This window comes from Dasypus novemcinctus, chromosome 4, assembly GCF_030445035.2.
Source record: "Dasypus novemcinctus isolate mDasNov1 chromosome 4, mDasNov1.1.hap2, whole genome shotgun sequence".
Taxonomy (NCBI): Eukaryota; Metazoa; Chordata; class Mammalia; order Cingulata; family Dasypodidae; genus Dasypus; species Dasypus novemcinctus.
Genome location: NC_080676.1, coordinates 45,991,397 through 46,135,575, shown reverse-complemented (window position 1 = coordinate 46,135,575; position 144,179 = coordinate 45,991,397). Strand labels below are relative to the sequence as shown.

Below are 144,179 nucleotides of genomic sequence, written 5' to 3'. Positions count from 1 at the left end.
ACAAATTTAGGGGCTTAGAAAAACACAAATATATTAGCTTACAATTCTGGAGGTCAGAAGTCTAAAATCAATTTAAAAGAACTAAAATCAAGGTTTAGACAAGGCCAGCTCCTTGTGGGGGTTCTTGAGAATTTGTTGCTTTTTCCAGCTTCTAGAGGCTGCCTGCCTTGGCTCCTGGGCCCACATCACAGCTCCTTTTTCTCTTTCCAATTCTGTCATCACATCTCCTCTGACTCTGACCCTCTTGCCTCCCTTTTATAAGGATGGTTGTGATTATGTTGCGTGTACCTGGATAATAAAAATAATCTACCTATCTTAAGACCCTTACCTTAATCACATATGAAAAGTCCTATTTGTCATGTAAGGTAACATATTCATAAGTTCTATGTACCAGGACGTCTTCAGGGGGCCAGTATTCAGCCTACCACACCATCTTTTTCTTTTCATTCCCCTTCACTGGGAGCTGGTTTGGAAGCTGTAATCAAGAAATGTGGTAATAACATTATTTTCCATTCTACCCTCAAATCCAGCTACACTTTCAGATCTTCATCTCTTTCTATCCCAAATGTTCTTTCTCTCCCTCTGAACTTCCCTTAACTTCTGGTGTTGTTCCTAAAGGGCTCATCCTAGTTACAATTTCCTTCTCACTCAACTACTTCCTCTTGAGCTTGACTGAGACCCCAGACAGCCAAGTCATCTTGGTTGAACATCCCACAGGTGCCTTCACGTATCCAAAATGGGACTCATTATCTTCCCCTACAACCTACTTCTTCTGTATTTCTTACTTCATCAACTGGCTCCTGATGACTACTCCATTCACTCCTCCCACCAGCAGTGTCCACAGACTCCCTGTAACCCCAGATATCTCTATGCAAAACTCTCCTGTCTCACAAGATTTCCTTCCCACAAACTCTGCTGTGGTATAAGAAAAACCATGTCACAAAGCTACCATATATGCCAGTTGGGCACTGAACAACATTAGGAGGCACCAGTAATATTGCAGATATTGTATATTTGTATATTTATTACCTCAAATTACCAACAGATAGAAATAAAATGTCTTGAGAAAGGAGTTTCTTTTTCTAATCCACACAGTGGTGTGATACTGACAAGCAGTGGCCCTGATCTGTCCTGAGAAGAAGAAAAAGAAACTCTCTGAGGGGGTCAGGGAGGAGAAAGCTTAATCGTTAAGGGAGCTCTTTGACTATTTCTTCAAGCTACTGTTGTAGAATTTGAGAGAAGTTTAATTATTTGAGTATAGAGAGGCCAGGACTCAGGAATGATTTTGAGAAGGAAAAATGGTTTATTGACGGCCGGCCGGACTCGGGAGCTTTCAGTTTGAATCTCGAGCCTCGAACAAGATTTTTAAACGTCTTTTATACAGAGAGGAAAGGCTAAATGGTTCTTTTGTTTCAGTTCTTAATAGACTTCAATTAGCATATATCTTTTCCACATCTTAGGTAAGCTTTTAGCATGGACTCTAGATATTCTAGATAAGCTTTTAGCATATTTACTTTTTGCATTTTCCTTAAATACTTAAAGTTTATAGCCCTTGCATTGTTAAACATTTCCTGGGACTGGAGCCTGTTGCCATTTTCTTTAAGGGCAGGACTGCAGCCTCTTACCGTTCCACACTCACAAGTTAAACAGCTTAGTTATTTCTGAAGAGACAAAGAGCCTTCCACCCATAGCCCACATTATTCCCCCCTTTTTGCCAAAGTTTAACTTGTTAAGCTTTGGCATAATTATTGTTGGAGCTATGAGGTGGATGGCTGTTTGTTGTTTTGATTGATTATTTATTAGTCTTTAGTACAGCATCTAGGACTGTTTTTAGAAGGTTAGAACTTTTCATTTTGGACAGCGGAATCTTGGGCAGGGGCTTTCTGCAGTTATTCTGCTGCCACTGGCACTCATGTGGATTTCCAGTCAGGTTTTAGATCTATCTATTAATTTTATTTTACCTTTGAAGAGTTTACACCTTTAATTTAAAAGGGGTGCTGAAGGGAGACGATTTCTTTTCTGTAACTGCTTCCTGCTGGCCATGGGCTGTAGTCATTGCTTAATAAGGTGTAAAACTCTTAATTTATTCTAACTGGAGGAAGATGGATCTGGCATTCTGTACGAAATTGGATGAAGTTTTCATATGGTTAATAAGATGTTCATTCTGAAAGAAACAAACTTAATTAAAAATTTGGAATACCCATTTTTAAAAGAGGACACATTGGATTACAGAGGTAGACAAGGTTAGATGCCTATAAAGATGACACTCCTTAAAAGCTGGTGGGAACAGCATATATATATATTTTTAAGTTATTTATCTTTAGAGATAAATTGCAACAGACACTTAGCTTTGTCTGAAGACACATTTTAAGCTGTTTAATGATTGACATTCATTTCCTTTGTTAGATGTTCCTCGTGAACTGGCACTCCTTGGGCAACTGGCTCCACTCAGGATTAGAACACTACTTTGGAAATACTCTTAGTTTTCACTTGTGGGAGTGATTAGAACTACAGAATAAAGATTTTTACACCTTGGTTTTCATTGTACAATTTCTAGCAATTTTGACTTGTTCAATAGGTGACTCACCATCAGCAAGCAAGCCTTACTTTTGCTACACAGCAGAGTACAGCAGAATGTAGAAGTTGACTGAGACTGGCTGAGACTGCCACCTTATTTTATAGACATGTTATTAACTGTTTAGAAAATGATTTTACTAGGAATTTAACATGTCTAATATACTTCTGCACTTGATCCAAAATAGAAAAGATAACATTACAATTATTAGGCGTATATTTAGTACAGGATAAAAGTACAGCACTTAATATTAACTAATGTATTACTTAATGCATAAGGATTCAGAGTTGCAATTATTAGTTTTGAGTTTCAGGTTTGTAATACTTTACATGTTATTTCTCCATGAGAGCAGGCCATAATGCTAATTGTGTTTAAGTTTTACTTACAGTATCCTGGTATCATGGCTCCACTTAGCATGTTCTTCAACGCAGTGAGCAAGTTGCAGCATTCTTTATCTTAGAGAGATTTTCCAGTATTCTACTAGCCTGGTGCATAGCGCTCTCTGGCACCATGGAACAGTGCCAGTCTGGAAGCGATATCCATTGTACACTTGGCTGTACCGAGTCATTATTGGCTGCAGGAGCTTGAAACTGCAATATAGTTTCCATCAACTTCAGGAGCAGAACCAGAGACTGATATAGCACATATTTTTAATTGAGGGGTCAGTGACCAGCCTAGCCAATAACTCACATGGAGAGGCCACCTGTAATGTATACAAGGCCTGGTTCGAATGCACAAGAGTTTGATAATGTTAACGTTTATTCCTTGTTTATATATATATTTTAAACAATTTAATGCAACACATTATATATTAAATGACTGTTTACTTACACAATTTTATTATGAAGAAAACAGTAGGTACTTTACTTTAGTAATAGAGGAAAAATATTATTTTTCATTGTTAAAATGAAAACAGAAGACTTCCAGTATAATCAAGATAACTTTTTATTACTATTTACTTAAATATGTACTTTGTGGTGGCCTTCAAACAGGTTTTGTTATCATTAAGTTATTTCTGCTACTAATACTAATCTAAGTTTTAGTTAACAATGACTTTTCTAGAACTAGAACTATTTAAACATTTTCAGTTGGAGGATGTTTTACAAACTCTTTATAATTGACTATAACCACATTGACTAGCCACTTTATGTTTAAATAAACTTACTAAATTACAATTACTAATGAAAGAAATTTACTTTTTATTTAAGAGAGCATATTTACAATTTTTTTCCTTTAGCCTAATTTCACTAATGTGAACTTACAATTTTTATTACTTTAAAGATTTCGTACATAATGTTAATTTAGTTTATAAGTTAACTATGGGAGATTACACTCAAGTTAAATAAAATTGAAACCATAATAGTTTATGCAAGGAATGTTCTCTTTTTTCCTTACAGGAAGCTAAAAACTTTTTTTTTTTAAGTTATGAAAATTATTAATTTAAAAGCATACTGACTACCAGGTTTTAAAACACATTACACAATTACTTAATTTTTTTAAAATCATAACCTAGGAAAGATTTCTCCATAGTTTTTATGGGCTTTCCTTTACTTACTGAAATTTGTTAATAGAGCCACTAATTACTTTTATTTTGTTGGAAAGAAATTTTCTGGAAGAAAATAAGGCTCACCAGATTGTGGAGAAGAAAATAATTTATTCTTAATCTTGCAAGAAGGGGTGCAGAGCCAGATATGGCTGGTGCCACGAACAAAGAAAAATGACACAATTTATACCCCTAAGCCTAGCATGCAAGCTCTTCTTGTTTTTCCATAGATTGGATACTTCAGAAGTTACAGCTTATTTGAGATTTAATTTTCCCAGGCAAAAGTTTGATTTAACTGTTTCCTCTATTACACTCCAACTATTTTAGTTTTTACCTGCTCCCCTCTTTTGCCAAATAAGGAATAGAATTTAGTGCTGAAATGGCACCGACTTAGTTAGCTCTTTCTTGGGCATTCTTCTATTGCCCATAGGACTGGCCTAAACTGGTCTCCTCTACTGCTGTCTAACTCGGGAGTGGGAGACTGAGGCAGCAGGACGCCAGGTTACATTAACATTTTTCTTATGTGAAAATTAACCTAATCTTTGTGGGGGTTTTTTTGCATTTTATGGCTGACAAAGGTTTAAACTGGGAAATTACCAGGCAAACTGATTCTTAATTCCCTAGCCTAGTAGATAGGTTTAATCTGCTACACCTAGTCTTGCCTTTAAAGCTCTTGCAAAGGAGGCTCTTTCCCAATTGTTTCTATAATCAGATTTCTATGACTTTTTCATCCTGCTTAGTTTAATTTGGGCTTTAAGAATATTTATAAATATAACTGCATATTTAATTTTTAACAATTTGAATAGACCTCTTTTAAGAATTTTTATTTGTTAATTTGATATTATCCTGATGTATGAAGACATACATTGAGCATTTTTTTAAAAATGGGCAGACACAAAGAGTTAGACACAAACATAACTCATTGATATTACTTATAATTTGCATTATTTTATATACTGTTTAGCTTAATTAATTAGGAGTCCAGAAATACATATTACTTATATAACTGCATATTTAACTTCAACAATTTGAGCAAATAGGCAGACATGAATAGTTTGACACAACAACATGACTTTATTTACTTTAAATTTTTCAAAGACTTTTGAAACTCTTCTTAATTTGCACTATGACCATGCAGTTTACCACAAGAATTTTCTTTCTTACTTAATGGATTGTAATAACCAAAATGTTCTCAATGCCTTAGCACAATTTTGTCTTAGAACTTTATATTTTACTTTGAATTTAGCAGAATTTTGGATAAGCAATAAGATTAATTTTATATATATTTACTGAGGCTATTTGAAGCCTCAGGGAGACAGACTGCTTTCTCTCATGAATTGCCACTCTTAGGAACACTGACCGTCAAGGCAGGAGACTTCTCCCCCTCCACCCCCCTTTTTGGTTTTGGAGATAATAAAATTCCAGTGGTCATTTAACCTTATTCCATTAGGCAGCCATTTATTTAGGTTACACTTGAATTCATGAGAGAAAGGGTTACTAATACCAGGAGAGGAGACAGTGATGTTCCAGCTCTTTTCAATTATGAAATAATCATAGGCAAAGGCAAAGGGTGAGGTTAGGCTTGAAGTAACTATAAACAAAGGAAAGGTTAGTTTAGAATTTACGCTTAAATAATAGTTTCAGGCTAAATTCACCCAGCTATAATTTTAGTTATTGTCTTTCTACTGTTTTATAATATAAATGCATTTATAAATGATTTTAACTCTTAGTTACAGTTTTTATTAATTTTTTTAAAAACCTATTAATTTTATAACACCTTTAAATACCTTTTATTCGACTTATAACATATTAAATGAACTTAACTTTAATTTTTCTTTTAAAGTAAAAGAATAAATCTTTTGCAGTTAGTTTGAAATAAAAAGCTACTTTTTAGGATTTGATTTCTAGAACATAAATGTTCTTTTAAAAGAAGTAAGACTTTTCTTCAAACACTGACGAAATGATGAGGTTAAAGCACAAGAAGCTATTTTGTAAAGATTTTCTTTGTATATTGATCTTACTCAATTTTAATTATAAAAATTTTCCTTCCACAAACCTTTTACACTTTCAGTATTCATTCAGGTTCTGTCCCACACTCTACTCTTTCTAATAATCAATTATTTTACCTTAGGACAAAATCATTTTCTGTTTTTTTAACAATAAAAACACACTCCATATATCTTACATACTAAGTTACTAGGCAAACTTCTTACAACATATAATTGCCATTAATACTAAACAAGCTTGTTAAAATAATGAACTTTTTTTCACTTTAAATACTTAGTAGCATGTAATACCAGAAACAGTTTTTTTGGAAGCAAGTTGGCAGGGGAGATTGGCTGCTGAATAAGTTTGTTATAAAATTGCTTTTTATTATTATTATTATTAATTCAGTTTTGTTAAATAATGGCTTTTTGCAATTAGCCATTTAAATACCTTAATTTAAACAATGCTTTGTAAAACTTTTATAATTATTTATACTCTTAAGACAAATTTTACCTTCACTGAACACATTCTCTTACTTAAAGTTACTACAATACCTTCTAAGAACCTGAGCAGAATGCAAACGTATTTTGGCTTTGACACCCTAAGGAGGGAACTTTACTGCATTTATTTTGATTCTGCTTTTCACTTCCTTCATTTCCCCCCCTTCCAGGCAGTCGGGTGCACAACAAACAGGAATGCGGCTTATGAATAGAAGGGTGGACTCACTGGAAAGGGGCAAGCCGCTTCCCGCTTTCCAGCTTTCAGCCAAAATGGGCAGACAGAATCTACTCAAATTTGGCAACTCTCCCAGGAACCCAGCCACCTTGACTGGGACATTTCCAACAAACTTGGGTGCTTGGCGCGGACACAGATGGCCTTCAAGCCCCGGCAAAGGGCCAGACCAGAGACAAGACAGCAGAGCATGCACAAACATCTAGACTCCGCAAACATCCAGACTCCTCAGCTTTTGCCCCAGAATCATTTCACTCCCTTGCCAGTGGCAAGGGAGGGCTCCAGCTCAGCTGTAATTCTACTTTACATAAGGACATAACTACAACACTAGCAATGAGCTGACACAGACAGAAGCACAAAGGTCACTAATTTGACCCACAAGCTTATATATTTATTTTCACTATGGCTGCCCCCACAGCCATCACAAACCTCAGAACACTTAACATTTGGTATAAAGCGAATTCATTCACAATTTAGCACCATAACAAAAGATTTCAGCTAGACTTTTCCACTGTTTAAACTTTACACCCAGACCAAGCTCCACCAGAAAAGCCGATCCATTTTCTTGTAACCAAGTTTTGTTTCCTTTAATCTAGACCAATTTCCAGGACATTAGGACTTGAACCTATAAATAGCCCTTCCTATTAAAATTGAGACTCCACTCCTTTAGTGGATATAAGACCAGTACCAGATTCTAACATGCAGTTAGACAAACTCAAAACACCAGGGCTTTTCCCCGGTTTTTCTCTTTTTCCCAAGCCTAGAGAGAACGGCTTCCCCCCAGCCTTCTGGGGCTACTAGGGTTCTCTTGGGAGGTGATTAGCCTCCCCTTCCTAGCAATTAAAGCTAGGGCCTTCCAGACTGTGCTCACCCAGGGAGTCTTACCTTCTTCCATGTTTGGAGTTCTTTTTCATTCCCAGAATCCTTCTTTTTAGACCTTCCATTGCCCTCAATTTTTGTCGGGAAGATTCTGGTGGAGCCTACATCTTTTTTGGATTAAATTTAATCTAGGGGCGCCCAGATTTGGGGTTCACCTGAGTCCTCCCAGCTTCCTCGGGGATTTGGAAGGGGCAGCAAAATGCTACTATCTCTGGCCTTCGTTTGTTGTCCCATCTGGGTCGCCAAAAAATGTTGTAGAATTTGAGAGAAGTTCAATTATTTGAGTATAGAGAGGCCAGGACTCAGGAATGATTTTGAGAAGGAAAAATGGTTTATTGACGGCCGGCCGGACTCGGGAGCTTTCAGTTTGAATCTCGAGCCTCGAACAAGATTTTCAAACGTCTTTTATACAGCGAGGAAAGGCCAAATGGTCCCTTTGTTTCAGTTCTTAATAGGCTTCAATTAGCATATATCTCTTCCACATCTTAAGTAAGCTTTTAGCATGGACTCCAGATATTCTAGATAAGCTTTTAGCATATTTACTTTTTGCATTTTCCCTAAATACTTAAAGTTTATAGCCCTTGCATTGTTAAACATTTCCTGGGACTGGAGCCTGTTGCCATTTTCTTTAAGAGCAGGACTGCAGCCTCTTACCGTTCCACACTCACAAGTTAAACAGCTTAGTTATTTCTGAAGAGACAAAGAGCCTTCTACCCTTAGCCCACATTACTACTATGCTTAAGGATGTTTAAAAGAACAATTATCCCTTGAAAATATCAAGTAGATTAGGAAGTTGAACCACACCCTTATTCTGAAGTTTAGGGGTAGTCTTCATTTTCACAACATTTTACAACAATCTGTGGTAGTCTTGGGAGATTTGGAGCACTGTGTACACCAGAATACAGATAGGTGATTGCGGGATGAAGAACAATGATAAGGTAGAGTCTTGCCTATATTTTTTCATCCTCTTTGCCCTCCAGGGATGCCTTAGTTGGGCTCCAGTCCTGCAGAGTGTTCAGTTCAGAAGGCTCTGTCATCCCAAGTAGGGATGACAAGTTGAACTTTTTGGTTGCCCATGAATCTCTCTAGCCTCTATTACCCCACCATATGTATTTTCTGTAAGACCTATTAAAAGAATTGGTATCTTGTTTGCACATAGAGTCTAGAACTATTTACTAAGGATACACCCAGTATGAAAATTGGAAGGAAGTCTCACTCCTGCTCATCTATGCTGGATCATTACAGCTCCCAGTTTGTGAAATGTTTTAAAATCTGAAACAGATCAAAGTGACCTCAAAATCTAGAGTTTTTTTTTTATGGAGCTTAGAACATCTGTGGAAAATGTGGAAAAATATTCTGCCTAGATTACTTTATTGTGTGTTAGGGGAAAGGTTTTGGAAAAAATGACGTTTACTGCCATATACCCAAGAGAAGTTTGAAACCACATTGAGAACCTCAGGAAAATATTTCAAAGGAAGGCTCCTCAGCTACCTATTTTAAAAAAAAAAAACCTCTGAGATACAGAACATTATATATCATGCCATAACCTACAAAATGGAGTAGGGGAGAGTGTAAGCTCAGTGTAAACTATAAGCCATGCTGTGTGGCAGTGCTCCAAAATGTGTTCTTATCAATTGAAATGAATGTACCACAAAAATGAAAGAAGTTGTTAATGTGGAGAAAAGTGGGAGTTGTGGGGAGTGGGGCATATGGGAATCCCTTATATATGTATAAATATATGTATATATATTTGTAAAAAGAAAAAAAGAACACGAAAATCTCTGGAGAATGGCCCCTAAGACTGTAACCTTCTCCCCACCTGCCAGGGGCATAAATATTATACTTAATTAGACTTCTTTTCTCCTCTGCCTCTGAAATCACCTAGATCCTCCCTGTACTGAAGACTCAGGAGGCTTCTGTTTTAGTTTCCTGGCTGATAGAGTAAATACCATACAATGGGTTGATTTAACAACAGGAATTTACTGGCTCATGATTTCAGAGGTTAGAAGACTTGCTTCCTCCCAGGTTGGTGTCCTCTGACTAATCAACAATCTTTGGGGTTCCTTGGCTTTTCTCTCACATGGCAGTGTCCTCTCCTCTTCTGGATTCTGTTGCCTTCTGGTTTCTGTTTTTTAACCCTAGCTTTCTCTTTCTGTGTCCAATTTCCTTAGCTTATAAGGACTTCAGTCATATTGGATTAAGGCCCACCTCATTTAGTTTGAACACAAACTTAACTAATACATCTTTAAAGGCCCTATTTAAAAAAAAAAAAGGAAAGAAAAGAAAAGAAGAGAAAATCTGTTATGGGTGTGGTATGTCCTGAGGCACATTCCCCTCTGTCTATGGACCTGTGAAACCTAGAGAACAACTTATTGGCTGCCAATATACAAGGGAAGGACGGGCATTGGATAAACATTTCCATTGCCATGGAGAGAAATTGGAAGAAAACAGCAGTCATGGTCCCAAACTTTTCCAAAACCAAGCAGGGCATACTCCATGAGATTTCAAGATCTGAGAATCATCTATGGAATGATGTTTTGTCTTCCAGTCTTGATGAAGTGGCAGCTCTACCCCTTCCAAATGTTTGTTCAGTGGCCATGCTCTGCTGGAACACTGGGATGAAGACTCCACCCTCTCCAAGCATTGGGATAGTGGTCATGCTCTAAACAAATGCCAGGGCAGAGGCACCAGGGCACTGGGGTGGCAGTACTCTTCCTAAACAATGTGGCAGAAGGCCCTCCCTCTCCAAGCACCGGACAAACTCACCCTTTCCATGCACATTGGTGAACCCGCACTATTGACTTGAGAAGACGTCTTCAATCCAGACCGCAGCTTGCATGGTTATGCCCTTGTAGTGATTTTTTTTTTTTCATTTTCTCCCTATTCTGTCCTTTTAAAACCAAGTTGGCAGTGGTTCATTCATGCAGCTCTCACAAAAAAAAAGCTTGTTGGTTTTGCATGTAGTACACAGGGGTCTAACCCATCAGCCAGGAGGACTTTCAACTGACCCTTCCTGGATAACTGCCCCTCCAATCCTGACTTTTGCTGAAATGACTGACTAGATCCATGTTCAGTTAAACCCTCACATGGAGCACTATTATCTGGGGACTTGATTTTCCAAAGGTCAGAATTTTTCAAACCATCAATTTCTGGTTTCTTTGTGCCCAGGTGTTCAGTTCTCAACGTATCTCTTTTTGCTCACATTTTACTATAATCTGCAAGGAGAAACCAGGCTGAACTTCCCACATTTAGCTTGGACACGCCCTTAGCTAAATATCCAAGTTCATCACTCTCAAGTTCTGCCTTCCATCCAACATTGGAACTCAATATCACCAAGTTCTCTGCCATTTTAAAACAAGGATTGCCTTTCCTCCTATTTCCAATAACATATTCATTTCCTTCTAAGGCATTGTCAGGAGTACCTTTAGCATCTATATTACTACCAACGGTCTCTTTAAAGCAATCTAGATCTTTTCTATCAAACACCTCACAATTCTTCCAGCCTCTATCCATTAACCAATTCAAAGCCATTTCCACATTTTTGGTATTTGAGATAGCAACATCCCACTCTCCATTTATCCAAATCTATTTTAGTATCTTAGACTGCTCAAGCAAATACTATAAAATGGTTTAGTTTAAACAATGGGAATTTATTCACTCAGTTTTGAGGCTTGGAAGGTGTCCACATCAATGAATAATCAAGGCAATGCTTTCTCCCTGAGGAGTGTGGCATTCTGGGGCTGGCTGCTGGCCATCATTGGTTCCTCTCTCACATGGCACACGGCAGCATCTCCTGGTCTCTTCCTTCTCTTCTGGGTTCCACTTCAGCTTCTTGTTTCCTGTGGCTGTCTCTCTTATGTCTGAATTGATTCTATTTGTAAGGGACTACAGGAGTAGGACTCACACCCGTCCTGACAGAGATGGGACACACCTTAAGTGAAGAAGCCTTATCAAAAGGTCCTACAATAGTTCCACATCCACAGGAGTGGATTAAATTTCAGAATAAATTTTTCTGTGGGATACATACAGCTTTGAATCACCTCAGGCTCCATGTGGGGGGGTAGCTAAACATGAATCTTCAGTGCAAGTCAGGATTGGAAATGCAGTTATGCAGGAAATATCTGGAATATTCTATTGCCTGATGGTTGGCCATCTATGAACTGCAAGCAAAGCTGACAAGTTTTTTTTGTGTGAGATTTTTATGAGTGGAAACACTGCCAGCCTAGACTGAAATGGACAGAGAAGAGATGAACAGAATAAAGAATGACTTCAAGGATAGAACCATGTAAACTAAGGTCTGGATAGAACAGATATCCTCAGGCCAGGAGAGCAGATCCATTCATGTGTGGAGAAAGGGTGGATACACTCCTGCACTTGGAGGGGGCAGGCCATCTTCCCCGGTATTTGGATGGAACAGTGCTTCCACCCAAGTGTTTGGGGACAGTGTTGCCACCCCAATGCTCAGAGATGGTGGGTTCTATGCCCCAGCACTCAAGAAGAGCCTGGTTGCCACCCCAAGACTTGGAAAGGGCAGAGTCTGTGCTCCAGGGCTTGTGGAGATTTTGGCCACCATTACAGTATGCAGAGAGTGTGAGGCCTGTGCCCCAGGGTTTGCAGAGAGCCTGGCCACCATCCTGATGCTCGGAGAGGGTAGTGCCTTCAACCCAGTGTTTGGGGAGAGTATGGCCACTGCACAAGCACTTGGAAGGGATGGGGTTGCACTTAATCAGGCCCAGAGGACAATATACATCATAGATGACGGTAAGACCTTCACCTTTAATGGAGTATGCCTTGCAGGGTTTCTGAATTGTTTGGGACCCCTGACCCCTGTTTCCCTTCCAATTTCTTCCTTTTGAAATGGGAATGTTTATCTTAAGCCTATCTCTCCTTTGTATATTGGAAGCATATAACCTGTACTGTAGGTTTTTTCACAGGTCCATAGTCAGAGGGTAATTGTGCCTTAGGACTGACCATGCCCACAGTCAATTTTGATGAGACTTTGTACTTAGCATTATTACCAAAATGACTTAAAACTTTTGGGATATTTGTGATAGAATGAGTATATTTTGCATACACAAAGACCATATCTTTTTGGGGTTCAAGGGTGGAATACGGTGGTTTAGAGCTGTATGTACACCAGAAAAACATGTTCTTAAATTTAATCCATTACTGTGGGTGTGGACCCATTGTAAGTAGGACCTTTTGATGAGGCTACTTTAGTTAAGGTGTGATGCAGTTCAAACAGGATGGGTCTTAATCCTATTACTTGAGTTTTTTATAAATAGAATAAAATTCAGGCAGAAAAAGAGAAAAAAATCTTGAGAAGAAAGAAGTTGAATTTCAGTGAAACCTAGAAGAAAACTGAGAGGTCAGGGGAGGCTGCCATCTGCATTGCCATGTGACAGAGGATCACCATCAGGCAGCTCCAGAATGCAATTTTTGGGGAGAAATGCATTGTCTTGATGTCTTGATTTGACTTTCTCTTAGTCTCAAAACATTTCCATTGTTTAAGGCAACCCATTGCATATTATTTGCTTGAGCAGCCAAGGAAACTAAAACAACTGGTGGTGTTAACTTTGGCTGACTTGTTAAGATAGTATGGAAAAGGTTCATTTTCTCTGTTTCTTTTTAATGCTTCAATTTGCTTTTTTGGGTCACAAAAGAGTCAACTAACTCACATTTGCTCAGAGCTAAAAGTAAAACAATAAGAAAGTATTCCAGAAGAAATTATGTGTGGAACACTATGTATGACTCTGTGAGGCACTTCAGTAAGCACAAGGGATTACTGTCATTCTTAATTTTTTAGCAATGATTCTACTTTTAAAATTTTCCAGGAAAAATTACTTCATATTATAGTAATAATGACTTTCCACATGGAGTCTGTTATATCTGGTCAAAAGGTAAGTCTCTCTGTTTTTTCATCTGGATTTTGTCAAGTAGAATAACCATATGAAAGTAGCATCAATCCAAAGCCAAATACCTTATAACTCTTTTTTTTTTTCAGATTCATTTTATTTACACACTCCCCTCCTCCCCCAATGTTTGTGGTCACTGTCTGTTCTCTGTTTTTATTTACTGTATGCTCCCTGTGTCTGCTCATCTTCTCTTTAGGAAGCAGAGGGAACTGAATCCAGGATCTCCAAAGTGGAAGAGAGACGCTCCATCACCTGAGCCACCTCAGCTCCTGGGTTTGTTGTGTCTCTCACTGTCTTTCCCCTTTGTGTCTCTTTCATATGTCATCTCATTGAGTCAGCTCACCATGTCTGCCTGCTGTGCCAGCTCACCTTCTCCAGGAGGCACCAGGAAATGAACCTGGGACCTCCCATGTGATAGGCGGAAGCCCAATCGCTTGAGTTGCTATGGGCCATGGGTGGGGGCCGTGCATCTCTTCATAAATAACCTGGGCTGTGTGTTTCAAACAATGAAAAACTGCAGCCCTGCCCTTCATAACCATGCCAACCACTCCAGTCCCGGAAAGCCAATTAAGTGATATAGGCTCTATAGACTTTGAATATTCAGGAAGGATGCAAACTAAATATGTTAATTCAAGCCTACCTGGAAAGTGAGAAGTATGTGTTAACTCAAGCTTATCTAGTACTTAAACAAAGCACCATTTGACTCTTCACTCCTACATTCTCTGTATAAAAAGAACCTGAAAATCTTCTTTGGGGGTTGGGTTTTTGAACAGAAAAGTTCCCGAGCCCAGCCCGTCGTAAATCAATTTTTTCCTTCCCAAAATTATTACTGAGTCCTGGCCTTCCATAAGCAATCACTGAATCTCTCTGCTTCCACAACAAAGCCACATCTGCTTTTCCTCTGTCTCTCTTTTGTTGCATCATTATCTTGCTGCGTGACTCACTTGCGTGGGTACTGGCTGGCGACGCAGGCACTTGGCTTACCACGTGGGTGTTTGGCTCACCATGCTGGCACTGTTCACTGCACCGGCACACTTTCTATCCTTCTTTTTCACCAGGAGACCCCAGGGATTGAACCCAGATCCTCCCATATTGTAGGTGAAAGCCATATCACTGGAGCCACATCTAATTCCCCCCACTATAACTCTTGATGAAGGATAACATCTGCTTTTCGGAAAGTCTAATTACCTCGGCTCCTTCAACCACACCTTGTATAAATACTTATAGTCACTGAGTTTTCATTTCTTCTCTATAAAATAGAGACAGAGACACACAGAGAGAAAACCATGCAATTTTCAGAACAGTTAGGAAGAAGAGAAAATACAATGTACTTAGCAAAATGTTTAGCAAAATTAATGTGAGAAAGAAGGTGAATTACTGTGGAATTGGCCCCCATCACTATACCCTGTGGATCTGCTTGATGCAGGCAGGATAAACATTTGCTATATTCCTCATATTAGAAATAAGAACTGCCTCCAATATCACATAAATAAAGCTAGAACTGGGCTGGTACCTGACTCTGGGTTTTTCCACCTCATTGTCATAACCTTGTGTTTTCTGCTTGAAGAACTCTTTTCATGTTTAAATGCATATACCATTTTGTTTACATTTCTCATAGATTCCACTCAGATCAAAAAGTGACCCTACAAAAGGTAATAATTACCTCTATTTAATATCAATTAAGTTATTTTATTATCCTATCTCTAGGACTTAATTTTTTTTTCCAGCAGCATAAAGGTGACCTGAGTATTACTACAAAACAAAGTCATATATCAGTGTTGTAGGCATCAGCAATAAACATTCTCTAATCTAAATTCAGGGAAATTCTCACAAATCAGGCAGGCAGAATATAAAGTAACATTTCCTTCTTCCAGAGCAATTTCCACTTGACCAGTGACCACAAAAACAGGTTTGATTCATTCACCTGAAAATATATCACCTTGAAAAGCCCCATGCAGAGACCAATGAGTTCATTCCTGTGGCATTCAGTTTTCTAAGTACAACTACACTTTTTCCAAGTTGTTCCTCAGCTCTAGATCTTTAACCTTTGAATACCCTTGATGAAATGTGAAGCAAAATTTATTCGTTTTCTTTGTGTGGTCATTTATTCTGGTTAGATGTTATATAATCCAGAAATCGAAGAGAATTAGAATGTTGCTAAATAATTACAGGCTTAAATTGCCCAATAATTTGAAAAAGGCAGAATTAAGAGGAAACCACGCTAACAGGAGGCCCTCAAGGCAAATTATATCCTGGAATGTTCCTGGTTTCAAGGAATCCAGAAGCAGGAAAATGAATCTACTCAAGTAGAACCACCCTCTGCTCTCACTTCCCCAATATCCATCTTTCTCTTTCTGTTTCCTGATTCATAATTTTCATGGAAACAGTTTCATTTGAGCTTCAAAAATGAAAGCTGAGTGCTAACTAATATTAAAACAACTTTTGAAAGGAAACGTCCTTGTCTTTTTTCTTGTATTCAAATGTGGATGATACAGTGGTTATTTTTCTTTTCTTTATCAAAACAGAACAATCATTGTTAGGATTCTGGATTCCCTCACACTCACTTGGTGTTCATCGCCAGGGCCAGGTTATGGCCAAATTGTAAAATGGGTAGAGTTTCTTCACAAGTCCTTGTTTTCATGCTCTCAAAAATATTTTTCCATTTGCTTTTTGATGACTTTCTGTTTTCAGATTGTATAGCTATTTTCTGTCAATAGTAATAGCACTCTGACAAATCCACTCATTCACTTCAGGTATTGGGGACTTTATACGTAAGTCCCCCAGGGGAACTGTCAATTTAAGAGGCTATACTAAAATAGCCATAGATTTATAGATATAGGGAGGTAAATATACTACATATGCCCTGGAAAAAAGCTCTGGAAGGATATCTAGGCATTAACAGAAGTTGGTTCTGGACTTTAGGATATGTAGGGTGTTACAGATTGAAGTGTGTCCTCAAAAAAGATGTTTTCAAGTCTTAACCCTCTATTTCCGTGAATGAGATCATATTAGGAAATAGGGCCTTTGAGGATGATTTTAGTTAAGATGAGGCCAAACTGAACTGGCGTAGGTTCTAATCCAATATGACTAATGTCCTTATACACAAAGGAAAATTCGTTACAGTTAGTACCAGACAAAGAGGAGACAGTTTTTGATGGGGGAGGGATTGAGGTATGCCAGACTGCCCCCAAGCCACCACCAGACGCCTACAGACATTACAGGAAGGGCGGTCCTGCTGACACCTGGATTTCCCATGCCTCGCCTTCAGAACTATCAGGCAATAAATTGCTGGTGTTTACAGTCAGCCAGTTTGTGGTACTTTGTTACAGTAGCTCCAGCAAATTAAGACATATTTTTCTTCTTCCTCCATTATACTTTTCTGCGTATTATCCATATTCTCAACAGTAAGAATGTACTACATTTTACATTAGGAAAATATTTTACTAATTAAAGTCAGAGGATATAGGGAAGAGAGAAATGTTATAGCTAGCCATGAGGGAAACAACTTATTTTAAAACTTTTTGGGAACGATTTCTTCAATTATTCATTCAATCAATCAGTCAACAAGTGTGTGTTGATTGGTTAGGCTCTGAGGATAAAAGGTGAGCAAAGCAGTTATCTCTCTTTCCTTATTTACATTGGTTGCTGTAGGAGAACTGCAGTATGCTATGGTAAGATAGGACTAATTTGGGGAAAAATAAATAATAAATGAGTAAATGAATGAGTAAATAATTATCAGTATGTTCTTAAAAATTGTAGGACAAAAATCTTCCATGGGTAATTTTACTAACAATTAAAAATAATAATTTTTACGCTTATTTTATACCAGGCATTTGTATTATCATATTCAATCCTTCCAGCAACCCTGTGAGTTAGGCAATTTGGTTATACCCACTGAGTAGATGAGGAAGCTGAAGCTTTTCATTCACATAACGGAATACCAGTGCGCCTGGACTTCAAAACATGTGCTCTCAGCTACTGTACTTTATTTCCTGCACAAGTGGCTACAGCTCATGGATTTTTAAAAATAAATTTTGTCAAGCTTACTCTTATTTTTAAATAAGCTGTCTCATTGTTCTTTGTCATTCTTTGTGTCTCAGGTTTTGGTTTGCAAATTATCATCATCTTGTTTGCACCCTTGTTCACTGGCCTCTTTAAAGTGATGGTGGTTACTACCGCTTCTCAACATCAGCTTTTTTGTCCTCGCAGGGAGGTGAGTTAGAGAGAGCGTAAATCCCGAACAGTGTTTGTGATTACTTGGCAGGAGCTACAATAAACTAGTCAAAGTATTTTAAGAGTCCTACACTAAAACCAATTCCAAAAAAGCAACCCCCCAAATGAAGCCTTATTGTTTAGTCTTTAGAATCCACAGAAAGTATCTGAGCTTCCTTGAATGAGATCCAGTGGAGGGGCAAGCAGCTAATGTTAATCTAAAAGTCACAGTCTTTTCTTCGATTGATGTCTGAAGAATCAAAATTTAGTCCTTCAGGGACAGGGCAAACATTATTAAGTGAGTCTTACATACTCCATCATTTCTCTTTACTGACTGGTATATGTGTAGTACTTTTTGCATTTTTATGATTGCAAAAATAACTCAAAATTGCCAACTATTTGGAAAATACAGAAAAGGACAAAGGAGAATATAATCTTTTGCACCACCTCAGTTCCCTGCTGCATCTCTTATTGTCTCTTCTCTGTGTCTCCTTTTGTTGCATCATCTTGCTGCACCAGCACTTCACTCAGGCCAGCTCACTGCACAGGTGAGGCTCTGGGAATCAAACCCTGCACTCCCATATGACAGACGGGAGCCCAATTGCTTGAGCCACATACACTTCCCTCTGATTATTTTCTAAGGATAAATGTCTAGTAGTGGAATTTTTGAGTCAAGGAGGATAGACATTTTTATGGCCTTTGATACATGTTGTCAATGTTTCTTCCAGATATTGCTGATTTTATAATCTCTTTGGTTTCTTTTAACTCAATTATTCTGTTCAGCTAACTCTCATATTAATACCATGTTACTCATATTAATACCATTAATGTTACTTTAAAAAAAATTTATTTATCCCCTCCTTCCCCTCATTGTTTGTGCTTGTTGTCTGCTCTCTGTGTCTTTGCTGTGTGATCTCTGTGTTTGCTCATCTTCTCTTTAGGAGGCACGAGAACTGAACCGAGGACCTTCCATGTGGGAGAGAGGCACTCAATCACTTGAGCCACCGTAGCTCCCTAATTTGTTGTATCTCATTGTCTTTCCTCTTTTTCTCTTTGTTGTATCATCTTGCTGTGCCAGCTTACCGTGCCTGCAGTCGCACCAGCTTGCCTTCTTCAGGAGGCACTGGGAACTGAACCCAGGACCTCCATGTGGTAGGCAGGAACCCAATCATTTGAGCCACATCCACTTCCCTAATGTTACTGTTGATCATCTTCCTTCCAGGTTATACTGCATCAAATAACATTTTTGCCAGCACAGAGTCTTTATAAAAATCTCAATTAATGTAGATATGAAGATAAGGCTTGTGTAAACCAGGCACATAGCAGTTTAGTTCATGAGAGCCTACTTAAAGAATTGGAAGGACTGTCTGACATTTCCCCTCAAGTCACTTCCTCTAGACTGCATTGTTGTGTATGAATACAAATATAGTATCCAATGCTGAATTTATGGCAAACAAGTAAAACTCAGCTGGAAGATGCAGAAGCCACTATATTGGTCTGTTTCTAGGTTGTTGTAGATGGAGCAAAGGAAAGCTGGGAGATGGAGGATGGCATGTGGACACATGTGCACATGTGTATGTGTGTAAGAGTGTATTTTAGAGAATCCTGAAGTTCATTCTTCTACAGGTAATAATTGATTGTGTGTAAATGAAAAATGTTAGCATTTACCTCTCTAAAGTACCAAGTTGTAAAAAATAAAAATGTGAAGCAAGTGCAATGGACCAAAAGCTGAGGGGACAGAACTTGTGTCTGAAGGCTTTCTTGCTTTAAAACCTTATTGTACTTTGGAAAGTGTAGTAAGAGACTTTGGGGACGTGGTTGTCTCTTGACTTGAAAAATGTTATTCAAAATGTTTTTGGTATTTGGACCTCCAGACAATTTAGAATCAACATCTTTGCAAAAAAAGGAAACCAAAAGCAATTTCTCTTTCACATATTGTCTCTATCAATGAGTACTTCAGTTGGCACTTTCTGAGTTTTCTGAAATCCTTTGCTGCACAAATCATTTAACTTATCAGCCCCAAAGGTCTAATTTTGACAGTGGACTTTATCTAGTAATTGCTAGTTTTATAGCTTTCAATTGCTTTTGGGAAATTGCTTTTTGGAGACAAGAAAAGGCTGTTATGATCTTTAGACTGAGATTAAAGTACCTAACTTTGAAAAAGAATCCTGCAATAGGAGTTTTACAACCTGGTAGAAAATATATCTATATAACATGGCTTTATAGAAGATAGAAAACATGCATATGGAGTTATTGAATCAGATAAAGAAATTACAGTCAGTTTAGTCTTTCTCCTTTCCTGAAACAGACTAATTCACACTAGATACCTGATAAAGAAATATATTTTTTAAATTGTCTGTACCTCTCCCCTACCAAGCTATGCTTTTGCAAATTTGAAATAACAAATGAGTGACTACTTTTACTACCAAAACAGAACAGAGTTTTTAACTTAAATGTTTGTTAAAACAACTCAAATAATAATCAGGTCATTAAAGATTTTTAAAAATTATAATATCTCAGAAAAGTGGCACTCTTATGCAAGTGCTGGTGAGAGTGTGAATGAGCATAACCTTTCTGAAAACCACTCTATATTAGGCTTTAATAAACGTGAATTTTTTTTATCTTTTAATCTAGTAGTTCTGCTAAAGTAAGGGAGTAATTAGGTATGTGGGAAAAGATTTGCGTACAAAGAAACATTCATAAGCTTTTAGAATTTGGAAGCAAACCATTTGGTTTTAAGATAATGGATAAAAAAGTTATATCATTTGATAGAATATGATACAGTCATTAAAATGCTACCTTCAAGAGATTTTTTATAAAATGGAAAATGAAAATAAGTGGGAGAAGCAGGATATAAAATACATATATTGTATATACATATGTTGTATGGACATAACTCTTTGCTGACATTACTAATTCCTAATCACAGTTTCATTAATATAGACTTAAATGAACAGAAAAATTCTTGAAGGAAATAGGTAGTATGTATTATTATTGGTGATTATTACTTTCTCTTTTACTTTTTCCTGTCCTAATTCCCTTAATTTTTTTTTAAAGATTTATTTATTTATTTACCCCCCCCCCCCCCCGCCGGTTGTCTGTTCTCTGTGTCTATTTGCTGCGTCTTGTTTCTTTGTCCACTTCTGTTGTCGTCAGCAGCACGGAAAGTGTGTGCGGCGCCATTCCTGGGCAGGCTGCACTTTCTTTCGCGCTGGGCGGCTCTCCTTACGGGGTGCACTCCTTGCACGTGGGGCTCCCCTATGCGGGGGACACCCCTGCGTGGCGCGGCACTCCTTGTGCACATCAGCACTGCACATGAGCCAGCTCCACACGGGTCAAGGAGGCCCAGGGTTTGAACCGCGGACCTTCCAGGTGGTAGACAGACGCCCTAACCACTGGGCCAAGCCCGTTTCCCCCAATTCCCTTAAAATGAATATATATTACCTTTCATAAAATGTAATTTAGTGGGGAGTGGATGTGGCTCAAGCTGTTGAGTGCCTTCTTCCCACATGGATGGTCCCAGGTTCAGTTCCCATTGCCTCCTAGAAAAAAAGCAAAAACAAACAACAAGCAAAACAAATTAAAAAATCCCAACTCAGGGTAGCTGATGTGGCTCAGTGGTTGAGTGCCAGCTTCCCACATATGGGGTCCTGAGTTCAATCTCAGGAAGGAAGGAAGGGAGGGAGGGAGGGAGGGAGGAAGGAAGGAAGGAGTTGTTTGGAGGTAAATTCTTTTGGCATCAAAAGAAAATATTATTCCGGAAAAGAAGAAAATGAATATTTTGATTGGACTGCAGAATATGGAGTATAGATACAATTATTTCCCCTTTTCAAACTGTTTCAAGGTATGAGGATGAAGATTGTATGAATTGACAGAAAATGAGAATTGATAATTCACATTTGGTAGACTTGGGTCCATGGAGTTTAAAGCAAAGATAATATGGTTAAATGTGGTGCCAGTTTTGGTAACTTAAATAATCGTGGGTTTCACACAGCCACCTTGCACATAGGTTAAGTTCCTCCCCTTTAGTAAGACCCTTCTCTGACTAGCCTAATTACCAGGCCCTTCCCTGAATGCCTGCCACATGGATTCATTTAACACTTCACTTATCCCATCTTGATCTAGTATTTATCTTTACAGGGGTCATATTTTATATCTTTCTGTGTCTGTTACCTAGCCCAATCTGCCATGGCAGTTGCTTGGTTAATGTTACCAGAATGTATATTAGTCCAGGTTTTTGGTTGCATAAACAGGAACTGACTCTGGGTAACTTAGGTAGAGAAGTAAATTATTAGAAGAGTCTTGGGTTGCTCACAGAATCAGTGGGAAGACTAGAGAATCAGCTATGCCAGCCTATAGCTGAGATCAGAAGAAGGTAGACCCACAGAGCTTTAAGATGGAAGAGGAAGGCTGAACCCTTGCAGACGTTGCCGACCATCTTGCTTCAACACGTGGCAGCTGACTCTAGTTAGAAATTACCTCTAATGGTACCTTTAATTGGGCTCTTTAGGGCCTTGTAAATATAAGCTTTTACTCTTAATAAATACCCTTTATAAAAGCCAACAGATTTCTGGTACTTTGCATTGGCACCCCTGTGGCTGACTAATACTGATACACAAGGCTGCCAACTCAGATCTTATTATTGCTGTGCTGTAGGACTCTTCCACCCCTGGACACTGGAATCTTGACTCTATGGCTGCAGCTGCAGTAACTCATAGCTGACTGCTCCAATCCTGAAAGTCAAGAACTGGTAGAGGAATCTGTTTAGGCACTCTAGCTGTTAGGGGCAGGGGAAATATACTACCCATCTTCCTTTGCTTCTGTAGGAGGAGTTGAATTCTGACCTTTCACCACTGCTGGGAGTCTTCTCAAACAAGAAGGATGTTTGGATGGGGGCAGCCAAATCTCAAATATCCATTATAAATGGTGATGATGAAACACAGATCTTAGATTTTACCTTTATAAAATGATATTTTCTGATTTATTTAACACAGCTAAAAATGAAACCATGAGGATGTTGTGGGTAGATCATCAAAGTATTAGGAAGACAAAGAGTGGAAATCCTCCTGATAAACAGAGCTCCTGCAATAGCAGCTGGTCATGAACTTTGTGTGAAGAGAGAAGTGGCCTGAGTTAAGGATATGCACAAGCTGATTGGAAATATCAAACGGCTTACTTAGTTGTCAGGAGTCTGAAAAGAGAAAGATTTATAAAATTAAGGTTAAAGAGATACAGGAATGAAGTGTGTGGATTGACCTGTAGGAGGATAAGAATTTTGTATCATGTGTTAATGCCCATTAGAAAGCATCCATCACAGAAGAGGCACTAAACAAGTAGATGGGAAGACTTGGCCAGTAAATGTTAGCAAGTAACTGTCTTGGCCACTCCAAAGCTTGTGTGATGGGCTCCTGAATGGAATAGCCATGGTGACATAGAGGGAGGCTATGCATGGGCTCTACAATATGGTCTCCTTTTTATCAGGGCTGATATAGCTGTTGCCACTGCTGAACATCCATCCTGTCAGCACAGAGATGAATGCTTAGCCCCTGACATGGCACCATTCCTCAAAGACACACACCAGCCATCTGATAAAAACTTGATCACATTGGATCCCTTCCACACTAGAAAGGGCAATGTTTCTTCCTAAGTAGGTAAGAGTTTGCCTTTCTTGCCTGAAGTACCTCAACCAAAGGCTTATCCACTTATATAGGATCCCATATAACCACCTCAGACCAAGGAACTTCCTTTACAGCAGGTGATAAGTAGGTAGAAAAATGACAGTGGGATCCACTGACTGTACCACATACCATGCTATCCAGAAGCTGCTCACTACTAACAGAGTAGTAGAATGGTCTCTTGAAGATACAATTGAAGTAGCAGCTCAGAGGTAACACCCCATAGTGATGGGCACCAAACTTCAAGATGCACCAAGCACCTTAAACCAATGGCTAATACATAGTGCTAAACTCAGTAGGTAGGATACATGATTCTGAGAAATAAGAGGTAGAAATAGAAGGGTCCCAATTACCATCACTCTCATGACCCACTTGGGAAATTGATACTTCCTGGTCCCATAACTCTGGGTGTGAATGCCATTATATCAGGGTACATAATGAGAGTAACACTAAATTTAAAACTATAACTTCCTCCTGGCCATTTTGGTTTCCTTGAGCCAATAGACAAGCAGGCAAAAAGGGGTTAGTATTCTGGACACTGATCATCATGAGCAGGAAGATCATGAGTAGGAATATATTTGACTCTCTGGTGATCCGTTAAACATATATCAATATAGTTTGGAAGAATTGAGTGTCAAAAAATGTATGATGCATTAAGATGAAATAGTAAAATGGCAGAAGAAAGTCCTGCATTATTAGTAGTTACTTTAAATGTAAATGGGTTAAACTTTCTAGTCAAAAGGCAGGGATGGCAGATTGGATTTTAAAAGATTTTCTGTTTATAAGAGACTCATGTTAAATTCAAAATCATAAGTAGGTTGATGGTGAAAGGGTGGAAAAAATATATACCATGCAAGTAGGAACCAAAAGATAACTTGGGCAGTTATTTATTATCAAATAAATTTGGACCTTTCAAGTGTTTGTATCAACCCAAAATTTCCTTTTATAGAATTATGCTCATTGCTACAGGTTACTAAAAATGTAAGGAAAACTGTTTTCTTATGTAGATAGTTGTAAATTGCTGTTTTGTGATATTAAAATATATAGATAGAAAAGTCTCTTGTAAGCATTCAACCTATTTACTCTAAGAAAATTATGTTTTAGATTTTTTTAAAAAAACCTTTACTATCCTTAAGTGAGGAAAAATGAAAGATAGTTTATACTGGTGACTACTGAATTCATGAAAACTAGGTTAGTGTTTGTCACCATTTGAAATACAAGCCCAGGGTTGCTCTAATGTTTAAATTACACATTTTACTAACTATTTGATATAGTTTTCTCCTTTCTATTAAACTTCTCTTTACAGATTTAAGAGGCAGCTCTGGTATTGGAAAACTTGTGATTGGCATCTCTATAAATCCTATGTAAATCTATTCCTTCTTCAGTACTTTATTGTAACCAGAGAACAGATTTTATTGGATACTTAAGGCTTATGCACACAGACATAGCTTAACATGCTATGCCATAGTAACATTCTTTTCCTTTCATGTGAGAGGTACTAAATAAATTTCCTTTCACTTGAGAACTAAACAAATTTCTTTCAGCTTATTCTCCCTTTATGTTTTCAAATTTGACATATTTTTCCTCTGGTTACAGTACACATTCACCTATCCCTTCTTTCCAGTAAGAATGTTCAAATAGTTTTTAATAATTAAAAAAATAGACTTTAAGTCAAAAATTCTTAGAAGGGACAAAGATGGTCATTACATACTGATAAAGGGGTCAATTCAACAAGATGATGTAACAATTATTAATATATATTCACCTAATAGCTGAGCCCGAAATATCAGAAGCAAATCCTAAAGGGAGAAATAGATGATTCTACATTAGTTGTAGAAGATTTCAATACACCACTTACAATAATTTTGTCATTGATCTAGACAGAAGATCAATAAAGAAATAGAAGACTTGAGCAATGCTCTAAATCAGCCCTAAGAGTATTTAAGGAATACTTCCCCAACAGAAACAGAATAAAATTCTTCTCTAGGGTTATGGATAGACCATGTGCTAGGTCACAAAACAAGTCTCAATAAATTCAAAAATATTGAAATCATACAATGTATATTCTCCAACTAAAATGAGATGGAGCTAGAAATCAAATACAGAGGGAAGAATGGAAAATTCACCAAAAAAAAAAGTGGAAATTAAAGTACTCTTAAACAACCAGTGAGTCAAAGAAGAAATCACAAAGGAAATTAGTAAATATCATGAAGTGAATGAAAATGAAAACCCAATATATAAAACTTATGGAATGCAACAAAGGTAGTGCTCAGAGGGAAATGTATAGCTCCAAATGTTTACATTAAAGAGGAAGAAAGATTTCAAGTCAGATGCCTAACCCCAAACATAAAGATCTAGAAAAAGAAGAATAAACTAAACCCAAATTGAGTAGAAGGAAGGAAATAAAGATTAGAGTGAAGACAAATGAAGTAGAGAATAAAAAACAGAGAGAGAATCAACAAAAGTAAAAGTTGATTCTTTGGAAAGATCAATAATATCAATAAACCATTAGCTAGACTGGTAAAGGAAAAAAAGAGGACAAAACAACTTAAATCAGAAATAGGGCTTCATTACTACTGACCCCACAGAAATAAAAAGTACTATAAGAGGAAACTATGAACAACTGTACACCAACAAATTAGATAACCTTGATGAAATTGGCAAATTCATAGAAACACACAAAATACCAACATTGACTGTGAGAGTTTGAAGCTTTTTATGGCTCCCAAAAAAGATCATTTTCTTAGAATTAATTCATTCCTGTGCATGTAAACCTATTGTGGGTGGGAACTCTTGATTGGAGCACATCTTTTGGGGGGCTTTTATTGGATTACATGACACAGGGTGGGTCATGATCCTCTTACAGGAGTCCTTTATAAACAGAGGACTAAAGCAGCAGACATACAGAGAGAAAACTGCAGAAATGGAGTAAAGGTGCCCAAGAGCTCAGAGAAGAACCTGGGAGAAAGGAAGCCACAGAAGGAGCAGCTAGGAGCTCAAGCAATGAGACCCAGAAGAGGAACAAATGCCTTCATGTGGTTTGCCACATGCAAGAGTCCAGGATTGCCAGCACTCAACCGTTGGTGAGACAGCAGCCCTGATGATGCCTTGGTTTGGGTATTTTCACAGCCTCATAATTATAAGCCTTTAACCTAATAAATTCTCACTGTAAAATCCAACCCATTTCTCTTATGTTGCTCCCAGCAGCTTTTAGCAAACTAAAACACTGAATCAAGAAGAAACAGAAGAGCTCAACAAATCAGAAACTTGTAATAAGATTGAATCAATAGTAAAAAAAAAAAACAAACACAAAAAACCTCACAACAAAGAAAAACCCAGAATCAGAAGACTTCACAAGTGAATTTCACCACCATCCCAGGAAGAACTAATACCAATCCTGCTCAAATGCTTCCAAAAAGTTGAAGAAGAGGGAATACTCCCTTGCTCATTCTATGTATCTCCCTACTATCAAATCAAATAAAGATATCACAAGGGAAGTAGAAGTGGCTTGAGCAATTGAGCTCCCATCTACCACATGGGAGATCCAGGTTCAGTTCCTGGTGCCTCCTGGAGAAGACAAGCAAGATAGCGAACTGACATGACAGGCAGACTTGGCAAGGTGATACAACAGGATGATGCAACAAGGAGACACAAAGAAGAAAGACAATGAGAGACACAGCAAAGCAGGTTGCTGGGGTGACTCAAGTAACTGAGTGCCTCTCTCCCACATAGGAGAACCCCAGTTCGGCTCCCAGTGCCTCCTAAAGAGGATATTAACAGACACAGAAAGCACAGAGCAAGTGGACACACAGAGCAGACAGCGAGTGCCAACAATGGGGGGGGGAGGGCTAAAAAAATAAAATAAATCTTAAAATAAAAGATACCATAAGAAAAGAAAACTACAGATGATTATCAGATATGAATATAGATGCAAAAATCCTCAAAAAAAAAATACTAGCAAACTGAATACAGCAGTACAACAAAGGAATTATATACCATGATCAACTGGGATTTATCCCAGGTATGCTATAGTGTTTCAACATAAGACATAATTACGTAAGACATAACTAATGTAATACACCTAATAGAACAAAGGGGAAAAAAACACATAAACATATCAATTGGAGTAGAAATGCATTTGACAATATCCAGCACCCCTTCTTGATAAAAATATTTAGAAAACTAGAAGGAAACTTCCCCAACATGATAAATGGCATATGAAAAATTCACAGTTAACATCATTCTTAACAGTGAAAGACTGAAAGTTTTTCCTGTAAGATTGGGAACACGACAAGGAAGCCCCCTGTCACCACTGTTTTTCAACACTGTACTGGAAGCTCTAGTTAGAGCAATTGGGCAGGAGAAAGAAATAAAAGGCATCCAAACTGGATGGAAAGAAGAAGTGAAACTTTCCCTATTTGCAGGTGATGTAATTAGAACATCCTGAAAAATCAACAATAAAGCTACTGAAACTAATAAACTAATTCAGCAAAATAAAGGAATACCAAATCAACTCACAAAAATCAGTAGTATTTCTATACTAGCAATGAACAATATGAAGAAGATCAAGAAAAAAATTTCCATTTACAATAACTGATACAATTAAATATCTTGGAATAAATCTAACCAGGGATTTAAAGGACTCATACACAGAAAACTACATGACACTGCTAAAATAAATCAAAGAAAAGCTAAATAAATGGCAGGACATTCCACGTTCATGGATTTACAGAACAAATAAAGTTAAGATGTCATTTCTACCCAAAGTAATTTACAGTTTCAACACAAATCTCAATAAAAATTCCAGCTGTCTTTCCATAAATGGAAAAGTCAATCATCAAATTGGTATGGATTGTTAAGGGACTCCAAATAGCCAGTGTTATCTTGAAAAAGAGGAACAAAGTTGAAAGACTCATACTTCCCCATCTTAAAATTTATAAGAAAGCCACAATAATCAAAACAGCATGGTACTGGCACAAGGACTGATGTATAAGTTAATGGAATAGAACTGAGAGGTCAGAAATCAACCCTCATGCTTATAGTTAGCTGATATATTTTTTTAAGAATAATTTTATTTTTTATTTCTCTCCCCTTCCCCCCACCGTCTGTTGTCTGCTCTCTTATGGCCATTCGTTGTGTGTTCTTCTGTGTCTGCTTGCATTCTTGGCACCACCGGGAATCTGTGTCTCTTTTTGTTGCATCATCTTGCTGCATCAGTTCTCTGTGTGTGCGGTGCTACTCCTGGGCAGGCTGCGCATTATTCATGCAGGGCGGCTCTCCTTGCAGGGTGCTCTCCTTGCGGGTGGGACACCCCCACACAGGGACTCCCCTGTGTGTCACGACACTCCTTGTGTGCGGCCGTTCTACATGTGGGCCAGCTCACCACACAGGTCAGGAGGCCCTGGGTATTGAACCCTGGACCCTCCCATATGGTAGGCAGATGCTCTATCAGGTGAGCCAAATCTGCTTCCCAGATTTCCTTTGACAAAGATAAAAAGTGCACTCAATTGGGAAAAAATAGTCTGTTCAACAAATAGTGCTAGGAAAAATGGATGTCCATACACCAAAGAATGAGGGTAGGCCCTTACTTCACACCATATTTAAAAAATTAACTCAAAATTGATCAAAGACTTAAATATAAGAACTAAAACCATAAAACTCCTAGAAGAACACATAGGGAAGCATCTTTGGGGCCTTGTATTGGGCAATGGTTTCTTAGACTTCATACCCAAAGTACAAGCAACAACAAAAAATAGTTAAATGGGACCTCAGCAAAATTAAAATATTTTTCACATCAAAGGACTTTATCATGAAAGTAAAATAACAACCTACTCAACTGGAGAAAATATTTGTTAACCACATTTCCTATAAGGGTTTAATATATAGAATATATAAAGAACTTCTACAAATCAACAAGAAAAGACAAACAACCCAATTTAAAAATGAGCAAAAGAATAGACATTTCTAAAGAAGATATACATGCAAAGATGCTCAACATCATTAGTTGTTAAGTAAATGCCAATCAAAACTAGAATGAGATACCATTTCACACCCATTAGAATGGCTACTATTAAAAGTTTTGGAGAAGATGTGGAGAAACAGGAAAACTCATTCATTGTTGGTAGGAATGTGAAATGGTGCAACTGCTTGGAAGATTGTTTGGCAGTTCATCAGAGAGTTAAATATAGAATTATCATATGACCTAGCAATCCCAATTCTAGGTATATACCTCAAAGAATTGAAAGCCGGGATGTAACCAGATACTTGCCCTCTGATGTTCATAGTGGCATTTTTTCACAATTGTCCAAAGATGGAAGCAAAGCAAGTGTCCATCAACCAATGAATGGAAAAACAAAATGTGGTATACGTATATACACAGGGAATATTATTCAGTCTTAAACAGAATCAAATTATGATATATGTAACAGCATGGACATTTCTTGAAGTCATCATGTTGAGTGAAATAAACCAGTCACAAAAGGACAAATATTGCATGATCTCAATGTTATGAAATAATTAGAATAAGCAAATTTATAGAATCAGAAACTACAAAGTAGGTTACCAGGGACTAGGGTCAGGGTAGGGAATGGAGAGTTAATGCTTAAATTGTAAGGAGTTTCTATTTAGGTTAGTGGAAATGTTTTGGTAATGGATGATGGTGATGGTAGCACAACACTGGGAATGTACTGAATTACACATTGAATGTGATCAAAAGTGGGAAATTTTGGTTATATGCATATTACTTGAATAAAAATTTTGAACAAAGACAGCATAGGATAGTACAACACACACCATGAACCCTATTGTAAATGATGAACTCTAGTTAATAGTTTAATCACAAAAATACTCTTTCATCAGTTGTAACAAATGTATCATGCTAGTGCAAGGTTTAATAATAGGGTGGTATATGGGACTTTTGTATTTTATGCATGATTTCTTGTAAACCTACAAATTCTATAATTTTTTTAAAAGTGCTTGAACTGAGAATTTTAGAAGTCAGAAAACATTTCTTCACCTTAGTCAGTCTACTTTTCCTGGGGAATTCAATGTCACCTTCATGAGTTTCTGTTTTGTGCCCTGATGTTTTCATTTCCTAGGTTGCTCAGGCAAATGCCATGCAATGAGATGGCTTAAACAGTGGAAATTTATTAGCTCACATTTTTTTTTTTCAATTAATTTTTTTTTTAATTTCTCCCTCCCCTGAGATGGCTCCATTATCTGTCTGCTTGTTGTTTGCTCACTGACTGTTCATCTTCTTTAGGAGGCACTGGGAACCAAATCTGGGACCTCCCATGTGGGAAGCCCAATGACTTGAGCCATTTCTGCTCCCTGCTATTGCAGCATCTTGCTGGTTGTGGCATCTGCTCGTCTTCTTTAGGAGGCACTGGCAACCAAACTCAGGACCTCCCATATGGGAGGTGGGTACCCAACTGCTTGAGCCACATTCTTTCCCCCAGCTCACAGTTTTGAGGTTAGAAAGAAAGTCCAAATCAAGGCATCATCAAGGTGATGCTTTCTTATGAAGACTGGCATTCTAGTGTTGGCTGCTGGCAATTCTTGCTCCTGGGCTCTCTGACACATAGCAGTGCACACAGCAGTCTCTCCTGGTCTCTCGTTTCCCATCTCTTCTGGGTTCCATTGATGTTCAGCTTCTGCTCCTCCCTCTGTAGCTTTCTTACTGTGTGTCTTAGTTTCATTCTGCTTATAAGGAACTCCAGAAATAAGATTAAGAGCCATTCTTAGCTCTTAACTAAAGTAAATTCATCAAAAGTCCTATTTATGATGAGCTCATACCCAGAGGCATGGATTAATTTTAAGAAGATGTTTTTTTGAGGTACATACAGCTCCAAACCACCACAACGGCCCTACAGAATTTTTTTTTAAGGATTTATTTATTTATTTATTTCTCTCCCTTTCCACCACCCCCCCAACCCTGGTTGTCTGTTCTCTGTGTCTATTTTGCTGCGTGTTCTTCTGTCCGCTTCTGTTGTTGTCAGCGGCACGGAAATCTGTTTCTTTTTGGTCCGTCGTCTTGTGTCAGCTCTCCATGTGTGCGGCGCCATTCCTGGGCAGGCTGCACTTTATTTTGCGCTGGGCAGCTCTCCTTACAGGGTGCATTCCTTGCGTGCCCAGGGCTCCCCTACACGGGGGACACCCCTGTGTTGCACAGCACTCCTTGTGTGCATCAGCACTGTACATGGGCCAGCTCCACACGGGTCAAGGAGGCCTGGGGTTTGAACCGCGGACTTCCCATGTGGTAGACAGATGCCCTAACCACTGGGCCAAGTCCGCTTCCCACCTACAGAATTTTGATTTGCCAATCCCTATGGCCTCATGAGCCAAATCCTATAATAAATGTGTTAATATTTACATATATATACAACCTGTGTAAGTTCTGTTTCTCTGGAATATCCTATTACAAGCATTAAAATCCTCCACAAGGCTTTTAGTCATTCACTACTGAGTACAATGTTAGCTGTGGTTTTTCATATATGCACTTTATCATATTGAGGAAATTTCCTTCTATACTATTCTTCTATCTTTAGAGTGTTTTTTATCAAAAAAGGATGTATTTTGTCAAATTCCTTTTCTGCATCTATTGAGACATTCATAAGATTTTTCTTCTTTAATTTACTAATGTGGTATCTTATACATATTGATTTTCAATTTTTTTTAAAGGAGGTACTAGGGATTGAATCCAGGGCCTTGAACCTGGGAAGCTCAACCACTGATCTACACTTACTCCCCATGATTGATTTTCTTATGTTAAAACACCCTTGTATATCTGCTATAAAGCACACTTGATTGTGATGCATGATTTTTTACTGTATTTTTGGATTCAGTTAGCAAGTATTTTGTTGAAGATTTTTGCATTTTTATTCAGTAGAGAAATTGGGCTGTAATTTTCTTTTGTGTGTGTGTATAATATCTGTATTTGGCTTTGGTCTTAGGGTAATGTTAGCTTCATAGAATGAGTCTGGTAGTGTTCCTTTCTGTTCGATTCTTTGGAAGAGTTTGAGCAAGATTTGTATTAGAACTTCTTTAAATGTTTGGTAGAATTCACCTGTGAAGCCATCTGGTCCTGGGCTTTGCATTTTGGGGAGGTTTTTGAGGACTATTTCAATTTCTTTACTTGTGTTTGGTTTGTTGTAGTCTTCTCTTTCTTCTAGGGCCAGTGTAGTTTGTTCATGTATTTCCAGGAATTTGTCCATTTCATCAAAGTTGTCTAGTTTTTTGGCATACAGTTGTTCACAGTATCTTCTTATGATCTCTCTTATTTCTGGAGGGTCAGTAAATAATGTCCATCTTCTCATTTCTGATTTTATTTATTTTATCTTCTCTCTTTTTTTCTTTGTTAATCTAGCTAAGGGCTTAAAAATTTTGTTGATCTTCATGAAGAACCAACTTTTAGTTCTGTTGATTTTCTCTCTTTTTGTTATTGTTCTCCATTTCATTTATTTCTGCTCTAATTTTTATTTTTCTTTTCTTCTGCTTGCTTTGGGATTGGTTTGTTCTTTTTCTAGTTCCTCCAGGTGCACAGTTAGGACTTTGATTTTTAGCTCTTTCTTCTTTTTAAGATAAACATTGAGAGCTATAAGTTTTCCTGTCAGCACTACCTTTGCTCCTTCACATACATTTTGGTATGTTGTGTTCTTATTTTCATTTGTCTTAAGGTATTTACTGATTTCTCTTGCAATTTCTTCTTTGACCTACTACTTATTCAAGAGTATATTGTTTAATTTCCATATATTTGTGAATTTTCTCTTTTTCTGCCTGTTAATTTCCAACTTTATTCTATTATAAACAGAGGTATTACTTTGTATAATTTCAATGTTTTAAAATTTATTGAGAGCTGACTTATGTTCCAGCATATGGGCTATCCTGGAGAAATACCCATGAGCACTTGAGAAGAATGTATATTCTGCTGTTTTAGGGTATAATACTCTATAAATATTTATTAGGTCTAGTTCATTTATCATATTATTCAAGCTCTCAGTTTCCTTGTTTATCATCTGTCTAGGCATGCTACCTAATGCTGAGAGTGGTTTGTTGAATTGTCCAATTATTATTGCAGAGAAGTCTATTTCTCCCTTCAGTTTTGTCAGAGCATGTCTCATGTATTTTGGGATATCTTTGTTAGGTGCATAAATATTTATTATTGTTATTTCTTCTTGGTGAATTGTCCCTTTTATTAATTTATAGTAAACATCTTCCTCTCTTATAACAATTTTTGCAGTATCGGTATTGCTATTCCAGTTCTTTTTTATTACTATTTGCATGGTATACCTTTTTCCAACCTTTCACTTTTAGCTTGATTGTGTCCTTACATCTGAGATGAGTCTCTTGTAGACAACAAATAGTTTATTTATTTATTTTTATCCATTCTATCAGTCTATGTCTTTTAATTGTGGAGTCCAATCCACTAATGTTGTGTTACTATTGCAAAGGCATTATTTACTTCATCCATTTTATCCCATGGATTTCTGTTGTCATGTTTTACTTTTGTCTGACTTTTAACCCTTTCAGCTTCTCTTACCTATGTTCTTCATTTCTACACTCTTCACCAGGGCTCTTGCCCTTGTCTTTTCCTTTCAGTCTGTAACACACCCTTAATAACGCTTGTAGAGCTGGTCTCTTGGTAACATACTCTCTCAGTTTTAGTGTGTCTGTGAAGACTTTAATCTCATCCTTATTTCTGAAGGATAGTTTTGCCAGATAAAGAATTCCTGGCTGGCACTTTTTCCTCTATTAGTACCTTAAGTATATCATATCACTGCTTTCTCACTTCTATGATTTCTGATGAGAGATCAGCACACAACAAGACAAGGATGCTCACTCTCTTCACTCTTATTCAATATTGTGCTAGAAGTTCTAGCTAAAGCAATTAAGCAAGAAAAAAATGTCACCCAAAAAGGAAAGGAAGAAGTAAAACTTTTGCTATTTGCTGATGATATGATCCAATACTTAGAAAATCCCAAAAATTGACAAGAAATGATTAGAACTTATAGACAATTTCAGGGAAGTGGTGAGATACAAGATTAACATGAAAAACCAATCGTGTTTCTGTACACTACTAATGAACATCTGAGGAGAAAGTCAGGAAAACAATTCTATTTACAATGGCAACTAAAAGAATCAAATATTTAGGAATAAATTTAACGAAGGACATAAAGGACCTATGTTCAGAAAACTACAAAAAATTTCTAAAAAAAACAAAGATCATCTAAATAAATGGAAGGATATTCTGTGTTCATAGGTTGGAAGATTAAATCTCATTAAGATGTCAATTCTACTCAAAACTGTCTACAGATTTAATTCACTTCCCATAAAAATTCCAACAGCCTTCTTTGTAGAATTGGAAAAGTCAATTATCAAACTTACCTCAAAGGCTAAGGCCCCTGCATAGCCAAAATTATCTTTAAAGCAAAGAACAAAGTTGGAGGATTTTCACTTCTCAACTTCAAAGCATATTACTTAGCTATAGCAGTAAAAACAACATGCTAATGGCATAAAGACAGATTGACCAATGGAATCAAATTGAGAATTTGGAAACAGACCCTCACATTTATGGTCAAGTGATTTTTGAGAAGACTGTCAAACCCACTCAGCTGAAGCAGAACATTCTATTCAACAAATGGTGCTGAAAAACTGGATATCCATATCTAAAAGAAAGAAGGAGGACCCTTATCTCACACCTAATGCAAAAATTAATTCAAAGTGGATCAAGGGCCTAAATATGAAAATTAGAACCATAAAACTCCTGGAATAAAATGTAGGAAAAAATCTTCAAGATCTTGTGATGGTTTCTTGGACATTACACCCAAAGCGTGAGCAACAAAAGAAAAAAATAGATACAGGGAGTGCCTCAAACTTAAACATTTTTGTATTTCAAGCAATTTTGTTAAGAAGGTGAAAAGGCAACCAAATCAATGGGAAAAATATCTTCAGAAACCACATATTGGATTTCCATGTTATATAAAGAAAACACACACCCTAATGGCAAAATCACAAGCAACTCATTTTAAAAATGGGCAAAAGACTTGAATAGACATTTTTCTCAATTGGAAATAGAAATGGCCAAAAGACATGTGAAAGATGTCCAACATCAATAGCTATTAGGAAAATGAAGATCAAAACTACAATGAGATATTGTCTCATACAATGCAGAATGACTATTATTAAAAACAGAAAACTACAAGTGCTGGAGAAATAAGAATGTTCCTTCACTGTTGATGGGAGTGTAAAAGTGTTAAATGGTGCAGCCTCTAAGAAAGATGATTTGGTGGTTCCTCAGGAAACTAAATACAGAACTGCCTTATGATCCAACAATCCCATTACTAGGAATATATGCAGAAGAACTGAAATCAAGGACATGAATAGATATTTGCACACTGATGTTTACAGCACTGTTATTCACAGTTGCTAAAAGATGGAAACAATCTAATTGTCCATCAACCAATGAATGAATAAATAAGATATGTTATATACATATGATTAAATGCTATTCAGCTATAAGAAGAAATCAACTGGGGAAGCATATGACAGCATGGAAGAAACTTGAGGACAATATGTTGAGTGAAATAAGCCAGACACAAAAGGACAAATATTGTATGGTCTCACTGATATGAACTAAATACAATAAATAGACTTACAGAGTTGAACTATGAAGTGTAGGTTGGTGGGAGATAGAATGAGGGTTGAGAAGGACGAGTTGATGCTGGTTATATGTAGAATGCTTAGTAAAGTCAATTGTAAATAAGTGGTAATGGATGGACTTAATGGTAGCACATAATAATGGTGTAACAAATACTGTTGATTTATGGGTGTGAGTGTAGCTGAAATGAGTAGTCTAGTGAGGTTAGTGTTTGTTGGAGGACAACTGGAGGATAATTTAGGAAGTGTAAAAAACTGATTTAGGCAGTAGATGAGGATTGTGTTTAATAATATAAATACAGGAATGTTCTTCCACTACAACATGTTAAGAATGTGATGATAACACAGGAAAATATAACTAGCATAATTTATAGACTAGTTGTAACAGTTTATATTATTGATGAATTCCGAAAAGAAATATTACATTATGTTTGCAACCTGGTCTTTCCCTCTGGGCATATTAGAGTGTATTGGATTCAGATGTTTTACTACTTCTACTTGATTAAATAATAATAAAGGCTTTGATTGGGCCACATCAGTAGAATGTTGCATCTCCACCTCCTTGGTGGGTGGGGACTCACAGAGAAACCACACCGCAGAGAAAGGAGATTGGAGTTTTGATATTGGAGTCTTGATGCTGGAGTCTTGAGCTGGAGCCTCAGGAAGTAAGCACACAGAGGAGCTTGGTTGTGAGGAAAGAGAAATAAGCCCTGAGAAGAGAGGAACCCAGGAAGCTTGACCCTGGCAGACATCAGCAGCCATCTTGCTCCAACATGTAGCAAAAGACTTTGGTAAGGGAAGTAACTTTTGCTTTATGGCCTGGTAACTGTAAGCTTCTACCCCAAACAAATACCCTTTATAAAAACCAACCAATTTCTGGTATTTTGCATCAGCATCCCTTTGGCTGACTAATACACCAGTTAACATTTTAATGTTTTTGTCACAAAAGCAAAGAAGGTACTATATTAATGCTAAAGGTTAAAAAAAAAGAATATGGGGATTGGTTTTGTGAGATATGAATATGATTAAGCATTTTTTTCTATTCTTCATTTTTTCTATTAATAAGGAGACATTAACTATTTTATTTAACTAATCTGTGTTCATGCATAAATCTTTCTGAATACTGATTGGTTGTTGGACTTAGATGAGATAAAAGTGCCTGGACAGAACTTTTTAGGAGTAATAATTCCATAACTTGTTGAGTTGCCTTTTGTCTGTTATTCTATTTTTTGAATTTGAAATAAAGTTTGAATAACTTTAAAAAAAAAATCATCCACAAAAAGGCAGAAAGGAAGATATTAATTCAAACATCCCAGACCCACAAAGAATTACTTTGAAAGATTAATATATGTTGGGAAAATAATTCCTAAATTTGGGTAGTATTATAAAAAAAGCCACCATACAATTAAACAACATGCTCATGTGGAGTAGCATGGAATCATCTTTTTAGAACGGAGAGAATCATAACGATTATCAAGTACCAATGCCTAATGCTGAAGATAAGAAATTAAAGAAAAGACAAGAATAGCCAAGACTCTCTTGAAAAAGAAAGTGAGAGGACTTTTTAAACATAAGACAATATGGTAACTGATAAGTCAACAGGCAAATAGATCAATGAATAGAAAAGGAAATTCAGAAAAAGATCCATGCAAAAATGAACACCTGGTGATGAGCAGGAAAAGGGCAGATTTATCAGTTAATGATTCTGAGACAGTTGGCTATCCTTATGGAGAAAAATAACCTGGGACGTAGCCCATCAATTCCAGGTACATTAAAAGCATAAATGTTAAGATATAAATATACAGAGATCTATACCATGTTGATAATTTGGAATAGGAAAGATATAAAAAGCACAAATCATAAAAGAATAGTCATAAATTAGACTATATTAAAAATTTTTAAATGCCTGCTTATCAAAATATACCACTAAGAGAGTGCAAAGAAAATCCACAAAAACAACAGAAGATATTTCCAACAAATATAACAAAGGACTAGAATACAAGCAGAATTTCAGAGAATCTTTAAGAATAAAACAATCCAGTAGAGGAAAAAGTTTTAAAAATACCCCAAATTTTATCAGGCACTGCATGGAAGATGGAACCCTAAATAGAGAATAAATATATCAAAAGATGCACAACATCATTATAAGGAAGTGCAAATGAAAACCACAATTACATCCCTTTATACAACAACGAGATTGGCAAAACATCCTTCAGTACCATGTGTTGGTAGATATGTGGTGCCACACAAACTCTTTTACAGCAGGGAGGAGTACAAAAATTGGTACTAACACTAGGAAACCTTACCTAGTAAAGTAACAAGAAAGTATAATGTGCAATGCAGGTCAATGCACACGTGCATCAGGAGACATGTACAGGGATGTTCATGCAGCACCAACTATTCAAAAACTAAGAAACCATCCAAAAGTCCATTGCCAATAACAGTAGAGTGGATAAATTATAGGTATTTATAGAAGGAAATATTAAAGAGCAATGAAAATTTTAACAAACTACAACTCCATCAACAAGGATGACTCTTACAAAGAATAAGGTTGACTGGAAGAAGCAAGTCACAAAGGAATATTTACTTTTTTAAAAAGCCAGAAAGTAATTATCACAAAAGTCAAGGTAATAATTTTTTCCTGGGAATGATGTAACAAAAGGGAATGAGATCAGGGAATGCACACACGGAGTGTCCAAGTTACTGGTAAGCCTCTATTTATATCCAGGGTGATTGTTTCATGGCTTTATGATTATTGTTTAAATTATGCATACATATGTTTTATATTGTCTTCTTGTATATATGGCATATTTTACAATCACAAAAACAATTTTAAAAGGAAAAAAGACAAGGAAGTCAAGGGCCTAAGAAATATAATAGAAAAATGACTGGACTTGGAGCCAGAAGATGATACTGAAAATTAAAATGATAAAAAGGTAAAGTTTTCTGCAAGCATTACATCACTCAACTGGTTAGCAATGCAAAGAGTGTTGTGGGGCAAGGAGAAGTAGAGTAGTGGATAATATTTTTATATTCTCAGGACAATATCCCTACATATTTTGAAGTCTGGGAATTCTTAACTATCACTACATTGCTCAGGCACCAAGCACTCTCACAGCGTAAGATTCATCACATGCATTGTTTCCTGTTATTACAACAAATCGATCAGGTCTGCATTCTTATACCTGTATTTCAGACAAGAAATCTTAGGATCAGAAAGGTTGCCCAAATTAATACTGTCAGAAAGGTAAATACATAGACCAAAGCTTCACCAACTTAACTGTGCTTGAGAATCCCCAGAGATCTTATTAAAAGGCATAGTCTGATTCAGGAGGTCTGGACAAGGCTTGAGAATCTGCATTTCTAACAGGTTCCCAGGTGCTGCCAGGGTTGCTGGCCCACAGACTGCTCTGAGGATCATGGCTTCTAGAGTCACACTGCCTGGATTTGAGCCTTCATGTCACCATTGTTTAGTTTTTTATCATGGGACAATTATTTCCTTTTACTTAATGTATAAAATAAGACTCATAGGGTTGTGCTATGCTTGAAGTTAAAAGACTCATGTAAGATATAGAACAGAGCCCAGAGCTTAGCAGGCACTCAATAAATATTAGATATTTTAAGTAGCACACAGCTGCACTTCAAATGGGAATTTGATGGTTACTAAAGGGCGTTAATAAATTATAACAGAAAGCTTTCAGCAGAAACATCGGGGAAAACTGCCAAAGAGAGAACCAAAAGGAACTCTGCCATTCTGACTCATGTGTTTTGACTGAGCCGTGTTTTCCCGTAACTTTAGAGAAAAATGCTTGATTTCCTAATGATTTACACAAAGAAATAAGCCTCCACATCTGTTAACAAACAGCTGCACTATGTGAGAAGAAAAAAACTTTTCTGATAAACCAACTAAGGCTGTGAATCAATTCAATTCTTTAAAACCACTAGTCTGACAAAATCCAGACTAGCAAACACTGTCTTTTAAAACATAAACCATATTGAAGATAAAATAGTATGGCATTAAACAAAATCATCAGCTAAAGGTTTTATGGGGGAAATACAAATGAAAAATATTATTAACAAGCCCCTTTCTTCCCCAACACCCTATTACAATATCCTATGTCTGGCATTGTCTCCCAATCACTGAAATTAAAGCTAGGGCTGGTCTTTTCTCATTCCTTTCCTTTACTCTCTTGCTTGATCCATTAGTCAACCTCTAAGATAAAATTCAGCAAGTTTAGAAAGGGCTGTGACTACTAACAATGACCATTGTCTTTTGTCAATGGAGAAACAAGCTGATTAGTTCAGTTGTAAATATACTTTCAAATAAAATCAGCATGTCTTTTTGGTATTTTGTGGACCCCAGAAAAGGTCATGTTCTTAGAGCAAATCCATTCCTGTGGGTTTGAACCTATTGTAGGTGGGACCTTTTGGTTGGGTTATTTCAGTTAAGGGTATTTTGATTATGTTACTTCAGTAAGACATGACCGAGGGTGGGTCTTATCCTCTTACTGTAGTCCTTTATAAACAGGATAAATGCAGAGACAGAGGGAGAGACAGAGAGACAATCAGAGAAAAGAAACACAGGAGCTCAGAGGGGAGTCCACAGAAGCTGAGAGAAAAAGTCACAGATGGACAGCCAGAAGCCGAAAGCAAGGGAACCCAGAGGAGAAAGCAGAGACTAGCAAATGCTGCCATGTGCCTTTTCATGTGACAGAGAAGTCCAGGATTGCCACAGCCAGGCTTTGGGGAGAGAGCATCACCTGATGATGCCTTGATTTGGACACTTTTCTCAGTCTCAGAACTATAAGCTTGCAAGCCAATAAACCCTCATTGTAAAAGCTAACCCATTTCTGGTATACTGCAAACTAAAACAGTCCTGAAATTAAATTTTAATTAAAAGAAGTTTGCTAAAGTGAACATGATCAACTCTAGGAAATCAATTTGGATAAAAAGGACCTTTTATCTAGTTTTTTTTCCCTCTCATTTTACCTGGTTTTAAAAAAGAAATAAATATTTATACATTCACTAGTGAAAGCAAAATCTAGTAAAAACGCCTCAATACAAACCATGTAAATATGATTTTCTTCCACTAAACCACAGGGTAAATTAACATTTGTCTCTCTAGAAAATGCAGTTTTCAGGACAACTAATGGCATAGTTTTGATACACCCAAGTGAAATGAGTTTTTATTGTACTTGGGGCTATTTTCACTATAAATCTAAAAATTAATTTTACAATCCAAATAGATGATGCATTCATCACATTCTAGTAGTACTGAAAAGCAACATAACACTTTTTTTTTTTTTAGGAGTACCGGGGATTGAACCTGGTACATAGGAAGCAGGCGCTTAACCAAATGAGCGACAACTCTCTCCCAAATAGAACTCTTTTTAAAGGGACTTATTGGTCTATTATTAAATGGAGTTAGCTGAAAAATAATAAAAATCATACTTGGCCATTGCAGAAACCTAAGACTCCAACTGCTTCCACTGAGAATATAAATACAAAGTAAGTCACCAAAAGGACTCAGTTACTTAACAGTTTGTTTTCACCTCTACTACTACTGTTGAAGTTCTTGCTGCTCCCACAATTATTACTGCTAACAGCTTGTGATGGTTAGGCTAACATGTCAACTCAGTCAGATAATTGTGCGGAGTTGTTTGGTCAAGCAAGCACTGGGCTATCTGTAATACAAGGACGTTTATGGACTTTAGTCACCAGTGAGTTTACTGAATAGATATCTGCTTACATCTACATCAATTAGGGAGATTGCCATCAGCAATGAATAACTTTATCTAATCAGTTGAAGAGATAACTTTATCTAATCAGGGGAAGTGATTTCAGCATTCAAAGAGAATTTCCCAGCTTGAGTTTAGACAGCCAGCATCTCCTAGAAACTCATTAAGGACCTCCATTGGACTGTCATTGGAGTCCCTGGTGTGCAGCTTGCCTGCAGAACCTGGACTTGTGCATCTCCACGGTCACATGAGAGACTTATAAAACCTCATACTATTGGCAGATCTCTCCAGTTGATTCTGTTCCCCTAGAAAACCCTGACTAATAAACAGCTCAAGCCACATAATGACGTTTTCAGGCCCTACATGCTTCTGTCTTCCTGCTCCCCTTCTTCCAAGAAAGAGTATTAATAATTATATTTTATGACTGCATTGGTAAAAAGACAAATATAACCCCGACTGGATTCATTATTACATATTCATTACTATAATATTTCATTTATTTCTCCTGACTTTAAAAGAAATTAAAAATTAAAATATTTCTAAAAGTCTCTGGGCCTTAGGCACCTTTCCTAGCTAATGGGTAATTCCCCCCTTCTAACAGTCGCTAACTTTTGCTGAACCCTTGCAAGAGGCAGGCATTGTGTTAACCCATTTACAGGCATTGTCTTATTTAGTCTCCACACAACTCTTGTGACGTAAATATAAGTATTATTTTCTCCTTACAGGTGAGAAAACCGTAGCCTACAGGAGTCACAGAGGAAGTAACCACAGAACCAAGAATCAAATCCAGGCCCTCCTGACTCCAAAGTCCATGTCTACCTCCCTGTCGCCTTCTAAGAACTAGAAGCTCAGCAAGGTACTTAAGCTGAGTGATCCAGGAACCAGCCCAGACTTATCGTTGATGTGTCAGACAGGCCATTCCAACTTCTAAGTTATAAACTCTAAATTAACTTTTTCACCAGCTATAAAACCCTACAATGTAAGGAAATATAGACTGCCAGGAATGCACATATTGGACATGATTCAAGTACAGTCTACCTGACTAGAGACATACCAGAAGTCTTCCTTAGAAATAAACAAAAGCTAAGAGTTGTTATATATTTTTAGAATTTAAAAAAAAATTCTAAATTTTTTTAAGTATTAAAAAACAGTCTAGAATTTTTTAGTATCTTCAGTTAAATTCACTTGGAAGATTGAAGATATTTTTAATATATAGACCTCATATTTTGGTTATCTCACTTTTACTTCTCCCCTTTATGTTCTCTGCATCATATCTTGTTGTATAATTCTAGTAAGCAAGTACCAGAGACTTGCAGGAATTTCTTGAAGGAAATGTCCAGGTGGGCTCCAGGAAAGAGAAAATTTAAGAAAGTGCAAGAAATTCCTGGGAAATAATAAAGCACTTGCCACAGCCCAAAGGAATAGGGAGATATTTCAAATTTAGTCAAGGGAGAAGCAAAGCAATTTAACCTGGGTTTCCACAGGTACAGTAGCCAGAACGATTAACCACAATCCCACTCAGGCAGGGTGACCTCCATTAGTTAGATAATGGAGTGCAAACAGATGGTGCACCTTGATTTGCTGGGCAAATTCACAGCCTTATTTTCCTCTGGGTACAACAGAAGTGACCTAAAAGCGTGTGTCTAGACACAACAACCCTTCAAAAATTTTGTTCTCCTTTCTTTGTGAGGAAGATATTCTTCAGCCAAGTGGTGCTATTTTTGCACTAGAGGAAGAGGAGATTTATTAGGTTTACTCTTTAGTAGGAAGAAAAGGAAAATTAATCTGCTTGCTGGCATTGAGCAGTTAGCCTTCTTTCTCAGATATACAATTTAGTCCATTGTCTGAAGCTGAGCTGCTCACCATGAACTCTACACTTTAGCCTCTACAGATGTATGATTTTTTTTCTTAACTCCCTAGTTCCTACCCCAACCCCATCCCCTGGTAACCTATATTCTGGATTGTGACTCTATTAGTTTACTTACTCTAATCATTTTGCCTTTTGAGGTCTGACTTATTTCACTCAACAGGATGTCTATTTTTGCATATAACAGAACTTTACTCCTTTTTTACAGCTGAATAATATTCCATTGTATGTCTATGCCATATTTGGTTTATCCACCCATTGATTTACAGACACTTGGGTTGCTTCCATCTTTTGGCAATTGTGAATAACACCTGCTATGAACATCGGTGTGCAAATATCTGTTCGAATACCTGGTTTCAATTCTTTTGGGTATATACATAGTAGACAGATGTTGGGTCACATGCTATACTTAGCTTCCTGAGAGTGGCCAAACTGTCTTCCACAGTGACTGCACCATTTTACCTTGTCACTGTAATATAGCCTGTGCATAAATTCAAATTTATTTTATATCCAAATATTCCTAGAAAGCCAATTGAGATGTATAAACTCTATAGGCTTTGGACATTCAGGGAGGTTGCAAGCCAAATGTGTCAAGCTTACCTGGAATGTGGGGGTTCATGCTAAAAGCTTGCCTAGAATGTAAGGGATATATGTTAACTCCAGCTTACCTGAAATGTGGGGTATATGTGTTAAATCAAGCTTTCCTGAAGGAAATAACCTATCTAATAGTCAGATAAAACACTTGAAGAAACTAATAAAAAGTCATTTTGCATACAAGCACCATTTGACTCCCCACTCTTATATCCTCTGTATAAAAGGGAACCAAAAATTCTATTCAGGGCTTGGTTTTTGTCAGGACAAGAGTCCGCCAAGTCCAGCCAGGCAAAATAAAACTTCCTTCTCAGAATTCTCGCATTCTGGCTTTCAATACCGTGTACACCCGACTTCCCTCTGCTACAACAACTGCAATGAATGAGTGTTCTTATTTCTCCACATCCTCTCCAACACTTGTAATTTTCTGGGGCTTTTTGTTTGTTTGCTTTTGTTTTTGTTTTTTAATAATTAGCCATTCTAGTGGGTGTGAAATGGTATCTCATTCTAGTTTTGATTTTCACTTACCTAATAGCTAATGATGTTGAATATCTTTTCATGTGCTTTTTGGACATTTGTATATCTTTTTTGGAGAAATGTCTATTCAGTCTTCTGTCCATTTTCAAATTGGTTGTTTTTCTTTTTGTCATTGAGTTGAAGGGCTTTTTTATATATTCTGGGTATTAAACCCTTATAGAACATGTATGTGGTTTCTAAATATTTCTCCCATTGTATAGATTGTCATTTCATGATAAAGTATTTTGAGGTACAGAGTTTTTAATTTTGATGACATCCCATTTATCTATTTTTTCTCTTGTGGCTTGTGCTTTGGGTGTTCCAGTTTTATGAATTTGAAAATAACACAGAACTTGCCATGTGGTTTTGTTTTTATCTAAAATTTTGTTTCTTAGTTACAATTCTTTCTGTGGTTAGATGTCCCATGAAGACCTCAAGGAGCAGGGGCGAGGTGGTTCTCTACAGGAAGCCCAGATGTTCTTTCCTGAAGAAAAAGAAACGGTTGCAAAAACCACACTTGTCCTCCACAAACAGTAAGGAAGAATATTCATAAATTTGACAAACTTGACAAACATTTGGCAAATACTTCTTAAGTACCAGGTTAATACTGAGGCGCTGAGTTTTACTGAGATAAGCACAACAAGGTTTCTTCCCTCTAGCATCTCACACCCAGACTGGTAGGTGCTCAAGGCTTGGTTCTGCCCTTCCTGTCACAGCACAGGAAAGAAAGACAAGATTTAGTGCCGGAATTAATTATGGAAAGCCAGATTAGGTCCAGACCACCTTCCCACGCTGTTTTGGGTACGACCAGCTAAATAAGAAGGAAAAAAATCCTCCTGACAGTAGATCCTCCCCCAAGCAGCTGGAGTAGCCAGGACCAGAGGAGGCTGAACCTGGTCAAATGGTCTGAGGTGGGGAAGCTTCTCACCTTCCCTGGCACCATCCCAGCTCCCTCAATCTGACGTCTCAGTCCTCTCCGTGCCCAGACCAGCCCAGGAGGCACCACCTCTGGGAAGCCCTCTCCATCCACTCGTGCCCATCCCCCTCCCGGTCCCACTACTGCCTGGGGCTCCTGCCAGTCCCCTTCCCTCTCTCTCCATCCTACTTTCCCAAATATCTACTGACTACTTACTAAGTGACAGGAACCCCTAGCATCGGGAATCAAAGCCATTAGGCAAGGTCTCTGCCAGTTAGGAGTCCTCCGGGGCAGTCAAACTTTTAATAAAATTTAAATGCAATAAAGTGTCACAGGTTTCTTGAAAGCAAACAGACAACTTAAAAAAGGGGAGAAGAAAGGGATTTGGCTGCTACAGGCATGGGGAGAATGAGAAGAAAGCGCTCTTCAACGAGGTTATAGTTGAATTACTTTCTTCCTCCTTCTCCCGGTAAACATCCTTGTTTATTGTTCTCTCAAGGTTAAAGTCGTTGAAACTTCTAAATTTAATAGCTTTCTGGACTGAAGTGCAAATGGCAGAAGGCCTAGAGGAAGTGGAGGAAAATCCATTCATCTCAGTTGCAACCTTAGGCCACTTAGCTGTTAATATTCAACTTTACAGAAGAGAAGCCTGGGATCAGAGAAGTTAGCTGACCTGCACAAGAGCACACAGCTCATAAGATCTCCTGAGATGGGCAACCAGATACACTTAAGCAATCTGATGTGGTTACTTGATCTCTTACTGCTCTCAGATTCTGTGACTTTTCTGCTCTATTCCCAAGGACCATGTCTTAAGGTGGGCAAGAGAAGAGGACTCTCTTCCGACCAGTGGACCAGGGGCATGGTGAGGAGAGAACCTGGAGCCAGCGTGGTGTCCAGAGCCTGGACCCTGCACTCTGCTTTCACATTGCCACCCATATCTTTTGATTACAGTTTAACCAATATTATGTTACCTTAAAATTAGTGTGAAGGTGCCACTTCTAGAGGCTATGTACAGAACGCCTTGATGACCGCCTCTTTCTGAATTCATCTCTAGCTATGCTCTGTGCAGAAGAGATGGAACCCAGGAGAGCTACCTTGTCTTCCTGGGGCACTGACTCTTACCATAACCCTCTAATCGTGGTGATCTGAAGAGCTGGGGCAGGACTTGCGGGATTGCCCTGGCTCCATCACGCCCTACCCACAGCCCATCACAAAAATTCAAATCATTAAAAACAGGATTTGTTCTGCAACTACAGCTTCAAGATAATTACTCTTACCATCCTATCTAAATGACTACACAATTCACTCCTTCACAGAAATTCTGAAGCTATCGCTGACCTCAATGCCACAGCTTTGTCACCTTTGAGAAGGCTTTTCTTCCTGGCCGAAATATCAGTACCTAGTATCTTCAGGTGTTTTCAGTTACTATTTCCACTTAAAAAGAAATATCTTTCATCCATCTACCCATCTATCCATCCAAGATTTATTGGTAGTGAAAACTTACTTCCCAGTTTGTCCAGAACAGTCCTGGTTTATGACTGTTGTCCCAGCACAGTTATTTAAAGGCATACTTTTTTTCCCTTTATTTTAATACTGAAAGCAACCCAGTTTGGGGGATAAATTATTTGGTTGTCCTATTTATATACATACTATGCAGCAGTCACTGTGATAGATCCCAATGATTTGGTGATACAAGGTTCCTCCCTTTGAGGAGCTCACAAACTCAGAAACTCCCTAGGTTCTACAGAGACCACTGAGCAGGTATTAGCTTTGATAATAACAGCATTGAAATATATATCTGAATATGATTAAAAGGGGAAATGTTAGATTGTATATAACAGAATAAAAATAAAGAAGTAATCCACGGAACTAGAGTATACCCTAAGTTAAACCATGGATTTTAATTAAAAGTACAATCAGCCCTCCATTTTGGTGGGCTGGTTGAAGATGGAATCCACTGAGGAGGGAAAGCATGGGTCTTCAGCAGCCTGTGTGCCAGACCAGAAGTGGCACTGTAAAAACCTCCAGAATATCTGCTACAACACCCTCTAAAAATCAAATGATGTAACTCAACATGATTCCTAGGTAGAAGCTGGTCATTTGATACCAGAGAAATGAAACTTAAAGAGACTGAAACTGAATTTAAGTCTTCTTTCTCAGGCTGGAAATCTTGGCTTCTATAAGTCTTGGATATACAACTCATGATGGCTGCATTTTTCGTTTATGCATGAAAGTAAATGATTCTTCAAGTTAAAGATGGAAACTGACTTTTTTCACTAGAAGTGGTCTTCTAGAATCAACTTGTAAAAGCTGCAAATATTCCATCCCGTGAATAGACCACAGTTTGTTATTCATTCATCGGTGGATGGATTCCTGGATTGTATCCAACTTTTGGCAATTATGAATAATGCCACTATGAACATTGGTGTGTAGATGTCTATTTGTGTCACTGCTTTCAGTTCTTCTGGGTATATACCCAGTAGTGGTATTGCAGAGTCACATGACAACTCTACATTCAACTTCTTTGGGAACTGCCAAACAGGCCTCCACAGTGGCTGTGCCAGTCTCCATTCCCACCAACAGTGAATAAATGTTTCTATCTCTCCATATCCTCTCCACATGTAGTTCTCTTTTTAATAGTGGCCATTCTGATATGTTTGAAATGATATCTCATAGTAGTTTTGATTTGCATTTCCCTAGTCATTAGTGATGTTGAGCATTTTTTCATGTGTTTTTGTTATTTGTATTTCTTCTTTGGACAAATGTCTATTCAGGTCTTTTGCCCATTTTTTAATAGGGTCTATTTTTTTTTTAAGATTTATTTTATTTATTGCCCTCCCCCCCCCCCCCCATTGTTTGCTGTCACTCTCTGCTTTCTGTCCATTTTCTGTGTGCTCTCTGTGTCTGCTCGTCTTCTCTTTAGGAGGCACCGAACCTGGGACCTCCCATGTAGGGGAGAGGCGCTCAACCACTTGAGCTACCTCAGTTCCTTGGTTTGTTGAATATTTCATTGTTTTTACTCTTTGTGTCTCTTTGTTGCGTCACCTCGCTCTGCTTGCCTGTTGCACCAGCTCACCTTCTCTAAGAGGCACTGAGAACTGAACCCGGGACCTCCCATGTAAGCAGGACTCCAATCACTTGAGCCACATCCGCTTCCCTTGTTTGTCTTTTTATTGAGTTGTAACATCTTTTATATATCCTGGATATCAAACCCCCATTGGATATGTGATTTCCAAGTATTTTCTCCCATTGAGTTGGTTGCCTTCTCACCCTTTGACAAACTCCTGTGAGGTACAAAAGTGTTTAGTTTTGAGGAGGTACCATTTATAAGTTTTTTTCCTTTTGTTGTACTTGTTTTGGGTGTAAGGTCCAAGAAACTACCGCCTACTACAAGGTCTTGAAGGTGTTTCCCTACATTTTCTTCTAGTAGTTTTATGATCCTGACTTTTATATTTCATCCATTTTGAGTTGATTCTTGTGTAGGTAGTGAGATAGGGATCCTCTTTTATTCTTTTGGTTATGGATACCCAGTTCTTTCTGCACCATTTGTTGAAGAGACAGTTTTTGTCCCATTTGTATGGACTTGGTAGGTTTGTCAAAAACCAGTTTACTGTATAGGTGAGGATTTATTTCTGGAGTCTCAAATTCTATTCTGCTAATCAATGTGTCTATCTTTATGTCAGTACCATACTGTTTTGACATGGATAAAAAAAACATGAGCCATCCATATGCTGCTATAAGAAACTCACCTTAGACCCAGGAATACAAATCTCACTCTAAAAGTGCATGAAGTACACTATTTCAGTCATTTTGTACCTCTTGCCTGTTAATATAATCTGGAAATGGGACTGGAGTGCCATTTCCATCAAAGACTGAAGCTGTTGGAATGTTTGCTTTCATGAATGTGGCCACTTTTCCCCTTGTGACTCTTATTATTTCTCCTTTTAGAGAGAATGGATTAAAGATCTATACTCATCCAAAGCAAAACTTTAAAACTATAGAAAAATATACAATATGACATATGTATATGTAATATGGAGTAGACATAAGCACAAAAATGTTGATTAAATTTGTGTGCACTAAAACTTCAAATTTGTATTTGCATATCATGTAACTGACAAAGGGTTCCATATAAATCAAGAAAATGAGAAAATGCTGTAATAGGCGGTTTACAGATGAGGATCCTGAATAGTCATTAACATGAACAATTGCTTACCCTTACATGTAATTAGAGAATTAAGCATTAAAGCAGCATTGAGATACCATTTCACTTCCAATCAGATGGACAAAAAGTGAAAAACAAAACAACCTGACACTTCCACATGTTTCTGAGCCTGAGCTGTGGGCTCTCATACTTTGCTGATGGCAATGTAAATTTATATTTGGACAGTAAAGATTCCTATATAGTAACCTAGCAATTTGGCCGATTAGTGTATATATTCTGTAGGAATTCTTGCATGTACACTCAAGGAGACATGTACAGAAGTGTGATTATAGTATTTTTTTTCATCAAACAGGATGAAAAGCTATGTGTCTTTTATTTTATTTTTTAATTATCTTTTTTTAAAGTTAATAGATCATTCAAAAGATTATAGTATTTTTAATTGCAAAAACCTGGAACTATCCATTTGAAGAATGGGTAAATTGTATATTCCTAGTATGGTTTTAAAGTGAATTATTGGGAGTATGTATACCAACTTGGATAAATGACTGAAAAAGTGGCCCAATGATAGGTGCTCTATGATAAGATAAAGTACTCTGAAAACATGTAAAAGAAAGTTGTTGATAGATGCATTAACATATAGTAAAAGTGTAAGCATATTGAGAATGATACACTAAAATCTGGCTTTGTTAACTTCTGGAGAAGTAGGAGATAAATGGGATTGAGACATACTCAGAGGAGGCTCCAGTTGTATTTGTGAAGTGTTATTTTGTTTTAAAAAGTAAGCAACTGAAAGTTTTGGATACTGAAAGCTAAGTGATGATCATTCTATATTTTTCTGTATGTTTGATATTTAACAATAATTCTTAAAAAGCTCTTTATTATGAAAAAAAAAAAGAAAGTACAATCAAGGAAGCGGATTTGGCTCAATGGGTAGAGCATCTACCTACCACATGGGAGTTCCATGGTTCAAGCCCCGGGCCTCCTTACCCATGTGGTTAGCTGGCTCATGCACAGTGCTGTTGCGCACAAGGAGTGCCGTGCTACACAGGGGTGTCCCCCACATAGGGGAACCCCATGCACAAGGAGTGCACCTCATAAGGAGAGCCGCCCCATGTGAAAAAAGTGCAACCTTCTCAGGAGTGGCACCACACACACAGAGAGCTGACACAGCAAGATGTTGCAACAAAAAGAAACACAGATTCCCAGGGCCACTGACAAGAATACAAGTGGACACAGAAGAACACACAGCAAATGGACACAGAGAACAGACAACTGGGGTGGGAAGGGGAGAGAAATAAATAAAAAATAAATCTTAAGAAAAAAAGGTACAATAATGAAAATGTGTTATTACCAGTTGTAGCAAACATTCCACACTAATGTAAGGCATTGGTGGTGGGGTGGTACATAGGAATCCTGAATTTTTATTCATGATTGTTATTTAAACTGCTCTGAAAAAGAAAAAAAATTGATCATAAATGTGAAGGTATGTTTCTGGACTCTCAATTCTATTTGATTCATCTATATGTCCAGATCACATATTATCTAGATATACTGGTTTTGAAACTGGGAAATGTGATTTCTTCAGCTTTGTCTCTTTCAAGTTTATTTTAGGTATTCTGGATTCCTTACATTTCCATATGAATTTGGATCAATTCCTCAATTTCTAAAAAAAGTCAGTTGGGTTTTGAAAGAGATTACGTTGAATCCGTATTCACCTTCATTTTTGAAGAATGTTTTCTCTGGTTATAGAATTCTAGATTGGTCATTTTTTGCTTTGTTGTTGCACTTTTTCCCTCCAGTGCTTCAAAACAGCATTCCCTTATTTTCTTGCTTTCACTGTTTCTGCTGAGAAAACACATAGTTGTTCATTTGAAGGTAGTTTTACTTTTTATCCAACTGCCTCTATGATTACATTTTTGTCTTTAGTTTTCAGTCGCTTTTCTATGATGTCCCTAGATGTTGTTTTCTTTGTATTTATCTTGCTCGACATTGTGGGGTTTCCTAAATTTGTTGCAATATGCCTTTCATCAGTTTTTTCCATTTCCAAGACATTATCTCTAGAAATATTGTTTCAGCACCTCTCCCCTGCCCCCTTGCACACACACACACATTTTCTCTCTAAGTTCCTACAGGAACTTCAGTTACATATGTTAGATTCACTGTCCTCTTTGTCTTTTATATAATTTTCTGCATTTTCCATCCCTTTACTTCTCAATTTTTTATTCCTGACATTTTCTTTTGACTTATCTTCCCATTCACTAACTCTCTCTTTATCTATTCCAAATCTGTTAAACTCACACATTAGTTCTTAATTTCAATATTGTACATTTTTGGCTCTAAAACTCCCATTAAGTTCTTTTTAATAGTTTCCAGTTCTTAGATGAAACAATCTTGTCCTTTATTTACTTGAACATATTTGGCCTAGTTATTTGAAGTCTATGTTTGATAACTTCATTATCTGCATTCTTTATGTCTTTTTTGATCATCTATTATTTTTCTTTTATTTTTATGAATTTATTTTGTCTCCTTATAGGCTGGTTAATTTTAACTGAGCTCCAGACATTGTAATTTAAAAATTATAAAAAGAATTTTCAATCTTAGAATAATAGTATCTTCTTCCAAGCAGGATTTATATTTGCTTCTGAAAAGAGGCTGACAATCCCAGATTACCTTTATCCAGTCATAGATTGAGATGATTCAAAGCTGGTTTTCAGGCCCTGTTAGAGCCATTCTATTTATGAGTGACCATTATTCCTAGCATGTAGTAATTTGAATCCCAGTCAGAAGCCTGGCAGGGAGATCACCAGGCTCCTTCCTCAGAGGCCCTGAACACCCATTTTGTTGCTCATTTGCAATCATATAAATTTGTGGAAAGGTCCGCAAAGCTTTTCTGTCTCACACCTTTTCAATATCTTTTCTGGATTTAGCAGACATCTCACTATGATTTTTTGTTGTTGTTGTTGTTTGGTCACACATTATCTCTTTATACTTTGCACATGCATAACATAGAAATATGATTATATCTCATTCAGTTGTATTCTAAATACAATTGTTTGCTCATCCCAGGTTCTCAGTAATTCTGAAAGAGAATTACTGGTTAACATAATAGCATCAATATAATGAAATAGGGTTACAGCCACTGGTTTCTTCCACAGGGTCAGATCCTTTGCCAGGAAATGGTTGGCTGTGCATATTGCCTTGGGGAAGCACTGTAGAAGTCCGTTGCTGGCCTTCCCATAGGAAGGTGAATGCAGGCTGGCTTCACTTGCCAAAGGAGATACTAAAGAAAACGTTAGCAAGACCTAAAACAAAGTGAGAGTGACATAATTGCTTACTAATTTCTAGCAATAAACCAGCAATATTTGGGACTGCTGCCTACAGCAGAGGTATTACTTTAATCTATGATAATCTACTGTTACCCATTACCCCTGACAGCCCCCAATGGCCACTCTCTTTACGTGGCCATACAGCTGCTTCTTCAGCAGAGGTGGGGCAAATCAGACAAATATGAGCTAAACCATACACCTCTTAATTACCAGGCAGAGAGGTCGTATCTGTGACATATAACATCTTAAAGCTTTAATACATATAATGCTAATTTTTTTATTAGTATCCTACAAACCTAGGGAGATTGCACCCAAGCTAAATAAAATGGAAACCATTATAGTTTATGCAAGAAATGTTCTTCTTTTCTTCCTTGCTCCTCAGGACACTAAAACCTCTTTTTTTCTTTAATAAAATTCTAAAATTATGAATAATCTAAAAGCATATTGACTACCAAGTTCTGGAATAATTATAATCGTTTAAATCATTTTAATCATAATTTAGAAAAGATCTTTTTGTAGCTATCAAGGAATTTTTCCTTTACTTGCTGAAATTTGACATTTAATTATTACTGTCATCTCAAAGGCTGTTAAAATTTAATTGGGGAATTACAGGACAGACTGTACAAAACAAGGTTTATTCTGTAATATCCCTTCTATTCCTATCATTTTAATTTCCAGGTCTAGTGGGCAGAATTCTAGGCTAAACTCACATCTCCCCTATCTTTCCACTCCCAGACCATCCCCTTAGTTTCCTAAACTAGTTTTACTGGAATTCAGTCAAGGTTAGGAGAAGACCTGGGATTAGGGAGGCTATGGAAAGATTATGGAAGAATTCATGATAAACTTTTTAGCATTTTTCCTTTAAATTATTTCTTTATTCAGATTTTATGTGACTTTTTATCCTATTTGGCTTCTCCAGTTTGGACTAAAGGAGTGCTCATTTACCAATATACATGCTTCTTTGATTTTTTGGCCATTTGAATAGAGCTCTTTTAAGAATTTTCATTTGTTAATTTAATATTACCATCTGGAGGTATAAAAATATACACTGAACCAACAGATAAATACAAAAAGAGTTAAGACACACCAACAGAAACATAAAACTCACTAATCTGACTCATAATTCTTACTCCTTTGGTATGATTATCTCCAAGCTCTCCATCATTTTTCGTCCCTGATTTTTACTGCTTTAAGATCTCCTCTGGAATCAGCATTTTCTGTAATATGCAAGCTTGTTCTTGGAAACACTTATATTAGTAACCAGCAACCAGTTAGGAATACTTGAGCAGTATAAGCACTAATTTAGCAGTTTAGACAGACAGACATTTAATGCTTATATATTCTGGATTACTCTTCAGGAGTATACTTGGACTCAAAGTTCAGGAGTAAGCTATTGATTCAAAGCTGAATGTTCATTTTAATACCTTGATAAAAATTCTCTTCAAAATAAAGTGTGACTAAAATTTAAAATATTGTCAAAATAACATCCCATAAACTCTTCCACAGTTTATACAAGTATTATGAGCTTTCATTTTTGTAATTTATAACTTACTCCAGTCTGCAAATCCCTTTCTAGCTTTAACTTTTCTTCTAAGCGGCAGACTTCTTTGTTTTCCTTGAGAAAAAACAGTGGACTGTCCTGGGCCACCCTCTGTTGGGGGTCGGGAGACATCTGTGGAAGGACATCTGGGACACCTGCCAGCAGTGACTGGTAACTATCACATCCCTGCCTACTCCTCTAACACCCCTCTCTGGAATGTTGAGGTAGATGCCCTTGCAAAGATCTGAAGCCATACCACTGAGACCCAAGAAGCAGCAGAGTCTCCCCAGGAAAAGCAGACATCAAGGCTACCAGACCCTGTGGCAGCAGTTCCAGCTGCCTGTTACAATGCTTTTGGTGCCTCCTATTTCTCATGGGCTTAAGATTCCCAACCAGCGAGACTGCTTAGGCCAGTACCATGGCCAAAGGACCTCATTTCCCCAGTTCGTATGGTTTGAGGCATAGGCAACGGCAAATTATTATTTGTATCTATGTGGACTCTTCTTATGCTTAAACTAGTTTTTTGATGTCACTGAAGAAAATTCAGAGAATTTAAAAGGGAAAACCTCCTCATAAAGCCCCTACCTGGTACTTTGTTAGCTACTAATGGAAATGCTGCTTGTATACTGTTCGACCATGTACAGTTTGATACTATTGATTAATTCCAAAAAGAAATATTGGATTAAGTTTGTAAATGGATCTTTTCCTCTGGGTATATTAGATTATATTGGATTCACAGATTCACTTGATTAAGTAATTATGTAAACCTCTTGTGCCAGTAGGGTGTTGAGTCCCCACCCTTTGGTGGGTGGGGACTCACAGATAAAAGGCATGGCAAAGGACAGAGTTGAAGGTTTTTGGCATTGGAGTTTGATGCTGAAGCCTTAAGCTGGAGCCCTGGGAAGAGAGGAACCCAGGAAGCCTGAGCCCTCACAAATGACGGCAGTCATCTTGTTCCAACATGTGAAAATAGACTTTGGTGAGGGAAGTAACTTATGCTTTATGGCCTGGTACCTGTAAGCTCCTACCCCAAATAAATACTCTCTATATAAAAACCAACCATTTGCTGGTATTTTGCATCAGCACCCCTTTGGCTGACTAATACAGACCAGCATAATCTGCCCATTATTGTTCCCCATAAGCATCTTTCTTCTCCCCTGTAGCACCCTAGCTAATACCCTCCTACAGTGGTCCTCAGCTTTAACTCATGCCCAGTCAGACCCAATGTTGCATTGGCACAAACCTACAATCCTTGGGTGCTATTGGCCTTCCTTGGACTCTTGTAAATTGGGCAGCATGGAACACCTTGCTGGCACAGTATAATGTAACACATCAACAGGTGTAGAATGAGACCTTCTCATTTAAGACTGAAATACAGCTGCTGTCTTTCAATGAGACTTGTAATTATATTTTTTCCCTTGTAAGGGGAACGGATGAATAAGTCTAAACCTTTATTAGGATGCTGTATATGATAGTTTAAAATGATTAACAGTTGAATCTGTCACGCTAGGTCATGTTACTCCTGACTGTATGGAACAAGAAAGCATCTGTAATATGGGGTGGGTACCCCCCCCTCAATTATGTAATTTCATTGTCAAGCATTAATGTTCAATGTTGTGTATATATTCCTGATCATTCCCATAATATTTCTTAAGCTCTAATTCATATGCAAGAGCACATATAGCACATTGATAAATTAGTACTGGCCCCCTAACCAACTGGTTTAATTCCCTTTCCCAGCCCTGGCAACGTGTCTTCATAAGTCTACTAGCTTTGAATGGAGAATTTATTATTATTCTGTTGTCTTTTATACTGTTGCTGTGGAATGTGGATGCAATGCTTGCATGTCTTGTGGCAAACGCAGGCTGCTGCATTGGGGTGGATTGTGGGGTCCCTGGGCCCAGGCCCTTATCAGGCCCTTGGCATGCAGCCACCTACAGGACCTAGACTTAAGTTAAAGGTCACCAACACCACCCCCCTCTAAGGGGAGATAATGTCTTAAACCAAATCTCCTCTGAGCGGTAAAACCTCATTCCTAGATAACATCACCAAACCCCATGCACGCAGTCATGGGACCCTAGCAGGAATCCTGTTCTCAAGCCCTGTGGAATGTCTTTGTCCTGGGGCCCCCTCTGTTTCCTGCTTCTTTGCAGGGCATAAACTTCATACTTTGATTGGCCACCACTGAGGTCTCTCCTACTCTTAAGTCCCAATAAAGCTCATGCCCAACCATTTGTCTAGTGAATTTTTTATTCTTAGAGCTGCCCCATCCCATGCCCTTCAGAGTTGGGTTGAAACAGTATGTTAGTGCCTTTCACGTTGTCCCACAAGTCTCTTATGCATTTCTCATTTGTTTCATGCTTTTCTCTATCTGCTCTAGAGATTCCGTAATTTCAATTATCCTGTCTTCTGGTTTGCTGATTCTTTCTTCTGTATGTTCAAATTTGCTGTTGAATGCCTTTAGTGCCTTTTTAACCTCCATTATTGTGTTTTTCATCCCCCAAAATTCTGTTTGGTTCCTTTTTAAAACTTCTAATTCTGATTTTTGCTCACGCTTCATATTCTTGATTTCCTTAGTTCTATGTCAATGTTTTCCTTTAGCTCATTGAACTTACTTTGGCGATTTGACTAAACAGCTGTCATTAGTTGTTTGAATGTCTGTATTTCCTCTGTTGTTTTAATTTGTTTCTGTGAATGGAGCATCCCTTCCTGCCACTTTGTATGATTTGTGATCTTTTGTTGATGTCTGGACATTTGATTATTTTGATGTGCTATCTCTGGAAGTCAGTTTCTCCCTCTTCCCTAAGGTTTTAGTGTAGATTGCCTGTATGTTAAGGCTTTTCTTAAAATTTAGCCCAGGTTATCCTGAAATTTAGAACAGCCCATAGTTAACAGCTTGGTTTTTCTCAGGTCTCTCTGAGCTGATGTCTTGCCTTGAATGTACACAGTAACTTCCAAGAATTCTCTAGCTTAAGTAGCATATCTCTAGCATATCTCCAGAAGGAGATAGACTCTCCCCAGCAATAATTCTTGAAGTCCTGGGCTGTGTTCTTTGCTTTTACACAGTTCTTCCTCTCTGGAAACTGTGGTTGACTTAGCTCCACTCCTGCACTCTGGTCTGCCTTTTCACTGCAGCATTCAGACCTAGGTCTGAGCTGCCATTCAGTGTTTCTCCACCCCCTTTCCTTGCAGCTTTTCTACCCCAGTAGCTTCTAATCTTATGCCCAGATTCTGTCTTCCCCCAAGCCAGGTGGGTTTATATACAAAGACAACCAATATTTTCATTTAAATGCACCAGTAATCAGACCCCAGGGACTCAGACCAGACACCAAAGTGGTACCATGGGTCATCTGGTTTCAGGAAGCCACACTTGAACGCATGCATGTACTGCTGCCATGGTTTTTCAGGCCAATTCTGAATGTCTATGGTGGAACAGTTGTAAGGGACTGGCAGTAGAACATGCCCTTTCTGCAGAGTTCCTGTTGTAAACTGCACAAACTGCCACATGGATATGAGTATGGGGAAAGGGTCCAAACTGGTAAATTTATCACTCTAATGTTTTTAGGTGCTACTGCCTCCAAGTCAACATTCATTGAGTTGTTCTCTAGTCTTAATTATCTTTAGAGTTTTGAGAGAGTTGATTTTGCCCTTCATTTTGCTATTTCTAAGGGGGAACATTTACCAGGATGTCTTATGCCACATCTTGATTATTTCACTTCTTCATATTTTAATATATCAGGACCTTCAAAAGATACAGATGGGGGAGCAGATGTGGCTCAAGCATTTGGACTCCCAGCTCCCACATGGAAGTTTCCACGTTCAGTTCCTGGTGCCTCCTAAAGAAGATGAGCAGTCACAGTGAGCTGACGCAACAAGCTGATGCAATAAGTTGACATAATGAGCAGACACAATAAGCAGGGAGCAGATGTGGCTCAAGCAGTTGGGTACCCACCTCACACATGGCAGGTCCTGTGTTCAGTTCATACTGCCTTCTAAAGATGATGAACAGACACAACAAGCAGACACAATGAGCATACACAGTGAGCAGACAGATGAGGGAGACATCTTGGGGTTGGAGGTGGGAGATAGAAGTGGCTGGACCTCTTTTGACTCCTGCAACTACTCTAGGTACCCCTGCCCCTCACCTCTCCTGACAAACTGCACATTGGACTTTGTTTTAGTTTCCTGGCCTGCTCTAGCAACTACCATGCAGTGGGCTGGCTTAAATGGAAATTGATGAACTCATGGTTTTAAGTTTGGGGAAAAGTCCAAATCAAGATGTCATTAACATGATGCTTTCTTCCTGAAGACTGGCATTCTGGGGCTGGCTGCCAGTGAAACTTGGTCCTTGGCTTGTCACATGGCAAGGCTTATGGTGGCACTTCCTTGTCTGTCTCTTCTCTTCTGAGTTCCATTGATGGTCAAGTGCTGGTTGCTCCCTCTGTGGCTTTCTTTCTCTCTCTATCTGAGTTAACTTCTGCTTATAAAGCACTCCAGTAATAGGACTAAGACCTATCCTGATTGAGGTGGGCCACACCTTAACTGAAGTAACCTCGCACAAGGTCTTAATTGCAATGGGTTCATACTTCCTTAGAATGGGTTTAGTTTAAGAACGTGTTTTCTGGGATATATACAGCTAGAAATCACTTTAGACCTCCTCATCATTCATATTCCAGACTTCCTTATTTCCCCTTGTCCTAGATACAGATGTCAATTGCTTTATTACTTCCTGCCTTTAATATGCAACATAACTGCAACGTTTCTGTTTCTGGATCATGGCAAAGGTGTTAAGACAGTTTTGTTTTGCTTTTTTGTTTTTTTTTTAAGTTCACCTCTATTTCTTTTTCATCTATCTTTTCCTTCTTTCCTGCCTCATTACATCTTGTCCAGTTGTCCCACTCATCCTTCTCCTGATTTTAAAAACTCATCCATACCAGTAGTTAGAGTGTACATACGTTTAAAGTGTTAGATTCACTTAATGTCTAAGACTTTTAGTAAGAAAAATGTTACTTGGCCAATTCATCATTTTCAGAATTTAGTCAGAGGTAAAACTAAGGTTTGAAAAATAATTCATTAAATGTAGATAGATGATTCATCTACAGCTCAAAGGCCAGGGCTGGGAGGGATGGATCAGCAATGACCAGTGGGGTCAGACTGAACTTAGGACAGTGGCTAGGGCTCACTCTATATCAGGTTCCAAAGGGTTTCCTGGAGTACTTGCTGAGAATGCCAATTCCTGGCACTGCTAGAAAGTCTCATTCAGTGGATCCAGTAGGTCGGGCAACACTGAACTAGACTGGGATTAAATATAGCCAGGTCAGCATGTAGCACCTAATAGTTGAGAGATCTGGATCTGGGATCTTATTCTAAGGGTAATTATCTGTGTGTATGGGAGTGGGGGCAAGTAAACTTCCCTGAGCCTCGGTTTTCCTTCTGCATAAAGGAGGGATAAGAATAATGAATCTGATGAGCTAATATTTAGGAAAATGTTAATATGCCTTTCTCCTCTACCCCTCTGAATTATGTTTACTCCCTACCCCTCTGGCCTGATGTACATTGCCTTGGGGGGAGGGTGTTAACATTGGTTTCAGAAGGTTTGCAAAGAGAAAGAAGGAATTTATATTCAGATTCTGATATTCAAAATAGGATCCTTCAGCAAGACAATAGCTATAAGAGAGTATTTCTACTTTCCTTTATCCACTCTTCATATCCATGTCCTTCTCATACACTATAGTTACATATTAAAAAAAAAAAGTCTGGAGTTTTCAGATATCAAAAATTCTCATATAAATTAGCAGGTAGGCCAGGAAACTTGGAGCTTTATGGTAATGGATGATATGGTAGGGGAAAAATAAGAAAATCCCACCTCTTTCCGAGGAGATTATAGAAAGAAGGAGAGCAAGGGCAAGTGGGACCAAGGTGAAGTAGTAGAGAGGAGGAGGCCCTCATAAGAACCTCGTGAGAACAAACAGGTTAGGTTAGTTACAGGCAAAATAAGAGATTTTTTCTCAGAACACCTGAGCATAGGGTTAGTGAGTTTGTCACACCCAACGTAAGTACTTTAAAAATACTTAAAAAGTACTTAAAAATTGTGAAGAATTCTCCTTCGAAATTTTTTGTGGTTGACAGAAGCAAAAACAGATTAAGGTTTTAGATAACATGACTACAGCAGAGGTGAATATTGACTAATAAAATACAATAGATTTTTAAACTAAGTCCACTGACCAAAGTGAGATGAGCCAGTCAAACAAATACCTTTGTTAAAATACCTGTTCTCTAGTTCCCTTAATCCTGGAAGGTTTTCCTTTTGGGCTTGGAAGGGGCAGAGTGGGGGAGAGGTTAACACCTGAGCTTTGGAGTCAGACTGAGTAAGGTTAGAATCTTGTTTCTGTATTTACCAACTGTGTGACCTGGAAAATATGTATAATTTCTCTAAACCTCAGGCTTCTCATGAGTAAAATGAAGATAGTTATAGAGACTCCCCTCCCAGGGATTTTGTTAGGGAAGACAATCTGTTCTCTGCGCTTGGGAAAGATTATTAGATAGCTTCAATTAAGAATTCTAGTGGAATTCTTAAAAGCAAAGAGGCCTAAGCCCTATTTAGACCTATTGAGTAAGAATTCCCAGAGATATATTTTAAAAAGCAACATAGGAGGTGTATTAGTCAGTGTTCTCTAAGGAAACAATTGACAGACGATATCTGTAAATAGTATGAGATTTTATAAAATTATTTCATGTGACTGTGGGGATGCACAAATCCAGGTTCTGTAGGCAGGCTGCAAACCAGGGGCTCCAATGAAAGTCCAATGAAGGTCCTGGATGAGTTTCTCGGAGACATTGACTGTCCAAAGACGACCTGGGAAATTCTCTCTGAATGCTGAAATCACTTTCCCTTTTAAGGTATTCAACTGATTGGATAAAATACTGCTGTCGGTAATCTCCCTGATTGACTGTAGTTTTAATCAGTCATCTATGCAGTAAACTCACTGATGACTAAAGCCCAAAAATGTCCTTGTATTACAATTAGACCAGTGCTTGCTTGACCAAACAACTAGGCACAATTACCCAGCTGAGTTGACACATGAGCCTAGCTATCACAGTCCAACTTAGAGATTACTTTAATTTCTAAGTACAAACAATAACAAAAATGCATATGTATATATATATCTGCCTAGTGATAGTCAACTCTCCTGTGTACAACTGGAAAGGCATTAAATTCCTATAGAATAGGGTGCAACTCCTTGGGTAATATTCACTCTTAAATTTGACACCTTAAATATTATAACATGAAAATAATACAACTTGTCATATGATAATGGAAAGGATTAGGGAAGAAAGAAAGATATTCACTTTATGTACATAGATAGTCATACTCATAACAAAACAAGGAAGAAAGATTCGTGACTATTACAGTCCTCATTTCTGTAACTGGTCATGTGGTCAAAGTTCATATTTATCACTACTTTCTTCCACTGCCCATTCCATGTTCCCATTACCCTCAGGAAGCACTTCAGCTGGCTGTGGTATTTTACTTGGTGGGGCAATCAAAACTTTCATTCCTGAAGATTCTGGTCCATTAATCCTGCTTGGAATGATTTGTTGCAATTTTCTACTGACTTAATCACAGGGCACGGAAGTACTAAGAGATGCCCTAGAGGATCTCCTGAATTCCAGGCAAACTCTTTACCCTCATTATGTAGATGCAGTCCTATTTCCCCTTGATAGTCAGGATCAATCACCCCAGCCAGGACAGTAATTCTGTTGTTTCAGAGTTAAGAGGAGGCCAAGGTGGCCAAGTGGCACTCTTCACTTCCAGTTCAAAGGAATTATTATTATGTTCCCAGGTGGCAGCCCTCCTCCTTTTGGAAGTAAGACCTACAGACCAGCAGAGCTTAATGTTGCAGGGACAGGAAGCAAAAATTTTCCTAGTGGATCACTAGGGGTAATAGTGAGTGGTGCCACCCCATATCCACTCCTTGATTCCTGGACCCATGAATCCTGGTTATGGGAGAAAAAACACCATAGAGTGGATGCTTCTTTAGAGCATACACAGTCACCTGGAGAACACTGTCCCAGCCCTGCAAGGTATTGCCACTTAGTTGGAGCTATAATTGTGTCTTCAAAAGGCTATTTCACCATTCTATCAGTCTATCTGCTTCAGGATGGTAAGACCAGTGAATTCCATGGGCATGTGCCCATTCCCACATATCCTTTGTTATGAAATGATTTCCTTGATCAGAAGCAATACTTGTGGAATGTCATGGCAGTAGATAAGATATTATATAAGTCCAGGGATTGTAATTTTGGAAGAAGCATTGCATGCAGGATATGCAAAGCCATATCCAGAGAATGTACCTATTCCAGTTAAAACCAATCACTGCCCCTTCCAGGGTAGAGTGATCCAATGCAATCAACCTGCCACCAGGTAGCAGGCTGATCACCTCAGAGAATGGTGCCATATCAGGGACTGAGTGTGGGTCTCTGTTGCTGGTAGATTGGGCACTCAGCCCAATCTCAGCCTTGGTGAGGTTATGCATGCTTCTGGACCCAGGCATAACCCCCATCCCTACCTCCATGGCCACTTTGTTCATGAGCCCATTGGGCAATGAGAAGAGTGGCTGGGGAAAGAGTCTGAGCGTTAGTTGCAGAGCCGTTCATCTCATCACTTGATTATTAAAATCTCCCTCTGCTGAAGTCACCCTCTGAGGAGCATTCACATGGGACACAAATATTTTTATGTTTTTTGCCCACTCAGAAAGGTCTATCCACATAGCTCCTCCCCAGACCTCTTTGTCATCAATTTTCCAATCATGCTCCTTTCAAGTCCCTGACTATCCAGCCAAACCATTGGCAACTGCCCATGAATCAGTGTACACATGCACCTCTAGCCATTACTTCTTCCAAGCAAAATGAGCAACCAGGTGCACTGCTCAAAGTTCTGCCCATTGGGAGGAGGATTTTCCCTCACCACTGTCCTTCAGGAATGTCCCAGTAAAGGGCTGCAATGCTGTAGCTGTCCACTTTTGGGTGGTACCTGCATATCATGCAGAACCATCTGTAAACAAGGCCCAAGTCAACTGATTGTCTCTTCCTCAGCCAACTGACTGTAAGAGGCTCCCTAAGAAGCCAAAGCTGTGGGCTGGGAAAGAGAAGGTAATGTGGCAGGGGTGGGGACCAGGGGCATTTGGGCTACTTCCTCATGTAACTTGCTTGTGCCTTCAGGACCCGCTCAAGCCCTATCTCGTAAATACCACTTCCAGTTTATTATGGAATGCTACTATGCACTTCCTACTTTATGGTTTGGTGGGTAAGACAATACCCAGCTCATGATAGCAACTCAGGTCTCATGGTAACTTGTGACACATGGTTAAGCATGCAGTCTCTACTAAGGCACAGTAGCAGGCCAAAAGCTGTTTCTCAAAAGGAGAGTAGTTACCTGCAGAGTATGGCAGGGCTTTATTCCAAAATCTTTAGAGTCTCCATTGTGACTCTCTTATAGGCGCCTGCCAAAGGCTCCTGATGGCATCTCTATTTACCCCTGAAACTTCCAGCACCATTGGGTCTGTGGGATCATCTGGCCCAAGTGGTAGTGCAGCTTGCACAGCAGCCTGGACATATCACAGGCTCTTGTTCCAACCCCTAATCAAAACTAGCATCTTATCTGGCCACTTGGTAAATGGGCAGAAGCAGCACACTCAAATGAAGAATGTGTTGTCTCCAAAATCTGAAGAGACCAATTAAGCTTTGTGTCTCTTATTTAGTCATAAGAAGGGCCAGATGCAACAGCTTATCCTTCACTTTAGAAGAGATATCTTGACATGCCCCACACCACTGGACACCTAGAAATTTCACCGAGGTGGAAGGCTCTTATATTTTTGCTGAACTTAGCTCCCATTCTCTCACATGCAAATGCCTTACCAATAAGTCTAGATTCTTTGCTACTTCTTGCTTGCTAGGTCCTATCAACATGATATCATCAATATAATGGACCAGTGTGATGTCTGATGGGAAGGAGAGACAATCAAGGTCCTTGTGGACAATATTATGACAGAGGGTTGGAGAGTGATATACCCCTGAGTCAGGGAAGTGAAGGTATATTGCTGGCCTTGCCAGCTGAAAGCAAACTGTTTCTGGAGGTCCTTAATAATGGCAATTGAGGAAAAAGAGCATACACCAGATCAATAGCTGCATTGCAGCTACCTGGGGATGTGTTGATTTGCTCAAGCAATGATACCACATCTGGGATAGCAACTGCAACTGGAGTTACCACCTGGTTAAGTTTACAATAATCTACTCTTATGCTCCAAGATCCATCTGTTTTCTGCACAGGCCAAATAGGAGAGTTGAATGGGGATGTGGTGGGAATCACCACCCCTACATCCTTCAGATCCTTGATGGTAACACTAATTTCTGCCATCCCTCCAGGTATCCAGTATTGCTTTTGATGTACTATATTGCTAGGTAGGGGCAGTTCTAGTGGCTTCCAGTTGGCCTTTCCTACCGTAAAAGCCCTTACTCCACAAGTCAAGGATCCAATATGGGAATTCTGCCAGTTAGTGAGTATGTCTATTTCAATTATGCATTCTGGAACCACAGAATTGGTCTGGGGAGCCCACTGAACCCACTATGAGATGGACCTGAGCTAAAATGCCATCAATCGCTTGACCTCTATAAGCCCCTACTCTAACTGGTGGACCACAGTGACATTTTGGGTCTCCTGGAATAAATGTCACTTCTGAGCCAGTGTCTAATAATTCCCAAAATGTCTGATCATTTCCTTTTCCCCGGTGCACAGTCACTCTGGAAAAAGGCCATAAATCTCCTTGGAGCAAGGTGGGAGGAAGATTAATAGTACAAATTTTTGGTAGTTTAATAGGATCCTTCCCCAAGGAGACCTGGCCATCTCCTCATTCAAGGGTCTCTGGGTCTGTAAACTGTCTCGAGTCTGGGGATTGATAAAGGAGCTGTGATTCTCTGCATCTGTATTTCAAGTTACAGTTTAGTTCACTCAACCTAAAACTCTTCTGGTTATACAGATCCAGAAGAAATTTAGTAGACTACCCATCTATTTCACTTCTAGGTACCCCATGATCTATTAGCTAAGGCCATAACTCAGACTATTTTGAGTGCTGCTTTGAGTATGCCTTCATTGCGGTAGACAAACCCACCTTGTCTTTGGTGATTAACTGTCAATATTTGACTTTTACCTGCCGGAGATCCCATCATCCCCATAATGTTTAAGGATTCTAGTTACATTACAGCAGTTCCAACAGTAATATCTGGACTACAGAGAAGAATAAACAAGAGTTCTTCAGAGAAGATGGATTTAGTCTTACAAATTCATTTCTCACAGTCCTGGTTAAAGGTGTGTCCTCTGGACATTCCTGGGGTGGGTGGGCAGCTCTTAAATGGTAAATCCATTCTAGCATTCCAATCTCCCTAAGCCTTTGAATTCCCTCTTCTACTGCATACCAGGGCAAATCAGGCATCTCAACCTCAGACATGCTAGGCCATCTTTTGGTCCATGTTTCAGTCAGCCACCCATGCAAACTGTTAGAGCCCTTTCTAACCCCTCCAGCTACAGTGCTGATCCAGAATTTCTGCTTAGTGAGCCCACAGCAATAATTTCAGCCTAATTCAACTTCATATTCCTTCCACCACTATCCCATACGCTTAGTATCCATTCCCGCACACATTCCCCTGATTTCTCTTTATATAAGTTGGAAACTCATGCAGTTCTTTCAGAGTATAGCATATTTCCTCATGGGTCACACTTTGTATTTCCCTTTGCGGGCTTGTTGTGATTTTAGTCTAGTTAGGTCTCGAAGACAAGAGAGGTGGTGGGGGTGGGTAAGGAGAAGGATTAGAAATGCATAACCCACTGAATGGACTGGGGGAGAGTGTGAACTACAAAGTAAACTAAAATCCATGTGGTGTAGCAGTGCTCCAAAACGTACTCACCAAATGCAATGAATGTGCCACAATGATGAAAGAGGTCGTTGATGTGGGAGGAGTAGGGGAGTGGGAGATGAAGTATGTGGGAACCTCTTATATTTTTTAATGTAACATTTTTTGTGATCTGTATACCTTAAAAAAACAGAAAATTTAATAAAAAAATAATTTTTTTTAAAAAAAAGAAAGAAATGCCGTTCAAGCTCGGGGCTTTCCTTTGCATTTTCATCTGCTGAGACACGATTAATCTCTTCAGGAAGGGGTCAGAAGGCAGATTCCTCAGGGCAGAGCGGAGGCTGGGCAGCGAAGCTGGAGTTTGTCTGGTACCTGCCTCAGGGCTGGAGGAGGTCCACACTCCATGGGGCAGGCCAGGGGCTGGGCAGTGCAGGCTTCAGTTTGGCTGGTTCCCACCTCAGGACTGGAAGGAGGTGTGGACTACCCGCGACTGGCTGGAGGCTGGGTGGTAAAAGGTGGTCTCTACAGGGCAGGCCATCACAGGTTTATCTGGTAAAGTCTCAGCAGAATTTAAGATTCCAGTGTCCCCACCAACACCAATCCTCAGGGTTCTACTCCTTTCCAATCAACGCCTTCACTTTAACCACAGACCCCCTAGGAGGTTGAGATTTTAGTTTTCCTTTGTAACTCTGCTACTTGTACAGTGAGAGTCTGAGTCTGGTTTTCAGATATCCCAAGCCTGTGGCTGCAGGAAAGATTTTCTTTCAAAGCACACATAGAAACTTTCACATCGTTCATGCACGTTTCAAATTTGAGTTGCAAATTTGAAGACTTTAGGTCATCTCTTTCTTTTGTAACTATATCCAGAGTATCTAGGAGGAGCCAGCCAAGACCACTGTACATTTTGACTCCACAAAACTGTTAAGGTGTTGAAAACACTCTCACCTAGATTCCCGCCTTTAAGTGTGGACGTAGGGGAATCCAGTGATGATATTTTGTGTATCGCCATTGCCAACATGAAGCAGGCTTGTAAGATAATTAGAAAGATCTGGAACCTGGTAATAAGTCCACGTGTCATTCAGTATCCCCCCAAGATGGCTGCTGGAAGACCCTCAAGAGATTCTGCCAACTGGGAATGAAATTTCCTCCGGAAGCCAGGAGAAGCCCTGGATAATCCCCAAGGACTTTCTCATTGGGCCCTTCTGGGGGACTGATGGGTGGGGTAATCAGTCAAAACAGCAAATACCTGGGACTTCTCCCATGCCATTAGCAAAGGGGCAGAATAAATAATTGTTCAAAAAGCAAGCACAAAGCCCAAATCTCTCTCTTGCTCTCTCTTGCCTTCACTCTGTCCCAGTGCCAGCCCCGGTGCTGGTCCGTGTGCCTGTTCCTGCCCTCTGAACCCTGCTCTCGCCAATTTTTCTCTGCCATGATTACCACACAAGTAAAACCTGGGCATTTATAATCTCCAACAGGGAATTGTAGTCTGTAAATCAGCCTGCTTTATCACTTTTCAGCCCCTTCCTCTTCATCTGGGACCCATAATCTGTTATTTTCTCCCATTTCTCTACCCTTCCTACCTTAGTAAATTACTGGCCTAACCCCACGTGCTCTTTTATTTTTTTAAGATTTTATTTATTTCTCTCCCCTTCTCCCCCGCCCCATTGCCCATTGTCTGCTCTCTCTGTCCATTGGCTGTGTTCTTTTGCGTCCGCTTGCATTACCTGGAGGCACTGGGAAACTGAATCTTTTCTTTGTTGTGTCAGCTCTCTGTGTGTGCAACGCCACTACTGGGCTGGCTGTGCTTTCTTCACGCAGGGTGACTCCCCTTGCAGGGCACACTCATTGCACGTGGGCACCCCCACACGGGGGCGCCCCTGCGTGGCATGGTACTCCTTGCACGCAGCAGCACTGCGTGTGAGCCAGCTTACCACACAGGTCAGGAGGCCCTGGGGATCGAACCCTGGACTCTCCATATGGTAGATGTATGTGTATCAGTTGACCCACATCCGCTTCCCTTGACGTGCTCTTGAAATTCATTTCTGCATCATAGTCAAGAATCTAGACAAAATCCAGTTACAAACTCATGCCATGGACTGCTAGTGGCCCCTTCATTAGTGGAAAGGGAGTCATTAGTACCCTTGATTCCAATTCGAGTAGAGAGCCAATGGCAAAACTCCCAGAACCCCCTCAGACATCCCATATTTAAGAGTCTGCTCCTTAAGAACCACTGCTGGTACCAAGCTATAAGAGTCAGGGTTCTCTAGGGAAACAGAATCAACAGGAGATATCTGTAAATAGTATGAGATTTTATAAAATTCTCTCACATGACCATGGGAAAGAAAAAATACTTCTAGTCCTTTACAGAAAATATTTGCCAACTCTGTTCTAGAGTCAAGGAGTTCAGAGAATTAGGTGGGGGAGTGGGGGTGGGGATACATTAATCTTGGAAAGAAACCCAGAGTTAAATTAAATTAGTCAAGACTTGCAAAAAAGTGAAGTGTACTCAGGATGTGGGTGTCTACTTAAGTGCTCTGTTCCTTCAAAGCTTGCTCTAGTTCTATTTGTAAATGTACAAATTCTTAGACTGAGTAGTTACCTAGCTGGCATTTTAGTGTTTTTTTTTTCTGTAGGAGGTACTAGGGATTGAACCCTGGACCTTGTACATGTGAAGTACGCACTCAGCCACTAAGCACTTCAGTTTTAATAAAGGATTATGTAAAATTGTATTGATTATATATAGTCTACCTCATTTTACCAGTCTTAGTTGTCTATGCCTCATATTAACTTAATTATCTGTTACGATGTCACTAATTTACTTCAAAAAGCTTTGTCTTAGTTTGTCAGGTTGGTATGATAAATACCACACAGTGGGCTGGCTTCAATAACAAGAATTTATTGGCTCATGGTTTTAGAGGCTAGAGAGGTGCAAAATCAAGACAGGGGCAAGGCTTTCTTTCTCCTGGAATCTGTAGCGTCTGGTGCTAGCTGCCAACAACCGTTGCAGGTCTTGGCTTGCATCTCTGCTTCCTCTCACGTGGCAAGCTCTCTCTCCTGCTTCTGCTCTCAGTTTCTGCTGACTTTCTGCTTCTCTCTCTCGGCTTCTCTGGCTCTGGCTTCCAATTTCTTCCTTTTCTAAGTCTTCCAGTAATATGGATTAAGATTGGCCCAGTTTAACTGAAAATAACCTCTTCAAACGGTCCTATTTACAATGGGCTAACATGTACAAGGCAGATTAGGAACATGTATATGCTGGAGGATGTCATTCAGTCTACCACAGGCTCCATCACAAATAGAGGGTCTCGACGGTCACACATAAGTCACCTGGGGAGCTTTAAAATAAGTACCAATGTCGGGATCCTACTCCTGGAATTTCCAACTTTAAAAGGTGTGGGGGTGGAAGATAGGCATTTATGCTTTTAAAATTTTCTAGATGATCCCAGTGTGCAGCCAGGATTGAGAATCACAGACATAATGTGATGTTTTTTGTGTATTAGTTAATTTAAATAATCCCTTAGGTCCCATCACTTTCCCTGATTAGGACTTGACAACCCACAGGTGGTCTCCTAGCATTCTAATTAGAGTCCACACTCCAGAGGGGACGACCCCTCTTTCTATTACCTGTGACACACCCATACCAGGGCTTTGATAATTAGCATGATGAATGTCAGAAACTGCTTTTAACTGGTGTGTTAGTTTTCTTGGGTGGCTGAAACAAATTTCCACATACTTGGTAGCTTAAAATAACAAAAATTTTTTCTTTCACTGTTACGGAGGGCTGAAGTCTGAAATCAAGGTGTTGGCATGACTGTGCTCCCTCTGACAGCTCTAGGGAAGAATCCTTGCCTCGTCCAGCTTCCCGTGGCTCCAGGTTTTCCTTAGCTTGTGGCCACATAACTCCAATCTCTGCCTCCACCTTCATGTGGTCTTCTCCGCTGCCTGTCTCTCCTCTGTGTAGAGAGGCACGTGTCACTGGATTTAGGGCCCACCCAGATAATCCAAGATGATCTTGTCTCAGCATCTTTAACTTAATTCCATTTGCAAGGACACTTTTTCCAAAGAAGGTCATATTTGTCGGTTTCAGGGCTTAGGACACGGCAGCAGTGGGTGGTGGGGGTGGGGGGGTGGGAATGTTTTATCAGTTACTCCACTATAATTGGTAAAATTGGTGACTCATTAATAATAACAGAAATGGGCTCTTTGTTGAAATTAGTGATATTTAAGACATGTAAACTGGCTGAAATATTTTAAAAGCACTTAGCTTGCTTCTGGGAAAAGGATAAATAATCGACTAGTGAAGCACTAGGCCAGAGGTTGGAAAACGTTTTCTGTGAAGGGCGAGATGATAACACTTTTAGGCTTGTGAACAAAAAGCAAAATCACATCATAACTGCACTACTGAGATTTATAGTGTGCCAAGCAATAGTGCAAAGTGTTGAGAGCACCACAGGCCGTCTCTGTCCCAGCCACTCAGCTCTGTCTCCTGCTGTAGGGCACAAGCAGCCAGAGCCGACATGTCAACAAAAGTTCATGGCTGTGTTCCAATAAAACGTTATGGACACTTAAATTTGGGTTTCATATAATTTTCATGTGTCATGAAATGTTTCTCTTTTGACTTTTTAGAAGTCATTTAAAAATGTAATGTGGGTCATATTACAAACCGTGGCAGCGGGCCAGGTTTGACCTCCTGCAGGTGTCATTTGCCAACTCTGCTCTAGACTGAACCCTTAGGGATGAGAGCCCAGGCTAAATTCCTAGCATGTCCACATCCAACTGAGAATAAGAGGATTCTGATTACCTGGTGCTAAATAAAAGGATAACAAGATTCAGCCAATAAAGTTCAGTCACTTCTGCCTTCAGTGAATCTTTCATGCAAAGTGACAGTTCAAGCACCAAAAACTTTTTATAGGCCAGGTGGTCTCAACTTTAGCTGCACACTGGAATCATCTCTGGAGATTAAAACTCTTTCTGCCCAGGAGCAGATGTGGCTCAAGTAGTTGAGCTCCCACCTCCCACAAGGGAGGTCCCGGGTTCCTTCCCCACGCCTCCCAAGAAAAGCAAAAACAAACGAAAAAATCAACTCAGGAAAGCCAATGTGGCCTAGAAGTTGAGTGCCAGCTTCCCACATACAAGGTTCCAGATTCAGTTCCCGGTACCTCAACAAAAAAAAAATCCTTCTGCCCAGACGTATCTAGAGCAATAGCTGGAGACCACGCCCACAGTTTTAAAATCAGAAATTCTAGGCAAAGGACCCAGACATTGGTATTTTTTTTAAAGCTCCTCTAGGTAACTCTTGTGTGTATGAGGGTTGAGACACAGGAATCAGTTTTTGTTTGTTTGTTTGTTTGCTTGGTTGGATTTTGGGGGGTTTTTTGAGGAATTGCCTTGGAGTGAACCCAGAAACTCCCACGTGGGAGGCAGAAGCTCAACTGCTTTAGCCACACCCACTCCCAGGAATCAGCATTTTTAAAAAATCTCCCCAGATGAGTTCAAAGTGCAGACAAGGCTGAGAATCACTGACCTCCAAAGGATAAAGAACTGGGAATTTGTCAAATCCGGAGTTAAGTAATATGGTTGTTTTTATTAGCTAATAAATGCTTACTATTTCCATGTGTGGAAGAAATAGCTCTGAAATTTGCTTTCGTTTTGCCATCATGATGAGGTTGCTGGGAAAGTGATGTACGCCACAGTTATTCCATGGCTACTTCCAAAAGTACTCAAAAATTGCATATAGGAGCGGGTGTTGTTCAGTGGTTGAGCCTGTCCTTCCCATGTTGGAGGTACTGGGTTCAATCCCCCGAACCTCCTAAAAATATACATATAACCAAAATGGCTAGCTCCATCTGGAATTGCATGATAATCCCATGTCCAGCTGCCAGCACCTCCAGACCTGAGTGGCCTCAGGCCATGGTCAGACACTGGGTCAGCTGACAGGGACAGGCTGCTGGGATGACAGTCGCTGGGCAATGGCACAGGCCCTGAGCACTAGGGAGGGAGTGTTTGGCTTAAGCCTCACACAGCCCTTAGATTTTGAAGGATTTTTCAAGTGTTTACCTCTTTGGCTCCTGAGGGAAACAAGCCGGCTTCTTGCCGTTTGTTATTGCTGAGAGGCGATTTTAGTTTCATTTTCTCATTCCTGGTAAAAGAAGCCAAACAGGCTCCACCCTGCTCACCGCTCACGCACAAGAACTACTCTTTGTGCTGACTCCGTGGCAGTGACACCGGCAGGCCATGGCCATGCAAGCCCCGAGCCCCGGGGGCCCCAGCCCCGGGCAGACCTGCGTGCTCATCCTCATCTTCACGGTGCTGCTGCAGTGCCTGTGCGTGGCCGTGACTTACGTGTACTTCACCAACGAGCTCAAGCAGGTCAGTACCACCGGCCGGCCGCGGCCTCTCTGCAACCCGCGACCTGCCTCTCCTTTGTCTCTCCACCTGCTCCTCCTGGAAGATTTTACAGAGGAAGAAAATGCTGCTTTCTCTGGGCGTCGTCCCTAATTGTTATACAAGTAGTTGCTTTGCAGAAGCGTTAAGTTCCAGGGATCGGCTACGCTACAGCCAAGTCATGGGTGAAGTCTATAACAAAGAGGTTATCAGGTGGACTCAGCTTTTCACAGTTCATGAGTATTTCAAATAATTGAAAATAAAACTGCCAGTCCATGCCTGTGGATGGTCCAAGTACTCATCCAGGCACATCTGACTGAGGAAAAAGAAAGCTTAGTGTCATTATAGCTTATGCATTTCTCAACTATATAAAACTTCTGGACTTACAAATTGCAAAATTGCTTAAAAGAAACCAACTCAACCTTTGTTATATTATAACAAACATAAAGTGGTAATGTACATTTTGACTGATTTTATATTATTAGAGAACTGCAAGCAGAAGGAACTTTGGAAACTCCTCATTTTATAGACGAGGAGAGTAGAGACTTCACAAAACGACTTTCCAAGCTCGGGCAGGTGTTTGGAGGCAGAGCAGCGACTAGCTCTGCTGGGCTGGAGTCTGCGGGCACCTAAGCCAGTGCACAGCAGATTAGCACATTTGCACTTGTGATGCAATTTGTTTGCTTCTGAATTGCGATGTAACTATAAATCTCTCAACTGGCCAGGAAATGCAAAGTTAAGTTTCTCAGAAAAATAAAAAACTGTGCAAAAGCCACAGTGTGTTAATTATCTACCAAGGAAATGCAATTTGTTTACCCTGTGAAGTGTAAATCTGGTTTTCTCAAACAGAAATTTTTCCTTTGGAAATGGAAGAAACTCTTATTTGATTTGCAAGTAATTATGAAAACTATAACCACCATCAGATGACCAGGATAGTCAACTTTATATGTAGGACACACATTGAAGTCTGTATATTTGTAAGGAAAAAAATCAATGAACCTATAGTCCGGGTCTAAAGTTCTAAGTCTATATGAAAAACTGCAATGCCTGTGTTTACCTATTTGGAGCCAACATGTCCTAATCTTTGTTAACTTTGCAACATAAACACAGTCTGCTTGTTCTTATAGAAGTGGCTCTATCAATCTGGCCATGGTACCAGTAGGCCTAATTTTAAGACTGCTTTAACTGGTTTTGACTGATTTGATACATGGGATTATCTGGGTATATAGTAAGTTTGCTTTGAATTCTTCTACTATACAAATGGAAGTTTCATATAAAGCTGAACATCCCCACATTTGTGCACATTTTTCTTGATTGCATATTTACATGTATGCATAGACATGCAGAAGAATACACTGAGTACTAGAAGGGGAGAATTAACCGATATTGAGCACATACTGTGTACCAGGAACTTTGCTAAGTGTTGCCCCTGTTTCATCCTCATAACACCCTGTTTTATAGAGGAGCAAACTAAGGCTTAGGGAAGTTAGGAGACTTGTTCAAGATTTCACAGCTAGTAAAAGGGGAAGTCCTGTTTTGAATGCAGGCATTAAATAGATCCTCAGTAAGTTTTAGCCACTGTAATTACTGTTGAGAAGCCTCCTGTAGGAGTTAGTCTCCTCACAGGAGGTTTTGCAAGGGAAAATAAATCTGAATCTCCTTGGGTATCTGTGTAGACTTTGGAAAATCATATTCAACATAAGTATTCTTTGCCCTGAAACAGATTACAGGGTCCTCCTTTACTGGTGGAAGTTGTAGAGAGTATGGGTTAAGGAGAGCTAGAAACATTGGATTAAGTCTTCAAAAATAAGTTTGTAGACTAGCAGCTTGAATAACAAATATGGACTCAGCCTCCAAATCTGTGTCTCCCTGGGATGGTTTTATGACAAGGGAACTGCCTATCACAATGGCATCCCAGATGGGGAAGAGGGGACTCCTTTATGCTATTTGTGGTCTGCAGAAAATGATTGTTAGAGACTAATGTCTAGGCAGCTGAGAGGGTCAGAGCTACTATCTCAAAGACTCTGAACCTGCAAAGGAGCTCTCCCTGCTGACTTCCAGTGCTGCCAAGAAATGGTTGGCCCTGGCTTGGACAACAGCCGTGTTTGCCATGGCACCAACAGCAGCTGTGGAAATCCACTTCTTAGAACCAAGCACTCCTGGAACAGATGAGCAGGCCACCAGGGCAAAGGCTGCCTCTCCTTCCAGAGGAAGCCCCACCCCACCCCCACCCTGCCTCATGCCCAGAGATGCAGTCAATGCGAAAATAGCTCCTAGACTGTGATATGCTGCAAGAAATATACATTTTGATGTGGCAAGGAAGTGGAACGGTAAGGGGAAAGGCAGCTCTATCACACTAATTATTCTTGAAATAGCCGCACACACCCACTCCCCCATGTGCTCAGTCTACCAGTATTAGGCAAGGTTCTACAGAGAAGTAGCTACCACATACGGTAATGGAAAAATTGTCTGGGGTGGGGAGGGTCAGAGGTTCTTCTAGTTAGTCATAAAAACTTCTAGAATTTGTTGATAATAATGATTTCTAGATGATAGGATGATGGGTAACTTTTTCCTTTTTATTCTATATTTTCTAAATTTTCTGTAGGAAATGTCATAAAAATTTCTATACTCATTCATGATTTTCCTACAGATTTAAAGAAGATGACTTTTTAAAATAATCTTAAGAGGAACCAACTATATACAGAATTGCATTTAAGTCTGATCTTAATCTTATAAACAAGTCTGTATGGGAGGGAGATCATCCAAAGTTAACTGGTGGTTCTGTGGGAGGCAGGATAATGGATGATTGTAGTGCTCTTCTCTCTACTTTTCTGTAATTTCCAGGTCATCTGTGTGTCTTGCATGTGTCAAAGTTTCACTCATTTTGGGTAACAATGAAGTCACATTAGCTTATCCCCTCCCTACTCACATACACCCAGGACTTTACAAAAATTTCCAAAATCCCCCTTCTACCTCCTGAAAATGTTTCTGGAAAACCCCAGAGGGTATCACTGGTGCCAGCCAGCAGTTGGGACTGACTTGGGCTGGCCCCCTGCTGAGGCTCCGCTTTCACCCCTCGCAGGCTCCACTTCAGCCCCCTCAGCCCGAGACCCTGGGCAGCTCTCCACTCTCTCTTCCTGCCTGCGGCCCTGGCCTCCCATTCTCTCAACTCTTGCAGATCGAGACCGCTCCCAGCCGCTGTAAATAAAGTAAGAAGGCGAATTACTTCTCCCTTCTGAGCCGCGCCCATCTTTTTGCCCCAACAAGTCACAGAGGTTCGTGAACCTACTTGTTGAGCTTCATCAAAACCCCCGGCTGCCCAGGACACATTCGTGCTGCCGGCACGGCCGGGCTGGTCCAGAGTCCACTCAACGTTTGCTCACTCCCTGTGGAGCCAGCCCCGGTCCCTGTGGCTGAATCCAGCTCTCCCTCTTCCTACCTGATCCTGCCCCAGTTGGCTACACATGCTCATATATTTCCGAACCATATGTGATTGAGTTCTTTCCATAAAACGTTTTCTCAACTTCCAAGTAAGTTGGAGATGTAAGTAGATTTCTAGAATAGAAGAGTAAGGGGTGGGCAGGGGCAAGGCGATGCTGGCTAAGTCCACTGTCAGTCATTTCTCAGCTTAGGTGCCTCCAACTGTCACCCCTGCTAGAGAAAAAGGAGAAAGTTTTTTTCTTGTAATTAAAAAAGAAGGAAAATAAACATTAATTTTTTGGTAACTGAATGTTCTTTGCCAGGATCTGTGGAAGGAATTAATTAACTCTGGTTTATGCTTTTGCACTTGATGGACCTTGATCAAATGTCCCTGTTCAGTGGCCCAAGGGGTATATGTCAAAGTACAGAACCTTGTCTCTGGCTGGGACGTCTCATAAATGGTTAAGTGACTGTCATTTGGAATGAGATCGCCTTTCTATAGGAAGGAGCAGATCATTTTTAAGTTTGATCCATTCTTCATTTTCTGGAGTTCAAATCACAGATAAAAACGGTCATTATCCTATTTATTTTCCCAGAGAAAGGCAATTCGGCAGATTTCTACGGGGAAATAACATTTCTTCAATCCCAGTTATTATTTTTTTTTAATCAAACAGAAAGAAAAACAAATCTGGCTTTTTGTGGTTTGCTGTTTTTCTTTGCCAGATGAAAGCAAACTTGATTAATCAGTTACTGGTCTGAAGGGTTCAGGATGCATGAGTGGGGGTGGGGGCAGGGCATGTTTAACAATAGGCAAGGACTTTGTTGGCATTAATTTGGCTATTGTAAATGCTTCCTCTCTTTATCTGAAGTAGGGAGCAAACCTTCAAATGGTGTTTAAAGTCTCTGCAGATAAATTCTTGCTAGTGTGGACATTTAGCGAGGCTACATTTAAATTTCTAAAGGCAATGTGATTCTGATTGTGCCATCCAGAGGAGTAGAAATCACAAGAACTGGAATATACTCAGATAGCCAAAGCAAGAGACTACTGTTGTGTGCCCCTTCACAGTGCCCTGTGGCTTTTTCTTTTTTAACTTGTGATTTTGGAATTTAAACCGACTCCATTGCCTACCTTGTGTCTAGACGGGTTCTCAAGCTTCAGAATGGGGTCTGCAGCATGTCAGAGCTGGAAGGGATTCGGCCCAGGGAACCTCCTCAAAACTCCTATGAGGAGTAGACTCAGAAGAGGGGAAGCGACCTGCCGAGGGAAACACTGCTGGTTGGTGCAGGGAAAAGCACCACGACTCAGGATGCTTGACCCACACATGTATCCTTTCCAAGTCTCCAACTGTTTCCTCCTATTCAAAGGATGAAGGACAGCATGTTGAGTTTAATTCCAACTCATGAACTCATCCAAGATGTCAACACTTGTCTGAATCAGTCATCAGTCTCTGTTGTTTTGACTGTGGGTCAAAAACCTAAAAAGCACTTATCCACAATGACATGTCATACTCTTTCCCAACCCAGCTGCAGGACAAGTACTCCAGAAGTGGAATTGCTTGTTTCTTAAAGGAAGATGACAGCTCTTGGGACCCCACTGAGGAAGAGAGTATGGACAGTCCTTGCTGGCGAATCAAGTGGCAACTACATCAGTTCATTAGAAAGGTAGGTGCACTGCCAGGTGACCTCACCAGCAGGTAAAGAAGGCCAGAGGGGAAGGAATGTGTAAGACCATCAAGTCTAGAGCCCTGATTTTGCGAATGAGGAAGGCCCAGAACACTTGTGATTTTCCCCAAATTTGTAAAACTAGGAAAGGGTAAAACAGCACCCATCGTTGGGTCTCGGCCAAATCCTGGTCTATAGTTCATTCTTCTACCTCACACTCATCTAGTCTAACTTCTTTATCATACCATGTGGAAACTGAGGCATTGTTAGGCCAGTAAATAGGTTCAAGGTCACATAACATTAAAGTAGGTGTGATTTTTTTTTTTTTAATGGAGAAGATACAAAAGGCCAACTGACAGTGTTTTGTGTTCTTCCCAAATTGTTGATCTGGGAATTTATTTTTTGTATGCATGGAGAGATGAAGAAAAAAGAAAGAAGAGGAAAGAAAGAGATACTTTGAGAAATCGAAGATGACATCTCTATTTACAGTCAGTAAATGACTAATTACAAAATATCATTATCTGTTTACTAAAACTGCTTGAACAGGATCTCTAATAGAAACATTTTACTTAGCTAATAATTTTTTACCCTAAATGCAATTAACTAGGTTTACTTTTGGTAAAGTCACTTAAGTCAGATCGAGTTTCTTCCCGTGGGCTGTTGCTCCTTTGCAAGATGACATTTAATATTTGCCTTCTGCCTACCTGAAAAGGTCAGATGAGAACGCGGATGTGAAAATACTCTGTAAACTATGAAGTATACCAACATTATTTTAAAAAGAAAATACTGGGGAAATTCCCAGGGCACAAGGGGGTTGTGTTTCAAAGCCATGTTTGTAAGGCCATTGTTTCCCTCTCAGTACCCACTTTACCATAGAAACAACGTTGTGTGGGTGACCGTTCCTGTTTATAAACCTGAGCAGAACTCACAGTAGATGCAGCCATCAGCCGTGACCCTCCTTCAGGAAAGGAAATCCGTCCTCCGCCTGGGAGTCTTGGGAGTTCAGAGGCTCTGTGGCAGCCCTGGACCAGGGCTCCTCCCCAGTGGTAGTGAAGCAGCAGACTCCAGTTACGATGATTACTGGAGGGGTGAGGGTGAGAGGAAGCCTGGGCTGGGGAAGGCTTCTGAAGAACCTGGGGAATGAGACTCCGTGGTCTGTGGGACCTTGATCCCACGGTGAGGAGAGAGAACCTCAGAAGTAGGGTAGAAATCTGGAAACCAAAGCACAGGGAGATAAAGAGAAGTGCGGATGGGTTTATGTGTCTCTTCCTGTTGTTCTTTCTCCCTGCCAATCTCACATCCTGCCACCAACCAGAATGGAGATAGCTGGGCATGGACACAAGGGGGGTAGGTAGGAGTGTGGTGGTGGAAAGAATTCCCCAGTATTTCCAGGCACCGTCAACTGAACAGACTATTTCCAGTAAACAGTTATGCTCATTACCCACTTTACTGCATTTAATCTTCACAATTGCCTGATGAGGAAGCAATCTTTACCATCCTCTTATTGTTTTAAAACGGATGAAGAAATCATTACGTAACATAGCAAAGTCTCCCAGCACTGGTAGCTGACAGATTTGAACCCAGACCACCTTTTAATCACTGTTTTATTTTGCCTCTCACACTGCAGGGATTACCCTTCTCTCCTTCCTGCTGATCCTCTTCCTTCCTTCCTTTCTGTTCCAGAGACGGAGAAAAACATGCACAGGCACAAAGAGAGAGATACATGCACACAAAAGCCCCCTCTGGCTGTCTTTCCCCATAGCCCAGGCCCATTGGATTACAGCCCGCCCTACAAACGCAGCTTATCTGAGATCAGGGCTAGAGATGAGGAACTAGCCCAGCGTTTCTGATTTGCAGTGGAATTCAGAGGAGGGGAATTCTGGCAGTTGCAAAATTAACTGATGGGAAAAGTAGGGTGGTGATGGGAGGGGCCCTCAGGTTTGAACAGAGTTCAGAAGCCATGGGTGCGCCAAGTCAGGGTCTGACTGTTGAGTAGAGAAGCTCAGCTTTCACCGTTTCTTACTGGTTTTCTCCCCTGGTTAGTACCAACAGGGGGTTTTACTAGATGTTTAGGGAAGATATAGGAACTTGGCAAAATATTATTATGTTGAGAATGTCACAGTCGCAATATCAAAAATTAGAGAACGACACAGTGCTGTGTGGCCACCCTACCCTGGCGGTCTGTGAAGGTCTGTGAAGGTCTGCGCACGCACACACACACACACACACACACACACACACACATACACACTCCACACCTCACACAGAGAGTGGGGGCCTTGGCTGCACAGCCACCAGCCACGTTGGGGTATGGGAAACACGAGGCAGACTGTGGTTAGCAGGTTGACTTCTGCTCCAGGTGTAGCCTTTCAAAGACTTCATCCAGAAATAGAAGGTTCCCAGGCAGAGGGCTGTCGCTCAGTCACTACATAGGAACAACTGCCTCAATATTCATTCTAGGTCCCACCCTACCCCACCCAAACACTGTTCTCAAACCATTTAAATCTTCTTAGATTGTTATCTTATGTAGAAACTCCCTATTAGATATTAGCATGAAGAGCCCTAGGCATTTGATAGTTTAAAATTTTAGGGAAATTAACAAGCTTTATTCAATATTATTTGCAGATGATTTTGAGAACCCTTGAGGAAACCATTCCTACAGTTCAAGGTAGTATTTTTCTTTTAAGATTTATTTTTTTATTTATTTCTATCCCTCCCCCCAGTTGTCTGCTCTCTGTGTCCATTTGCTGGGTGTTCTTCTGTGTCCACTTCTATTCTTGTCAATGGCCCAGAAATCTGTCTCTTTTTGTTGTGTCATCTTGCTGCATCAGCTCTCCGTGTGTGCCATGCCTCTCCTGGGCAGGCTGGACTTTTCTTTCACTCTGGGTGGCTCTCCTCATGGGGCATGCTCCTTGCACATGGGGCTCCCCTACGCAGGGACACCTCTGCGTGGCACGGCACTCCTTGCACTCATCAGCACTGTGCAAGGGCCAGCTCCACAAGGGTCAAGGAGGCCCTGGGTTTGAAACTTGGACCTCCCATGTGGTAGGTGGACGCTGTATTCATTGAGCCATGTCCACTTCCCAAGGTAGTATTGTTGTTGTGGTTATTTTAATTGCCTACTATCAATTTTGTGAAAAACCCTTCATTTATCATCTCTCTAGTCCCATCTACATTGCCACTTCTGAACCTACTTCTCATTATGCCAAGCCACTTGTTAATTCTATTATTCCCCTCTTTGCACTGCTGCTGGAAAGCTCAGAACCAAACCTGTGGCCCACCTATAATATGAACTTATTTCTGATTAATCTTTTTTTTTTTTTTAATCTTATTTTTCCAACATTCATTTTTCTCAGTTTCTTCACTCATTTTTTACTTTCTAATGTATTATCAATAAGCCCTCTTATATCCTTTCTGAAACATGGCAGGGAATAAAATAAATAAGGTCACCAAAGTTATCCATCTTCTCCATTCTGAGTACCACCAGTATGCCTATCTTCATGCATCAGCTTGCTCTGTCATCCCTTTTTTCACGTCAGCCCCTTGCTCTATCATCCCTTCCCGGTGAACTTCCTACTCACCCACAGTCCTCACCCCGCGGTCCCCACCCCGTGGCCATCTTCCTGGTCATGGTCAGCAGCCTTCTCTTGACCCATTTTGTCCTCAGTACTGCTGCTCACGCTGGCGTCTTTACCCTCCATCTGGCTTTTTCTGTTCTTGGCTTTTCCCATGACCAATTCCTCAGCCTTCGTGTCTCACTTAATCCCCTCTCTTCAGAGAGGTCTTCCTCGATCACCTTTGTAAGTAGGCACCCCCTTAACCCTTTATTTCTATCACACTTTCCTTGGGCACTTCCTTTTATTTGTATTTTTACTTACTTTCAAATTTGTGCCTCCCACACTGCTTCCCTCCTAGATTAGAGAACCACAAGGAGAAAGCATGTCTGTTTCTCTCACCTTTCTACACCCAACATCTAACTCTATGACTCGAGCCCTCAGATCATGAATGAATAAATAAAATTACTGAATCTAATTTGCTGTTGGTTGGTCCTGGATCACCATTTTCCCATTTTCCCCATATGAATGGGCATACAGGTCTGAACACAGATGCCAGTCACTTACAGTCCTGGGCACACCAGCCCGACAGAGAAGAAGCAATTTTTAAGATATATATTGCTAATGTTGTCTTCCTACTTTTCACCTCTCTTTATCTAATGCAATAAACTTGTTCAGCATTTGACAACCCCGTATTCCTTTATTAATTATGCTATAGAAGGACAAGACCTGGTACAGTCCAGGGAGTTAAGCACTCTTTTTTTTTTTTTAATTTATTTTATTTATTTCTCTCTCCCCACCCCCACTTTGTTTTGCATTTGCTGTGTCTGTTCACCTTTGTTTCTTTAGGAGGCACTGGGAACTGAATCCAGGACCTCCAATGTGGGAGGGAGGTGCCCATTTGCTTAAGCCACCTCTGTTCTCTGCTTTGTTGTGTCTCTCATTGCATCATCTTGTTGCTCACCATGCCTGACCATCTCGCCAACTCACAGTCCTGCTCATCCTCTTTAGGAGGCACCGGGAACTCTGCTCCCTCCTTTGCTGCATCTCTTGTTGCATCAGCTTGCTGTACCTACCCGTCGTGCCAGCTCGCTGTCTTCTTTAGGAGACACCAGAAACCGAACCATGGACCTCCCTTGTGGTAGGCAGGAGCCCAATCGCTTGAACCACATCTGCTTCCTGAGTCAAGCATTCCTTTACTGATCCTTTCCCCTAAGGGGAAAACAGTTGTCAGAAAGTTGAATGCATCACTGTTCTGGTGAGACACAGCAGCTGCATTGTCTATTAGTAGATACATGACCTATTTTCAATGTTGAAGAGTGATATTCTTTTTTATTTGTCTCAGTAACATATAGAAATAATGTACTTCTCCATATACCAAAATGTATCCATGAAACCCAAATACATAAGTTTCTTTTCTGGATTATGGCCAGTTAGAAATTTCCTCTCTTTAAAATTTGCTTTCAAATCAAGGCTTTCCCACATCCCTGCAAAGACCTCAAATGCAAGATATGTATCACTGGATTCAGGTATTGCATATTTCATGGCAAACTCTACTGGTGTAGGGGCAGGTGAGGCATTATGAGTTATTTAACAATGGAGAGTAAAGGTAAATGGACACATCAACCTTGACAGCTGAGCATTCTGAGAGTAATTTGTAATTAGCTTTACATATCCTTGCCATGTTTGGTCTTTAGCATATCAATGCCCACCTAACAACTAAGACCAAATATATGGAAGAGATTCTCATTTTCCATTCATTCCTCCTCTGTGGAATTTTGTTACCTCCTTTTGGTTCTCTCTGCCACCAGCCTAGATGAAGGCCTTATTTCTTCAATTCTGATCAATTACAGTGTAACAGTCTTGTAATTTGCGCGCTAAGGTTCAGCCCCCTCACCTTCCACCCATCACCTTCTATCCTTCAAAGCCTGTCCTTGCCCTGTGAAGTCCAAATTTCCTAGCCTAATATTCAAATCCTCTAAAATTTGTCGACTCCTTCAAGCCTGAAAAGAAACTCCTCCCACGCCGGTCCCCGGCATGCTTTTGTGTGGTGCCTCCCGCCTCGGCTCCTGCTGCAGCTCTTGAGAAAGCCTTTCCCCATCTCTGACGGCCCAAGTCCAGCCTATCCTCACTCAGCTCAGACATTTATCCTTGCACCTCAAACTCTTTCTTCCATTCGTTTGTTTATAATTCTTTCTCTTTGTCCCTAGAGGAGTGCCTGACACGGACGCGATGGAGTCTTTGGTTTGTTGTAGAAAATGAATGAAAGGGCCTTCACCGCATCTTCTCTGTAAACCTTCCCTTGACCTCAGCTCTCCAATAAATAGGAATCTTTCCCACCTCTAAACACCATTACTCTTTATTTTTGTTTCTCTTAGGCAGCTTTTCACTTTCTGGCTTATGTTTTCCTAAAAGACTGTAAGTCGGCTAAGGGCTCAGTCAGTGTAATCGGTGTCTGATTAATCTTTGTAGCCCTCGAGGGATTAGTGCAGCAACTTATCCCTAGCAATGTTTGCACATTGAAAGAACATAATTTATCTTACAACCAACTTAAGCACACTGGGGGAAATTTGAGCTGATTTTTTTAAAGAGAGTAATTTGTTGAATTTGTATATTTTTAGGCTATCTAAAGTACTTTGGGTTGTGTTCAGTGAATGTTAACTATTCATTATGATTTAATGAATTGCCATTTATACGCTTATATACTGAACAGCATGACCAGCAGGTCAATTCATTTTCCCTTGGGGTGGAGGGTAATAAGTGTTTCCAGCACCTATAGACAATTGTTGTCATTGCCACTCCTTTAGAATCAACAGTGGGTACCAAAGAGAAAAAAATAATTGGGACGACAAAATTGGTACTACTTTGATTGTGTTATATATACCTTGAAGTGGAAATTTACCAGTAACTGGTTATTTGAGCACTTTCAATCACTCAGTAGGTTAAATTACAAGTCCACAATTGTTGTTGTTATTATTTTTTGGAAAGGGGCCAGAATCTTCATTTTGTTATATTCTATTTGGACCTTGACTCTGAGATGCTGAGAAATTTACTGTTTATCCCTGCCATCTATAGTACTTTGAAATTAAACATAAACTGAAGTAGAATGATCATTGTACTAATATGTTTTCATGAAAACCTACGGAATCAACTTGGGAAGCCCAGGGAGCTTACGATGCCTGCCAGACAACAGCTGTGAGCAGCAAGTAATTTTAGAAATAGTTTGACTAGTGCTGATGATTTTTTGTGTCATTTCTCTTTTAGAAAAGCAGCAACATTCTTCTCACCTAGGAAGAGAAAGGGGTCCTCAGAGAGTCGCAGCTCACATTACTGGGAGCAGTCAGAGAAGAAGCACATTTCCAGCTGCAGGTAAGAGAAGCAATGATTATATGATTTAAAGGAAGGCAATGGAAAAATTGTTCCAAATAATTTCTTGTGTGTTACTTTTACCTGAAATATTTATGTGGCTATACCCAAAATGCTCAGTGGTAATCAGAGTCTCAGAGGAACTGGTTTCAGGAGCAAGGTTACAGAGAAGTAGCCCAATCACTGCCGTGGTGTATCTGGTCTCAGAAAAATTATGAAGTGGAAAAAATTTTGTCTTTGAGGTCCCCAGGCTCCAATTTTTGCTTTTTGTCATCTTCATTAAAGTAATTTATGATTACTTCCTTTCTTGACCCCAGGTCCCATCAAATTGTCCTCCCTTTCAAAGGATATAAATCAGTCATTTACTTGCACTGTGAATCACTAGGCTGTCTCCTAGTGGCATCTGTAGTGGGTTGTACTATAGGAAATTACCATTATTTGACCATTTATCACAGACAGAAAAGACGTTTTTATACAGTTTGAAGAAATACTTTAAATTTCGTTTTAAGTTTAAAACAGGGATCAATATAGTACTGTGGTTAAATGCATGGGTTTTTTATAGTCCAAGTATTCACATTGGAATTCCACTGCCTCCTCACCTAAATATACATTTTGAGCAAATTATTTTACCAAATCAAGTTTCAGTTTCTTCATATGCAAAGTGGAAATAATTTTTAACTCACAAAATGGTGTCTGGTTTACCATAAGCACTCAATAAATAGTCACTTTTATTATTATAAAAATTTTTCTCCCAAGTTAAGGAAATTTCAGCTATTTCTTAAAAGAGGAAAGCTGTTTAGGTTTTTTCGGTTTGTTTGTTTTCCTTCTGGGCAATTGCCCTCCTAGTATTCCTGAACTCATGTTGTATAAGTGATTGACATGTCCTGCTTATGAGAGAGATTGTTGCTATTATTAAGACATTACTGTGTAATATTCTTCAACAAATATGCTAGTTGCTTTAAGCTTTTGAAAAGCTAAGTTTTATCTCAATCATAAAAATGGAGTGAAAGTTTAAAGGTATATCTTTTTTAGTAGGAAACTTTTTCATTCAAAGTCTTTAGGAGTTAAAGACTCAAGGACCTGGAGATCTTTAAATCTGGTCTCCTTTTGCCCTCTCGTATTTTAGACAGGGAATGCCCCTCCTTGGATAGTACCTTTGGCTCTGCAGACTGGAGTGAGACCATGGAGGGACCCAAAGGCATAGCTCTAGCAAGGAAATAGATGTTTCTGTTGGTTTCTTTCTAGATTACCCATTTGAGTTCCCCAATGCAGAAAGGGAGGCAGGGGTTCAGGGCAGAAGTCCTGTCTAGGAGTAAAGATTGTCCATCTGAATGGACTGTCCCCTCTGCTACCGTTCAGAGCTGACTGTAGCAGATGCAGCATAGTGGTGAACAAGATACAGAAAAGCATGGAACTCCCAAAAGCTTGTAGTGATACTGGAGCACCCAATAGAATATGAATAAATTTAGAGTCCATATAAAATTGAAGGAGGAAGAAGTTTTATATTAGATTGAAATCCTTTGTAATCCTTGCAAAAAAACAGACTGGCGACAGCTACCTGGAAGCTCCTGGCTTTGCTACACAAACTCCCTTCTGTTAACACAGTCCTCTCTTTCTCTCTAACCATCATCCAGGCTCCAAGAATGAAAAGGCTTTGGGCCAGAAAATAAACTCCTGGGAGTCATCAAGGAAAGGACACTCATTTCTAAGCAATTTACACTTGAGGAATGGAGAGCTGGTTATCCATCAAACAGGGTTTTATTACATTTATTCCCAAACATACTTTCGATTTCAGGAATCTGAAGAAACTTTGGGAGCAGTTTTGACAGAACAAAACAAAAAGAAAACCAAACAAATGGTACAATATATTTACAAATGGACAAGCTACCCTGACCCTATACTGCTGATGAAAAGTGCCAGAAATAGCTGTTGGTCTAAAGATTCGGAATATGGACTTTACTCCCTCTATCAGGGGGGAGTATTTGAGCTTAAGGAAAATGACAGAATTTTTGTCTCTGTAACTAATGAGCAGTTGATTGACATGGACCAACAAGCAAGTTTTTTTGGGGCCTTTTTAATTGGCTAAATGATCACAAAGGAAAAAACAGTCTGCCAAAAGTGACTGTTCACTCTTCAGGGTGGTTTACTGTGAAATGAAATGTTCTAACAGATGTGACAAGGAAAGACAGACAGAGCAGAGCATCCTCAACCAAAAAAAATTTGTACCACGTACATAATGAAGAAGACATACTTTCTGATGTCACTGAAAAGTGACCTACTTGTTTTAAGAAAGTGAAATTGCCAAAAGACATTTCTGCATTCTATTTGACATCATTTTCTTGCAGAAATCTCAAAAGAGACTCAGCTTCAAAATGTACAGTGATGAACATCTCTTGTTATCACCTACTCCTTGTAAAGATTCCAGAAGGAAGAGCAGGAATTCATTTCTTGTTCCATAAGCTTCTGTAATGGTAACTTTCAGGATGCCTTAATGGATAACTTTTCCCAGCGTTGAAAGAGAAAGTGACTCCACTTACTAAAGGTCAAGATCTTGGGAGACAATCCTCATCAAGATATGCAATATGCAAAGGAAGTCTGCACTGGAGAAGACCCTGAAGGAGTTGGCACATACACCTGCATTTGGTGAAAATAAGAAATTTCAACTCAGAATACTTTCCTTTTGTAAATAAAAAGATTTTTAAATAATGTTCTGTTCAGCAAACAGGCAACCAGCTCCAATGCTTTTTGCTTTTCACTATGAAAAACTAAGGCCAGCCAAGAGCACAAAAGATGTTTTTGATAAAAGTCTTTATCATGACTGGGCAGCAAATCAGAAATCATGGAATTTGGACTCACGTGAAAAAGAGCAGAAAAGGGAAAATGGAAATAAAAACATAGGCAAATCAACATAAAAAAGCCAAATTGAAGGTTTACCCAAGCGTAAATATCTTGTATATATCTGCTTATGCATCTGTCATTTATTTTGACCCTGGCAAAAGAACAATTTTATCTTCCAAAATCAGGACAAACTTATTTAGCTTCACCATTTTATCTAGCCATTTGGGAGAGAAAAACTGGTTGGCATATTTGTCCAATCTCCTCTAATTTTTATTCCTAAACACAATATAGCTTATAGTATTTGGCTATATGCTCAAGTATTCATTTAAATGTGTCCTAACCAAAAGATCTTTTTCAAAAAAAGAAAAAAGATGGCCACTGTAAAGCCTTTTTAAAGGCTTGTCCATTTATTGAACTATAATGGTCCTTTCACCTAGAACCTGAATAATTCTTATCTATTTGTTATTAGTCCCTTTATAGATACTTAGGAAATGTAAATCTACTTATCCATTCTTGCCAAATTACTGTATATATAAAAATGCCTCATCACTGTTTTATATCCTCACTGCTTTAGCATGAATAATTAATTGCCAACTGTGGTGGTTTGGAGCTGTGTGTACATACCGAAAAACATGCTCTTAAATTTGGTCTATTCCAGTGGCTGTGAACCCATTGCAGGTAGGACCTTTTGATGGGGTTACTTCAGTTAAGGTGTGACCCAGGATGGGTCCTTGATTAGCAGAATGAAATTCAGACATAAAAGGAGAGGTACACAGAAGGACCAGCCAGGGGCTGAATACCGATGAGGTCCAGAGGAAAAGGAAGAGGCCAGTGGATGCCACCATGTGTCTTGTCATGTGACAAGCTGGGGACCAGGGATCCCCAGAGGCCAGCCTCAGGGTGCCAGCCTCAGGGGAGGTGGCCTCAGAACCATGAGCTCATGGATTCCCATTGTTTTACCCAGCCCATTTCATGATGTTTGAGCATCCAAGGAAACCAGCTGACACTATATTTTGCTTGGGCTACTGAACTAATCATTCTCAGAGACAGTGTGCAATGGGTTTTCAAACAAATTCAATCATGAAATATGAAACATTTAATATCATCTATACATATAAAATCATCTAGCTATTTTCAGGGCAATATAAAATTTAAATATGTTTTACTTATTTTCAAGAAAGGATATAAAAGGAGTTGAGTAAATTTAAAGACACTTCATTCTTTGATAGGAAGGCTCACTAATATTAAGTTGTTATTTTTTCCTAAATTAATCTTTAATTTAATGTAATCTTTATTTTACAAAGAACAGAACTTTTGTATCAAGATGAACTGATTCTAAAGTATATATGGAGGGAAACGGACTTGGCCCAGTGGTTAGGGCATCCGTCTACCACATGGGAGGTCCGCGGTTCAAACCCCGGGCCTCCTTGACCCGTGTGGAACTGGCCATGCGCAGTGCTGATGCACGCAAGGAGTGCCCTGCCACACAGGGGCGTCACCCATGTAGGGGAGCCCCACGTGCAAGGAGTGCACCCGTAAGGAGAGCCGCCCAGCGCGAAAGGAAGTACAGCCTGCCCAGGAATGGCGCTGCCCACACTTCCCGTGCCACTGACTACAACAGAAGCGGACAAAGAAACAAGACGCAGCAAATAGACACAGAGAACAGACAACCGGGGGGGGGGAATTAAAAATAAATAAATAAATCTTTTAAAAAATAAATAAATAAATAAAGTATATATGGAAAAATAAATATGTAGGGATGGCCAATAAAATTCTGAAAAAGAATAATGCAGGAGGATGGGCTCTACCTAAGGTAGTTAGGTACTGGTGCATAGTGAGATCAAAGGCATAGAATAAAATATTCAAAAATATAGTCAAAGACAAGAATTCACTATATGGTCAAAGTAACATTTCAAATTGATAGGAGGATGGATTATTCAGTGAATGTATATTGGAACAGCTAGTATTAATTAATTCTGCTAAAACTTAAATAAGATCAGTATATTCCTCCCTTCCATCTGCAAGGCTTACTGCCATTTATATTTACAACATGCTCAGACATCTGGCATCTCTGACCCTGCCCCCTTACTCTGCTCTATTTTTCCCATTAACACTAATCAAGTTCTTACAGTCAGATTGACTGATTTGTTATGCTATGGTTTAGAACCTGCATCTTCTCTCTAGATTGTGCCAGGGACAATTTACAACTCTATTCCCAGTACCTAGAACAGTATCTAAACATAGTACCCATACTAATAAATAAGTGTGGGAATACCTACCATCCAGGGGAAAAAAAGATTCCTACCTCACCATTTGCATCAAAATAATTGAGGAATTATAAAATATTGAAATTTAAATTTTAAAATAAATAATAAAAAATAAAATAAATAAAATTTTAATAAAGATTTAAAACCAAAGAGACTGATATATTTGTTTATGTATGTAACTTAGGGATGGATGATGAAATTGATTTTTTCCGTATTTTTGTGTTAAAGTTTCTATGTTTTACTTTTTCAATAAAATGATATTTTGTTAAAGTATGTAGTTTTTGTTTGTCTACTGGTCACATTTGTTTTATAGCATTTGAAGTTATTAAAAATGGGAAGAACACTTCTGATCTTTCTGTCCTGACACCTTTTATCTCACACATTTTACAGAAGAAAGGAATAAAGTGTTCACTTTGTATTTAATATGTTAAAATGTATCAGTTCTTTCCTTTATGATTTGTCCTTGTCATGGGTTGAATTGTCCCTCCCCCCCAAAAAAAAGATATAGTCAAGTCCTAACCCCCAGCTCCATGAATGTGACTTTATTCAGAAAAACAATCATTGTAGAATGAATTAGTTAAATTAAGATGAAGTCACACTTGAGTAGGGGAGACCCCTAATCTAATGTGATTGGCATCTTTATAAAAAGAGGAAAAGAGACAGACACAGAGAGGAGAGCACATTTGATGGTGGAGGCAGAGATTGAAGTGTTGCAGCTGCAAGCCAGAGAACACTAAGGATTGCTAGCAATACACTAGAAACTAGGAAGAGGCAATGAAAGATTTTCCTCTACATATTTTAGGGGGAACGTGACTTGATTTTTTACTCTGGCTTCTAGAACTGTGAGACAATAAATTTCTATTGTATTAAGTCACCAGATGTATAGTACTGTGTTATGGAAGCTCTAGGAAACTAAGAGCTTTTCATATCTTGTTCAAGAAGTCTTTTCCCGGAAGCAGACTTGGCCCAGTGGTTAGGGCATCCGTCTACCACATGGGAGGTCCACGGTTCAAACCCCAGGCCTCCTTGACCCACGTGGAGCTGGCCCATGCACAGTGCTGATGTGCACAAGGAGTGCCCTGCCACGCAGGGGTGCCCCCATGTAGGGGAACCCCACGAGCAAGGAGTGCGCCCCATAAGGAGAGCTGCCCAGCACGAAACAAAGTTCAGCCTGCCTAAGAATGGTGCCACACACCTGGAGAGCTGATGCAGCAAGATAAAGCAACAAACAGAAACACAGATTCCTGTGCCGCTGACAACAACATAAGTGAACAAAAAGAACACGCAGCAAATGGACACAGAGAACAGACAACTGGGGAAGGGGGGGAAAGGAAGAGAAATAAATAAATAAAAATAAATCTTTTAAAAAAAGGTACTTTCTACTGATCATAAAGACATTGTCTATTTTTTCTAAAAATTTTAGTTTGGCCTTTTATAGTTTGGTAGTGTCATTTAGTTGTGATTTAATTTGTGGAAGACAAAGAAGGTAATTATAAAAGGGTCATTTCATCAAAAAGATATAACAATATAAACATATATGCACCAAACAGAGCCCCAAAATATTTGAAGCAAATGTTGATAGAATTGAAGGGAGAAATAGACAGTTCTACATTAATATTTGGGGCTTTCAATACCCCCCTTTTTTTCTTTTCCTATTTTTTCCTTTTTTTTTTTAAACATTACATTTTAAAAAATGAGGTCCCCAGATACCTCCCAACCCCCTCACCCCACTCCTCCCACATCAACTACCTCTTTCATCATCATGGCACATTCATTGCATTTGGTGAATACATTTTGGAGCACTGCTGCACTACATAGATAGTGGTTTACATTGTAGTTTACACTTTCCCCCAGTTCACCTACTGGGCCATGGCAGGACATACAATGTCCAGCATCTGTCCCTGCAGTACCACACAGGACAACTCCAAGTCCTGAAAATGCCCCCACATCGTATCTCTTTTTCCTTCTCCCTACCCTCAGCAGCTACCATGGCCATTTTCTCCACATCAATGCTACAATTTCTTCCATTACTAATCACAATAGTTCCATATTAGAATATCAGTAAGTCCACTCTAATCCATACTCTATTCCTCCAGGCTGTGGACCCTGGGATGGTTATTTCCACTCCCTCTCTATATCAAGAGGGGGCTTAGATTCCACATGGATGATGGATGCAGTTCTACTGCTTGCAGTTGTAGGCACTCTTGGCTCCTTTGTGTGATGGTTGACCTTCTTCACCTCCCTGTTAGCTGGCCAGGGTAAGTCCAATAAACCAGATGGTAGGAGTTGCAAGTCTGCTGAGCCTCAGGGCCTGGCTGTCACATGGACAGTCCAGAGTTTCAGGTCTCCTGAGTATATACCAACCTCAGCGCCAACCACAGGTCCAGTAAAAGTAACAGAAGAGGCATATGTAGACAGGTCATATTGGGGTCCAAATCCATCACACCCAGTAACACAAACTCCAAAGAGGGCCAATTGACATGACACTGAGCTCCAGAGCCATCTGCCATGACCATAGAACCTGTGGGTCTCTGTAGCCCTCAGGAGAACCAGTACCTGGGCTTCTATCTACTTTGGCTGTCTCTGGAACCCTGCTGAGGCATGCGTAAGCATTACCCCTCTGATGACCTCCTGACTCTTTTTTGGAGACTCTTAGCCATATAAACTCATTTGTCCTTTCCATTTCCCCCTTTTATCCAAAGTCGTAAAGCAGATTTTAACTCCTGATATTACATGTAGGCTGAGATATTCTGCTGGTTTGAGTTGACCCTTTTATTCAAGGTCTTTTTCTAGTTACATCATCAGCTGGTGCTTGATACCCCATTTTTAATAATGGAGAGAACATCTACATAGTTAAATAAGGGAATATTGAACAATACTATAAACCAACTTGTCTAACAGATGTATATATATGGAACACTTCAACCAACAACAGAATACACATGCACATGGATCATTTTCTGAGGATAAATTATATGTTAGGCCACAAAACACATCTCAGTAAATGTAAGAAGATTTAAATCTTACAGAGTATCTTCTCCAATGACAATGGATGAAGCCGGAAATCAACAACAGAAGGAAAATTGTAAAATCCGCAAATATGTGGAAAACAAACAACACACCCTTAAATAACCAATGAGTGAAGGAAGACTTCACTAAGGAAATTAGAAAATATTTTGAGATGAATAAAAATGAAAACAACATGCAAAAACTTATGAAATGTGCAAAAACTATGCTTAGAGGGAAATTTATGGTTGTAAAGCCTACAGAGAAGATCTAAAATCAACAGCATAACTTTATACCTCAAGAAACCAGAGATAAATGAAATAAAGAACAGAAAAACAACAGAGTATAAATGACACCAAAAGTTTGTTCTTTGAAAAGACCAACAAAATGGACAAGTCATTAGCTAGAGTGACAAATAAAAAAAGAAAAAGGGTTCAAGTAACTGAAATTAGAAATGAAATTTGGCACATTACTACCGACCTTACAGTAATTTAAAAGAATTATAAAAGAATACTTTGAACAATTGTAGATCCAATGAATTAGATAACCTAGATAAAATGGAAAATTCCTAGAAACATACAGATTACCAAAACTAATGCAAGAAGAAATAGAAAAATCTCAAAACAGACATACAAGTGAATTGATTGAGTCAATAATCAAAATCTCTCAAAAAAGAAAATCCAGGACCAGATTACTTTACTGGTAAATTCTACCAAATATTTAAGAATGCACACCAATCCTTCTCAAATGCTTCCAAGAAAATTGAAGAGGAGAGAATACTTTATATCATATTCAATGAGACCAGCACTACCCTGAAGCCAAAATCAGACAAAGACACAAAAAAAGACTACAGACCAATAATTGTTATGAATATAAACACAAATATCCTCAACAAAATACTTAGCAAACCAAATCCAACAGCACAATAAAAAAGGGTTTTATACTATGACCAGGTGATATTTATCCCAGAAATGCAAGGTTGGTTCAACATGAAGAAATCAATCACAGTAACACATCACATTAATGGAATGAAGGAAAAAGAAACACATGATTGTATCAATAAACTAAGAAGCACAAAACTGACAAAATTCAATACCCTTCCATGAAAAACACACTTGGAAAACTAGGAAACAACCTAAATTTCCATCAACTAATTAATGTATAAGCAAAATGTGGTATGTTACATACAATGTAATATTATTTAGCCATAAAAAGGAATGAAATACTGACACATGCTGCAACATGGATTAACCTCAAAAATTATGCTAGGTTAAAGAAGCCAGACACATGGGAAGCAGACATGACTCAAGCAGTTAGTCATCCGCCTACCACATGGGAGGTACTGGGTTTGGTTCCTCCTAAAGAAAATGAGCAAGACAGCAAGCTGACATGATGGGCTGGCATGAAATGCTGATGCAACAAGGTGATGAACAAATAGACATATGAGGAAACACAGTGAGAAACACAACAAGCTGGTGGTTCAAGCAATTGGGCACTCCCTCCCACATGGGAGGTCCTGTGTTCAGTTCCCACTGCCTCTTAAAAAGAAGACAAGCAGGGAAGTGGATTTGGCTCAACGGATAGAGCATTTGCTTACCACATAGGAGGTCCAGGGTTCAAATCCAGGGTCTCCTGACCCATGTGGTGAGCTGACCCATGCACAATGCTGATGCGTGCAAGGAGTGCCATGCCACACAGGGGTGTCCCCCACGAAGGGAAGCCCCACATGCAAGGAGTGTGCCCCGTAAGGAGAGCCGCCCAGGGTAAAAAAGTGCAGTCTGCCCAGGAGTGGCGCCACACACAAAGAGAGCTGATGCAGCAAGATGACGCAAGAAAAAGAGACATGGATTCCTGGTGCCGCTGACAAGAATCCAAGCGGACACAGAAGAGCACACACAGCGAACAGAGAGCAGACAACCGGTGGGGGGGGCAGGTAAGGGGAGAGAAATAAATAAACAATAAATCTAATAAATAAATAAATAAAGTTTAAAAAAAAGAAGACAAGCAGACAACAAGTGCAAACAATGAGAGGAAGAGGAGAAATAAATTAATCTTTAAAAAAATGAAGACACAAAAGGTAACATCTTGTTTACATAATTGTAAGAGGTGGATGATTTTTCAACAGTAGGCAAATCCATGGAGACAGAAAGAAGTTTAGAGGTTACCATGGCATAGGGAATGGGAGAAATGAAGAGTGATTACTGGGAAGCGGACTTGGCCCAGTGGTTAGGGCGTCCTTCTACCACATGGGAGGTCCACGGTTCAAACCCCAGGCCTCCTTGACCCGTGTGCAGCTGACCCATGTGCAGTGTTGATGCACGCAAGTTGTGCCCTGCCATACAGGGGTGTCCCCCACATAGGGGAGCCCCTTGCTTAAGAAGTGTGCCCTGTAAGGAGAGCCGCCCAGCACGAAAGAAAGTGCAGCCTGCCCAAGAATGATGCCGTACACACAGAGAGCTGACACAGCAAGATGACACAACAAAAAGAAACACAGATTCCCAGTACTGTTGATAAGGATAGAAGCAGTCACAGAAGAACACATAGTGAATGAACACAGAGAGCAGACAACTGGGGGGGAGGGGGAGAGAAATAAATAAAAAATAAATCTTTTAAAAAGATGATTACTTAATGGGTATGGGGCATTTTTATGGGGCGATGAAAAAGTTTTGAAACTAGAGAGAGTTGATGGTTGCACAATATTTTGAATACACTAAACGTCACTGAATTGCACACTTTAAAATGGTTAGTTTCATGTCATGTGACTTTCACCTTGTTAATAAGATCTTTTAAATAAAAATCTATATCTGGATGGACAGAGTTTGAATTCTGGCTCTGCCACTTAGTAGGACAAGTTAGTAACTCTTGGTACCTCAGTTTCCAAGTTTACATTTCTGTAAAGTGGGGGTAGTTATAGGAGTTATATCATAGGATTGATGTGAGGATTAATACAGTTTACATGTAAAGTTTTTAGCACAGCACCCAGTATTTGCTAGTTATTATTATATTGGTTTATACCCAGAAGACTTGCCTTACTAATTCTAATAGTTTAAAGATTGTATTAAGCATTATCCAGTGAGAAAAGCAAAACCCATTCTAATATATTTCAAAGAGAAGGCAATTGGATACAAAGACTTTGGTTTCAAAAAAAAAAGTAGCTGGAGTTACTAAAGGGGAACTTTGGAGTTACCCAGAAATTATTAACTGCAAGAAGGCATTATCCTATATTTAGAGGAACAAAAATGGGAAATGGTGTGGCTCAGAGCCCTTGAGGCACAATGTGTGCTGCTAAAGCACTGCTGCCACCAAGCAGAAACCCAGGAAGCCTGCATACCCAGTGACACCACCAAAAGCACTGCCACTACTGATGGGGTTGACACTACTCCTGAGCAGGATTCCAGAGCCTATACATTCCTGCTGATATTGCAAGCATCCAGGAGGTTGCATTCCTACTGATACTGCTGCCAGAAGAAAAATGGTGCTACTTTCCTCCTGCCGATGGAAGAACCTAACTGGAATCCAGCTGGCAAGGAAGGCTGGGAAACGTAGTTCTCAGGCTTGTAGCCTCAGTGGTACAGAGGACAATAGAAAAACTTACTGAGGACTGAGTATCAACAAAATACAAAGAACAGAGAGATTCTCTTGTATATTCTATGAAAACATTCATATTATCCATAAAAAGTGAAAATTTTATCTCTTCCTTGCCAATCTTTATTTTTCTTATTTATCTTTCTTATTGCGGCAGGTAGGAATGTGACATTTAATTAGTACAGTGCTTGGTAGATGTCATAATGGGGGTATCTTTATGTTGTTTCTTATTTAAAGGAGATGCCTGTAATGTTTCACAATTAAGTATTTCCCATAGGCTTTAGAGAGGGTGGTTAAATCATTGTTATTAATGATAATGATGTCTGGAGCATTTAATGTTAACTAAGTCCTTGGTTTTCACCTACTATTCCTTTTCTATTCCAGAGGCCCATCAAGAATACCACATAACATTTAATATTTATGTTGCCTTAGACTCCTCTCGTCTGTGACAGTTTCTCAGACTTTTCTCATTTTTGATGGTCTTTACAGTTTTGAAGAGCAGGTTCTTAGTAGATACCATCTTATTAGGTTAAGGAAGTTACTTTCTTTTCCTAATGTGCTAAGAGTTTTCATATGCGTAGGTTATTGAACGCTTAGTCTGGATTTAATAAAATAATTATATGACTTTTTTTTTCATTTTGGAAGTACTTGGGATTGAACCCAGGACCTCGTACAACCACTGAGCTACATTTGCTCCCCAATTATATGACTTTTACCCACTAACTTGTTAATGGAGTCAATACCTTAATAGGTTTTCTAATATTAAATCATTTTTGTAATCTTGGGACAAACCTAACTGGTCATAATAAGTTGTTATATATTTTAGTGAATTAATTTGATAATTTTTTATTTAGGAATTTTACTTTTATGTTTATTATTGAGATTACTTAAAATTCTTCTCCCTTATAATGTCTTTATCCAATAATCCTAGGTTATTCTAGCTTCATAAAATAAGTCAGGGCAATTTTCATTTTACTGAAGAGGAGAATTTTGATAACTGGTTCAATTTCTTTAATGATTACAGATATACTCACTCTTTTTTCTTGTATCAGTTTTTGTTAATTCATATTTTTCCTAGGAAAAAATCTTCAAATCATCAGGTTGAAAAATTTATTAGCATTGACTTGCACACAATTTGTGTGTATCACAAAGAACAATTCACCATTTAACCTACCTTGATTAAAAAATAAAAATTTTAAAAACTGGGTTTTTAATTCACAAACTTTATAAAACAGGGGTTTAAGGCAAAGGTTATAAAGAAAAATATTATATTTGCATAGACAAAACTCAAATAGTTTAAATAAAACAGTACTGTGGAAAACGTCTCAAATTACATTCCAAATACAACCAATACAACGTCAGATCCACATATAAACATTTTGAACAGTAAGACAAAAGACAATCGAGGGAATGTGCTTCTTGGATGTTAGTAGTACTAGGAGAGGCAGCATGCGGTCATACAACTGTGAAAGAAACCAAGCCCACAGATAGAGTCCATTCTAAAATTTATAAAGAGGTATATGAGGAAAATGGATGTGGCTCAACCAATTGGTCTCCTATCTACCATTTAGGAGGTCCAGGGGTCGACGCCCAGGGCCTCCTGGTGAGGGCAAGCTGGCCCGCACAGAGAGCTGGCCCACAAGGAGTGCCGGCCCATGTTGGAATGCTACCCTGCACAGGAGTTTCCCCCTGTGTGGGAAAGCCGCCCCGCGCAGTAGTACCAGCTGATGCTGAGAGCTGGTGCAGCAAGATGACGCAACAAGAGACACAGAGGAGGGAAAATAAGAAGACATAGCAGAACAGGGAGTTGAGGTGGCACAAGAGAGTAATCACCTCTCTCCCACTCTGGAAGGTCCCAGGATGGGTTCCCAGAGCCGCCTAATGAGAATACAAGCAGACACAGAAGAACACACAGCAAATGGACACAGAGAACAGACAATGGGGGGAACAGGGAGGAGGGGAGGAGAAATAAATAAAATAAATCTTAAAAAAAAAAAAAGAGGTATGTGAAACCACGAAGAAAATAGTTGCCCTTTGAAAAGAGACTGACTTTGCAGAAATGGATAAAAACATATTGAAAAGTTTTTGAAGTCTCAGACTAAACAATGACAGCTACCAAACTTCTTTAGCTGGACATGCAGTATCAGTCTGAAGAAGAGGATAGTGATAAAGAGCCAAAAGAGCAAACAACCAAATCATTAGAAGCCACTTGCTTAAAAGAATTCATAGGCAATGCAAATGAGAAAATAAAGAATATCCTTGGGGGCAGTGGACTTGGCCCAGTGGTTAGGGCGTCCGTCTACCACATGGGAGGTCCGCGGTTCAAACCCCGGGCCTCCTTGACCTGTGTGGAGCTGGCCCATGTGCAGTGCTGAGGCGCACAAGGAGTGCCCTGCCACGCAGGGGTGTCCCCCATGTGCACCCCATAAGGAGAGCTGCCCAGCACGAAAGAAAATGCAGCCTGCCCAGGAACAGTGACGCACACACGGAGAGCTGACACAACAAGATGATGCAACAAAAAAAGAAAAAACAGATTCCCGTGCCGCTGACGACAACAGAAGCGGACAAAGAAAACGCAGCAAATAGACACAGAGAACAGACAACCAGGAAGGAGAGAGAAATAAATAAATAAATAAATAAATCTTAAAAAAAAAAAAATTCATAGGCAATGCAGATGAGAAGATAAAGAGTATCCTTGGATACGATGGCAATTCAACAAAAAGCCTTTCTTTCAGAAATGGTCCGAAGTCTTCTTTAAAACCATACAAAGAAATAAAGTAAACTAGAAAAGCATAAGCAAAGCTCCATTTTGCAATTTTTTCCATCCAAAAGCGTCCGTCACTTTCCCTTAAGGATTATCAGAGTCTTTCTATTCAAGAGTCAATACATTGATACAGAAATGATGGAGAAAGTCTGTCGGCTCCTGAAGCTGCCCTTCTGCTCTCCAACCAACTCCTCCACCACATGGTTTACCAAGGACAGTTTACAATGAGTTTCAATATCCTCTCCGTGTCTTTTCCCAACTTCCTTCTAGCTTCCATCTCCACTTCATTTGCTGACTACAAGCTGCCTTGTTTTTATAGTATATTTCTGTATTTTTTCAAGCAGTTTTGTTTTGTGTGTAGTATTTGCTGAGCTATATTGAAAATGGTCCAGTGTATAAAAAGTACATGTTTTTTACATATAAAGCCACTGTTTGTCAACAACCCCATTAATTGTTTTATGATCTGTGCTTTAAGTTACAATTTAACTTTTTTTTAGCCTATTTACCAATAGTATGAGCAACATGAAATGATAATGCCGTAGTCTAATCTTCCAGTTCCGTGGAACCATTATCGTGGCCCCTGCTGGAAGCATTCCTCCTTTCAGCACCAAAACCAAACTTCTCAGACTTGAGCAATTTCAGAATCACCTGGAGAACTTGTTAAAACACAGATTGCTGGGCCCCATCCCCAGAGCTTTTGATTCAGTGGGTCTGGGGTGTGGCCTGATGAGAACTTACATTTCTAACAAATGTTGATGCTGCTGGCCCAAGGACCACATTTTGAAATAATAATAATAATGATGATGATTATGATAATAATAATCCTGTAAATCAATGTTAGAGGGAAAGGAAGTGAGACATTTGAGAGCAGCTCATTAGGTGTAATCACTGCCTCCGCTCACCCCCTTTTCAGAAATGCATTCAGTGCACTCTCATGGTCTCCCACACAGGCTCCAATGAAGAAACACACTTCAAATAATTAAGTAAAGCAACAGTTTGAAGCTCACGGGATTCATTGGTCTTATCATATATCCCATTAACCAGAAGCTGCTGGCTCATAGAAAGGAGGAATGGCTCCAACTATGGAGCAAATTGAGCGACAATTCCTTTTGAAGATGATTTCTTCGTGGATGCTGTATATGTTCTGAACCTGTGACCAACATGTGATGTTGTCATTCCTATGTGCAGTGTGTATAGAGGCTATTTCAAATAGAGGAAGAAAGGAAGGAAGGGAAGGAGGGAAGGAGGGAAGAAGGGAGGGAGGGAAGAAGGGAAGGAGGGAGGGAGGGGGAGGGAAAATAGCTCGTGAATTCACTGGTGAATTCTACCAAATGTTTAAAGAGCTAATACCAGTCCTCAAACACTCAAAACTGTAGAAGAGGAGGGAATACTTCCTCACACATTCTATGGGGCCAGCATTACCCTGATACCTAAGCCAGATGAGGATACCACAAGAAAAGAAAAAGACAGACCAATATTACTTATGAAGGTAAGTGCAAAACATCCTTGGAACCAAATCGAACAGCACAGTAAAAGGATAGGCACTATGGCCACGTGAGATTTAGCCCAGGAATATAAGGGTGATAAGAAAATCAATCAACCTAAAATACACCATATTAGTAGAAGGAAAAGGAAAAAAACACACAGTCATCTGAATTGATACAGGAAAAGCATTTGGCAAATCTAACACAATTCATGACAGAAACACTCAGCAAGCTACGAATATAAGGGAACTCACTTAACAAGGTAAAGGGCATTTATGAAAATCCTGCAGCTAATACCGCATTCAAATATGAAATACTAAAACCTTTCCCCTGAGATCAAGAACAAGGTAAGGATGCCCACTTTAACCACTGCTATTCAATATTGAACGGAGTAAAAGCCCAAGTCCTTACTTTGGCCTGTAAGGACCCTCCTGCGGAGTTTCTTCTCGTCTGGTCTCTGACCTCATCTCCCAAAACTCCCTTCCTCCCCTGCTCTCCTCCAGCAGCACTGAATTCCTTGCTGTTACCTCTTCAACAGGGCCTTCTCCTTTCGCATGTTTAAACACTTGCCCTTCTCTCTGCTTGGGATGCTTTTCTTCTAGATGTCTGCTTGACTCACTCCCTCAATTTCTTTTGGTCTTTGCTCAACAGTCAGCTACTCAATGAAGATTCCGCTGGCCAGCTTATCTATAACTGCAGACTTTTCCTCTACAAAGACACTTTCCATCTCATTTCTTGCTTTTTTTTTTTTTTTTAATTCTCTGTAACATATCACTCTCTAATATTTTAATTATTTATCTTAGTTATGGTCTGTCTCCCCCTTTGGAAAGTTCCATGAGGGAAGCAATTTTTGTCTATTTTATTTAATGATATATCCTCTGTCCTTAGAACTGTGCTTGACATTGTTGAATGAATGACTAGATGGAGAGAATATTTTAAAATCTTATACGCCAGTGTTTGTGAGAGTATGTCACATCAGATTCTTCATATTCTACAGATGGTATAGTAAATTGGTACAATCACTTTGGAAAACTATTTGGTACTACTTAACAAAGCTGTGCATTTTACATATCCACAGCCTATTGAACCCTATCCTGAATATCTGCTAGAGAAGCTCTTGCACATGAGTAATAGAAATCATGAGCAAGAATGACCACTGCAGTGATTTTTTTTCAAGTTTCATAAACTATTAAAATTTATTTTAAAAGTGTATTAAAAAAGAAAAAAAGATACTTCCAAAAATAAATGTCACACAGATGAAAAAAAAGTTTAAATGTAAGATATTCAAGGAACAAAATCCTTTATTATCAAAATATACAAAATGTTAAATCTATTGTTGTTGAATGTTCAAATGTAGGGCAAATGTAGCTTACAATAATATAGTTAGTAAAAAGTACTGTTTTTCACTATATGGCTGTTTTAAGACATCACTTGTAATAGTTATGTTTTTAAGCCTACATTTCCTTTTTCAAAAATCATCACAAAATAATTTCAACACTTTGTACCTGAGCTAGCAGCATCTTGCACTGTAACATTCCTATACACAAAAGCATTTTATCCAAGTACAAATGGTTGTTAAAAGAGTATTTAAGCAATTGCCGCTACAAAGGTAAATAGACACTAAAAGTTACTTTTCTTCTTGAATCATTTCTGCTGCAGCCTACATTTTCTTAAGCCTCCATTTCACTATTCACTTACTTATTTTACATAGATTTATTAAAGCACATGGTGTATTTTCTAGCAACATTTGTGCTTTATTTTATTTATGCTTTAATAATGAACCGTGGTGAAATACTCATGTAATTTAAATCCTATGTTAATGACTACACCCATCCATATTTCTGCACATTTATATAGCCTGCAATGATGTTTTAAAAAGAAAGAAAAAATAGAAACAAACTTAATGGCCATTAGCAATAAAATGATGAATCAAAGGTGGCGTATTCATCCATGCAATAGTATACAGCAGAAAACTGGAATTGCAGCTATGCCTATCGGAATGAGTGAATGCCAGGATGATAAGAACAAGTAAAGTTTCCAAAGAATATATGTAAGATGACTTCATTTATGTAGAGTTCAGAAGCATTCAAAACTTAACAATGTACTGCTTAGGGATGCACGTGTTTGGTCAATCTACAAAGTGCCCGTGGAGGACCTCCATTTCTTAATCTTGGGAGACTACATTGCTCTTTGGTCTATCAACCTGTTTCTTTGTATAAAACTGTTATTGGATCTTTTAATTTGCCAAAGAAATACGTGTTGCTTGTGATGAGTCCAATGTATTATAGAAATGTAGAAAGAGAAAATTAAAAACCAAGAATCCTCCTACCCCACCCCTATGAAAGAACCAATGTTAAATAAAACCTTGTTGTGTCCTTTTGCACCTTTCTTCCTGCACAAGCATATAGGACCAATAATAATTGTTTTCCTTTTATAAATGAGAAAATATATTATACACACACTTAGATATCTGTATGTGTATGTGCGTATACAAAACTCATCAACTCCTTGTTTTCACTTACTTTTCAGGTGAAAGCATACAGGCGTAATTCGTTCTTAAAATACTTCATTGAAAGAATAGATCATGGAAAATGGACTTGGCCCAGTGGTTAGGGCGTCCGCCTACCACATGGGAGGTCCACGGTTCAAACCCCGGGCCTCCTTGACCCGTGAGGAGCTGGCACATGCGCAGTGCTGATGTGCACAAGGAGTGCTGTGCCACACAGGGGTGTCCCCCCGTGTAGGGGAGCCCCCGGCACAAGGAGTGTGCCCCGCAAGAAGAGCCGCACGGCGTGAAAGAAAGTTCAGCCTGCTCAGGAATGGCACCGCATACACAGAGAGCTGACATAGTAAGATGACGCAACAAAAAGAAACAGATTCCCAGTGCCGCTGATAAGGATAGAAGTGGTCACAGAAGAACACACAGCGACTAGACACAGAGAGCAGACAACTGGGGTGGGGTGGGGTGGCAGCGGAGAGAAATAAATACAATAAAATAAAATAAGGAAAGAATAGATCTTGAAACAGGTTGTTGCCAGTTGTTTGCCACAGCAAATAATGCTACAATAAACCTTTGTCACTGATCTTTATATACTGGGTGCAAAAATAGGATTGCTGAGCTAAAGGTCATACATATTTTAGATGTTAATGTAACTGTCTGAGTGCCTTCTTAGCATTTTGTAGCAATTCACACTCCACGACAAGGAATGAGAAGGTGCCTTTCCCACATCATCTCTAGAAGGAATATTTAAATTTTTTGTTTGCCAATCTGATGAGTGAAAACAGTATCTAATTTTTGTTTTAAACACCAACATTCTTTGTCTGGCAGTTATTATTAGGTCAGCAAAAGTGGTATAGCCACTCTAGATTCCTGAATGGACTGCTTATCAGGATCTCTTGTGAAATGTTTAAAAGAATGCTGCTGCCTGGCTCCACCACAGACCTCCTGAAGCCAAATATTTGCAGTGGGATTCAGGAATCTTTGTGTTTGTTTTTGTTTTAATTTTCCTAAGTGATTCTGATACAGCTAGTTGGGCACATATCGGTGGACTGGCACTTGGAAATCATTGAATAGAGCCTACCTAGATTTGAAAATCCTAAAATGGAAAACCCATGACATAAGAAACTTAAGAAAACAAGGTACCTAGATAATCAACAGGATTAGATATTGAAATATTCAATTTACAAGCAACACTTTAATCCCATGACTTATGTAAAACAAGCGATAGCTATATGTTTTTTCCTCAGCTTTAGAAATAAAGACCAAGATATGGGAGGTAACCAAGCAGTGAATATTTAGAAAGACGATTTTCTGGCCAACTGAGTATCTTTTTCTAAACGGCATGAATACTATTTGATTTTTTTGAAAAATAAAGTCAGGGTAGTTCAGCCTATCTTTGCCGGGCTCTGGTTCATCAAACTCCCTCACTTAAAGGAAACGACTGCTACTCCAGTTTTTATCAGTATGGAGCTGGGTAGAGCAAGGACTTTGAACAGTGGCTCTGCAGGACAGGCCAGCTCAGCTGTTTGAGAGGTGCTTTGGCGAGCCTAACCAGCAAGGCTGCAGTTCTCTCCTGCCTTGGAAACCAGAACGGGGCCGCTTTACTCGCACACACTGTTAACAGCCACCAGGGGGCGAGATTTCCTTATTTTCCTCAAAGCCAGAGGTACCTCAAAAATGGGAGAGAATAAATGACTTCAAAATCACTTTTGATTAGAACAGAAGTGATGGAAAATAACTTTCATTTGGGTCAGAAGTAAACAGAGCTCCTGACAAAGGATAATCAGGGCCTTGCATCAAATACTTGTCCTGATTGCTCTACCGCTGAGGCCACGGTGTGGGTGGGCGCGGCGGCAGCAAGCGTGCAGGGCTTTGGACGGTTCTGTCTTAGGCTATCTGTGCTTCAGCGTCTTTGTCGTTAAAACGAGGACAATAGCAGAACCCACCGTACAGTAGGGTTGGGAGGAAATGATTAATATATGTGAAATGCTGAGACACCGCCTGGCAAGTTTTAGACCCTGAAGCATTTTTAAAAATGAAGTTAATACCGTTTTCTTTTAATTTATAAAGAAATGTATTAAATCACAGTAAGATGGTAATGACAGAATTTGTTTCTGGAAGCATCTCCTTATGTCATTTAAAAAACTGTATTGGGGAAGCATATACATAACAAAATTTCCCATTTCAACCCTTTTTAAGCATAAAATGCAAGGGACAAGGGAGGGGGAATAGGGAGTGGCTGCATAACAGGTCCATGATTTTCTTCTAGGGTGGTGAAAATGTTTTGAAAGTTGAAAAAGATGGCAGTTACACAACACTGTGAAAATATTAAATGCTATTTATTGGATTGTATACTTTAAAGTGTTTAATTTTGTATTTTGTGAATTTTAACTCAAATTTTTAGAAAAAGAATATTGGTGCTGGGGAAAATGAAAAGGTAAAATTAAGGAAATCTCTGGTATTACAACCTCATTTTAATTTGTTTGATATTAAGTTTCATTTCAGATTCCACTTTACTCTTAAAATACTATAGAAAATCTTACCTATGTCAAAACTGAAAATGAGTTAGTTAAAATAGATATATAAGTAGAAAATAGGGCTCAAGTACTTCCTGTCTTTTTAGAAAAATAACATACAGAATTCCCAAATTACAAGACAGATAAATTTGAGATACCGCAAAGATCATTTTAAAGATGAATCATCCCTGATTTTTTTTTCTCTCTCCTTCCCCACCCCACCCCCAGTTGTCTGCTCTCTGTGTGTTCTTCTGTGTCTGCTTGCATTCTTGTCAGTGGCACCGGGAATCTGTGTCTCTTTTTGTTGCATCATCTTGCTTTGTCAGTTCTCTGTGTGTGCAACACCACTCCTGAGCGGGCTGTGCTTTTCTCACACAGGGCAGCTCTCCTTATGGGGTGCATTCCTTGCATGTGGTGCTCCATTACGTGGGGGACACCCCTACATGGCACAGCACCCTTTGCACACATCAGCACTGCGTGTTGGCCAGCTCACCACACAGGTCAGGAGGCCCTGGGTTTGAACCCTGGACCTCCCATGTGGTAGGTGGACACTCTTATCAGTTGAGCCAAATCCACCTCCCTCCTGACTTTCTTTAAAAAGTAAGTTTCCTTTTTACATTAAGAATTTGATCATCTGATTGAATCCAATTTGTTCTCAATTGTTATACTAAGTGAGATTACAGTATCTTTAAGAAAAATTGTGAAGCTGATAATTTGGCTTCTGTACTGTTTACCCTTTTTGTAGATTTCTCCCTTCTCTACAATCTCCTGATGCTACCCACCTTCAGTCCACCCTCCCAGTCTCCCAATCCTTCTAGGAGGGATCCAGGCAATGGATGAAAATTGATAAGAAATATACATTATAATTAAATGGTAGAAGTTATGGAAGAGATCCCCTCTTCAACCCTTCCCCTCAGGAGCTCATCTCAGGCCCAAGAAGCTAAAGCATGACCTGGGTGTGATGTTGTTTGCCGTTAGGCAGCCCTCCATTTATTGAAAACTATTTCTATTCCAGGTACATTTGCTTGCATGCTCACGTAATCTGCACCAAAAAATCGTATGATGTAGGGATGGTATAATCACCCACTTATAAACCAAAAACTGAAGTCACAGAGCTAGTAGGTACAAGAGCCATGATTTTGTCTAGTTTGTCTAATTTCAAAGCTCCAGTGTTGACCCACTACTGGCAAGGGATATGTCATAACAGAGTAAGTGGTTTGGTGAGATGAGCATTTTCAATGTAACTCTGAAAGAAAAAAATGTTACCTTAAGCTCTACCAGATGAGCTATGAGCATACCCTACTTTGGTGATACTTGTTCCCTTAATCAAAAATGAAGACTTTTTTATATCAGCAAAACAATATATGAACATATGAGAGTTTCAAAAATGAGATAGTACTCATACAAAGGAACTAAACAGAAATACTGGAGTTCAAGACCACAAGAACAAAAACAAAAAAATTCTCTTGAAGAGCTCCATCAGACTGGGCTAGCAGAAAAAAGGGTCCATGAACTTGAAGATAAAACAATTGAAATTATTCAGTTTCAGGAGGAAAAAGAGAAAAGAATGAAGAAAAGTGAACAAAGCTGAAGAGACCTGTGGGAACCATTAAGCAAACCAATATATACATTATGGGAGTCCTAGAAAGAAAAGAAACAGGGAAAGGGGCAGAAGGGATATTCAAAGAAATAATAACAGAAAACTTCCCAATTTAGTGAAAGACATGAATATACATATTCGAGAAGCTCTACTAATCCCAAACAGGTAAACTCAAAGAAAGCCACACCCAGACACATTATAATCAAACCGCCAATGCCAAGGAGAAAGAAAGAATCCTGAAAGACAGAAGCAACACATCACATACAAAGAAATTCAATAAGGTTAAGTGCCTATTTCTCAAAAGAAACCAAGAGGCAAGAAGGCAATGGGACGACATGTTAAAAGTCATGTTAGAAAAAAGAAATTGCCAACCAGGAATTCTACATCCAGCAAAACTCTCCTTAAAATAAGGGAGAGATTAAGATATTCCAAGATAAACAAAAGCTGAGGGCCTCATCACCACTAGACTTGCTCTACAGGAAATGCTAAAGGGAGTTCTTCAGATCAAAAGGAAAGGATGCTACAGTAACAGTGCTGAGTTTATGGGTGTGATAGTGGTTGAAAGGTGAAATTTAAGGTAGTGTATGTCAATAGAAGGAAAACTAGAGGATAAAACATGGAACTGTATAACATAGTGAAGCCTGTTGTGGAGGATGACTATGGTTAACGGTACAACTGTAAGAAGGTTCTTACACTTGAACTTGAACAAATGTACATCACAATTATAAGGGGCTAATAATAGGTATATGGGAAAAAACTAATGAAAATGATGTACTATATAGTTAAGTAAGATTGTAATATTCTTCAATCAATTGTAACAAAAGTACCACCAATGCTAAGTGTCAATAGTGGGGGATATAAGGGATATGGGATTTTTCATTTTGAAGTACTGAAAAGGTTCTCAAATTGATTGTGATGATGAATACACAACTCTGTGATTATACAGAGAGCCACTGATTGTACACTTTGAATGGATTTTATGGTGTCTAAATAACATATACCATATGTTATGGTTTGAGAAAAACAAGGAAAGGACACTAGACAGTAGAAAGAGATAAAGATCTCCAGGGAAGGTAACTATTTGGGTAAATATAAATGCCAGTGCTATTCTATTTTGGGGTTGTAGTTCCACATTTTACTTCTTAAAGGATTTAAAATGCAAGTGTATAAAAAGTAATGATAAATTTGTGGTTTTGGACACACAGTATATAAAAGTGTAATTTATGACAAGAATAACACAAAGGTGAAAAGGCAGAGGAGTATAAAAACAGAGTTTGTATTTGCTAGTGAAGTTAAGTTGTCAGCAAATCGGGTGAGATTGTTAGAGATTTAGAATGTCGAATTTAAGAGTTATGGTAAACACAAAGAAAATATCTGAGAAATATAAATAGAGAAAATGAGGAGAGATTCCAATTGGTTCATCACAAGATTAATATAGTTCACTAAATACAAAAATAGGAAGAAATGGAAGAATTGAAGAATAGAAAAGGTATAAGACTTACAAAATTCAAATAATAAAATGGAAAAATAAGTCAATGTTATCAGTAGTTGGAAATATACATGATTGGCAGAATAAATTTTTTAAAAGCATGATCTTTGGGGGAAAAATACACCAAATGTAAGATACAGACTCTAGTTAGTATTACTAGTAATATTTCAATGATATTCTTTCATAATTTATAACAAATATTTCACAACAATGCAAAGTGTTAGTAGTGGGATGATGTACGGGACCTCTATATGATGCATGTTTGTTTTGTAAGTTCACAGCTTTCACTATACACTTATTGTTTATGTATGTCCATGTATGAATGATATACATCAAAAAATTTTTTAAAAAGGATGATCCAACGATATGCTTTTTATAACAGAAAAACCTTAAATTCAAAGACACAAGTAGGTTGAAAGTGAAAGGATGGAAAAAAATATTCCATGCATAGATAGTAACCAAAAGAGAGCTGGGGTTGCTATATCAATACAGATAAAATAGATTTTAAGTCAAAAACTATTTAAGTGGACAAAGAAGGATACTATATATTGATAAAAGTGTTTTTCATTAAAAAGATACAATGGTTATAAACATAATGCACCTAACAGCAGATTCGCAAAATATATGAGCAAAAATTGACAGATTTGGAAAAAGACAGTTCTATATTAATAATACAAAACTTCCACACACCACTTTCAATAATGAATATACCATCTAAACCAAAGATCAAGATGGAAAAAAAGGACTTGAATAATACCATAAATGAAGTAGACGTACAGACATATAAAGAACATTTTGCCCAACAACAGCAGAATACATATTCTTCTCAAGTGCACATGGATCATTCTCTAGGGGCAATCATATCTGAAATTGCAAAACAATCTCAAATTTAAAATGATTGAAATAATACAACGTACCTCCTCAGACCACATTGCAATGAAGTTCGAAATCAGTAGCAGAGGAAGAACTGGAAAATTTGCAAATATGTGGAAATTAAATAATATATTGCACAACCAACAGGACAAATAGAAATCACAAGGGAAATTAGGAAATATCTTAAGAGAATTGAAAATGAGAAAACAACATACCAATGCTTATCAGATTCAGCAAAGGCAGTCTCACAGGAAAATTTTGTAAGTATAAATTTTTACACTAAAAAAGAAAGATCTCAAGCCAATAATTTAACCTCATACCTGGAGGTACTGGAAAATGAAGAACAAATTAAACTCAAAGATAGCAGAAGGAAGGAAATAATAAAGATTAGAATGGCAATAAATGAAATAGAGGATAGAAAAACAATAGGGAGAATTAAAGAAACCGAAAGCTAGTTCATTGAAATGATCAATAAGATCAACAAACCATTAGCCAGACTGACAAAAAAGAGAGGATACAATCAAAATCAGAAATGAAGTGGGGACTTTGCTACCCACCCCACAGAAATAAAAGGACTTACAAGAGGAATAATATTAAAAATTGTATGTCAAAATATTAGATACCTAGATGAAGTGAATAATTTCCTAGTAATACATACACAAGTTACCCACACTGACTCGAGAAGAAATGGAAGATCTCAACAGACAAATAACAAGTAAAGAGATTGAGTCAGTGATCAATGACCTCTCAAAGAAGAAAAGTCCTGAACCAGATGACTTCACTGGTGAATTTCACCAAACTTTCAAAGAAGAATTAAACCTTACCCTGCTAAAAACCTTCCCAAAAATTGAAGAAGAAACACTCCAAAACTCATTCATTGGACTCCAAATCACCTTAATATCAAAGCCAGATAAAGATACCACAAGAAAAGAGAATTACAGACCAATATCCTTTATGAATAGATGCAAAAATACTCAACAAAAAACTAGCAAATCAAATCCAACAGCACATTAAAGGGATTATACACCATGATGAAGCTGGATTAATCCCACGAATGCAAGAGTGTTTTCAGTGTAAAAAATATATCCATTAATGTAATACACATTAATATTATGAAGGAAAAACCCCACATGATCATCTTAATTGACAAAAAACAGCACCCCTTCTTGATTAAAAACTCTAAAAAAACTAGAAATAGAAGGAAAACATGATAAAGAGCATATATGAAAAACCTGCAGCTAGCATACGCAATGGTAAAAGATTGAAAGCTTTCTCCCTAAGATCAGGAAAAAAACAAGGATGCCCACTTTCCCTGCTCAGTCAACATTGTACTGGAATGTCAGGCCAGAGCAATTAAGCAAGAAAAAGAAATACAAGGCATATGAATTGGAAAGGAAGACATAAAACTTTCCCTATTTACATATGACATGATCCTATACATAGAAAATCATGAAAAATATACAAGAAGGCTGGTAAATGCATTCAGTAAAGGGATGGGAGAAAATCAACAAACAAAAATTCGTGGTGATTCTATATACCAGTAGGGAACCATCTGAAAAGGAAAACAGAAAATAATTCCATTTATAACAACAAGAAAAAGAATAAAACATCTAGGATAAATTTAATGGTGCAAGGACAGACATATAGATTAATGCAATAAAATTGAAAGTTCAGAAATAAACGTACACATGTAAGATTTTTAAAAAACTTTTATTGTGATAACATGAGAGCAACATAACATTTCCCAATTTAACCATTTTCAAGTATACAATTCAGTGGTAATTACATTCAAAATGTTGTGCTGGGATGTGGATATGCTCAAGCAGTTGGGTGTCTGCCTACCACAAAGGAGGTTCTGGGTTTGGTTCCTGGTGCCTCATAAAGAAGACAAGCATGACCACAATCTGCCACGACAGGCTGGTGTGGCAAGCTGACACAACAAGATGACACAGTGAGATAACACAATGAAGAGACAGTAAGGAAGCACAATGAAAAATATGACAAGCAGGGAGTGGACGTGGCTCAAATGACTGGACACCTCCCTCCCACGTGGGAGTTCCCAGGTTCTTTTTCAGGCGCATCCTAAAGAAGATAAACAGAGAACAGACAGCAAGCTCAAACAAAGAGGGGGTGGAGGGAGAAATAAGTAAATAAATAAAAATAAGTCTTAAAAAAAAGTGTACTACCATCACCACCATCCATTAACAAACTTTTCCATTGACCCAAAGAGAAACTCTGTACCAACCAGGCATTAATTCTCCAACAGATTGTGGGCAGGGGGCCAAGTCCAATCAACTGGAAATAAAATGTGCTCTTCAACATAGGGTGTTGGGAAAACTGGATAACCACATGCAAAAGTGTGAAAGTAGACCCCTGCCTCACACAATATGCAAAAATTAATTCTAAATGGATCCAATATCTAAATTTAAGAGCTAAAACCAAGAAACTCTTAGAATAAAACATATATATCTTCAGGGCATTGTATTAGCAATGGAGTCTTAGACTTTACACTAAAAACACAAGCAACAAAAGAAAAAAATAAGATCTTCTAAAAATTAAAAACTTGTGTGTGTCACAAGACATTATCAAGGAAGTGAAAAGACAACCTACAGTTTGGGAAAAATATTAGGAAACCATATATCTTAAAAAGTTCAATACCTAGAATAAAGAACTCCTACAACTCAACAAGAAGACAAATAGCCCAATTAAAATTTGGGTTAAGGACTTAAATATATATTTCTCCAAAGAAGATACACAAATGGCCAATAAGCACATGAAAGGATGATCAGCATCATTAGCCATTAGAGAAATCCAAATCAAAACCACAATGAGATACCACTTCATGCTCACTGGGATGGCTATTATTTAAAAGTGGAAAATAAGAATTATTGGAAAGGATGCAGAAAAATAGGAACCCTCAAGCGTTGTTGGTGGGAATGTAAAATGGTGCAGCCCCTCTGGAAGACAATTTGGCGGTTCCTCAGAAAGTTAAATGTAGAATTACCATATGACCCAGCAATCCCACTTCTTGGTATATATCCAAAAGAATTGAAAGAAGGAACTCAAACAGCTGTTTGTACTCCAATGTTTATATTAGCATTATTCATAATAGTCCAAAGATGGAAGCTACCCAAGTACCTATCAAAAGATGAATGAATAAGCTAAGTGTAGTATATATATATACAATAGAATATTATTCACCCTAAAAAGGAATAGTGGTAGATTGAAATACATACCCCAGTTTAGTCATGTCCTTAATCTTTTTTTTAAATATGTGTATTTTTAAAATTTTCATTTTATTTTTATTTATTTCTCTCCCCTTCCCCCGCTCCCACCCCAGTTGTCTCTTCTCTGTGTCCATTTGCTGCATGTTCTTCTTTTTGTCTGTTTCTGTTGTTGTCAGTGGCACAGGAATCTGTGTTTCTTTTGGTTGTGTCATCTTGTTGTGTCAGTTCTCCGTGTGTGTGGCGCCATTCCTGGGCAGGCTGAACTTTCTTTCGTGCTGGGCGGCTCTCCTTACGGGCGCACTCCTTACACGTGGGGCTCCCCTACACGGGGGACACTACTGTGTCCTTGCACACATCAGCACTGCACATGGACCAGCTCCACACGGGTCAAGGAGGCCCAGGGTTTGAACCGCAGATCTCCCATGTGGTAGATGGACACCCTAGCCACTAGGCCAAGTCCGCTTCCCTCATGTCCTTGATCATAATCTGAATTACTGGCAGCCTTATAAACAGCAAGAAGCTGGAAATCAGTGAAAAACTGGAAAATCAGAAGAAGAGGACATTGCAGGTGATAGGAAAGCCAAGGAACCTCAAAGACCGCAGGCAGAAACTCTAGAACACTAGTCTTTGTGGAGAAAGCTAACCTTGCCAATATCATGATGTCTGACTTGTGGCCTCTGAAACCATGCACCGATAAAGGTTTGAGCTAATCCATTGTGAATTTGTGTGCTACAATAGCATCTCCTACCTGACCAAGGACTGACTTTGACCTGCAGAACCTCCTCCCCAGAGGCATCCCTCCTGGCAACTCCCTGGAAGCACCCAGAGCTCTAGCTGCTATAACCTTGAACACTGCCCACCCTGAGTGCATCTTGTCTTGAGAAAAGAGCACTTACCCAAACGTTTTCCCAAAATTTGCATACAAGCTTCTGGCATTCACCTACTGTTGTCCCCCATCCTTTTATAATTTAAAGAGCAGTTGGCATATGTGCAGATATGCTCACAGTCCGTGGCAAGGTATAATAGCTGCAGCTCTTTATAAGGAAGTTGCCCTAATAAATGCCTAAGGGCTGATCGCTCAGGTGTTTGGTGCTTCCCTCTATGGAATCTCAATGGCCCCACAGTGGGGCAGTTTGGGGCAGTCCTGGTTGGCTCTCTCCCTGCTTCTTTTGAGGTGAACCTTGTTGCTGGTACAGTGGTGTGATAACAGCTGAGGCAAACCAAGAAGTTCTGAGGCACACTGCAGCACGGAGGAGCCACGAAAACTTTGCACCGAGTGAAATAAGCCAGACACAAAAACACAAATATTGTCTGATTTCACTCTACCGAAATAACTAGAATACGCAAATTTGCAGACAGAAGATTACAGTTTACAGGGGTGGGGTTGGGGAGAGGAGGAATAGGGAGTTATTTATGGGGAAAGAGTTTCTGTTCCCAGTACTGGAAAAGGTAATGGTAATGGCTATGGGGTCACATTAACACGTTGTGAATCTAATCTACATCACTGAATTGTTTATTTGAAAGAGGTTAAAATGGGAAATTTTATGTTCTATACATGTTACCTTAAAATTTTTAAAAAAGAAAACAACCCATAAAACAATACAACGCAAAGAAAGAAATGTAATGTAAACTCTGGACTTTAAATAATAATATAATTCTAATAATCTTGGTTAATCAATTGTAAGAAATGTACCAAAATTTGGGGGTATAGGGAGAGAGGGCAGTATAGGGGAACTCGGTGCTTCCTATGCAATTTTTCTGAAAATCCATAACTGCTTTAAAAAATAAAGTTTTTTTTTTAAATTGAAGCCCTTTAGCATTTATGTCTCTGAAAAGAAGCAGCTTGGTAGTACAATGTACTAGCATATACTTTGGCAACAGAAATATCTGGATCAGAAACTTAACTTCACTACATATAACCTTGGTGAGTTGGTAAAAATCACTGCAAACCTCTGTGCCTCGATTTCTTTATCTGTAAAGTGAGATAATAATTATTTACTTCTTAGAGTTGTAAGGATTAAATGAGTTGACATTTGTCATTCAAATTTACATCAAGGGCCAGGTAGCCCAGGCTCAGGCTCCTGTCCTTTTCAATATCCACAAGTAAGCAAAAGTAATTCCAACCTTCATACTTGTCTCTCAGAGAATCCTACGTGAGAACCAATTCTTAATCCAGGGCAACTCTCTCAAAAATCGTTTTCCTGTTCCTGCTGTTTTGTCTCTCTTCCATTCTACACTTCTCCCAAACCATTGCTCCTGTTCTCAAAAGAAAACCTCGCTGGAAACCAGAGCTTATTTGCCACCTTATCCTTCCATCTCTATTCTTTCTTCTCTACCCAGAGAAAAATTGGGACAATTGGACCACATGACTATCTCCAATAACATCTCTTTCTGTTCTTTACCCTGATTCTGCTCACAAAAGTCAGCAAAGAGAGTGAAAGGGACAGGGAAGGGGTGACATGTAATGAACAAAGAATTGTGATTCTAGCAATGGAAGAATTCTTATCGTTGATGTGGAGGCAGTGGCCCCTGGAGGTTCTAAGGGGAGGGAGAGGGAAGAAAAGGTGTAATATGGGGGCATTTCGGGACTTTGGCATAGTCCTGAATGATATTGCAATGACAGGTACAGGCCATTACATACCTCGTCATAACTTATAAAATTACACAGCACATAGTGCAATCTATAACCCATATTTAGTGGCAATGCTCCAATACGTGTTTATCAATTGTAACAAATGTACCACACTAATGAAGGATGTTAATGTGGGAAAGTGTGGGAGGGGTAGGGAGTGAGGCATATGGGAATCCCCTACACTTTTTATGTAACATTTATGTAATCTATTTTAATTTTTTAATTTAAAAATTTAAAAAAATTCCCACCAAAACAAACCAAAAAAATCCTTTATATGTAAAAATCACCACCATATAAATGCAAAGCTACTTGCACATTGCTGAGCATAAAAGAAAGAGTACAAGTAAATATCAGCTTCCTTTCCTCCTATTAGCTGGCTTATAAATTTTGAGTACTCCTCCCTCAGCAAGCTGCATCTAGAAGTGTCTGCCTTTCCCTTCAATTCTACGATGCCATCCATCATTTTCCTTCCTGAGGACAGTGATGCCTTGGAGAAACTTCAGGACTATAATCAAACAAAGGACTTGTGAGCAAGTCACTAACTTATTCTCAAAGGGAATCCATTAGCATATCAGGCAGGGAATTCTTAGTCAAATATTCTGTATTATTGTCCCTCTACATGAGTATCTCTAGCCCCCAGACACTAAAAGTATGCTGCAATTGCTTATTCAGATGACTGCACATGAACAGCAGGCTTTATCCACCATTCTCCTCTTGCCTTTTTGAGTAATTGAAGGATTTATTTCTACATTAAAGTTGTAACTCTTTGGAATATTTCTTTTTTAAGTGACTGCCTTTTTTCTTAAGTAACAACAAATATCGTAGTTTTTGCTGACAATTTAAAATACTATCTTGAACTAGATAAAATGAGCTTCGGTGAAGAGCCCTCATATATGAAACATTGTTTACTCTCAAAGCACATAACCAGACTCTGAAGTCTTGAGACTTAATTTTTATTATTAGCTAAACATTCAAGAGCCAGTGAATTGAAACACAGAGTAAAGATTAGAATATTTTGGGAGGTGTAGAGAAAAGAATGTTTTTGTTGACTTAGCAAAACTTTATAACTTTAATTCTTATCTGTATAAACAGTCAAATCCAATAAAAAATAAGCTGCTCTTCTTCAAAAGACATAAATACTTTAGAAATGCCTTGGTCATAGCATATTGAAAGCACATGAATTCCTATACTCAGAATAATCATAGAATTTTTGCAGTATCATCAAAGGAATCTTCCAAATTTCTGTTTGGAAATTTTGAATAAGGTAGTGCATTAAAAATTTTTAACATATTTAATGCTTTTAAATTACGTTAAATACTTATAATATGCCATATTATAAGCTATTTGGATTCAAAGCACATTAATCAGCATATTTTTACATAACTAATAATACTATATTTTGAATTTATTTTATCATTTATCTTTATAGAATTGCATTCAAAACCATGGCTTATAAAAGGAAATGCATGTTTTAGACTCTGAAAATACAAAAATACAATATATATTTAATTAATGTGTGTTATTTTCTCAATTTTTTTTATGTGCCTAACAACTTGTTTTTACAATAACAGAGTGCATTGAAATGAAGGAATATCCTGCATTAACTCCAACAGAAGAAAATGCACTCTTTTGCTAGCAAGGGTGGAGCAGAAAGAGAAGGGTATTTGAAGTGAGAAGTTGAAAGTTGACAATTTGGGCTACCATTCATTAGCTGTATGAGCTTCAGTGTTTATCCCTCCATACAATGGAAACTTACCTATCTTAGTCTCAGTTCTATAGGAAACAGAGCCTCAGGCAATAGTTCACGCATTTTATTAAGGGATGCAATCCTGAGAAGCAGGCACAAGGGAAAAAGAGAGGTCTGGCAGAAAAGGCACAAGAACATTAGGGGATGCGCAGCTGAGCTGGTGACAGCGACAAGTGCGGCCGATTGCTTCACCTTGCAAAATATTTTTAGGAAGCCTTCTGTGTTCTGGAACCACCTAGAGTAGGCCGAGGGTCAAATAAAAGAAAACAATTCATCTGCTTGTTTCTTCTGGAATTCCCCCCCCCCCCCCCCCACCCAACACACACACACACCCACTCATCAGTGGCTGTCTTTCCCTAGGGCTTCTCTGCCTGGGAAGGAAGGCAAACTGCCAAAGTCAAAGGTGAGGCAGGGCAAAGGGAATAAGGGTTGAGCAGGTCAGAAGCAGAGAACAGCGCTACAGTCTGTTTGTACCCAGAATGGAATAAATAGGTCATACCCTGAAGTTCTTGACTGGCTATCATCCTTGTGTACTAGGCCCTCTTTTGTTTTGTTTTATATTATTATTTTCCCCATTCATCTCCATTCCTAATCCCATTTCCTTCTCTACCCATAGGACTTCACCTTAAATGTTCTGCCAATCCTCCTACCATACAATTTTTTATGTATATATTTATTTATGAAAGTGTGTATGGAGTTGACCCAGCATAGATTTCAATTTATATATAAATGATATTTTGCAATAACTCTCATTCTGGTCTTACTTTTTCAACTCAACATGTATAGTTGAGATCTAGCCACATAGCTATTTGTAAATCGAATCCATTACTTTCTTATGCATAATAATTTATCAAATGCATATACCACATTTATTTACCTTTCCATCAAGTGATGGATAGAGTACTATTCTAATTCCTTGCTGCCACAACCAATGCTATGATAGATATCCTCATCTGGGTCCCCTTGTTGTTCTGTGTTAAATTTTATTTATAGTGGAATCTCCAGATTTGAGGTTTATTTATCTTAGTGTCACTATGAATAGCCAGATAAATCTCCCAAATGACTATGTTGGTTTATATCCCAAAAAAGGGATATTAGAGTTTTCATCTTTCTCTTATATCTGACCTTAAAAAGAATGCATTTAAATTTTTGCATGCATAAATTTTAAAGCCTTTTTAGATTTATTATATCAGCAAGGTGGTTTGGGGTTTTTTGTTTTGCATTTTCTTCAGGGATGATAAACTATTGTTCTTTTTAAATTTGTGAATGTGACTCACATTGATAGATTTTTAAAATTTTGAGCCAACCTTGTATTCTTGGGGTAAACCCTGCTTAATCATAATGTCTTTCTTTTCATGACCACATGTGATTTACTAACATTTTATTTTAGATTTTGCCTCTACACTTATAAGTGAAATTGGTCTATATATTTTTCCAAGTATTTTTCTTTTTATAAATTGTATTTAGTTAAATTTGATGCAGTGTCTTTCCATATAGACAGTCATCTTTATCTCTTTTATAAAAAACACTGATAAATCCTTGTTTTGAACTCAGTTATACTTTAAATGTTGAACCTTTAGCAAATGAAATCAAGGAGACCAAGAGATTTCAATTAAGTCATCAGTCTAGATATTAGTGTTGCTGGTTTATTGAACATTTTATATTTGGTGACACAACATGAAAATAATTTTTCTCCACCCATTGCTTTTAATCATATTGTTTTCTCTCTCCTTTCTTGCTCTTAACTACCTCTTGGGAACTTTTAACTATTAAAAGTCCCACGCAGTGCCGATGTGCGTAAGGAGTGCCGTGCCACACAAGGGTGTCCACCGCATAGGGGAGCCCCACACGCAAAGAGTGCACCCCACATGGAGAGCCACCCTGCACGAACAAAACGCAGCCTGCCCAGGACTGGTGCCACACACACACAGAGATGATGCAGCAAGATGACACAACCAAAAGAGACACAGAGTCCCAGTGCTGCTGACAAGAATGCAAACAGACAAAGAACAACACACAGCAAATGGACACAGAAAGCAGACAAGAGGGGGGAAGGGGAAAGAAAATTTTTTTTAAATCTTAAAAAAACAAAATCTCAATCCAGTCCAATGTCTAATCTCATCACCTCCCCAATTTCTAACATGCCCAACCTGTGGCTGAGGAACTTCTAGTGGGATGAAAGTGTAGTCAGCTCCTTCATTTCTATAAACAACTTTGGGTTGGGACAGTGGGAAAGGACAGGAAAAAGGCCTCCAATCTGCACAGTCGCCTCTACAGGAGATGTGACTCTGGCTCTCCTACTCTACCCCACTTCCCTATTCCTGCCTCCCTGCTGTATCCCCACAGCCTCTCTCTTCCCTCTCTCTTTCTCTCCTCCTCGCCCACCCCCCGGATTTCACCTGTCTAATAATATCACAGCTCAGGCCCAGCTACCTTGCACTGTGCTCAATGGAAGTGACACGTATTTGTCCTGCCACTTCTCACTTCTCACCTCTTCTAGCTCAAATAGGCACAGGAGGGCTAATCAGCAAGTCCTCAAAAGTAGGGGTCCTAATGAAATGCCTGTCTTCCCTTCCTGCAGCCCCCCCAACCCCCGTCGCCCCCCCCACTCCCCCCCCCCCATGATCATCTCTTGGTGCCTTCCTTGACACCTTGGGGCAGGGGAAATCTTTCTCTCTCCATTCTCTAGGGTGAGAAGTTGAAGCACTCCTCTCTGGATCAACTGTCAGTTGCTTATAGAAACACAGAAGGTGGGTGTTAGGGTGGGAGATAAATGGGGTCAATGTGGCTACCTTCTTAAATGCCCTGGGATGTGTCCAGCCCCAGTAGTTATTCTTTCTTTTTTGAATGTTGATATCTTTACCATCTTGCATTCCCACTAAGCCATTTGTTATGCTAGGAAATGCCAGCCTGATGTGGAAATTTCCAAGTATTTTTCTTATCCATATGTAACCATAACATTAAGGTTACTGCAGCTTCAGAAAACAAGTTGGAAAGCTTTCTCACATTTTAGAATTTCCCTGGAAAATTTTGCATAGAATAGAGATTATTTGTTCTTTGATAGCATGGTAGGACTCATTTGTAAAAGTCTGTTATTCCAAGGCATTTTGGGGAGTGAGATGGGTAGCGAAAGGACCAATAACTATTCTGAAAAAATTTAGCAGGTTATCTATTTTCTATTCCATCTTGGGTTTGTTATGGCATTTTATGTTTTTCAGAAATTCAACCATTTCTTCTAGATTTTGAAATTTATTGGCATATGATTTTTTAAAATATTTTTATATTTTAAAAATTGCCATTCTACTATAATTATTTCCCCAATTTAATGTTATTTTATGTATGTCTTCTCTCATTTTACTTTGCTTCCTTTCTGTCACAGGTTTATCTGTTTCCATCTTTTCTAAAAACAATATATTGGTTCTATTAATCTCTTCAATTTTTTTTCTATTCTCTATTTCTTTTTTTTCTTCCCTTATCTGTATTTTTCTTTTCTCTTTTTTTTTTTTGTCTTTTCTGATGAGTTTTCCCATCCTCTTGAATTGAATACTAATTCATTTTCAATCTTGCATTTATTGGTAGATAAATGCTGTAAATTTTCTCTAAGTATTATTTTAGCTGTTTACCATACACGTTAACATATAACACTTTCATTATCAAGTTCTAAATTTTATATAACCTGTCTCTGGAAGTTTGATATTATTGATGAATTCCAGAAAGAAATAGTGACTATGTTTGTAAACTGGTCTGTTCCGCTGGGCTGATGATACCCTTAGATTGATTTGAACTCAGAGGTTTCACTTTTACTTGATTAAATTATGACTAGGGCTTTGACTGGGCCACATCAGTAGGACAAGGCAGAGGACACAGAGTTTTTAATGCTGGATCCCCAGGAAATAAATACACAGAGAAGCAGATACATGAGGAAGAAAAGAAAACTCCATTAGACATAGCATTAGACAAGCTGTTCACTGATAGCTTACAACTGGTCTCGTGGAGAGAACAGAGTAGCTGAGCCTGGAAGAGAGATGAGACTTATCCCAGCTGATATTGGAAGAAGCTGGGACCACGGAGTCTTAAGAATAAGAGGAAGTCAGAACCCTTGCAGATGTCAGCAGCCATCTTGCACCAATGCATGGCAACAGACTTTGGTGAGGGAAGTAACTTACACTTTATGGCCTAGTAACTGTAAGCATCTATCCCAAAAAAAACACCCTTTATAAAAGCCAGAAGATTTCTGGTATTTTGCATCAGCACCACTGTATTAGTCAGCCAAAGGGGTGCTGATGCAAAATACCAGAAATTCATTGTCTCTTATAAAGGGTATTTATTTGAGTAAGAGCTTACAGATACCAAGCCATAAGCATAAGTTACTTCCTTCACCAAAGTCTATTTTCATGTGTTGGAGCAAGATGGTTCCCAACATCTGCAAAGGTTAAGGCTTCCTGGGTTCCCCCCTTCCAGGGTCTTGCTTCTCTCTGAGCTCAGGGTTCCTCTCTTCCTGACGTTCCAGCTTAAGGCTTCAGTATCAAACTCCAAGATCAAAACTCCAACATCAAAAACCCCTAACTTTGTCCTTTGCCATGCCTTTTATCTATGAAACCCCAACCACCAAAGGGTGGGGACTCGATGCCCTACTGGCACAAGAGGTTTACATAATTACTTAATCAAGTAAGCCTGTGAATCCAATATAATCTAATATGCCCAGAGGAAAAGATCAGTTTACAAACATAATCCAATATTTCTTTTTGGAATTCATCAATAATATCAAATTACAACCCCTTTGGCTGATTAATACACTGCTTTATGGTTTACTCTTGAAACTAAGGGTTGCATAGGAGTTTTTATAGTTATGATACATATGGCATTTTAAAGCTATTTTGTTATTGATTTCTAAATTGCATAGAAGTCAGAAAACATTATATAATATTATTTCAAATTTATTTATGCCTCTTTTATGAGGTTGAATTTATAGGGTTGAATTTTGTACATGCTCAAGTGTCCTTAAAAAGTATGTTTATTCATTATACCTCCTTGATCTCTTTTTCCTTTAACCACTATTTAACTATATACTACCCTATTTCTCCCTTTCATTCTCTTTTGTTTTATAAAATTGATGGCTTAGATTTCTTTGTTTCATATTTTCTGTTATTTTTTTCAACCTTTCTTTATATCCTTGTTTTAAATGGGTTTCTTATAAGTTATATATTGCTGAAACTTGTTTTGCTATCAATCTAAGAATCTTTGCTTTTGATAGGTGAATTTAACCTATTTATACTTATTGTAATTACTATAATAGTGGGAATTATTTCTCTTTACCTTTACTTCTTGATTTCTTTTTACCATGATATGTTTTGTTCCTTTTTTATTATCTTAATGTCCATTGAAGAGTTTGCATTTTTTTCTAATAGTTTCAGTTATAAGCTCTATTTTTCAGAAGTGGTAATTAGCTCTAATTTATAATGACAATAATCATGTTTCTTTTCTCAGTATAAGTCTAAATATTATGAAACTCTGAATCTTACCCACTGTATTAATCATCCAAAGGGACATTGATGCAAAGTACCAGAAATCTGTTGACTTTTATAAATGTATTTATTTGGGGGAAAAGCTAACAGTTACAAGGCCCTAAAGTGTCCAACTCAAGGCTGCTTTCTCACCAAAGTCTATTTCCAAGTGTTGAAGCAAGATGGCAGGCAATCTCTGCTTGGTCTCTCTTTCTTTCTTTCTCTTAAGTCTCTGTGGGCCCAGCTTCTTCCAATCTCAACTGTAGGCTGGCATAGGGCTCATCTCTCAGAGCTTCCTATATCAGTCTGGCATAGGGCTCGTTTCTTTCCAAGCCTTATCAACTGCTCAGCTGCTGTTTTCTTCAGCTGCAAACTATCAGGTGAATGGCTCATCTCTCCATGGGGTCCCAGGATCCAACAAAACAGAGCTATCTTCTCTTCCATGTCTATGGATCTCTCTCTCTTCCTCTTGAGTCTTCTTGAGTGAGTGTCCATTTATATCAACCCACAAATGGTGCAGGGAATTAACCTGAGTCATGCCTTACTGATGTGGTCAAATCAAAGGCCCAAAATTGATTTAATCAAGTAAACTTAAAACCTTTTAATTAAATACAAAGGGTACCATGCCCAGAGGAACAGACCAGTTTACAAATAAAATCCTTCTCTTTTTGAGGGTTCATAAATAATTTCAAACTGCAACACCCAGCAGCCCACACACACCCCCAAAAAGTTAAGAATATTAGCAAGGGTTTCACATCTCCCACTGCACCATCACCATGTTGATGTTGATACTACCTGGAATTTTAGTACTAGACTATAATTTTGTTGTTGTTGATTGGGCTATTGCCTAGTCAGATGTTAAGAAACTTTAATAAATTATTTATTCATGCTAGCCAGAGCACTGGGTTACTCCAGCGAGACTCCTGCCTTGAATTGATACCACTGCCTTTGGCTAGCATTGTTGATTTCTTCCCCTGCAGTAATGAGGGAAAGATCAAGACCCTGTGAGAGAGTTCTCTTACAGCTCATTTCTCATCTGTGGTCTCTGGCTCTCTCCTTCTCCAGGACAAATTCCTTGCTACTGTTTCTGCACCCCAGGCCTCAGTCACCTTTCATCAATGTAAGTGTTTTTCACACCCTTAATGTTGATTTCTGAATATGACTTATATCTATCAATTTCCCTATCAGCCTTATGACATCACTGTGTTTGGATGAGAAGGGAGTAGTCAGGAGGAACAGATGACCTGTGCTAGTTGCTTTCATATCTGAAACTAGAAGTTTTACATCTGTGTCTCAGTTTGAATTTGGTGAATTAAAAAAAAAAAGATTATGTATTTGAACTAATCCATTCCTGTGAGTGTGAGACCCTTTGATTTCATTAGATCACTTGATTAGATCACTTTTGGTTGGACTATGTGACTCAGGCTGACCCTCTGCCCTCTTACTGGAGCCTTACGTAAGCAGACACACCAAGAAGAGACACATCAGAAAAGGGAACTCTGCCATTTTGACCTGGCCATGCAAGAGAAAGGACTCGAGGATGCCTAGTAGCCAAAGCTGAAGCAGAAGTTCCCAAGTGGCTGGGCCCATGGAACAGCTCAAGGCTGAAGAGACAAGCCATATGCCTGATTGCACACAGCTAAACTTAGGGAAAAAGTAGAGCAGCTGAGGCTGAGAGAGGAGACCCAGAAACAGACAAGCCGTATGGCTGATTTCCCACAGCTGAGCTCTAGGAGATAATAGAGTCTGGAGGGGAAGGCAGGAATCTCAGCAGAGATTAGCTACCATCTTGTCTTGCCATGTAGCAGGCCACCAAGATCACCAATAGCTGAGTGAGAAAGCATCTCTAATGGTGCCTTGATCTGGACATTTCACAGCCTTGGAACTGTAAGGTTTTCCCCTAATAAAATTCCCATTATAAAAAGCAACCCATTTCTGGTATTTTGCATGGACAACCCCATGATAAACTAAGACAATCTGTTCTATATTCTTCACAGGGTTATTAGTCGACTCAAAAGAGACAATATATTTTCAATTCCTTGAAAACTATGCTACGTAAATATTAACTATGTATTATTGAGAGGTGTTTTTTTTCCTCTAGGGTTTCAAATGGACAAGAAACTTGGAGAGAAGAAAAGAAATAACTATCTCATTATGGCACTTTTGCACACTTTTCAGCAGGCAGATTTTGAGGTGAGGGACATATTCATGATTGGAATATTAGAGAAAGTAATTTCACTTCCTTTGTTCCTTACTTAAAATGCTTATCTGAAATAAAGCAAAATGGACAAATATGGTGCTTGAGAGAATAGGGAGCAGTAGAAGGGTCAGAAGTCAATGCAAGTTCATTTCCTGCCCCATGTTGCACTGACAACATGTCAAAAGAGAAAATTAGTATGATATGACTTGTAATTGAAGATGAGAATTGACTTCTGTGATGGTTGGGCTAATGTGTCAACTCAGCCAGGTAATTGTGCCCAGTTGTTTGGTCAAGCAAGCACTGCGCTAATTGTAATACAAGGACATTTTTGGGCTTTGGTCATCAGTGAGTTTACTGCATAGATGGCTGACTACATCTAAGATCAACCAGGGAGATTGCCATCAGCAATGCGTGATGTTTTATCCAATCAGCTGAATACCTTAAAAGGGGAAGTGATTTCAGCATTCACAGAGATTGTCCCAGCTCATCTTTGGACACTCAATGTCTCCTGGAAACTCATCAAGGACCTTCATTGGATTTTCATTGGAGTCCCTGGTTTGCAGTCTGCCTGCAGAACCTCGACTTGTGCTTCCCCACAGTCATGTGAGAGACTCTTATAAAATCTCATACTACTTATAGGTATCTCCTGTTGATTCTACTTCCCTACAGAACCCTGACTAATATAGCTTGGTACCAGGAGTGGTTCTTGAGGAACAGATTCTTAAACATGGGATGTCTGAGGTAGTTCTGGGAGTTTTCCAATTGGTTTTCTACTCTAATTGGATGCAAAGGTACTAATGACTCCCTTTCCAATAATGAGGAGGCCACCAACAGTCCATGGAGTGAGTTAGCAACAGAAATATGCAAAGTATCATCACTGGATTCCCCTACTTCCATGTGATGTGGGTTATGGGTGGGAAGCTCTTCATCTCTTTGTAGATAACCTAAACTGTCTGTGACTTGTGGGTGTGGGATGGTAAGAAGCTGCAGTCCTGCTCTTGGTGACCATGGCAATGACTCCAGTCCCAGGAAACAGTTTAGCAATGCAAACTCTATAAACTTTAAATATTCAGGGAAAATGCAAACCAAATGTGCTAAAAGCTTATCTAGAATGTATAAGGGTCATGCTAAAAGCTCACCTAGGATGTGGACCATATATGCTAATTCAAACCTATTGAGTACTGAAACAAAGAAAATTTTAACCCTTCCTCTCTATATGAAAGGAACTGAAAATTCTTGTTCAGGGCTCAGGTTTGAAACAGAAAGCTCCTGAGTCTGGCTGGCTGTCAATAAACCATTTTTCCTTCTCAAAATCATTCCTGAGTCCTGGCCTTTCTATATGCAAATAATTGAACCTCTCTCAAATTCTACAACACATGCTTATAGGAAGCAAGGATCTGGGTGAAAGTGTTTTCAACACCTTAACAGAGTTTTGTGGAGTCAAAATGATGTTGGCTGGCTCCTCCTAGATCCTCTGGATACAGTTACAAAAGAAAGAGATGAACTAAAGGCTTCAAATTTGAAACTTAAATGCTGCATGAATGATGTGCAAGTTTCTATGTGTGTTCTGAAAGAAAATGTTGTCTCCTGTAGCCACAGGCTTGAGATACCTGAGACCTAAATGCAGACTCTCAGTGTACAAGTAGTAGAGTTACAAAGGAAATTAAATCTCAACCCTGCAGGGTTTCTGCAGTTAAAGTGAAGGCATTGATTGGAAATGAATGGAACCCCAAGAATTGGGATGGAAACATATGGGATGATGATAATATTGGTGGGGATGTTGCAGCCCTAGATTCTGCTGAGACTTTATCAGATAAACCTGCAATGGCCTGCCCTGAGGAGACCACACTTTGTAAACCTTGTATCACACAGCCTCCATCCTACCCCAGAGACTCCAGAGAGTGGACCTCTGTCCAGCCCTGAGGTGGCTACCAGCCAAACTGCCCAGCCTCTGGCCTGGCCCAGGGAGTGTGGACCTCCTCCCACCCCTGAGGCAGATACCAGCCAAATTCCAGCAGACTCTGAGCAATCTCCACCCTGCCCTGAGGAATCTGCCTTCTAACCCCTGCCTGAAGAGATTAATCCTGTCTCACCAGAAGAAAATGCAGAGGAATGCACTGAGGTCAGTATCTTTTAAAATATTTCTAATCCTTCTCCTTACCCACCCCCACCACTCTTCTTGTCTTTTGAAACCTATTACTAGACTAAAAGCACGACAAGCCCCCAAAGGTGAAATACAAAGTACTACCCATGAGGAAGTACAATATACTCTGAAAGAACTGCATGAGTTTTCCAATTTATATAGACAGAAATCAGGGGAATCTGATATGGGAATGGTTACTAAGGGTATGGGATAATGGTGGAAGGAATACAGAGTTGGATTAGGCTGAATTTATTGATATGGACCCAATGAGCAGAAATTCTGGATTCAGCACTGTAGCTTGAGGGCTTAGAAAGGGCTCTAACAGTTTGTTTGGGTGACTGACTGAAATATGGACCAAGAGATAGCCCAGCATGTCTGAGGCTGAGATGCCCAATTAGCCCTGGTATACAGTAGAAGAGGGAATTCAAAGGCTTAGAGAGATTGTAATGCTTGAATGGATTTTCCATTTAAGACCTGCCTACCCACCCAGGAATGTCCAGAGGACACACCTTTAACCAGGACTATGAGGAATAAATCTTTTCCTTCCCTTTCTCCCTCCCCTGCTTTTTTTGCTCTCTGTGTCCATTCTCTGTGTGACCTTCTGTGTCTGTTTCTTTCTGTCTTCTCTCCTTGTTTTCTCCTCTATGCTTCAGCAGGGGGACCTCAGATGTGGGAGAGCAGTTTCCTGTTGTTTGCACCACCTCAGTACCTGGTTTCTGTTGCATCTTACCTTGACTCTCCCCTGTGTCTCTCTTTTGTTGCATCATCATCTTGCTGAGTCACTCACGGTGAGGGCCTGATACCATTTGGGCACACCTTTCCAAGGAGGCCCCAGGAAAGGGAACCTGGGTCCTCCCATATGGTAGATGGAAGCCCAATCACTTGAGCTAATCTGTTTCTTTAGGAATAAGTTTTAAGACTAACTCAATCTTCCCTGAAGAGCTCTGTGGCTGTTCTTCTCTGTAGTCCAGATATTACTATAGGGAGGGCTGTAATGGAATTAGAATCTTTAAACATTAAGGGAATGATCAGATCTTGGGCCAGTAAAAGTCAAGTATCTGCAGTTAATCTCCAAAGACAAGGTGGGCATGGCTACCCAATGAAAGGCAGATTCAAAGCAGCACTGAAACTAGTCTGTGTCACATAGAGTTGTGGCATTGGCTAACAGACCATGGGGTACCTAGAAGTGAAATTGATGAGCAGTCTACTAAATTTCTTCTGGATCTGTATAAGCAGAAGAGTTTGAGGTAGCATAAACAATACCCTAATTCAAATTATAGACAGAGAACCATGGACCCTTAATTCCTAGACTCGAGGCAGTTTGCAGACCCAGAGACCCTTGACTGAGGAGAAGGCCAAGTCCCCTTGGGGAAGGATCCTGTTAAACTGCTAAAAATTTATACTGTTAAACTTCTTCCCATCTTTCCCCAAGGAGATATATGGCCTTTTGCTAGAGTGTGCATTGGGGAAAAGGAAATGATCAGACATTTCAGGGATTATTAGACACTGCCTCAAAAGTGACATTAATTCCAGGAGACCCAAAACTGTGGTCCACCAGTCAGAGTAGGGGCTTATGAAAGTCAAATGATGATAGTGTTTTAGCTCAGGTCCATCTCACAGTGGATCCAGTGGGTCCCTGGACCCATTCTTTGGTTATTTCCCCAGTTCCAGAATGCCCAGGCATGGTTTACAAATATAATGCAATAACTATTTTTGGAATTCATAAACCACATCAAACTGCTAACTCAGGGACCATCTGAAAGTGGATAACTGCAGCACTGTAGTCCTTTTCTGGGACATCCCTGAAGGATAGCTGTGAGGGAAAATCCTCCTCCCAGTGGGCAGAACTTTGAGTAGTACACCTGGTTGCTCATTTTGCTTGGAAGAAGAAATGGCCAGAGACACATTTGTACCCTGATTCATGGGCAGTTGCCAATGGTTTGTCTGGATGGTCAGGGACTTGGAAGGAACATGATTGGAAAATTGGCGACAAAGAGGTCTGGGGAAGAGCTATGTGGATAGACCTCTCTGAATGGGAAAAAAACATAAAAATATTTGTATCCCATGTGAATGCTCCTCAGAGGGTGACTTCAGCAGAGGGAGATTTTAATAATCAAGTGGAAACTGAAAGCAGGAGGATTGCATCCAGTATCCATGTGGAATCTAAGCCCCCTCTTGACATAGATGTGCAATGGACACAACCAATCCAAGGTCCACAGAGAAAATGTGGCATTGGTGTGGGAATGGTGGCCATGGTGGCTGCTGGGTGTGGGGAATGGGAGGAAGAGATGAGAAGGGGAGGCGTTTTCGGGACTTGGAGTTGTCCTGGGTGGTGCTTCACGGACAATTACGGGACATTGTAGATCCCCCCAGGGCCCACTGGATGGAACGTGGGAGAGTGTGGGCTATGATGTGGACCATTGACTATGGGGTGCAGCAATGCCCAGAGATGTACTTACCAGGTGCAATGGATGTGTCATGATGATGGGAGAGAGTGTTGCTGTGGCGGGAGTGGGGGGTGGGGGCGGTGGGGTTGAATAGGACTTCATATTTTTTAATGTAATATTAAAAAAAAAATGAATATAAAAAAAATAAAGTGATTGGGCTCCCTTCTACCATAAAAAAAAAAAAAAATCAAGTGGATAAGATGAACTACTCTGTGGCTAATGCTCAGCCTCTTTCCCAGCCAGTCCTGTCATTGCCCGATGGGATCATGAACAAAGTGGCCACGGGGATAGGGATGGAGGTTATGCATGAGCTCTGCAACATGTATAACCAAGGCTAATTTGGCTACAGCCACTGCTGAGTGCCCAATCTTCCAGCAGCAGAGATCCACACTCAGCCCCCAATAGGGTGCCATTCCCTGAAGTGATCAGCCTACTACCTGGTGGCAGGTTGATTACATTGGACCGCTTCCACCATGGAAGGGGCAGTGATTTGTTTTAACTGAAATAGACACATACTCCAAATATGGGTTTGCATTGCCTGTTTGCAATGCTTCTTTCAAAACTACAATCCATGGGCTTACTAAATGATTTATCCTCTGCCATGGCATTCCACATAGCATTGCTTCTGAACAAGGAACCCATTTCACAGCAAATGATGTCAGCAATGGGTACATGCTCATGGAATTCACTGGTCTTACCATGTTCCTCATCACCCTGAAACACCTGGATTAATAGAACAGTGGAATGGCCTTTTGAAGATTTAATTATGCTGCTAACTAGGTGGCAATACCTTCCAGGGCTGGGGCAATGTTCTCTAGGAGGCTGTATATTCTCTAAATCAGCATCTTCTATGGTGCTGTTTCTCCCATAGCCAGGATTCATGAGTCCAGGAATCCAGGAGTGGAACTAGGGTGGCACCACTCACTATTGCCCCTAGGGATCCACTAGGAAAATTTTTGCTTCCAGTCCCTGCAACCTTAAGTTCTGGTGGTCTACAGGTACAGGTCTTAGTTCCAAAAGGAGGAATACTGCCACCAGGAAACACAACAATGATTCCATTGAACTGGAAGTTAAGACTGCCACCTGACCACTTTGGCTTCCTCTTACCTCTGAATCAACAGGCAAAGAAGGGAATTACTCTCCTGGCTGGGGTGATTGATCCTGACTATCAAGGGAAATAAGATTGTATCTACATAGTGAGGGTAAAGAAGAGTTTGCCTGGAATATAGGAGATCCTCTAGGGCATCTGCTAGTACTGCCATGCCCTGTGATTAAACTCAGTGGAAAATTGCAACAACCCAATCCAAGCAGGACTAACAATGGCCCAGAATTTTCAGGAATGAAAGTTTGGGTCACCCCACCAGGCAAAGAACCTCAGCCAGCTGAAGTGCTTGCTGAGGGTACCGGGAACATGGAATGGGCAGTGGAAGAAGACAGTGATAAATATGAACTTTGACCACATGACCAGTTACAGAAATGAGGACTGTAAAGTCATGAATCTTGCTTCCTTGTTTTGAGTATGATTGTATATGTGCACAAAATGAATTTGTTTTCTTCCCCAACATTTTCCCTTATCACATGACAAGTTGTATTAGTTTCATGTCATAATATTTCACAATATTAAGTTTAAGAGTGAATATTACCCAAGAACTTGCACCCTATTCTTTAGGGAATTAATACATTTCTGGTTGTAGGCAGGAGAGTTGAACATTGTTAGGCAGAAATTATATATATATATATGCATGCCTGTTCTTGTTTTTACTTAGAGACTAAGTATGGTTTAAGTAATGTGTATTGTTGCCGAGTTCATAAGGGGTAGACTGTGATGGTTAGGCTAATGTGTCAACTCGGTAGTTGTGACCAGTTGTTTGGGCAACAAGCCTTGGGCTAATTGTAATACAAGGACATTGTTGGACTTTAGTCCTCAGTGAATTTACTGCATAGATGGCTGATTACGTCTACCATCAACCAGGGAGATTGTTGTCAGCAATATATTGAATGCCTTAAAAGGGGAAGTGATTTTAGCACAGAGAGAGAATGTCCCAGCTCATCTTTGGACAGCCAACATCTCCCAGAAACTCATCAAGGACGTTCATTAGACTTTCATTGGAGTCCCTGGTTTGCAGTCTGCCTGCGGAACCTCAACTTGTGCTTCCCCACGGTCATGTGAGAGACTCTTATAAAACCTCATATTGTTTACAGATATCTCCTGTTGATTCTGTTTCCCTAGAGAACCCTGACTAATACAACTTCATTAGGAAGATGATAGTTAAGCACAACTCTCATTTATTTTGCTCATCCTTTCTAGAAGAGATTTTCTTTAAAGCTAAAAATATAAGGCAAGGAAGGTAGTATATTACATCTTGTAATAATTAATTACTCTAACTTTTTGTTTTTGTTTTTTTAGTTTTTTGGGGGGTTTCTGGGTTTTTTTCTATTTAACTTTAAAAGCATATGAATATTTCTATGCTATTCTATAGACTATTTCTCTAAAGAATTAAATCAAATAAATATAAGAACATACCATATTTTCTTTACTTTTCCATGAAGTATCACTAAAATGTTGACAACCATTGTTTCTTAGAGTAATATAGAAAATAGTAATTTTCCTTTTTCTTTCTTCAAAAATATTTTTTATTTTTCTTTATAATAATCTACTATAAAGAAATAATCACCATATTTGAGGTACTCAAAATGTTTCCAAACAAAAACAAATAAAGACAATTATTTGACTTGAAAGATAAAAAGAGGATAAATAGCATCAGGGGAGGCTTTTAAAAAAGGAAATATTTTCCCTGACAAAGATGGAACCATGAGAGCAAAAATGCTTTACCTAAAACTGATTCTCATGTTTTGCTTTGATAATTAAGGAACAAACTACCTCAAAATCTGAGAGACTAACAACAAACAACAATTTACCTAAAAATCTGAGTGAAACAATTACAAAACTTCAATTTATCTCAGACAACTTGCTAGTTAGTATTCCATTAGTATGGATTCAATGGCATTTAATGAAAAATCCCACTCAATTGTCACCAATAACATAAAAAGGCAGGTAGAGTGATTCTGGCTTGGTTAAGTGAGTGGTTCATTGCCAACATTGAGGACACACATTCTCTAGTTCTTTTGTTCGGCTCATCATGCTTTTGACGTTAGGCCTACAGCATGGCTGCAGCAGCTTCAAGTATTCACAACATGAAAAGGTACAAGAGCAAGTGCCCTCCATTCTGTCCCTTTTTAAGAGTGAGAAAAACATTCTTACACTCAGATCAGAATTGCAGCCATGCCCATTCCCAAATCATCGCTGGTGAGGAAAATGAAACTTCCATGATTGGTTTAGACTCATCAAGATTATCCTGCCTAGGACTGGAGAAAGGCCCAGACATTCAAGGTACATAGTTTTTTGTTTTGTTTTGTTTTTTAGCTACTGGGGTCTGGGGATTGAACATGGGACCTCATATGGGGGAAGCCCGCCCTCAACCCTGGAGCCACATCAGCTTCCCTGAGTTGGTTTTTCCCTTTGTTTTGCTTGTTGTTTGTTTTTATTTATTCAGGGGCACTGGGAACCAAACTCGGAACTTCCCATGTGGGAGGTGAGTGCTAAACCACTTGAGCCACATCCACTCCCCACAGTCTCTTGAAAACTGAACGAAATCAAGGTTTTGATTGCAGGGAAGATAAGTTGATGGGCTGGCTGTGGGGCAGGTGGTCAACAGTGTCTGCTATGTTAAATCAGAGGAAGAGACTAAAAGGCATCAGAGCTCCAAAAGCAGGGCTGGTTACCTTCAGAATTTTTGCCCTGTGGAAGGAGAAGGAATATTAAAGAATAACTAAGCAATACTTTTTTGTTTTTCCTGATTTGATAGGGCCATCTTAACTCTTGATGATTTTTCAGAGAAAGATAAAATACTGCGATTATAACTCTTAAAAGAGATAACAAATTCTCTATGCAGAGGAACAAGTAATTCAGTATTATATCTGTAACTAAAAGAAGTTTGGAGGAGCATAACTGAATTAGTTAGGATATTTTCAGTTTCAATTTTTAGAAACCCCATCTCTATCAGGCTTACTTACACGCTAAGAAAATGCATCTTTCTTCACAGGAAGTCCAGGGGTAGGGTAATCTCCATGGTTGGTTGATTTGGCTCTTTCCATTCATCTCTTGGCTCTGCCTTCCTTGGAATTGGTTTCATCCTTAGGCTGCTGGCTATAGTGCATCCAGGTGTCATACCCAGTCAGGTAAATGTCCAAAAGGATCAGCAGTCCATTGGGAGTGGGAGCACTCTCCCTGAGGTCCCTCAGCATACTTCTTCTCCTGTTTCACTGCCAGACTTTGTCCATTTGTCCATTCCTGAGTCGTGTTGCCTGGAGGATTGGCTTAGTAAACATCTAGAGTCTGAGAATTCTGACCACAAGTTTGTTTTCATTGTGATTGGGACATTTCACCCTGACTTCTATCACTCTAGTTAAACTAAATCAGGTGTTGGCACAGTAAGCTGGCCTGCCAAATGTTTTTGGAAATAAGGTTTTATTAGAACATAGTCATGTACACTTGTTTGTGTATTGTGGATGACTGCTTTCATATTGCAATGAGAGTTGAGTAGTTGTGTCAGAGACTACATGGTTTGCAAAGCCTAAAATATTTTCCATCTGACCTTTTACAGGAAAAGTTTGCTCATGCTGATCTGGAATTCACTGCAGTCCTTCCTTTTATCTGCTTTAAGTCACCTTCTGAAAGTGGAGCCTCTCACTTTATTATTCTAGGAAGGAAGGGGTGAAACATATTCACCCTTTCCATAGTGGTATGATTAGGTAAATTTTAGCCATTTCCCTGTGCTTTTCTGAAATTTAATAAGCTTAATCTACATAGTATGTCTACCTCACCTCAAGTCAGTGACTTTTCCAACAGATCCATGCTGCTTATATAGGGTTCCAGCCCATGGTGGGTGGGACCCCCCTTACTGACTCCCAAGACCTCGTGGTTAGCAGCACTTCCCAGTTCTGCATTCAGGTATTGCCCTGGTAGCTTGACCTTGACCATGGTGGGAGTAGTTACACCTCAGAAATGAGCAAACATTACAAATCAGGGACTTGGGATGTTTTTTCTTTTTTCTGCAAATTTTGTTGTTAAAATTTTACCAGCACACCATGGCTCTAGCAGTTATTATTACATTTTACATACTTAGCTCTGTTACCTGGCATAACAGAGATACCTGTATGTGACTGTGGCATTGCCAATTCATATGCAGTTTAAAATAGATTTGTAGTGTGAGATGATCCGTCAGGGCTACATAATTTGAAAGAGGGCAGGTAAATCTTGCCATGAAGTAATGTTGCCTGTGTTTTAAAGTTTACATAGTTTTAAGTTTACATAGAACTTTTCTCTCTAAATAAATATCTGTCTTCAGTAGGTTTTGAAGATAAAACAAATGAAAGCAAAATGTCTTCCCCTTAAAAAAATACCTGAAAGCGCAAGTATATTTATTTTGTATAATTTATGTAAACCATTTATGTGGGAATGAAGCAAGAACACATCTACCAGTGTACAAGGATTAAGTGTTCTGAATTTTCACATTGTTCTGGGGTGGGGGGTAGTGTTCACTGAGCTCAGAAGGGAAGCCCTAAGCTTGGAGGGGCTGCTACTCAGGAAAGGCCCTGGCTACCATGGAGATGCCCTCATATAGAAAGTTCACTCAAGATTTTGATGATGGCCTGTAAAATGGTGCAGCCTCTGTAAAAATTAGTTTGGCAGTTCCTCTGAAAATTGATTATGGAATTACCATATGACCTGGCAATCCCACTTTGGGACTCAAACAGATATTTGTATACCAATGTTCAGAGCAGCAATATTTGCAATAGCCAAAAGGTGGAATAACTCAAGTGTCCATCAACAGATGACTGAATAAAGAAAATTTGGTATATACACACAACGAAACAATATTCAACTTTAAAAAGGGACAAAGTTCTGATATGTGTTACAACATGGATGACTGTTGAAGATACCACGTTGCATGAAATAAGCCAGACACAGAAAAATTTTATTTGATCTCATGTATATGAAATATCTTTCCACCCCTGGTAACCTGTAATTTACCTATTCACAGAATGAATATTATTCATAGAATGAATGCATACAATGATAATATTAATAGAATGAATAGCCATAGAATGAATTTGCTTACTCACAGAGAAAGATAGTAGATTACCGGTCACCAGGCACAGTAGGTGGGTGGGTAAGGGCAATGGGGAGTTATTGCTTAATGGGTACAGAATTTCTGCTTGATGTGATGGAAAAGTTTGGGTAACGCATGGTAGTGATGGTAATAAAATATTGTGAATGTAATTATGCCATTGAATTGTACACTTGAAATTGGTTATAATGGGAAATTTTGAGTTGTGTACATGATATTACAATAAAAAGTTTTAAAAAGATTATTACAATGCCATCATCACACTAAAAAATAAACAATGATGAAACAATTTTAACTATCAAAAAAAGTAGAGAAGCGGCTGTGGCTCAAGTGATAGGGCTTCCACCTACCATATGGAGGACCTGGGTTTGCACCCTGGGGCCTCCCAGTAAAAAAGAAGAGAAAGCATGCCCGCGTGGCAAGCCAGTGCCTGCATGAGTGCCTGTACAAGTGCCCACCTGGTGAGCCAGTGCCCCAGGCAAGTGAGTCACGTGGCAAGATGATGACACATCAGAAGAGAGACAAGGTGAAGCACAGCAGAAACCAGGAACCGAGGTGGAGTAATTGGCAGGGAACCTCTCTACATATCAGGGGTCTCCAGGATTGAACCCCAGTGAATTCTAGAGGAGAAAAAAAAGAGAAGTGAAGACAACACAGCAAAAACTGCAGGGCAGAAGGAGGGGAAGGGGGAAATAAATAAATAAATCTTAAAAGAAAAAAAGTAGATTTGGGGAGCCAATGTAACGCTTTTCATGTCCAAGGACCTGGGTTCAAACCCTGATACCTCCTTAAAATATATATATATATATTCATTCATTCAACAAATATTTATTAGCATCTATTAATTCCCAGGCAATAATGACTTTAAAATCACCAGACTTTTGCTCACATAAGCCTTATACTCAAGTGGGAGAGAAAGACATTAAATAAATAGTCTCATAAATGAATGCACAATTACTAGTGGAAGAAAGCTCTCTAAGGGAAAAAATATAGGTCTTTGTTAAGCATGGTAAGCAGCATGGGAGGAACTGAAAGACAGCCACAGGGCTGGGTCTCAGTTGGCCACTGGGTTGGGTCTAAATTGTAGAGAGTGAGAGAAAGAGAGGGAGTTCTGAGTTGAAACCTATATTTCGGGAAAATCTATTTTCCAGAAGATCCTGAGAAACATACCAACCATTGCAGGCCTAAGAATAATGTGGGGTCATTGAAGGGTTTTATACAGGGGTGTGTCAAAGTTAGATTTGTACTTTCAAGTGATTCCTGGCTGCAGAGAAGCATATTGATATGGAATGGGAAGAATGAACAGAGGGAGACTATTGCAGCATCTCTGGTTGGGAGCAGTGGCAGCTCAGATGAGGGCATTAGTGGTGGAAATGATGAGAAATGGCTGGAATCACATCTGCACTGGCTGCATTTTCCATAAAATTGCTTAAACTGCTTTTAAGAAGCTAATTGGGGAATCAGCTCACAGGTATAAAATCACAGAAGCAATGTATAATTAGGAAGCATACTGAGAAGTTCACACTTTGAGTGCCAAGAAATCTAGCATGGGAAATCAGTCAGGACTCCAAAGGCTAGGATTTGGATAGAGGAAAAAGACAAGATGTGACAAGAGGCACCTCCTGATCCTAGGCACAGGGTTGTAGTCCCAGGCCATTGAGGGGCCCATAAATCAGAAATATGTCTGGGGAGGAACAATTGTTGTTGAAAATGGAGGATAAAGCCAAATTATGAGGTCTCAAAAGGCCAGCATTTTTAAAAAATTGGTGTGAGATTTAAGAATTAGCTATCTTACGTAAGAAGGTGTTGGGGATTGCATCATGTCCTCCACCAAAGTCATGTTCAGGTACCAACCCCTGGTCCTGTGGGTGTGCACACATTTGTAAACAAAGCCTTTGAAGATGTTATTATTTAAGGTGTGCCAAACTCAGAGTGGGCCTTAATCCAATATGGCTGAAGTCCTTACAAGTAAAGGAAATTGGACATGGAGGAGAAGCCATGGGGTGCAACCAGAAGCTGGAAATCAAGGGAACCCAAAGAGAAAGGAGAAGTCCCTTGTGTGCACTACCTTGTGATAGAAAAAACCAAGGACCAAGGACCACTGGCAGCCAGAATCAATGCCATATTCTTCAGGAGAAAGAATCGCCTTGCTGACAGCTTGATTTTGTACTTTGCTTAGCCTAAAAACCATGTGTCAAATTCCCATTGTTTAAGCCAGCCCATTGTATGTTGTTTGTTTTAGCAGCTAGGAAACTAAGACAGAAGGACATAAGAAGAAAGCAAGCTTTAAAGACTTTTGGTTTGGCTAGGCTCTTGTGGTTCAATTAGACCAGGAAGAACTTGCTGCTTTTGCCACTGCTGACTGAGGGACAATGTGCTGGCAATTGTAAAGGAGAGGAAAGATGGCTGTTAAGGACATCCAACAGGTTGGAGATGATGACTTGTGCTATATACATACAACATTGAGCTTGAAATGATAAGTCCTCCAATAATAAACATACAGTAGGCAAAATAGACTAGATGATTTTATTTGCATTCTTTGGCATTGTTTCCAATCCCATGTTGTCTTTCCTCATTAGTCTTCCTAAAATGAGTGTTCCATGATGTTGTAGAAGAGGAGAGAGGTTCAATTATTTGCGTATAGAAAGGCCAGGACTCAGGAATGATTTTGAGAAGGAAAAATGATTTATTGACGGCCTACCGGACTCAGGAGCTTTCTGTTTCAAACCCAAGCCTGGAACAAGATTTTCAAGTTCCTTTTATACAGTGTGGGAAGTTAAATGGTGCTTTTATGAAAGAAAACTACTTTCTTTGTTAGTTAAGTGTTTGCCTGAGTACCAGATAGGTTTTGAATTAACATATGGCCCACATTTCAGGTGACTTGAATTAGCATCTTGCCCACATTCAGTCTGGATGCAACTTTGAATACACATTCAGTCTTACATCCTTTCTGAACAGTGGAAGTCCATAGGGCCTATATCACTTAACTGGATTTCTAGAGACTAGGCACACTTGGATACAGAATTAGATGATTTTGAATTTATACACAGGCTATATTATATTTCCCATTCAAGGCCAAGTCCAAGTTCCCTTAAGCTTAGGCATCACCACCATCAGAGTTTCCCTGGACTGACTGGTATGTATATAGAATTTGCATTGCTAAATTGCCTCTCGGGACTGGAGTTGTTGCCATGGTCACCAAGGGCAGTACTGCAGCCTCTTACTGTCCCACACCCACAAGTCAGGACACAAAGAGACCAACTGCTTCCCACCCATGGCCCACATCAATGATTTGTACAAAAGGAAAATTCTGCTTTCTAAAACACTGGGCAAAACACTGCAGAATGAAATGTTTTGATACATTATTTTATTCACATATTAAAAATATTTTGACATAATAAAAATGAATTGTCTAAATAGTCATAATTTGTTTATATCTTGACCTGTTTTAACAAGGTACTACTGGTTTTTAGAAAATCTGCCAATAGAAATCTTGAAAATCTTAAGTAGAATTATATTTTAATGAATTTGGTGAAATAAAAAATAATTTTTGATATTTAACTTCCAATGAAGTTAATATATGTTGCAATCTATAGCAAAACAGCTTCAGCAGGCATTGTTCATTTTATGTAAAGAAGTTCACACACACGTGTTCCACTTGCAAGTCTTTACCGAGTAGCCCTTCATTTTACCTATTTGTCTGAGAAAAAGTACTCTATGCCTCCATCCCCCTATCCCCCAACTCCCCTGAAATAAACTACCACCAAAAAACAATACAATAGTTTATTAAAAATCTCAAATGACAACAATCCACATCCACAAACACCAAAAAAAGCAATGTCTTTGCTACAGAGATGAGCTTCAAAAAGGATAACAGCTGTTGAAGCCATCTACTAAGTAGAATTTTTCACTTAATAGAATTAGTTTTAACTTTATCAGAAAAATGCAATTGGTGTGCAACATTTTTTGGGGTTTTGAATCAGCCTTGCTTATATAGAACTTGGATAAAACAATCGTTCCATTAAAATGGAATGCAACTTTTTACTAGCTTTTCTTCTTTCCACTTATTTTCCTATGCTTTCAGAATCTTTCCAGTATGAATTGTCAAGAAAAAAGCATGCTCTTAAGTGTCAAAGGAACCCAGAATAGTATGATGACTGGAAGAAATTAATTAACTGCATAAACCTGAGCCAATTAACTGAATGTGCAATACTCTGCACCTATACCTCATCAGAGATTGGGACTCAGCATCCTTCATGCTGCAGTGAGTGTTGATACAGATGGGTGGCATGGTGTGAAAGGCTGAAGCAAGGAAGAAGTGTCATTCAGGGCAGGTTTGGAGAGTAGGGCTGTGGGAAAATCTTTCCAAGAATGAACCTTTCTTTGTCTGCCAGATAGGACTCAGAAAGGGACTCAAAGAAGCAGCTAAGGAAATCCTCAGTGCTGTCCTGATAACATTTTAAGAAGATAGTCTCTTTAAGAAAATAGACAAAATAATTCATATATATGTTATATATGTTATCATTACATATCTACACATTGTAGAAATTTGAAAACTCAGAGGTGTCAAAGAAAGTAAATATCACCCACAACCTCACTTCCCAGAGGTTACCACCAAGTTTGGAGTTTTTCTTGCATGCTTTTTATGTATTGTAGGGATTTTGAGAGCCAAACTTTGAATGGATTATAAGAATGCTGTACTATATCTAGAAAATCCTGAAAAATCCATAAAAAAGCTACTAGAACTAATAGACAAGTTCAGCAAAATGGGGGAGATACAAGATTAATATGCAAAAATGGTAGAGGTTCTATACACTACTGATGAGCAGTCTGAGGAGGAAATCACATAAAATTTCCATTTATAATAGTAACTAAGAGAATCAAATATTTAAGAATAAACTTAACTGAGGATATAAAGGAACTATATTCAGAAAACTGCAAAACATTGCTAAAAGAAACTGAAGAAGACTTAAATAAATGGAAGGGTATTCCATGTTCATGACCTGGAAGACTAAATATCATTAAGATGTCAACTCAACCCAAACTGATTTACAGATTCAATGCAATCCCAATAAAAATCCCAGCAGCTTTTTTTTGCAGAAATAGAAAAGCTAATTATCAAGTTTATTTGGAAGGATAAGGGGCCCCAAATGGCCAAAAATATCTTGAAAAAGAATGAAGTTGGAGAGCTTTCAATTCCTAACTTTAAAGCTTATTACTTGGCTACAGTGGTAAAAACAACATGATACTGACATAAAGATAGACAGATTTCCCAATGGAATCAAATCAAGAACTCAGAACAACCCTCACATCTACAGTCAAGTAATTTTTGACAAGACTGTCAAGCCCTCCCAGCTGGGCCAGAACAGTCTATTCAACAAATGGTGCTGAGAGAACTGGATATCCATATCCATAAGAAAGAAGGGGAACCCAAATCTCAAACCTTATACAAAAATTAAATCAAAATGAATCAAGGACCTAAATATAAAATCTAAAACCCTAAAACTCATAGAAGAAAATGTAGGGAACACATCTTCAAGATATCGTGATAGGCAGTAGTTTCTTAAACTTCACACCCAAAACATGAGCAACATAAGAAAAAACAGATAAATGGACCTTCTCAAAATTAAACACTTTTGTTCTTCAAAAACTGTCAAGAGAGTAAAAAGGCTGCCTACTCATGAGAGAAAATATTTGGAAACCACATATACAATAAGGGTTGATACCTGTGTTGTATAAAGAGATTATATAATTCAATGATAAAAAGACAAACAGCTCAATTTAGAAAGAGGTAAAAGACTTGCATAGACATTTCTTTAAAGAGGAAATACACATGGTCAAATGTACATGACAAATGTTCAACATCACTAGCTATTAGGGAAATGCAGATCAAAACTACAATGAGATAGAAATAATAGGAAAATATGTGGATGCATTTCACACCTTATAGAAATGCCATTATTTAAAAAAAAAATAGAAAACTACAAGTGCTGGAAAGGATGTGGAGAAACAAGAACATTCCTTCTCTGTTGGTAGGAATGTAGAAAGGTGCAGCCTCTGTGGAAGAGAGTTTGGCAGCATGTCAAGAAGTTGAATCTGGAACTGCCATATGATCCAACAATCCCATTATATTCAGAAGACCTGAGAGCAAGGATATGAACTGACATTTGCCCACCAATGTTCATAGCAGCATTATTCACAAATGCCCATCAATCAATAATGGATAAACAAAATGAGGTATATACATCCTATGGAATACTATTCAGTTGTAAGAAGAAATGAAATAGGGATACATATGACAGCATGGATGAACCTAGAGGATATTATATTGAGTGAAATAAGCCAGACACAAAAGGACAAATATTGTATGGTCTCCCTAATATGAACCAAATACAGTGAGCAAACTCATCGAGGTAAACTCTAGAATGTAGGTTACTAGGAAATGGAATGTGGGTTGAGAATGGGAGCTGATGCTTAATGTGTGTAGCATTACTTAATAAGGTTAATTGTAAAAGTGTGGAAATGAATAGAGTTGCAGGTAACACATTTTAGTGGGTATAACAGTGCTAATTTATAAACGTGATTGTGGCTGAAAGCGATAGTCCATGGACATAAATGTCAATTGAAAAGAAGCTAGAGAATAATCTAGAGAATACATAATGGTGATTTTGGTGGTGGATGAAGATTGTGGTTAACAGTATAAATATAAGAATGCTCTTTTCCAAAGTGCTAAGAATATGGTGATACACAGGAAAATTGCAATTAACATAACTTATGGATGATAGTTAATAACAATATTGTAATATTTTACATAAATGTCAAGAAGATATTACTTCAATTCTAAGGGCCAACTGTAGTGGGGCATAAAGGGGTATGAGATTTTTCCTTTTGGAGTAATGGAAGCATTCTAAAATTGATTGAGGTGATAACAGCACAACTCTGTGATAAAACATGAGAGCCACTGGGTGTACATTTTGAGTGGATTGTACAAAGCATGGGACTGTATTACACAGAGAATCCAGTGGTAGAAGATGGACTGTGACTCACAGACAAATATGAAAACATTCTGTCATGAATGTTAACAAATACAGGTGTTGATAATCAGGTGGGTTGGGGGGAAACACACCAAATATAAGATATGGGCTATAGATAGTAATAATATTTTGACGATGTTCTTTCATAGTTTGTAGCAAAAGTTTCACAACAATGCAAGATGTTGGTAGTGGAGTGATGGATGAGTGTCCTGTATGAAGATATGCATGATTGTTTTGTTAATTCACAACATTTACTATATACTTATTTATTTATGTTTATGTATGATGATATACTTCAATTAAATTGTATTTAGAACAAAAAAAGAATGTAGTGTTGTAACATAATTAAGAAGCAAGTTTAAAATATTAAATAGGATCTTGTTCTTTCACATCCTCGTGATATATATAGTGTTATGTATAGATCTGTCATTATTCCCCACTGTCTAAAAGATGGTCATTACAGTCCATTCTCTGAAGGAACAAAATATTACTTCTAAAAAAATCACGAATAGGTTTGGAGTCCAACTGATCGCTATTCATACTTCTTAAAGTTAATCTCTCATTAGCGCTTCCCTCCAGAGCTCCCGTCAATCTCTGGTCTTCTCTTGCGCTTTTTTCCCCCTTAAATCTTTATCTTCCCTGTGTGATCCCAGCTCCAGCTGGCAATTGCAGCTTCATGTGCCTTTCTTCCCTTGCTCCACTCTGGATAAGTGCCCAAGGATCTTGGGCATGAGTATTTCAGTTTCTTCGATGTGGATAATCTCGAAGAAAAATTAACTTTTCTCTTTCTAAAATTGATTGTCTCTCATAGCATGATTTTAGCCATTCTTCCCATGAGGGATAGACATAGGCGAGAACAAAGGGTCAAGGGTGGGGCCTAAAGAATCTTGTCCAGCCACACACATGTGTGTTTTTACATATAAATACTTTTACAATAAATCTACAAAAGTAATTGAGGTCATGTTGTACATAAATTTCCATACCATGTTTTTAAAATATTACATTCTGTAAT

The 144,179-nt window shown here is 39.0% G+C and overlaps 1 protein-coding gene and 1 long non-coding RNA gene across 3 annotated transcripts; both read left to right on the top strand.

Moving 5' to 3' along the window:
• Window positions 1-72,661: 72,661 nt before the first annotated feature.
• TNFSF10 (TNF superfamily member 10) lies at window positions 72,662-105,916 on the top strand. Of its 2 annotated transcripts, none has more exons than XM_004463954.5 (5): window positions 72,662-73,103; window positions 78,063-78,200; window positions 80,826-80,868; window positions 85,019-85,123; window positions 103,594-105,916. In XM_004463954.5, exons 1-5 carry the CDS (start codon window positions 72,969-72,971, stop codon window positions 103,611-103,613), a joined length of 441 nt encoding a protein of 146 aa, XP_004464011.1. In that variant the 5' UTR covers window positions 72,662-72,968; the 3' UTR covers window positions 103,614-105,916. The 2 variants fall into 2 exon arrangements, with proteins under 2 accessions (XP_004464011.1, XP_004464010.1); XM_004463953.4 differs by lacking the exon at window positions 103,594-105,916 and adding an exon at window positions 86,755-90,658 and having other exon boundaries at window positions 72,665-73,103.
• An 18,300-nt stretch (window positions 105,917-124,216) lies between these two features.
• Window positions 124,217-125,818, top strand: LOC131278335 (uncharacterized). The gene is made up of 2 exons (XR_009185682.1): window positions 124,217-124,272; window positions 125,254-125,818. It is a non-coding gene; the product is annotated as an uncharacterized lncRNA (long non-coding RNA).
• The last annotated feature ends 18,361 nt before the right edge of the window (window positions 125,819-144,179 follow it).

Bases quoted from the DNA above. Each gene is read 5' to 3' on its own strand.
- TNFSF10 (XM_004463953.4), top strand. From the start codon at position 72,969: ATGGCCATGCAAGCCCCGAGCCCCGGGGGCCCCAGCCCCGGGCAGACC. The intron at 73,104-78,062 runs GTCAGTACCACC...TTCCCAACCCAG, and splicing joins TCACCAACGAGCTCAAGCAG to CTGCAGGACAAGTACTCCAG. The intron at 80,869-85,018 runs GTAGTATTTTTC...TTTCTCTTTTAG, and splicing joins AACCATTCCTACAGTTCAAG to AAAAGCAGCAACATTCTTCT.